Source organism: Pholis gunnellus (assembly GCF_910591455.1).
Source record: "Pholis gunnellus genome assembly, chromosome: 18".
Taxonomy (NCBI): domain Eukaryota; kingdom Metazoa; phylum Chordata; class Actinopteri; order Perciformes; family Pholidae; genus Pholis; species Pholis gunnellus.
The window spans coordinates 16,580,248-16,681,322 of NC_136545.1; the positions used below are offsets into that span (position 1 = coordinate 16,580,248).

Consider the following 101,075-nt stretch of genomic DNA (forward strand, 5'->3'; position numbering starts at 1 on the left):
TGTCTAATTGTCTTGAGGGAGTATTTTATACACAATTACTCGATTTTAATCAAGGAATTTTAAGCCTTTTGACTTAAGTGATCTTAAGAAGATTTTTGTCGGACCATTTTCGTGTATAATATATCCGATTGTAATTTTATCATAATTATATTTGTTTACATTTAGTTTGAGGTGTTTGAACTGCGAACTAACTGTATATAATGGCTATAAGGAAATTAAGGAAGCATTCATTCTTGGTAATGTCCACTTCTCCAAGGAACTATGAAAGTAATCGACCAATGAAATGTTACTGAACCTCTAAGAAGCTGCAGCATTCACCTCTGCAAAGCACCAAACTGCATATTCTTTTGGAGTAACTGGAAGCCTGATCTCAGCCTTAAGAAGTTGTTTAAACAATACAATACCATTGTCAACCCATTTCCCATAGTATAGTGATTTATTTTCATATTAAATATTATATTCTTGTTATTTCAAATGTAGTAAGTAGTTGGTGAAATATTTGTAAATATTTGTTTGTAAATCACTGTTAAGGCCAGCAGAGCTTGTTTGTGAAAAAATGCTGACTTTACAGGTAATTTAACAATTTTGTAATCACATTTTAGCAGGAGTTTACTTCTACCCATTACATTAAATATATATTTAGGAAGGTATACCGAATTGTGTATTTTTTCTTTAATTAAATTAGTTAACCATTTCACTTTGAAAGTAACGTTTCAAAAGTTAGTACCTCCTGACCACCATTTCTGTTAATCTTTTCTTAAATAATGACATTTGTTTCAACAAATAAAATGAAATAAGATCTTATCTCATATTTGTATATTTCAGTAGGCATTTCCATTGATAAGGAGACATAGACAGATATTGTTGTTTGTTGTCAATGCTAGTATACGCTGCTAACTTCCGGGACCTATTGAGAGGCTCCATGAGCCGCCATTGCTGTAACAAAAAGAACAGAGATGACGTGACTCTCATTAAACGGCTCTGGTTTTGACTATCTGCTTCGAGCGTAACATTGATAACGTCAAAAACCTTCTTTCGTTCATCCCAAAATGTCGATCTATCCTTTAAGCACTGCTAATCTAAATAAAATTTCCCCGCGAGTCATGATATGATGGATGTATGTATTTTAAATGCACTGTGAATATACAACTGCCCCGTTATCGGACATAGTTGTTCAGTGCTACGCTCAACCGTTCTTCCCACCGTGGAATCGGGGGCCAATTTAAACGACGTACAATAATACGTCACTTCCGTAAACAGGGATATTTAGCATCTAGCTATTTAATTGGTTTCTACTTGTTAAGTTACACGCAGCATGTACACGACAAAGATACGCGAGATACAAAAAAAACAATGGTTTTATTTTTTAATCGCGCGTTGCTGTGGTCTGGGTTTGTCAGGTTGACGTCTCCGCGTTGCCTCCTCATCCTCCTCCTCCTCCAGCCCTGCGTCGTGCCGTGCCGGGCCGTGCTGTGAATGTGAGGGGGGTGGGAGGCGAGTTGTTTGGGGATGGTGGGCTAGGGTATCGCGTCTCTCGGCTCGGCTCCTGGACATCCTGTTAGCATACTGTCGCCCGCCCGCATCCAGTATGGATTGTTGCCGAGAACAATGAAAAAAATAGCGATAATCGTCGTGGCAACTTCTTACGTTGGTAAATAAGTGGGATTCATAACTGCTGTTGTCATCGCTGCAGTGAGGATATTTTTTTCCTGAGCTTTTCTTGGTAAACTCAAGGCCTGTCAGCTGTTCGGTTCCACGGGTTTATTGTGAAAAGATGATCTAAAGACAATAGACCTCTTAACTCATGTGTCCGTTATCAGCCAGAGACGAGGCGCGTGTGGGTTCTCTTGGTACACATCGTGCGTTTGTGTTGAGATGTTAAAGCTAGCTTTAGCAGCAACAGCTTGGCATCTGTATCGCTACAGTTTTGTTACACTGCCATGTCAAACTAGCACACGTCCCCCCCAATGAGAGCGAGTAGCAATGGCCGAACAAGACGTTTGTCCTCATCTGGATTCCATAGGAGAGGTAACCAAGGAGGACCTCCTCCAGAAATCCAAGGTGGGTTTTCATTCATTTACTGGAAATTTCAAAAGATGCACATTCCAGGTCTTTGGCTGTGGCCTACACGTCCCTTAATAAGGTTGTTGTAGCAGCCTTGCACCACTGTAATAACCACACGAGTTAGTGCATTTTGTTCTAATCCTTTCTATTCAATTCATGCTGCAGGGAACTTGCCAGTCTTGCGGAGCTGGGGGCCCGAACCTGTGGGCCTGTCTGCAGGTAAAGTCTTTTAAAATCATTTTTTAAACGTTTTGAATCTTTGTTCTTACAAGGGTAATTGCTGCTTTAGCTTGTGCACCTTGTCACTTAAATGATGACTCCTGCAAGCGCAACTACCTCTGCATTTCAGATAAGGTGGCCATGTGACTGCTGAATAATAGATGATGTGGGGCATAAATATTGTTATAAATGCAGTAGTACTCAAAGCAAGTACACAATATAGCAGTTGCAGATTTGATACTCTGAAATTGCATGACATTAATTTATAGATTAAGCTGATTCAAACAGATAGAAAGGTAGATACTTTGATGTAATGTCTTTGCAAGACAGAAGAGAGGATTCAGAAGCGCGTCTAATACAGTCTCTCTGCTCTGTAGAGTGACTGCCCATATGTTGGTTGTGGAGAGTCCTTCTCCGATCACAGCACGCTGCATGCACAGGTAAAAACCCTCTCACGCAAAACATACCTGTCCCTTTACCTCCTTGGTGTATGGTGAAGAGAGAAAACGTTTCAGACAGATCCCCCTGGACTGATTTGCGGGTGTGTTCCCTTTAGGCTGAGAAGCACAACCTGACTGTGAACCTGACGACGTTCAGGATCTGGTGTTACGTGTGTGAGCGGGAGGTGTTTCTGGAGCACAGGCCTGCTCTGCTGCCTGTACCTGCTGCTCCCCACCACTGTAAAGCCACGGAGCAGGTACGACTTTTCCTCCCAATCTGTCTGTAACGCAACTTGTTCCTTACTCACCTTCTCATTTATAGTATCTATTCATCTTTTTCCTAGGAAGCAGCTCCTCAGCCAGTAAGTCACCCACTAAAAGCAGTGCCAATTGCTGTGGCAGAAGAAGACGGTTCAGAGTCAGAGGATGATGAGCTTAAACCCAGAGGTACAGGAAGTCTACCGTCAACATTTACTCTGCTAAACAACAGAACACATGGACGTTATTAAATCAGACAAAAATGGTTTTAAGAATCATGCTATTGGATCGTAGCTGCCATCTTTAATAGATATAACTACCATGGCCCGTTTCATTTTAATCCAGACTAGCATTGATAATTAACTCTTGGTGGTGACCTATCTGCTCAGTTATAAAAAAGTAGCTTAGTTTGTACGCCTTTGCATTCTCTGGGAGTTTAAAATAACAGTATGGCTCTTGTTTTTTTCTTGTTTGAAGGCTTGACAGGAATGAAAAATATTGGAAACTCCTGCTACATGAATGCTGCTCTTCAAGCTCTGTCCAACTGGTGAGGTCACTTCCTCTCATGACATCCGGCCCATTGCCTTCTATGTTTGTTAATTCGTTTTCCTTCAGTTAAAACCTTTGTGTTGACATTGTTTTCCTCCCTTTCCTCACCAGTCCTCCTCTCACTCAGTTCTTCCTGGACTGCAGTGGGTTGGTCCGCACCGATAAGAAGCCTGCTCTCTGCAAGAGCTACCAGAAACTCGTCTCAGAACTTTGGCATAAAAAACGGTAATAAACAAATAAAACGTGACGTAGAATGACACGAGACGAGTGACAGAATGCAGCAATACGAGACTTTTCTGTACTAATGGATCATTTACAGTATATTGAACTAACTCTCATGGCGGCTACCCTCCCAGGCCCAGCTATGTCGTGCCTACCAGTCTGTCTCATGGCATCAAACTAGTAAACCCCATGTTTCGTGGTTACGCTCAGCAGGTAGGGGCAAGCAGCCAGCAGGTAACTACACCTGGCATCACTCAACAGCTTGACACAGTGTTGTTGTTTGTTTGTTAACCCCTGTGTATATTCTTCACACATTACCTAAAAATGACTTGTATTTTTGCTACTAACAATTACATTTGTCATTAATAACCAAAAGCTTGGTTTGAGTTTAGTTGTACTTCAGTTTTTGGGGGGATTTTTGTATTTTTCCTCACATCCTCAGGACCAGACAAAGTCATACATGCTTTGATAACTCTGTAGAAAACAGTGGAGAGTATAGATATAATCTGAATTTTTGTGATCATATAATTGCATAAACTACAATGTGCACTTACGTTAGTCCAGCCAAACCTCTTAGAGAGGCTTAATAGTGTATTTCTTAAAAGAATAGTTGACATTTTGGGAAGTGTGCTTTGTTACTTTCATGCACAGAAGCAGTTATCTTATCTTATCTTGAAGACTGGAAGCAGGAGGACACAGCTAGCGACAACCTGCTAAACTAAGATAACCGTCTCCTGGCTGCAGCCTTATATGTTGCACACTGACTTGGGAATGGTATAGATCTTCTCCTCTAACTCTTGACAAGAAGTTAGTGTATTTTCCAAAATGTCAAGCTGTTCCTTTAATTTAGAGGGACTACGTGATCCAATAGACATCCGGTACTATAGAATATCTCAACATAGTCATACTGCTTGCAGAAATGTTAAAAAAAAAGAAAAAGCATCCGTCACCTTTGTCTGACTCTGTGGGAGAAAGAAAATGTGAAATATTTCTTGAAATACATAAACAACTCAAATCAAAACCATATCTGATTCTTTGTAAGACGATGAATCATCGATGTAATTCAGTTTAAAAATGTTCCCATGTTTGATTAAGGTTCAGTGCATGTTTGATTGTGTGAAGTGTCCGATTCTGTTAATTGGGGATTGCCATAGAAAAGTATCTGAAATAATAAGTTTTGCCTGTTTGTACTGGGTATGAGAAGGTTCTTCTTGTACCACTTCTGACCAATATACAAAATGCCTTTTTGTTGAAAACAAGACACACATTACTCACACACTTGTATTTCTGTTTTGAAATGTCTTTCTCTGCAAAACTCCTGTATGTGTATGTAGCCGCACTCATGCGTCCTTTTGAGTGAACGCGGTGTGCGTTTGTCGCTACAGGACACCCAGGAGTTCCTGCGCTGTCTGATGGATCAGTTACACGAAGAGCTGAAGGAGCCTCTGACAGAGTGCAGCATGAGCAGGGAGGGAAGTGACGGCGAGGAGATAAGAGACGGAGAGCGCTCGCCGTCCGAGGATGAATTCCTGTCCTGTGACTCTGGCTCTAGCAGTGACCGTGGGGAGGGAGGGGCAGCGGGTGACGCCGAGCTGCTCCTGCAGGATGTGTGTGATGGGGTCAGGTCACTGGCAGGAGGGATAGTGGGCATCGGCGGGGTGATCTCAGAGAAGGAGAGGCTGAAGGAAAGGAGGATATCTGGCTCGCCCCTCCACGGAGGCTCGCAAGAGATGGATGAGGACGCCGATGTAGATACGGCAGCGGAGGACAGGGTGCCTGAGAGGGTAGAGGAAGAGGAGTCAACGCCAACCGCAAACCCTGAGGTCCAAAGCCAAGAGAACAACCAGTTATCTGATACTGGGCAAGACCAAGACCACAGCAGCAACCCCTCAGGTAGGCCAGCAGGGTCAAGAATGGGGATTCTTAAATTGAACATCCCTGGCAACATGTGACTCATTTGCCTCTAAACTGTGTATACTGCGCATCCGACATGCCTTTTTTTTCTAGAGCCAGATAATGAAGCGTCAATGAACCAGCCCCAGTCCACTCCCTGCAGTCCTGTGCGAACCCTTCAGGAGCTGCATCCCAAGCTGTCGTCCAGTCCACCTCGCTCCAGCCCCCTCCGCTCTGCTGGACCTGTGTACGCCTTCAAAAAAGGTGAGGAAACATCCCAGAGTTCAATAGATAGTTATTCAACCCTCTGCCTCGGATATGTACGTTTGCACCACAAAGTCATGTGAGGGTAGTTCGCATTAGAGACTTGTTAGAGCCACGTGAATTAAGAAGTCAAGGCGGAAAATGCAGGGTGCCTTTTGATTTTGATGTGAATTTAATGAATCCAGTGAGGGTTTCTAAAGATCTACACATACAGCAGGCTTCTTTTTCAGGTTTCCAGTCCTTCAAGTTGCTTTGTTAAGATGCCAGGTCTATTTTTGGTGTTAATGAAGCAGACGGTGCTAGTCAAGTCAAACAACGATGTCAAGTTGTTCCTCTAATATCCTCCCCTCCGTCGTCAATCTTTCAGCTCAGCTGCAGCTCAGTGCCAGGAAGAAGAAACAGTGTCACTATCGCAGCGTGATCTCGGACATCTTCGACGGCTCCATCCTCAGTCTGGTCCAGTGTTTAACCTGTGACCGGGTGAGCTGTGCTTCATTTAAACACCAGGGGGAGCTCCGTGTTTAGTCAGGAAGGGAAGTTTAGGCGAAAGCATGTCCTGTGTAATTGAGTCATTTCAGTATTTTTTGTGATTAGAATGAAAAAAAATAAATAAAAAATGCAAATTTGAAAATCTTAATTGAACAATTCGCATTTTAAACTTTTATTAGCTGATATTTGGTTTGTTGGCTATTTGTATAATTCACAAATGCCTTTTTTGAATGTTAAATGATTCATTTTAATCTATCCACCACACTGTTTTGCTTAGATAAGCGTCCATTTACAGCTCTACTCGTACTGATGGAGGCACGCTGTGTAAACTGCGTCTCTCCGAATGTGTGACAGGTCTCTACTACAGTGGAAACCTTCCAAGACTTGTCCCTCCCTATTCCCGGGAAAGAGGACTTGGCCAAGCTCCACTCATCCATACACCAGAACCTTCCAGTCAAGACGGGCTTGAATCCCGACATTTATGGCTCGCAGGGCTGGATCTCCTTCCTCATGGACTCCATACGCCGGTCAGTGGACCACGTTTTGCCCTGTCAGCGTGTTTGAAAGCATGATAGTGCGTTTAGATGCAACTTGAGATTTGCTTATCAGGTTTTGACTTATTGAAGGAGTGCCTTACAGAGAAAGAAAGCAAGTGGAATCCCAATTTTTTTTCTTTTTAGATAGTCTCACTCGCTTGATTACTTAGTATCTCTGAAAATCTAAATAAAGCACCATGAGGCTTCCAAGAAAAGTGTGGGCTCCAGTGAAGTCTCTTGACAGTAAGTGCCGCCCTGTGTGGTTTTGGTTTCCACAGAAGCAGTCAACAAATAATTAGCTTGCACACCTACTTCCCCCACAGAAGCGGCCACAGATGATGCAGGTGAGGGCGTGTAGGTATCAAGAGGGGTTTTTCTAGATCTGTCAAGGCAAGGTTTGTGTCCTTGTTTTGTTTGCTGCACTGCCTTTTACTTGCGTTGTGAGGTGGATCAGCACAGCGCATGCTAGCACGTTGCTAGTCACAAGAAGTGGAAAGATACCACAGCCGATTCACTTCCATGATAACTTTCTTTTAAATATATTGTGACAATCAGCCGGGTGTTGCCAGTTACAAGACCGGCACCATGAACCGATGAAGGCCCCTGGTTCGACTTCTGCCCTGACAAAATTCAGGAATTAAAAATATATGTGTGTGGTTCATGCTGTGGGAGGGTCTCTTGAGGACTTCTGGCAGTCAGTCCAGGACTGATGGGTAGGAGGAGATTATGTAGACTGAGGAGGGCTCTGAAATGCCTGATCCACTGCTCCAGGACCAGATGCGAGTGCTGAGCCACCAGATGAGCCAACAGGAGGGATGTTGTATTGTCAAAGGCTGTAGAGGTAGTTTTTTTTAACGGTGCAGCAGAACGTGTGGTTATTGTCCATGTCAGCAAAACAGTGTTTTCTGTTAACTGCTATGTACTGATGACATAAAAAGTAGAAATCGCTTCCTTTGCCAAGTGCATCTGCACATGCCTGGACTATGTTACCCGAGTTTATCATCTCACGTATTGGGACAGAGATGCAGAGACGGGCCTTGGCATGCTATTTGCTCATCTTCCAGCAGTTATCAGATTTCAAAAGCACCGTCATTACAGTGCTGGTGACGACGTTTCCAACTTAACAGTGACCATCATGCTCATCCTGCTGCTTTCTGTGGAAGACAACGCGGTGCCCTTCCAATTTACTGCCATCGACGACCCTGTCAGGAGCCAACATCGCTCTAGGCGGCACTTCTTTCGGGGTCACTTAATTGTTAAAAGTTGCCGAGCCACATGAAGGTCATTTCTGTCAGTATGATCTCTGTGAGGGGACAGACTAGAAGAGGCTGTGACGGTTATGTCTCTTTGTATTACGCCTCTCGCACAGGTTCGTAGTCTCGTGTATCCCCACTTGGTTCTGGGGGCCCATGGTGACGCTGGAGGACTGCCTCGCTGCCTTCTTTGCTGCAGATGAACTCAAAGGTAAACAGTGCTATTCTACTTTAATGCTCTCGCTTTTAAATTGTCATGCGTAGATGAGAAATTTCAAAATTTACAATTGCATTTATTTCTTTTCACAGGGGACAACATGTACAGCTGTGAGAGATGTAAAAAGTGAGTATGTTTAGTAAATCCAGATGGAGACATGAATTAGAATTAAAACATCAATTTAAGGACATTTATCATTTAGACTTTTTTTACACAGTATTTTGTTTTCTACAGGTTGAGAAATGGTGTCAAATATTGCAAAGTACTTAGACTTCCTGAGGTACACTTTTTTTTTTATCTGATCTCCTTCTTGCTGCAGATAACCAGTTACGTCTTGCTTGCGGTTGGCTTCATAAAGTTTTATTTGTTTGCGTAGATTCTGTGCATTCACCTGAAGCGCTTCCGGCACGAGGTCATGTATTCGTTCAAGATTAGCAGTCACGTATCCTTCCCGTTGGAGGGCCTCGACATGCAGCCTTTCCTGGCCAAAGACAGCCCGACCCAAGTCACCACTTACGACCTGCTGTCGGTCATATGTCACCACGGCACTGCAGGAAGTATGAGATAACATATGTGCATTTCAAACATGATTAACACATTTCAGAGAATCAGCAAAGGTTTTAAATATATCTAATCTACTTTATGCAGGGTAAGGTCATTGCTTTCTTTACACATTTCTTCCTCTTTTCTGGTGCTGCAGGTGGGCACTACATAGCTTACTGTCAGAATGTGATCAATGGCCAGTGGTACGAGTTCGATGACCAGTATGTCACGGAGGTCCATGAGACGGTGGTGCAGAATGCAGAGGCCTATGTGTTGTTCTATAGGTAAGCATTTGAAGGCCCTGCATTGTCTTAACATTTATACCACATCTATTTAACTTCAAATGTTAATGATTGTACTTTTTCCCTGGACTCGTGCAGGAAAAGTAGCGAGGAGTCGGTGAGAGAGCGGCAGAAGGTCGTGGCTCTGGCCAACATGAAGGAGCCCAGCCTGCTGCAGTTCTACATCTCCAGAGAATGGCTGAACAAGTTCAACACCTTCGCCGAACCAGGACCCATCAGCAACCACACGTTTCTCTGTCAGCACGGAGGTGTGTGGTAAAATCTTAATGACGTTTAACGAGTGATGTTAAAAAAACAACAACCACCTGCCTTTAAAAAGGGCATCAAAGCATTTTTTACGATTGAGATTTTAATGAAGATTCTGTTGATTTGCATATTAGAAATATAGGATCCAGTGTTCCTTTTTATTTAGCTGCTAAATGATGGAAGACAGATTTTTGAGGAGGTTTTCTGGCCTCTCGAGACATTTCAGCTCTTAAAATAAATAATTCACATTCTTGTTAAACTAGATGTTTTCTTATTTTTATGATAGTTGGCTAGTTTACTTGTCTCAATTGGAAAAACATGTCTTTAATGCTTTTGGGAATTACAGGCCATCATAGTCCAGGGTGGGGATTTTGTTGTTGGGATTTTTTCTGGTCTCCAGTACAGGCCTGAAAACATCATAGATTGTGTCCTTTATCGTCAGTACATTTCTATCTCCGTACAGGGATCCCACCTAATAAATACCACTACATAGACGACCTGGTTGTGATTGTTCCCCAGAACGTGTGGGAGTACCTTTACAACAGGTAAATATGCAACGTGTGTGTCTCACTAATATTTCCATACGATATGGATCAAATGTGCATGGAGTCACTCATGGTGACAAACCTACAGAGAACCATCACACTGAAGTTCCCCTCAGCTCTACGCTGTTGTCATCATCATTTGTGTCAATCTGTCACTATATCTTTCAAGTGCCTTTTATACTAAAAGTCGGCGTTTCTGTCCTCAGTTTTGGAGGCGGCCCCGCAGTGAACCACCTGTACATGTGTGCCATCTGCCAGGTGGAGATTGAAGCTCTGGCTAAACGGAGGAAAACAGAAATAGACACCTTCATCAAGGTAAAAGCCTGAATCCTGCTTTACCTGTGCGTCGATACGTCTTCATGCTTGGTGTTTGGATGTTGAATGAGCGGGTTTCTCTTCTCCGCAGCTGAACAAAGAGTTTCAGGCTGAAGAGGCTCCGACGGTGATCCTGTGCATCAGCATGCAGTGGTTCAGAGAGTGGGAGAGTTTTGTGAAGGGCAAAGACAATGGTACGACCCTGCAGGAAGGCAAACACAGTAGTGCGTTAAACGTCTTCATCTTTCTGTCTCTACAAATTATTTCTCATGATTTGTTTTCTCAGAGCCACCTGGTCCCATCGACAACAGTAAAATCTGTGTTATGAAAGGAGGGCACATACAACTCAAGCAAGGTAAACGTCAGCACTGGTTGTAAACGTGGAAGTGAGAAAAGCAGGCAGTCAATAAACCATCTTTTTAACGTGCGTTTCTCCCCTCAGGTGCAGACTATGGTCAGATCTCGGAGGAGACGTGGCAGTACTTGTTGGGTATTTATGGCGGAGGCCCTGAGATCGCAGTGAGACAGACCGTGGCACCGGCTGACCCGGACAGCCTTCACGGAGAAAGAAAGATCGAGGCAGAAACCAGAGCACTTTGAGGAAAAAAAGAGGTTGGAATGTATACTTATTGGGAAACACTGTAAAAATACAACAATCCCTCGTAAGATCTCACATTCCCGTGCACAAACTTGCATACAATCGCATGTTTAAATATACTTTTGGGTAATGTGTAGCTCTTTACTGGAAGCTGGTCCACCCACTCCGTCAACCACATGAGCTCATAAATTCCTTCTGGTCAGCGAACCGTAAGATAGCCGCACATGTGTCCAACAATAATAGAGGGGCAGTACATCCAGCGAATAAACAGCTGTAAATCCAATCCAGCCAGTTTGAGCTGCAGGCCCATAAGCGGTCCATTTGTTCTCAACATGTTTTTCATTTTCAGGTCTTCTGATTCCCCTTTCCACTCCTGCCCTCGCAGGAACCTGAGGAATTTGCACCTTGGTGAAGAAAGCCTCGTCGTGAGCACTTTGTAAATGTAGCAAGGCACTATTCTGAAGCCGCGTCGCAAGAGGGCGAAGCGGTACTTAAATATCACGTAGTTTATTTATTGAATAACTCTGATCCTTAATGTTAAGGTGTAAAAACAAAATAAAATGTTGTGTCACATCTCTGGAGCTGTTTTTGGTAGCTATGGTGTTTCAGTGGCTGCTGTAGACTAACTGGCAGACGCGAATCAGTCGGCTGAGGAGGAGAACAGAGCTGGTGTGATGTTTGGCTCAGAGCTTTTCTTCTGCATCGGAAGCTACAACCAAACGTTCTGTTGTTTGCCTGTTTACATGTTACATAGCAACACGTTCAGACATCGAGCGAGAGATAGTGCTTAAGTCATACTCTTGCACCTACAACCTTAAATACACAGTATAACTGAGCCCTCAGGAATGGAAGTCTTTTGTTTGGTTAAGACAGTGAAATGATCAGATTATGGAACTTTAAGAAAATACCACAGCTGGTTTGTGTCAAACCACAAAACATGCATGTGTCCCAAAAGACCACTTTCAGGGTGTATTTGAAAAGCTTCAAAATGCATGCGGCTGCTACTCTGTATGGACATTTCGCTGACGGGATGAGGCGTCTCGTTTGTTCGCTCAAACGCACAATAACGTCTTTTCTGGGTTTAAAATGAAGGAAATATTGAGTCGCTTCTGTCGAGCACTATCTATAAATGGGCGTTAACGTAGCTATATGACCATCATTGCAAACAGAGTAAAGAAACAGCAAGTTTCTGAAAAGACAAATTAATTTAAGTGACATATGGCAATAGTGCCGGAGTTAAAGGGTAACTTCAGTAAGTTTGTAATTGTTCTGAAATAATGCAGTACCCGTTTAAACCAAGAGAGGGCAGTGTTTCCACCATGTAATCATTTAGGAAGAAAGACTTGATCTGATCTAAATCACAAATAATTAGCACAACATGCACAAATCCAGACAACAGTATAGGTCATTTATGATGACCATTTCATTGATCAAGTATATTTTCCAATTTCCGCATAGTATCGTAATGATGAAGCTGAACCCTGTGGTAGGGATGTCACACGAGGAGCTATTGGCTTGTAAAAATATTTGTGCTTCTGCAAATTGCCTCTTTGCTAAAGATGCATTTTTTTAAATTGTATGTAAAGATATTCATCTTCGCTAATTGAGACACCATAGCTCGTTTACTCAAAATTATATTCTGCTGTAAGTTTTGAACAACTCCATCCACACATTAAGTGGTGAATCATAACTTCCGTTGACACTTCATGTCGAGAAAAGTAGATTGAGATCTTGTGCTTCACTCGTCTTTTTGGGGGGGTTTGTATCCATTAGACTGGTAAACAAGAGTCTTGTGCAATTTAACAAAACCACTCTAACGCCTCCAAATATTGAACTCTGGCTTCCATTTGAAGCAGCCAATATGCAGTTGATCAAAGCATTTATTTAAATCTTTATAATTGTTTACTGTAATTAAGTTTTCATCTGAAATATCAATAGCAACATTATGTATTGTGTAGATTTGTGCAAGGGTAAAATCTTTCACAAATGGCGGCCACAGTCTTGAGCTTAGCTAAATAAACCACATCCTCCATCTCATTTAAGATAAATCACATGCTTGCCTTTTTTTTTTTAACTGTACAGTTCTGCATAGACGATATCTGCCTCCATGTTTAATTAAAGCCCAGCATTGTGGTAAGATTGAGCAACACATGGGAAACAAGATAACAAGGATGTCAAGTGTAACTGCTTTTCCGTTATATTAATAAGAAATACCAATTTAGAAAGCCAAAACTATATTTATATTGTTCTTTTAAATTAATGTTTATTAGTTATGTCTAAATTAATTTAAATTAAAGTAGTAATTATACTAGACATGCATTGAAAAACCTCCAGAAGTCAGAGATCCACTTGGATAGATGCTTACCAGTGTAAACGGCCACGAGACGTATTAGAGTGACAGCATCTCAAAGCCTAGTTGTTAATGGGAAAGAAGCCAGAATTTACATTTTTTACAATTTTCAATGCCAAATGAATTTAAATATGAAAGAAAACTGAGTTTAATCTTTAGCTGCCGTGCGGTATTCACATAGAAATTCTGTAGTTCTTACCTTCTGATTTCTTCCTCTTTTGTTTGTAGCAGCATTCAGGCAATGAGATCTGAAATATAGTCAAGTTTTAAGTTTAAGGTTAATGGTCGTGTTAAAGACTAGAACTCGTCACTGTTTGTGATGCCCAGCAGGAACCTTCTTATAGTTCCTCTGCCCTCTCAGATGAAAACATTGAATACATGGAGATCATCAAACCTAAATCTGCGGTCGAGGCTCAGAAAGCCGTCCTGAATATCCTGCGACCAAAACCATTTAAAGCTAAACAAAAGGCAGCCGCTATTACGTTCCCGCTCTTACAGATCAAACATCAACTCTGCCTGTTATGTTTATTCCAGACTACAGCCTATAGTAACCCATGTCTCCCTGTTTTATTTGTTGCCGTGTCCAAAGAGCAATTCACCAGTTTTAAATGGTGGAGAACACAGAAATCTCCATTTCTTTTAAGAAAACATGTTTTTATTTTTTTCTTTACACACGTCCGGTCTGTATCTACCAGAGAGGATACTGGTAATATGAGGATGTGTGTGTGCGTGCTATGTTTAGATACTTTTTAGGGGAGTAAGTGCAATGACAAAAAAAGAAGACAAATCTTTGTGCAATCCTATCTTCAAACAGACATCAAACAGAGCAGTGGAGACTGAGGCAGTGCAGCTTATTATATTGCAGCGTTAAGAAACGTTGAGTGGTAATTACTTTATCATCCCCACCCATGAGTCTGTTTGCTTGTGTTACAGCACGTTCTGTAGCTATGCGTGTGAGATTTCCATTTCACAAGACAACACACACCACATTACAAGCATTGCTGTGGTTAGACAGAGTTCATCATGACAGCCTGGAAGCAGCAAAACAGGAATTTACTGACTCATGTGTTGCCCAAATTTGACAGTGTGTGGCTGTTGTGGGTATGATAATGGTGATCCTTTGATGAAATGGGACTTCAGTGGTTGACCTCAATTCAATGGGATGTCTTAATGTCTGTATAACTGATGTAATTACTCATGACGGTTAAATGATTAAAACTCCCTGGTCTTTGATTTGAAGTGTGTTTTTATTTGCTGTGATATAAATATGAGAATAGCCAGCTGGGAAAACGGAAACTTTTGTTTTTTGGATAAATATTTTGAAACCACACCGACAGTTGTTTGTTTGAGGACATTTTATGCTTCACTTCTCAACCTGTGAAAACAGGTGTACATCATCTTTTTGGGGCACTCGAAGGAGCTTCGTCAAGAGAAAAGAACCCTGGTGATGTCATAGTGACATCATCCAGGTTAACTCATTAAAGCTCGCAACGGGGCATGGGGTGTAGTTGGAGGAATAGTTTGATATTTTTGGAAATATGCTTTCTTGCCGAGAGTCAGATGAGAAGATAGATCATCATATTTGTGTGTTAAAAAAAAAAGAAGAAGGCTGAAGCTAACGCCAGGAGACAGTTAGCTTACCATAAAGACTGTAAACAGGGGGAAACAGCTAGCCTGGTTCTGTTCAAAAGGTACGAAAAGCCTCCTACCGGCACCTCTAAAGCTCACTAATTAACAAATTATATTTCATTTTTTTTTTAAAACGTCCTCACTCATTGATACAGCTGTTTCGACCTGCATCTTGTATTTATGCTAAGCTAACAGGCTGCTGACTCCAGCTACATATTGAGAATGCAGACATGAGGGAACTTCCCAAAAGTGGGCGTTACCTTTACAAGGAGGCTCCATTTAAAAGATGCTGCATTCGTTGCATTATATAGGAAATTACAGCACATAAAAATCTGCCTTTCCTGAATCCTCCAACTTTTTTGGACTCTTGATGGGTGCAAAGCTTCTTTGACATATATAGATAAATAAATACTATATGTATATAGGATATGCATATATACATGTATTACTATTTCCCTTTACACATTGATTTTGGTTTCATCGCTACTCATCTAGAGCAAAGCTTTAATGAGGAGATAAATACGTTTTATGTGTTGTCTACTGAGAGAATATAGTTAAGTGTAAGAGAGTTTTACCTGTTTGGATTTGAGAAAGAGGGGGCAACTCTCAAGTGAGCAGCTGTGATGTCACCTCAAGTCCCATACGCATGCAGAGCTGCATCCAGCCCAGACCGAGGCAGACCGAGAGGAAAACACACCGGGCTGACGAGAGGATATGATACACACACAGAGCGTTCTGGAAGACAGGAGAGCCGACCCGCTGTTCAGGTAAGAGACGAAAACAAAAAACTGGCTTAGAGGACACAAATGCAACCGCAGCATCCGTCCACATCACCTCAAACATTTGCATGTTTGCTGCACTGCATGTCTCATCCAAGCTGGGATACTTACTCATAAGGCTGTACGGGATGCATTTGGTGGCACACCAGGTATATTGATGAAAAACATCGCAGTAGTTTTACAGGCCATTGCCGATCACAATACAGTGACAATCCAGGACAGCGGGGGGAGGCTTTAAGACGGCTGCCCCCTGCTGTGTCCAGTCCCTGGGATGGGATGGGTGTGGCGAGTAGCAGCAGACCACTTGCCCTTTCCCTCCTCATCATCAATGTAATTTGCACACGTCTTTGTGCACCAGCCAGCTTTGCATGATGAAGGTCAGGTGATAGATTTAGGAGGGACTGTTGAGATCTGCAATAATGAAGTGGAATAATTACCAATTATGCATTGACATATCTGAGCCAATGTGAAAGGGAAGATGAGCGGCACGGATTCTCTTCTAGCTCTGTAACAATTTTGTTGACTAAATGTATAAACTACATATAGCACACACAGCTGAAATAACTGCTTGTTGCTACAGAAGAAACTGGATTCTGCAAGGGTTGTACATACATTATTAATATTCCAGATTATAAACACTTGAGTTGTTCCCCCATTTTACCTTAGAGCATGCACTGGTTACCCCTCTCCTACGGTGCCCACAGCCCTCCTGGATGTTTGCTACAAGTCATAAATCAGTGCTCGCGAGGCCCACGAGGGGGGAATGCATTAAACCCAGTCTAAATTCCTTACATTTTTTAAATGATTTCGCTGGTCTTTGACTCTCTTTATGGTCTTGCACCAGCTTACTTGACATGTTTGCAATGTATGATCTGGCACGAAGCTTTAAGTTGTTTCAAAAGTGTGCATGCAACAACTTTTAGTGAGGCAGCTGTTAGTTTTATGTTGCGAGCTGTTAAAACATTCTGCTCCAAATCTTCAGTCTGGCTTTTGACTAGAATGTTCCATCGCCGTTTATATTTGTGTATTTAAAGTTACTGTGAGGAACTTTTAATTGTTTATGAAACGTTATGTTTTAATCTTATTGAGAGAGATATATATAGATATATATATATATATATATATATATATTTTTTTTTTTCATTCTAGTCCAATCTAATAATTGTATTTTATATTTGTCTGCACGCCATGTACATTTCTAATGTCTAATTATCAGCTTGGGGCAACGTTTTGCCCTTTAACTTGTCTTCACGTGTAACTTTTATGTGTTACATCTTATTTAACAGCCATGCATCATCAGGCTGAAGAGAGGATCACTAACAAGACACAGAAGGCCATACATTTGTCAAAGCTCCGGGCCCTGTGGTGATCCTGCACCCAGATAAAGCAAAGTGCCGCAGTATCGTGAGAGGAGCGAGTCACCAGAAAGACATCCTGAAAGAAGCCATGCTGGACAGACTGTAGCACGCTGCTTCAGCTCCTCGCTCTGGGAACCCTCTCTCTCTCTGTGGCTTTTGCAAAAAAGCAACTGCTGTAAATATTTACATGCCGTGTCTGGCAGCTCTTAGAGACGGAGAACACCTTGAGATTATATGACTCCCGAGACCTTTTAACTCATGGTACACCTCGTTTGGCCCTGCAGGCAGGGCTGGATGTGAGTCTTCTTGTGGTTTTTTTTTTTGGTTGCAGAAAACAGGAGAGACCTCGTTCAGGAGTTGTGCTCCTTGTTTTGCGGTACTCTTTGCTGCGCCTTTAAATTCCCTGCTTGTCTTTTTCTTTTTTTTGTTCACTCATGAAACAGCAATATACACAGAGTGCAGTAGTTTGAAAGTATATTACTTAGTATATTCTACATTACAAATACAAAGCTATAAATGTCAAAATATTGATATATTAGTACATGTAAATATATAATAAATGTTTTTCTCGCCTGGAAAATATATGAAAGATGAATTAGTAGGGATGAGTATGCATTACTGACGCCTGTGTGTAGAGTAACTGTTTTCACCTGTATAGTCTGTCTCCTGACCTGTTTGCACACACACACACACACACACTATGGGCTGTGCCATGTGTTCCCAGCTGGTTGACATGTGGATTGTGAGGGTGAGCAGGACTGGCCGCAGGGTCATGGAGCTCACCGCCTACCCACAGACGCTCCAGGAAGGTTACCACCGAGTGACCGGCCTCCACTACATGTCCTCCTTCTCTGATGCCGAGGACTGCTGCGACGACAGCAGCTCAGGCAGCTCTCTCACGCTGGACTGGCAGACACAGGGCACTGACGGCTGACACTCGACCATAGATGTAAATAAACATGATACAAAAACACGTGTGGTGTGCTGTATTTGTGAGAAAATTGAGAGGAGATATGTTTTTTTAAAAACGTTTTTTACAATACCCTCTTTATTAGATAAATGTTTTTGATTTTTCAGCTGCGTTCGCATATTTTACTACCCTGATATCGTGTCATCCAGTTTAGGGGTTGCCAAGTCCAAGGTGATGTCTTAACATGTCTTGTTTTGTCAGTCCAAAAAAACTAAGTGTTTCAGTTTAATATGATATAAAACAGACAGGAAATCTCCATATTTCAGAGGCTGGAAACGGCATATTCTGCCACGTTTGCATGAAAAATTAATTTAAATTACTTAAATAGTTGCGGAATATGTTTCTGACAGAGATGTGGAGTAAAAAGTTCAACATTTCTCTCGTAAATATAAGTATAATACTCAACTCAAGTGCAAATACCTGAAAATTGTACTTCAGTAAATGTACTTAGTTATTTTCCACCACTGCCGTCATCAATAAAACTACAACTACAAAGAAATTATGACAGATTAGGATGTTGCGCAACTAAAGTACCGGATCATGGCAGCGGTGGAAATTCCTTGTTTTGCAACCAACTGCTCAACCCATAGTCATGTCCTACATGAAATCATTTCCTCAGCATGACCACCACAATACGCAGAAAGGACATGCGAGCTCACAAAGTCAGACAGTCATCTTTCATCTGAAGTTACACAATGATCCTTCCTCTCTTATGCAGGTGCAGTGGTGGGATGTTCTAAGTGCTGTACTGGAGTAAAATTCTTGTGTATTTCCATGTTATACTTCAACTTCATTTAAGCAGGAAATGTTTTATTTGACATTTGTATTAGTAGCTGTTATTAGTAGGTTTTCAGAACATTATTTTACATAACATTTTGAGTGTACTTTACTTCAGTATTACAATCTTAGCCTTCTATATTCTTCTAGTCCACTATAATTCAGATGCAAATATTATACTTTTTACTTCACTATATTCATATAAAATTATGAAACCTTTGAGTTTTTAAAATGATGTATTGCTAAGGATTTAGTTGCAGGAATTATCCTGCTATAGCCAATACAAAGTAGTTAAATATGTTCCGACTCTAGCAGCTACAACAGTAAAATGCTGCTTGCATAATAACAGGCATGAAGAGTACTAGAACATTCTACTCAAGTACAAGTAATATAACTTGTGTAAAAATGTAGCCTACTTAGATAAAAATGTACTCTAGGTAAATGGTTTTTATGATGATATATGATAGACATATTAAATAAAGGGCATTAACATGTCAATGAAACACATCACAGAAATCTTATGTCCAAACTAACGACATATCTTTTTTGATGGCACTCTGCAGCCAGTGCACACAACTGATTATCAATTACACAACTACTACTTGAATTAACTAGAAAAGAGACAACTCAGGCAATTACACAGAATGTGCCAACAATAAATATAAAGTTATGATACAATAGAAGATAAAACAAGCATAAGTAAGCCACATAAATTAAATAACCTGTCACTTCTTATGGAGTAAACAGAATAAAAACATCACTTCTCACATCATCGCCACATTAGCTGCAGCCACAAAAACACACATTAAAGCAAAAGCACAGAAATCACTGAGTTATAGCTTATTAAAAAAACCTCACTTTCAAACTTTTCAAACTGCAGCTGCACCACAATCAGAAGAAGTAACATCATTTCTAATGTTATAGGAAGTATGTTCCATCAGTGACAGCTGAGATTAGTGCACAGAGTCCACTAAATAATGCAGACAGACTGAATCAATGGGGAAATAAAACAGCATGTCTGGCTCTAGAAGGAGGAGACAGCTAGAACAAAACTCAGGCTTGGTGGATCCACAGGGTCAGACACCACGACAACTGACCTAGGTTGATGTTACCCCCTCCTTCTTGAACTGAAAACCTAAACTTTCCCTCATCTCAGGATGAACTAAATCTGAGTTTTCACTAAACCTGCTTCCTGGAACAGGGACCCTGCAGTTTGTACGCACTTGTTTGTTGTTACAACAATGACTCGCCTGTCCTTCTGTGAGCCCCGAGCACCACGAAGTCCTCCTCAGCCTGCTCCAGGTTTAACTTCCCTGCAAGCTTAAAGTTAGTTCATTCTCAGAGAATGCTATAACTAGTCCACTCAGCCTCTGTGTCCCTGTAAAACAGTCACAAACAGCAGAAAGACCTCACCGAAGGTAAAGGTTTGGGGGGGGGGGGGGGGCTTCACCATGAGCATGTTAGTAATCACCACGTTAGTTAGAAACAGCCTAGGCCGGTTGCAACGTGGGTGTGTTTGATTTGTGTCCCTTAGCAGCTGGCTGTGGGTGGTGCATTCAATTAATAATTTAATGAGGTATAATGATGATAACACCAACATGATTCATGATTTTTTTTTAAAAGTGGTTCCATGGCATATTGTCTAAAAAATAGCTTAGGCTACAAAAAAAAATAAAAAATGTAATAATGTATGTAGACTAATTCGTTACTTCTATCACTTGAGTATTTCCATTTTTTTCTACTTATTTTTACTCCACTATTTTATTTGACAGCTTTAGTTACTTTAAGATGATGATTTCTGAGTATATAAAGATATATATATATAGTTAAAGAATAACTATTCTACAATATACAAATTAATAACATGTAGCCTACTCCACCTCTACCAGCTACTACAACAGTGAAATATCCTACTCATAAGTAAAATATACCTTTTCCATCACTGCCTGAGTGACTTTTAAAGTAGCTGTAGCCTCGGGGAACCAATTTTTGTGTGCCAAGATGTTTCATTCGGGTATTCACGGAATTATGAATGAAACATTATCTTCTGTTAAATCTGACATCATGATGTGAGTGAGTGGGTGGAGGCATCACCAACGGTACATAAGTGACTCCTCCTCGGGCTCACTCTCACTTTTTTTAGCAGCTTTACGCACGCACCAATCTCAGAGCTCTTCTTCCATTCCAACAGATGGTTTGCATAGTAAATCCAAAAGACATGGCAGCCTTGATGAAAAATGAAGTTTTCTCCTGTTTTGTTTTCTACGGCGTGCTTTTGGTGATGAAAATGTACATTATAGCAATAATTACGGGACAACTGAGGCTGCGGAAAAAGGTGAGTTACTATGATTTAGAAAGAAGGGCCGTAGCGGTGAAAGCAGCATGAGTTCAGCACCGGGAAACTTTCACTGATGACAACTTTTCTTTTCTTTTTCCTTCTACCTTGAAAGGCTTTTGCCAACCCCGAGGACGCGCTGAGACACGGAGGCTTACAGTATCACCGAGAGGATCCATATGTGGAAAGATGCCGGAGGTAAGAGAGCAGAAAGTTAGACACTGTCACGACATGCTTTTAATTTGTAGAAGCTTACTACTTATTTACTTTCAAATGTAATTCTACTGCTGCTACAATACTTTAGATTATCCAGGAAGTATTCAGAGCCTTTACTTGGGTATAAAGTACCACAATGCAAAAATATCCCAATACAAGTAAGAGTTACTTGAAAATGGCCTACAAGGGTTATATTTTAGGCCTATTGAATATTGTAATATACCAGTTTTATTAGTTACTTATCTGAAGTATTGTATATGCTGTTTGGTAGCTTATTATATATTACTATTCACATATGTTATAAACTCATCATACCTCAAATACAAATGTGTAAAGTAAGCTTTCAAATAAATATAGTGGAGTATCTGCCTCTTGTAGAGTAGAAGTTCAGTACAAAGGGGCATGAAATGAAAAAAAACATAGTATCTCAAATGTGTACTTAAGTACAGTATCTGAGTACAGTATTTTCCACCACAGTATCATGAGGATGTTGCATTCAGCCACTGCGTATCTGATTAGTAATATGTTAAAATATTACGTGTTCACAGGTTTTACAGAAGCGTCTGTGATCAATCTTCAATGGGATCATGTGATTTCCTCCATTTGGTTTTCAACAAGAGCTGGCAGCCTGTAGGAGATGTGCTTTTATTGCTTTGTTTTTGATTGTCAGGAAATGATTCGTGACAGCAGCTCATGTTAACTATTTGTAAAAACTCTCTCCTCTGTCTATCCCGGCCCTTCCATCAATTTGCGATTGGGGAAACAACTCTAGGCTCATCCTGATTTATTTCCCAAAATCTGGCTTGGTTATTAATTCATGTTTTGTAAGTTGCTATAACTCGATGTGTTCTGCTTTTTAATGTGCTGTTTCTGCAAGAACATTGAGATCCCAGGGGTTGGAGGGGAAGCAGGAAAATGTTGCGGCTGATAGGTCTGACAGACGTCCCAGACGTCTGCTGCTGTGTGATACACGTGATAAACCATCCACAGCGTTAGTTGAGCAAGGATTCGTCACCTTTCAGATTACCAATTTTTCAGGAAAATTGCAAAAGAAAGTAGAACATAATCCAGAACTTGAGTGAGTCACTGAAATATTCCAGTGAGGAATAATTCATGCCTTCACTATGTCATAGGTAGCTGAATCACAACATTACAGGATATTGAGAACATGTGTTGACTAAATCGCCTTTTCTCTCCTTTAGAGCTCATATCAACGACGTGGAGAACATCCTCCCCTTCCTCTTCGTGGGCGCTATCTACTCCATGACTGGACCTAGCCTGGCTGTGGCCCGCCTTCACTTCCTGGTCTTCTTCTTAGGTCGTGTGCTGCACAGCGTTGCCTACCTGTTTGCCCTGCAAGCGCCAACCCGCTCTCTGGCCTACACCGTTGCACAGATACCTTGCATCTCTATGGCTGTGCAGATCCTAATGGCGGTCTGGCAGTATGCCTAAATACCCAGAAATGAGGGACTGAACTAGAGGTGCTGTGTTGGAAAGATCGGTTACAATCTTTTGTAGAAAAAGCACAAGGAGGATACCGGAGAGGCCTCCTGTGGGGGGGAAACTTAAAAGACAAGAATGTCAGTGAGAGTGCAATATAAGGTCTGTGATTACGCCACAGGTGGGTTTTGTGAGATTTTGTCAGTATTTTTATTGTTTTATTTACAATGTTGAAATGTGAGAATGTCCTAAAAGTTGTTTGAAGTTGACATCCTGTACTGTACTATTTGAAATGGAAATGAAGGTTGTTGCCCGCTTTTGTCTTTTTTAACCAGGTTCTGTTGTTATGAACTGATGGAAACTAACTGACGAAGAGTTGTAGACATTTAGTTTAAGCGACATTGGAATATTTTCCAGCACTGCACTGTACGTACATCCCTGCCCCCCCTTTTGTGTTCACACACAACACAGACCGCCATGGTGTTGTATCCTCCATGGCTTCATCTGTTTCCTGTGTGCATATTCCATCGGTTTGTTTGCGTAGTGTGTTTAGCCGAAGCGTAAAGGATCCTGACATGATGACTGATAATACCACTCAGTGAAATACAGTTTGATGCTTTTACTGTGTGAGGTAAACTTCTCTCTAGTTAAGTACATTTTAAGGAAGAAGAAATGAATCCTAACATTGAGTTTGGCCTGGAAATAAATACCGCAACAACCTGCAGAAAACAAAAATGGTCAAAACATTTTCATCTGTGAAAACGTAGTTTGAGGCTTTTGTAATAATTTATTATTCAATTTAATGTATACAGATCCATTTTTTTGTAGGCAATAAAAGAATTTACACATGAAACGGAGATATTGTGTTGACTTTGCCTCGTCGTGGAGAGACAGTTGTGTTCTTGTTTTCAGGGAGCCGGGCCCCACTTTGTGTGTGTGTGTGTGTGTGCGTTTTTGTGGGAAAGTGAGATGATCCAAAAGTTTGTGGCAAAGCTCCAGCATTCCTCCACCTATTATGCAAGACCTTTGGCTCTGTGCTGTGTTCACTGTCGTATCCTGAGGGGCCAGGAGGGATCTGGGTAGCCTCACAGACGTACTGACAGTGTTCACACAGATTACAGCACGTGTGAACTTCATGTCAACCTGCTGGAATCACCTGTTCCATCATCTTTTGTTCAAACGTTTTGTTTTCTATCGCACCATCCTTGGCGTGGTTATTTCTCACACCTGTTTGACTTGTATTTTGCTCCAACCATTAATTTCCCAGCCCTAAGATGATGTATTTCCAGTAATCCCATTTCCAGTGATGACTAAACTTAAAAATTACAGAGCTATAATGTTTCGTGATTATGGAGTTTTTATTCCAAACAAAAGGAAAAAAAATCAGACCCTGAGAACGTGGGAGGACTGGAAAAGCCTAATCCTTTGCTTTGAGTGGGCGAACAAGCTTTAGTAACACATATGATCTGGGTGAAACGTAAAGCTAATGACATGTCAGGGACAAAGCGGTGTGGCTACATCCGGTATGCGTCAGCGGTGGGGTCGTCTCAACTTGCCTATAGCTTCAGGGTAAAAGGAAATCAGGCCTCTTTCCTACACGCCTCACTTTTCCTTTGCCGCTCTCCTTTTCAGCCGATGAACTCACTGAGTGAATGAGCTGTGAGGCCTGACTCACTCACACAACAGTCGTTGCTGAGTGATGCAAAGTTATGGCTACATACAAATATTAAGGTTCATCGGGTCCATCAGGAGATGGCTCTTACAAAAGTGCTGTTTTCGTTGTGTCTGGCTGTTCCCCCCCGTCTACAGGGATCAGTTTTTATTGGCTGGGATGGTCTATTGTTTCATGGGTGTAGGCTTCGCGAGAGAGAGAGAGAGACTCCAACAAGTACAAATCCTTTTTTTTTGGTGATTTCATCAAAGTGCAGTTACATAATTATGTATCTCCACCTTGTGGTCACAATCAGCTCTAATAGCGTATGAAGAATTCAGAATCTTCACTGAACAATATACTATAATTTATATTTGTACGCACGGGCGTATTATGAAACAATGGGCCCCTGATGGGCACTGACATGCAAAAGGACCCACACCTTTCCCACACAAGCAGACACACAGAGTTTATAGTCGTGAAAGTCTCTTTTTCCTGTTTTGTGTGTCTTTGTAGACCTCCTTTTTGACTTCATTGTTCACCTTGGAATGACAAAGAGAACACAGCCTGGGTTTAAGGCCCATCACAGCTTTAAAACGTATCTATAACATGTTTAAACCAATTCTGAAGACATTTAAGGTAGCCTGGTGACGCAAGGACTGGTGAAGTAAAATGTTGTTACTCTTGTTTTTGAAATCCTAGCAGCAGAATTTTTAACAAGCAGCAAACAGGAAAGACATTTTTGAAAGCACATCTGAACTACTGATTGAATGTGTATGTCTTAACTAAGACTGCAGTCAATCAGCGATGCAGTCGATGTTAGCTTTCCTGTATCAGGCTCCCTTTCAAACGCTGTATTTGGTGCCTGATTGCATCGAACACCTCTTCAGACGCCTCAGACACACTGTTTAAACATTTGTTCAAAACATCAGCCTGCATGAGCCGCTCACACCTACACCTCAACTCGTCGTTGCTCCCGGTGCACAGTAGGAAACTGATTATTTCAAAATGAATAAACGACTCTGTTGGTCGTCCCACAGCGTCAGACGTTTCCTGGGTGAGATATATGATTAGTGAAATAGAAAGTCAAAACAAACAAACAAGAAATTGAGTTCAAATTTCATAAATATTTATTACATATCAATGAACAGAATCGACTACTTTCACAGCAGTGGTCTACAGCACTTGTTTAAAATAATTGCTCAAATAATAATCATAATAATATCAATAATAATAATATAGTTTAGTTTCATTTGAGGCCACATTTGATACACAAACATTTACAAGTAGTACTTGGCATTAAAAACGATGGCGATACAATATTTTAAGACACTTGGTGTTTTTTTTGTTCATTTTCTTTCATTTTGATATCACAGAGAGGTTCAGCAACAGTCTAAACAGTAAATATAGATTAAAAATACAAAAACAAACAAAAACAACAAAATCAGTGAAAATGCCAAGGGGAGGTAGGAACAAAGAGTACTTGACAGAAATACAAGAGAAATAGGAACATCATACGTGGGAGAAGCAGTGTCACAAACTGTAACTGACAGGCATCCCCCAGAGTAATAAACACTAGAGTACCTTTTTAAAAATACCCCCCCTCCCCCCATCCCATTCTTCTTCTTCTTCCCTTTTTAGTCTTACTGAGTTGCGTTATAGTGTTCACACTGAGACAGGCAGGAGAACAGAGGAAAGGAGTGAGCGGTAAAGAGAAGGAGGCTCATGCAAGATCTGAGGGCTGCTGTGTCGTCGCATACCCACGTTAGCATAGTTACAACCACTGCTCCCAGTTTGTTGACTCATCTATAGTACCAGTGGATCCCCAAAGCTTTGTCTTTGGGCTTTACGGACTGCCTCACGAACATTTTTTATGTTAGATTCAGGGTTCACACTGACACACAGGAGTGATGCAAGTTGCTCAGCGTTCCGTTCGAATGAAAAGTGCATTTATACTTGAGAATTTCGGTAGAAATTGCGGCGGGATTGAGTGCTGGCTGCTGAAAAGCTGACGCTAAGCTGTATTGCTTCACAAATTGCTGGGAGCTGGACAGCATTGCCTGAAAAGCTGGCGGCTGGACTGTAATGCTTGATGGATGGCTGGGAGCTAAAAAGCATTGCTGGTTTAACTTTAAATGAAGGACCATATGAATGAAGTATGAAGAGCTGTAATAGTAGAAAGGGTTTCAAATATAGTGTAAGCAATGAAAGGGGTGGAAATGAGTGTTTTAGTGGAAGGACTTGAGTTTTACATACATTTAAAAAGTGGATGCATGTGTTTTTCATATTTTTTGTGGACATGTGTGTGAATTTGTACCATTAATTCTTTGTTTGAAGGGCCATGACTTGCTTTGTGTGCGCCAGTTCAGAATACAATAACTGCAATTGAATTAGAAGTTGTGTTAAAATGTTATATGACGTCCTTGTTTATCTACTGTGACGTCACATAGATCAGAAAAGCATAATCTCAATCAGCTGAGTGTTTGTAACTGCAGAATGAAAGTTCAGTTAATTGAAATTAAGAAGAGTCAACACTTAAACTCAGAGATTGTGAGAGAGTTTCCTCTTTGTGATGTCAAAAAGTGCTTTTATTTTCTGTTTTTGTTCCTGAAATTTCTTGTCTTGGTTAATATTGGAGTCAATGGGGCAATTGGATGGAAGTCCCGTGGCTCATTGCGCAAACTGTGTGAGACAGTTTTCTTCGATATTTCAATTGTTTGAAAGATGACACATTTTGGTGAAAAAGAATTGTGTATGAAGAGTGAAAACTATGGGAGGAAGCGGAAGTTGACAGCTCAACCCCACTCTGATTGTGATGTCACCCACTCTACCTCTGAACATTGCATCCCTTCATTTGAATTTGGGAAAGATTCCTGAAAAACTCGTGATATTTTGGAACGTATGAAAGATACGAATACTACAAGCAATACTACAAGTTGAACTGTATCGAAGTAGTCGTGCCAAAAACGAGGAAGAATACGATGAACACAACGATCTAAATTCAGAATGTTTTCTGCGTGCAGCTGAAATGGGTTACTGTGCAATATAATCAATATCATTTTTTATTTATTTCTACATTGTTTCAATATTTGGATCACTTCCAAATTCATTACCTTTCTGCACTTTAGACGTACAAAAAAAAAAAGACAAATTAAAACACTTCATACTTAATGTTATTTTAGTGTAGTTAGTCCAGACAGTTTTAGCTTTATAAGTTTAAAAAAAAAAGAGTTGCTTTTATCTTTTCAGTTTACGGCAATATGCTGCGTTTTAACTTTAGTTTTCATGTGTTACTTGAAGTTTTGCCCTTTGCTGTGCCATCGTACCTCGGCCCGGCACACATGCCGGTCTAGTAAAACATCCACACTTCTGTCGTCTCAGGTTGTGGTTGGCTTTATCAGGCTATGTTTGGTATGATGTCGCAGATGTTATGGTTTCCATAGAAGCAATTTCTTTTTGGAGCCGAAGTCACAAGACATGTAGCAAAGTCAGGTCATGCAGTTTTAAGTATGTCTCATTCTTATGAGAGAGGGCCTCCGATAAGTGAATTTATCCAAACTGAATGGAGTTGTGGGACGCCATATAGTAATCTAATGAGGACTACAATCATGGCTGCTACTGTCAGACACCAGACTATGGTGGCTGTTAGAGGTGTAGTTCAGTGGAGGATGCTGGGAAATGGCACTTGTGGGAGACTTTGCCTCCAGCCCTGTCTACCTGTATACTGTGAATAAGGAGAATAATAAGGAGTAAGATATGCAGAGAGCATAAAACATCATACCGTCACTAAATATGGGAATAAAATGGATTTTTATAATATATCTATAAATATGCATCACAGGCATACATGCCTGTCACTGTGTATGCATTTTCATGTATAAACAGATGTACACACACACATATGCATATCATACAACGTTGGAAAGTGGATCGGAAATAATCACATAATATACACAACACATATTAAGCGCTAGCAACTTCAGAGGGCATTGTGAACGCAGAGATTTTTGTCGTGCCTCGGTGCGCAGATTTACATTCAGTTTGTGGTTTGGTAACATGATCTCAAGGCTGTTGCAGAGCTCTGAATAAACCACGGCATCTTACATAACCTCACCGCCTCTTTGGGTTATTTTCTGCGGGGCAACACAAACACCCAACACACAGTGGCTGAGGGTAGGCTTGCGAAAAACAAAAACGCACACAGACAAATCTTCTAACTCCCACTGCACTCATCTTGTTCGATGAATGGGGGGGGGGATGGAGACCCAAGATACAGGGATATAAACAACAACAACAACAACAAAAGAAAAGAAAAAAGAATTCAACAAACAAGAAATTTAAAAACAAAACCAACTAAAACAATAAAATAATGGTGACAGTACAGGAGTGGGTGGGCAGAGAAGTGCACGGTGGGATTGTCTTCACTTTAGGTCCAGGACATCTTCTTCGAAGGATGTGGACAGGGCAAACGCGCTGGCGAGAGGCGGGCTCTCCTCTCGCAGCACCGCCACCACCTTCTCCGGCTCGGCCTCCGAACTGGGCGAACATTGCAGCTGGACGTCCAGGTCTGTCTCAGCGGACTCTGAGGCTAACCTGTGATTAGAAACATATGACTCGAGCTCGCGTCACATTATGCAAGTGTTTAAATGTGCGATGTTGCTGCTGATGAATCCGATACCTGTCGCTGTTTGTTGACGTCAGTGCTCGTGCTTTGGGGTCTTCCTCTGTGTTCTTCTTGCTCATCTTCCTCTGTTTCACTGTTCCACTGTCCGACTTTCCGCTGGGTTCCTCTGTCAAGCCTTTGTATGAAAATAAAATGTAAAAAAATGGGAGTTAAAGGGGTAGTTCTGTGTTTGGGAAATACGCTTATTTGCTTTCTGGACAACGGTTACATGAGAAGATCGATACCACTCTCACTTAAGTATAAGTCTACAGCTAGCAGCTTAGCTTAGCATAAAGTCTGGAGAAAACAGCTTGCCTACTAGCACCTCTAAAACTCAATAACTAACAGTATTTCTTGGTTGTTTAATCTGTAAACAAGAATTATCCCCTTGCAGTTGTAGGACCAACATAAAATACATTTGTTATTTAGTGTTTATTTAGTTTTTACCAAGCAGCTCCTTGCGTGTGCGGCTGGCTATCTCTTTGATCTCCATGCGGGACAGGGACAGCGAGTGCGTGGCGGAGGTGAGGGTAGTTGGGGGCAACATGGGCGGGGCCAGCGTCGTCAGCACCTTGTTGACCAGAGGGGACTTGAGGGGCCTTTCGATGCTGCGGCCCACCAAGTTACACAGGGGGATCTTGAACATGTGCTTACATGCTGATTCACCTGGGGAGGAAGAAACCCAGGAGGAAGAGAATGATGGAAAAAGGAAAGAGCAATAGATAAAAGTCAGAAAGAAGGAAGGAGCCACGTGAGATAAAAAGAGCAAGAAAAGAGACACATATAATGGGTGAGAAACATGTGGCAGTTAATGAGAAATGCATGAATCTGGCCTGAAGCACGATTTTTGCATGTGTTAACTCATTAGCTACGGAAATGTAGTTCTTTCTAAAGCATACCATGTCCTTTTTCGACTTTCCACGCAGCCACTGAACAGTGTCATTGTTAATGCATTACATTTTTTGCCAAAATTACATTACTGTTGCACGATAATGCACTTGGAAGAAGTGAAAAGGTTTTGGGAAAATACGTTTATTTGGTTTCTTGCACAAAATTAGAGGAGAAGATACCACTCTCATGTCATGGTCTGACTTCTGTCCATGCACTGGGTATTTCTTTATCACAGAAACAGTTGCTTACTTCCGTGACTCTAATGTAGCTAATGCTCATACATGAGAGGCATATGAAATATCTTCATATTTACCAGACAGACATGAGAGTGGCATCAACCATCTCATGTAATCCTCGGCGAGAACGGCCGAAAATGTCCCGACTATTCCTTTGAAGCACTCTTGGTGGTGCATTCAAGGACCCTCTAACATTCACCATTGCTCTCATGTGCTGTATCGATGGAACATTAAGCTCACAACAGAAATAGCAAGCAAACATACTGTAGATGTAGTTGAAAGTATGACGTGAACTGGTGATTTTATGTAGTTAAAAAGAGTCATTGAAGGCATCATTAGAGAGTGTTTTCAAAACAGACACTGATTGCAACAGCATCAAATAATAAGTGTTTATTGCAATGGATAACTAACCTCAAGCAAGTATCAAGCCTCTGAGAGTCAATTTTTATAGCACATGAAAATGAATGGTAAACAACGGCTGCCTAGAATATAAGAAATCAATCTAAAAATATGCAAAATGACCTTTTGTGACTTCGGGTCTCGAGGTTGACGAGCTGCTACAACAGAACCAAACCTCCATTTTCAAACGAAGACACTCTAAAGTGATTAATAGTCCTATTTCCTGAAACAGCATGTGATCTTAAAATGAATCATCCTTACTACAGAGAGCTAATGTGATAGTTGCAATCATTTATAGCAGACCATCTATTATTCAGCAGCGACTATAAACGCTTAAAAGTCTGCTTGGGACGCATCAAATGGATGTTTGGAGGTTTTCAAATGGCACAATCATGCAGTGTGTCATCCTGCAGTGCCCAACTGTGCCATCGGGGAGCAGTAGTGCGGTTCAGCAGCTCTTCTCCATCGAGGCAGGCTGATAGTAAGTAACATGGATGCGAGTGAATCAATGCGGAGGCTACGCCGCACAAAGAGGTCTCATCTGAAATGTCAATGGGTGAGAGGTGAGTAAAGAGCCGCGGAGAAAAATATAGGGCCACTGCTGATGTCTGACAGGTACACTGTGTTACAGATCGTTTTCTCTTGTAGCAGCAAAGAATGGCAATAAACCAAAACGTGGAGGGTAAGCATGCAGTTATTTTAGAATATATAATCACAGAGATCAATATATTCCACATGCGTTTCTGGACCAGGGGAAGTGTCACACCGCATCACACTGGCGAATAGTTCAATATAAATATAGGGGGGTGTTTACAGCACTAATTGAAGTCAAATTCTCCACAGCAGAGAGATGTTTTTGCTGCAGGTCGTTGGCGCGTCTTTAAGCCAGCGGAGGGAGCTGGCGGCTGGCAGCCACATCAGTAACAGCATCTTGTTCACATTACTGGTGCGATTACATCAGATGAAACCCTCCCCAAGGAGCAGATACGGCAGGCGCACAGGCAGTTAGAGGATGGGATTTTTGTCAGCACCCCTTCTACCTCTCTTCCCCATCTGAATCCCCCCCCCCCCCCCCCCCCCCCCCCCCTCGATTGTGGCACTGCTATTTGGACTATAGCACTTTGGATCGAAGAGAGGGCTGACAAAAGTCTCCATGGCGACAGTGCAATCTGTAAATCATGCTGCGGCAGACGTGTCTTCTCCTTCCCTCGTTCCCTTTTCTCCCTCCTTCTCTCCCAACCTCATGCTTATACACCACCCCTCCCTTCCCTCTTGCACTCATGCATACCTTTTCTGCACCTCCTCCTCTCTTCCCCCTGTAATTTTACCCCCCCCCCCCCCCCCCCTTTGATCGACGTTATCTCCTCTGCTTCACTTTTTTACTTTGCACTCCATCACCTTTCCCCCCTCTCTCACTAATGCTTTTTTATTAGTTAAGACAGAAGGGGGGATGGGGAAGACATAATGTTCACTTAACATTCAACCAGCGTTCAAGTCAACATGCCGCCTTGGAGCAGACAGGGTGGTACACTCTGGGAGCATGTGCATGTTAGTGGGGCAGCATTATGAGCATTAATTTTCATGAACGGAGGACGAGTTGTGGGAGAATCCTGCAGTACCTTCGGCATCCTTAGACATGTACAGGGAAAGCTTGGTACCATAGGGGATCCGTATAGAATCTGAACCAGGGATGAAGAAGAGGGTTACACAAACTAAACACACAGAAACATACACACGCACACAAACACACAGCAGGTTCTCTGTTAGGTGTACGACTCCCAGTGATGCAGAATCATATGAATAACCAGCTAAAACAGGAAAGAAAAATGAGAATCCATTTGAGAGAAATGATTACCCGAACCGGCCTAAAAGCATAAAGCCCGTCCTCGGCTAATTGCAGCAGCGACAGTCAAACCCTCCTCCCTGTTAGCCTTAATGGGACCTGTAAATACCCACTCCCCGCTTTGATGGTGCACGCAAGCAGAACATTTCAATAATTGTTCTCCTCAGGCCTTGTCCTTCCCCGCAGCCGTCAGAATTACAGGACGACTTTGTGTCCCTTTTAACAGCTAGAAAGTCTAATGAACATCGAGAAGTTGACATTGCCATCATCCATCAGTCTGTTGTGCTCGAACGACAAACCTGTGCATCCCAAATATGCTCCATTTTTCAGACAGTTGTATCAATCTGGAGGAGGTCCACTGTGAGGGTCGGGGAGACTCCGAATGGTCAAACACACAATGAAAGATGGAGGAGAGAATAGTGGGATGCAGGGTGCAAGGTAGGGGCTCGTATTGATCCTCCATCATCCTTGAAAGCATTCTCCGCCTCTGAGGACACTTATCGTGTGCCTTGAATGGTGGTGAGGGTGGGAGGTATGTGTGGATGATTAGTCCGTTTTTCTTTTCATAATTTACGTCTGATAGGAATTGAAAGGATCTATTTTTAACTAATTACATCTACATAGGTGCCAGCTATTTTCCATATCATTCATATAGATGGAATTCCTTACGTACGTTTCAACCATTTCAACCACCGATCTCCTTTTATTTAACTATTTTATGCAAATCAGTTTGCAAGAGATCCGATCACAGTACACTGTGTTGCCTTGATGTTTGTCAATGTTGTGTTATCATTGCATTAAAGTTAGTTTATATGGATCACTGTTTTGAAAATGGGTGTGTTCATGGAAGCTCCAAACTCAGAGTTGGCAATACTTTAAAGAATAATGTAAAAGATCTCATGAAGAGACCAAAAATTGCCAGTAAGATCAAAGCCTGATATATGTTATTATAGAAGGTATAAATACTGAGAGACAGATTATTACATTATCGGTTTTGGTCTTTTAAAGTGATTTCTGACATTTAAAAAAATACAGAATGAAGCCAGTCCTATTCTTTAAATGCGCAAAACAAATTTCACATTATCCTACTCATCAGCATTAAACCCTTGGATGTCAGAATGTCCTTGAACACACCACTGGGTTGGCTCAAGTTTTCAAAAAAGATCCAGACTCGCAACAACAAATAAAACATTGACAATAAAACAAACGCAGTGAATTCTTCACTGAGATGAATTAGCGTTTCTTATGTTTAAAAGCCCTGAAAAACAGTTTTCTCATTCAGCTTCTTGCTCAAATTTACGAACACAAACTTTTCTGCCAAAAGGTTTCTCACTGGATGTTTCTTTTAGAACATTGAGTGTTGCTTATATAGCTGAATATGTAGTATCTATAACGTATTTAAAACTACCAGCAGGGTTGTATATGTGAGTAAAAAAAGAAGCTATGGAAAGGAGACTTTTTCTCAGTGTCACTCTGAGTAGTGCCATGGACATTTTCACGTTTGTCATGAAACTAAACGATGTCAGTATCGTACCTTGAGAAAGGATGACGTAGTAACGAGGGGAAAGCAACTGAATGTCTTGGCCTAGAAAACTACACATGATTCGACTGTGAGAAAGAAACTACTCTGGGAGGAGAAAGGCTGCAGCTTCAGTTAACCATTCTGCTGAGACAGGTTTATGCAAATGGGTCTCTAGGCTAACATGGCAGCATCCAAAGTCAAACAGAGCTGCAGGCAAAGCTGAAATTTAAAAACCGAAGCTACTACTATCAACATCCTCTGGTGCTTTCGCTGAGCGGGGGGGCTTACTTACCATCGCCGAGCGGCGAAGGGAACACGGGCATCTCATAGCCGGTGGGCGTCTGCGGGGAACTCTGGGAACTGGTGTCTCTCGAACTGCAGTTGGAAGCTGAGCTCACCGGGGCCGAAGAAACAAAATATATGTCCGACTGTGGGTGACACAGAGAGGAAATGAGGTCAATTCAGAGGCATGACGAACATGTAATGTTGGGAAATATGAGGAAAAAGGGACAGAAAGGATAAAAGGTGAAACATGGAAAAAAAAGAAGGAATAACTGTTCGTGCACTGTGGTCTTTTTAGAATTATCTATGTGTATGAATAATGAGTGTATTATTGATTTGTAACCATGCAGATTGCCAGTCATATTTCCCACCAGGGTAATAAAGATGGATTGAAACGAGAAAGCTGAGACAGCTACTTCTACAACGCAGAGTGAGGCCTTCTAGCACTCATACTCTAAAAGGACTCCCGCTAAAGTGAAACCCAGTGTGTTGTAGGTACACATGTAGTTTTCTACTTACACGCATAAAAACAATGAAGTATGAATGAAATATATCATTTACAAAGTTGCAGTGCACAAAAGCAGGACGGGGACATGATATTGATATTCTCTCAATCATACTGACCCGGGAGGCAGCCAACTGTAGCTCTGGGACCACTGCTGTGTACACAAGGTTTCCGTTAACGACCAGCCGGATCTCAATGGAGTCCGTTGTGAAGGCCAGGATGTAAGGAAATGCACAGACTGCAAAGACACCATGAGCACATGTTAAAACCATTGGCAAATGATCAAAAGGGGACACAATACGAGACAATTGATAGTTTCATCAGGAAGGGCATTCTGAAACGCAAATCATTACGCAGAACAATGAGAGACACACACACACACACGCACACAACACTCAGGCTGAGCATCTCTCGTAGGGGCTCCGGACGCTTCGCCCGTTCTCCGTTTGTACAACAAGGTGAGAGCGAACTGTGCCGCCGCGTGGGAAGCCAGGGTCGACAAGTAAAAGAAGAATCTCTTAAACCCCTTGAACAAACCGTCTGACAGGTGCAACTTGACAGGAAGAGGAGCGTTAAAAGAGCTTGGACATGATCAAGCAATTATTAGACTGAGTGTGTCTCTGTGTGAGTGTGAGTGTGTCTCTGTGTGTGTGTCTCTGTGTGAGTGTGAGTGTGTGTGTGTGTGTGTGTGTGTGTGTGTGTGTGTGTGTGTGTGTGTGTGAGTGTGTCTTTGTGAAAGGAGGGCAGCAGCATGTTGTTATCAACTGGGTCGGGTTACAGGTTCAATACCAATTGTATTTGCTTTTCATCACCTTCTGCATTAATAAAAAACACGCACGAACACACACACACACACACACACGTTGGCCAATGGGATGCTTGCGGCTACACATGGTGTTTCCATGGCAACAGCAAGCTCCGGCCAGGCCAGCGGTAACCTACCAATAGCATTGGGCATCTGGTTCCAGCTGAAGTGGAAATCAGAGGTATTGGACTGGATCATCGGTGTGGAGCCGTTAAATGGACAAACTTTCTTATAGTAGCAAATGTCTGTAAGGACACACAGGAAACAGGTTCAACGTTCTAATTCAATGATTTAAATTGTTCTGCTTTTGTCTTGTGTTTTATTGAAACTTTGAAAGCGTAACTGTAAACTAGAGAGCGATTTGTCATATTATCCAGACATAAAACAGCTAAAGTAGGTGGCTGCGTTTTCTTAATATTCTGGATCAGTCTGTGCTTTGCTTTTTATTCCGGAAAGGTGCATTGGCTGAGAGCAGACATCAAGGCTCAGCTTTGACAACAGAGACCTGCATCAAATAACATCTGACATATCCAGAGTTCAAGGAAGACTCACAGTTGTAACACAGCAGCAGACCCGCCTCCCCGTCTTCATACACATCAATGGCTGCTACAAAATTGACCTGCAGGCAGAGACGAGTCAGTTTAGGGGAATCGTTTCAACGAGATCCAAAGGTCAGGTCAGGTTTTTGAGAAATAATGCCAGGTCACATACCCTCAAGACAATATAAAAGATACACTTCTTCAACAGTTTGTTCCTTATTTAGTTCACTCTTTCAAAGGAGAAATTGTTAAAGCAGAAAAGGATGTTTTATTATAACAGCTGTTCATCCTCCAGCGTACTGGGTCCTTCCCCAGCTGGCGGCTGTGAATGACAACGTGTTGATTCACCCAGGCAGCCGGTTCTTCAGCAGGTAAATAAAGCCCCTGATTGTTCTGGTCTCAGATCAGAAAACCATTAAAAGGTTTGCATGCGTGTATGTACGTGCACGTGCGCCTCACCCTGTTGGCGTCGACGTGATGTAGCCGGTAGGCATCGCCGGTGCTCTCATTGATCAGGTCAAACTGATGCCTATAGGCCACACAGATCATGTTGTCATTTTCCCCCGTCGGCCCGTCCACCAGCGCCATCACCACCGGCGGGTCACACAGACAGATCTCCTAATGGGTGGATGGTACACAATAACCTCAGTGCTCACACACACACATACAGTATATATATATATATATATATATATATATATATATATATATAGTACAACATGAAAAAAAGGTAATAATGCTGTCTTTTCAATCTTTTTTACAATACTATTATTTTTCTTTGTCTTACTATTTAAGTAGATATAAAAGCTCTATGTTTTGGGCTACAACTTGATCCCCATTTTTTAAATTTTGTTGACATTTTGGCAAATTGGCACCATTAAAAAGTATACCAAACTAGCTGTTAGTACTTCCTTTCTGCAATGTAGGCATGAATATGCAGACATACATCACTGCGAGATAAGTTTGGGATTAAAAGGATGTTTTTCATGTCTTTTTTCAGATCTATATGCAGATTTATTCAGTGTATTTGACATTGGCGATGATGATATCCTCAGAAAGTGTAAGTCACACTGAATCTTAACAGCTATCATTAGTATCATGTCTGTGTGCTCAGACTTGATGTAATATAATTTTGACTTTGATAAGTATGATGTAAATTGGGGCATTTAAGACACTTAAAAGACAAACAGAATCGATTTAAAAGTAAGTTCATATTCTATTATCCCAGTCATATTTGTATTCACTCATGTCGAGTTTGTTGTACCCGTATGTACTGAAACTCCTCCACCGGTGAGTCCGCTGAAGGGGCGACGGCGCTCAAGCCTTCGAACCGCGGATGTTTCCTGGTGATGAGGAGAAGTTTGTTCCTGATGGCAGCCACAATCCTCAGCTCTGAGCCGTGGTGAGTGTTGATAGAGTACAAATGACAGCCTGGGACAAAGAGGAGGAGGAGGAGTAGAATGGGGGCAGAGATAGAGAGACAGACAGACAGTACATTGGACATGTGCTGTGCTGTGGGTGGTGTTCCCTGGCAGCATCCCACAGATCAATGCATCCACCACAGACAGCTGGCATGACACTAGCAGCGGGTTAAAGGTTGTGCGTTTGCACTGCCAAAAGGACGTTCAGAAAGGTCACGATATGCTGCTTTAGGCTGACATGTCTAAGTGCATTAGGAGGCAATCTCTTCAATGGCCGGAATGAGCAGGAGAAATAATTGCAGCAAGCAAAAAAACTAAATGTTTGAATGTACATATGGCCGCCTGACTGTTTAAAACAGCTGAATCAAAGTACATTTTTCGAGATTACAGTCTATTTTTCTTGTTTGTTGTAGAGATTAATTTGCAGCGTGTGCAACACTACGCTTATTCTTTCGTTCCTCTCGTTGTACCTTTGGTTTTCTCCAGTTTATTTTCCCGGCTGTCACACTTGCTTCTGACGAGCTGCTTCTCCTCCAGGCCTCTCTTGAGCGTGCTGAGTCTGTGCACATAGAGCCGAGCGTCCTTCCCTGGAAACCAAACAAAGGCCACTTCTGTTTTGCATGAAGGTTACTCTTAATTTGCAGAGCCCTTTTTTAGCATCCTCCCACGGCCAGACAATGGCGTTGTGCTGCAGGAGGATTACTAGAAGGCTTCTTCAGGCTTGTGCTCTCTCTGAAGCTTAATCAAAGCCCACACACACACACACACATCACATAATCGCCATCAAAACCGAGTCAACCCTGTTTGTCAATATTAGGGTTAGCTAATCATCTGCCGGGTAATTAATTACATGCTCTTCTGCTCGAGGCAAACACGAGAAGAATCCTACAGCTGTTTATTAATATAAAGCGACTTCTTGTATATACTTTGTGTTTTTTTTATGCTTGTAGTTCTGTATGTTTAATTAGTGATTTGTGTCTCTCTGCATGTCCGTCTATAGCCCTCTCCTCTCTGAGTCAATCCAGTCCTGCAGGACAAACATGAACACACACACACACACACACACACACACACACACACACACACACAACAGGGATTGGTTCTCTATAGGTCAGCTCCCTTAGATCACAGCCAGAGATCAATGTGTTCACTGGGCCAGCGGAGGTGGAAATGGTAAGTATGTACTCAACTTCACAGCGAGAGATGACAGAGATGATATAAGACAGAGGGATGGGAATAATAAGAAAGAAGATGAGTAAATACTGTTGAAGTGAGGAACGAATGAGGGGATGACAAAGAATGGTTCCAGGGGGATGCAGTCTCTGAAGTGCTGCAGGGAGGATGTTTTGTGGTCTCAGCCCACCTTTGTCAGCCCTGGTGATAAGCAGGTCCTGAGGCTCGAGAACGTGCACCTGCTTCACCACCATGGTTTTGTCAAACACCTGGACTGGGGGCACAGCCTGCGTCTCTGCAAACACAACGCATACATCATAATAAATAGACGGTCAAAATCGGACAAATACGTCATGAGGTTGAAATATATATATATAAAAAAAAAAAAAAACACTCACCAGCGTTGGACAAAGCTGGATCAGGGCCTGAAAGAGGACAACATCATTATCATCATCATGTTAGCTGTCAGCCTTGGCATTCTGCTGAGTGCAGTATTGAATGGATATGGATGGGTGGCTGTATTTGAGAGGACATGGGGAGATATCGATCAGGGATGAGCTCACCATCTAGCAGCATGACCCCGGCCGCGTCGGTGGCAGCCAGCAGAGACTGACCCCAGGAGTCGGCACACACGATCTCATAGGGGAACGTGCTGCTGAACGACTGGGACTCCCATGGCTGCAACATACATGTAGATACACACACAAACATACAAGTAGACACACATATTGGAATTAATATCCACTTGCTTTGCCAGGAAATTGTTTTGTAAATATTTTAAACAAGGAATCAGACTTTTTTTCAATTGTTTAAGGATTTTTTGACTCAGTAAGAGATTAATCGACTTGTCGCGATGAAGCGATTGCAGTGCAGTGAAATGCCTCAAAGACGTGTTCTCACCTCTTTTCTGCACAGGCCGGTGGTAACAAGGCTAGTTGGGGCGTCTCCTCTCACAATGGTCTTCAGCTTCAGAGCCTAAAGACAAAATGTCAAATCAGATATGACACAACAGAGACATCTGCCAATTCTGCATGCTTTGGCTTGCAATGCTGGACGAAGTACTTAGATCCTTTGTTAACGTACAAACATTAATAAAACAATGTAAAAGAACAGCAAAATGTACTTAAAGTTTCATAACATACGACATTATTAAGAGTGTTAATACTGATCCAGCACTGTCAGTTTAAATGTAGCTGTTGTAGCTGGTTGAGGTGAAGCTAGTTTTAACAACTTCAAACTGTTATTGTTGTAATTTTTAGTCCTGTGGTTTGCAACCTAAGGTTTGGTCTCCCTCCAAAGGGTCATGTGATATATCTGAAGGGGCGTGAGATGATTAATGAGGTAGGAAGACAAAAAAAAAAAAAAAAGGATTCTGCTTCATAAATTTGATGAAATATTGGATCATTGTACCACTTTGGGCCCTGAACAGATTTTATCTTCAGTACTATGATGTATTTTATATGCTTCTCATATGCTTTTTAATGTAACATCTTTATCTGTAAGACAAACATAGTGAAGTAAAAAGTACAACATTTTCCACTGAAATTTAGTGGAGTAGAAGCATAAAGTAACATAAAAAGATACTCAAGTAAAGTACAAGTACCTCAAAGCTATATTTGAGTATAATGATTGAGTAAATGTACTTCTACTGGCGTGTTCACCATGTGTCACTTTAGGCAGAATGCACTTTAAACCTCTTTAAAAGTAACTGGCCACTTCTTGAAACAAAACATGTGCTTGATATCTAAATGTCTGGACAAGAGATTCACATCATGGACCCTGCATGTGAGTCGTGCATATAAATGCATTACAGGGAGGACAGCAGTGGTCTGACCTTGCTGAATTATGCACATTGCACTAATATTGAACTAGCCTCCCATGGTTTATTCCTCGTTTCCGTGCAGATTTAGGCACCGAGAACTGTGAGGCTAGCTCACAGAGGTAGCGAGGATCTGGACAAGCAGCCTGGCAACAGTGTAAAGTATGATAAAGTTTCATAATACATTAAATAAAAGGCGCAATTCCTCGAGATAAGATACAGTTTGCATAAATGCTCAAGCAACAACCATCTGATCAGATTGACAATTTCCATTTCAAGCTGCACAGTCGAGCGTTTCTATTTACATATCTGCATAAACAGGCAATCTGGAGATAATGAAATCAATACCAGCCAACAGAACAATGGTTTGGCAGAGCAGTGGACTTCGCCATCCACAAAAAACAAACATATTTTGACCTATCAGGAATCCACGACCAACACAAAATCATTTTGTATAACGTGCATCACGCAATGAGGGACCGTACAGAGAGTCAGTTTAGTTGAGGATAAACGCCTCGTCTCGACAAAACTGGATAATCAATGACTCAACACGTCTCCATCCCTTTGTTTTCATGCTTTACAGCACAGCGTGTCGATGTCTCTGCTTTTGCACAGGCAGGGTTTGCAAATGAAGATAACAAGCAAAGGAAACATGAGACACAGGATGTCTTTGGTGGCATAAACGTGTATCTTAATGAGCCAATTAAAAAAAAAAGCTCACAGTGTTCTATGGAAAACACCTACTAAGTGTTTATCTTTAATGTAGACTGAAACCTAAAAAGGCCACACATACGTCTAAAGAATGTCTAATATCTCACCAAGAGACCTGAAACAAATGACTTCCATAAAGCCAGAGGTCATCTAGGTTCAGCACCACAGACAGTTCTTTGCATGCTTTTCTGTTCTTCTTTGTTTTCAGACTTTGTTCCTGTATAATTGAAGTTGCGTCAGCACCCAGGGCAGAGGTGTAATGATGATTACATCAGCCCAGTAATGACAGAACAGTGGCTCAGAGACCTGGTTATCAGTGTATTATTTCAACCCTGGCCCTCCTGATAGCAGGTGTCCAGTTCACTCAGCTGTCTGTCAGGAATTACAGCTCTTAAATGACCTCATGCTAGCATAAAGAGTCACAGATCTTCCTGAAATGAAAGAGGCTACGTTTTAAAAGACCTCTGTTGCTTTAGCTACAATCGCTTCGTTTCTTTATTTGTCTCAAAATTAAATAATGTACCAGCGCTGGTACATACATGTCTATAAGGGTCATTAGTTAGTTTGAAAGGTACCCACTTTTTCTCATCTCTATCTCGGACTGATTTGGCTTTGTATTTTTTATTTGCATTGAAATTGCAGAAACGACTTATAACTCTTTCAATATGTCAAAGGCATGTAAATATTATACATGTCCATAAAAGTGACATGATTTTTTCTGTTAAAAGATATTCATTTAAAACTTTGAAGCAATTTCAAAAAGATTTTTTATACATGTATAAAACTATATTCCAGACCAGTTAGAGAATAGCTTAATGTTAGGCTCTGATATTATGCTCAATGATACCAATCAACATCTGTGCTTACATGTGCATGTGGCTTTAGGTCTCTTACAGTAGGTGTGTTTGTCCATGTCGGCTTTTTATGTGTGTCTACCTTTGTGTGGGTGTCCATCCCGGTTTCCATGTGTGTGTACAAGTGGGTGTTTCTGCCTTAGTGCTGCAGAGCTACTGGGTGGTTGTTATTACTGCGTTTGTGTGTGTGTGTGTATTAGTTCCTTACCTGCCCTATTCTGACAAATTCAGCCTGCCTTGCCTCCTCCTTCTTGCGTGCTGACTTTGGAGACTCAGGCAGCACGTCGCTGAAGGACCGGCGGTTTAACATGTTCTGGGGAGAAAAAGGAACCTAAACACCAACACCAACACCAACACACACACAAACAGGGGAAAAAGAAAGCAGAAAGGGGTCTTAGAGACTGACCCTAGCAGGGGGTGAGAACAGCAGCAGTGAAACACAGTGAGAAGTAGGGGGGGGGGGGGGGGGGGGGACAAGGGAAATAGGAACAAAAGTGATGTGAGGAGAGAGAGCCCTGCTGAGAAAGTCAGCATTGCAGTAGTATCCAGTCGGTGTGGTGCAGTATGCAGAGGCAGACCGAGGGCTGCAGTGGAACACAGCAGAACACAACTCAGCAGTGGCTACAGTTGCTGCCAGTGACTGAAGTGACAAGGCGGAGACATAAAAAAGGTACGTTCGTCCAAGAATGTACAAGACACTAGACTGGTGGTCAGCAGTGCAGCGGTATACCTTGTGCAGGTCAGGCATGAGGTCTTGGTAGAGCGAGCGGATCAACATGTCAAGGGTCCGCTGGCGCTTCTGGGCAAACGTTGGCGTCTCCAGTGTGGCTTTCTCTCCATTGATTACTGCAAGAGACGAAGCGAGATCAAGTTAGGCAATATGGACGATGTATTTATTGGCCGTATCCTAATGCAGTTTCGTTTTCTTACATTTGACTAATAAAAAGTCCCTGAATTCTTGGTGATCAGTAAATACAGGCGGAGATGGGAGAGGGGGTCCAAACAGTGGAACACTCTCCTCTGAGAAAATCTTCAACCTGTGACAAAGAGCAGATATGCAACATCTCTCTTAAACCTACACATAATGCAGAGCACATCCCACAGTACGGTAAAGTCAAATACTCTTTTTAAATCACAGAAACAATAAAGAGGACTTATTGGCCAGAATTAAAAACTTTCTAGGTAGAGAATTATAAAGCAGTTGTTACAAAGTCTGGATTAGAGCACCACAAACCCCAGCATTAATCAAAGCACTCACCTGTAACTGTCATTCTGGCTATTATACCTAACTAATGCAAAAATATCTGGGAGGTGAAGTAAAGGAAACACTGATTATGTAGAAGACACAATAGCAATCCACGTTATCTTCAGTGATGCAGGGCTGATGGGCTGATGTGATATCGGTTCAATAGCAGAACCCCTTCTGAACATGTTCCTGATGACCACTTCATTTCTCTGACAATCAATGTCCGAGTGAAGGATACGGGTGAAGTGCGATCGGATCATAGACGGTTTGAAGGACGACGATGCGTCATCCCCTTCCTGGAATACTATGGTAACAATGTCATTTCCAATGTGTCTCTTTCTCTCCACCTGACAGAGAGGAAAGACCAAAAAGAGACACAAGATGAGGAAAAAAAAGCCAACTTTACTTGAGCACTCTGGTAATGTATTTAAACCTGGATTAATTGATTTTATGATCACTTGGGGGCTGAGCAACCAACTGTAAAGACAACACTGATAAATAATCACCGTATAAAGTTGTTACGACAAACGTCACACAATTGCCTATTTAAACATCCAGCAGACACGGAGCAAAATTAGCATTCAATGTTTCATTTTGGTAAATTGGCACCAATAAAAGTATGCTGAATGATCTATTAGAAGGAAGCTCCTGTTTGCAAATTACCCACTTACTCTGATACTAAAGAAAACTTAAAAACTAGATGATTCTCAGGTAGTTGGAATGGGCGTTTGTTTTCTATGATATATTTTCGACGGACATCAGAGAAAATGGCATCCCGTGTAAGTGCAAGTTATGCTGAATCTAATAATGTGTGTATCATGTCTGTGTGTTCAGAGCCAACTGAGGTGCGACTCCAAAAAGAAGTTTGATGTTTGATGTATATTGCAGCAATCGGTCACTAAGCGTTTTAAAGTACCTTAATTACCACTGCAGCCCTTATAATTTATAATGACCAATATTGGCATTACAGAATAGAGCTCTACAGTAAAGCAATAACACCCGTTCTCCTCCTTTTCTTCCCATAGTGAGCACATTTGACTGGCTTCCTATTAATGCACTGTTAAAGTTCGGTATTTTCTCTGCTAAAGACAGAGATGAAGACCTGTGACTGCTGCACACTTAAAGTTTCTGCAATGTCTCTAACACCAGTGTATAGCACAACCAGAGGGGTCCCATCTTCTGGAAGAGTTGGCGATGAAGGTGAAAGAAGAGTCAAATATGCAAAAAGTAGGTGACAAGAAAACAACAGCAGAGAGAGACAAATCTCTCGAGTTGCTCGTCTGACCCAAAATGAGGCAACTGTGTACATTAATCACAGTCGTTTTCTCTTTTGGATGAACATTAAACTAAGAGTATACAGCCACGCTAGCAGCTCTGTGAGGCTGTACACAGGCACAACAGCGCTTTGAACTGAATGCAAATGTGCTCAAAAAGACGTCGCTAACATGCAATGTTTAGCAGGTATAATGTTTACCATGTTTACTAGCATGCAAACAAGTTATAACAATTCATCCTCTGGGGATCCTGAATGTCTGCACCAAACGCCAATCCATCCAGGAAGTTACATATTCCATTCTGGGCCATAGTGGTGGACTGACAACGATACAAACTATAGAACAGGACCAAAATGCACCGCTACACATACAGACACCCACCTGCTGTTTGTTCTCTTTAGAGTAGGGTAACATGGTGGACACATGGAACATGAGCTCATGGCCCTGATACACTGTGTAGATGGACTTAATTCCTGTAGTGTCATCTGCAGGTGAAAAGAGAGAGAAAAATATGAAGATAATTGGCATATTCAAAATCCTTTTAGTTTAACATGATCATTTTATGCCTTTCAGCAGAGATGTGAGCTCTCTTACTCTTGGTGTCGAGCCCTCCGCGGTAACCTGCCCATCCCTGCAGCGTAATGGACTCCCCCAGCAGATTGAGGAACTTATCGAAGCTCTCACTCCCCGTCTCTGAAACAAACACGGGACTTTTGATTGCAGTACATTCTGTTTTGATACAAGGATTGTTTGACATTTTGGGAAAACACCCTTATTCGCTTTCTTGCCGTGAGTTAGCTGAGAAGATCAAAACCCCTCTCACATTTGTACACGAAATATGAAGCGCCACTTAGCTTAACTTAGCATGACTGGAAATAAGGGAAAAAAAAGCTAGCCAATCTCCGTCCAGAAGTAATGTTTATTCAATCTGTACAAAAATAACATATCAAAGACAGGTTACTGGAGTTATGTCCTGGACTATTTCTTGGCATAGCGCAGTAAACAAATGAGATATAAAATGTTAATTGGTGAGCTTTAGAGGTGCTGGTTGGTGGATTTCGTTACTTTCAGAACCACTGCTTCCAGTCTTTATGCTAAGCTAAACTAAACTAAGCGGCTAATGCCTCCAGCTTCATCCTGAACCGACAGATATGAAATTATCATCAATCTTGTCATCTAACTCTTGGCAAGAGAGCGTATTTCCCTTTAAAATAGGTTTGAACACCGAGAAAAGTTAGAGAGATTTACCGTTGCTGAACATCTCGTCATCTGTGAGCTGTCCGTCTTTGGCAAACAGGACGCCAAATTTAAAGTTGACAGAACCCTACAAAAATAGGTCTGGGTTAAAAATCTTGACACAAATCTTGAAACAAAAGGGATTTATTCCCTTTTGTTTGGTATATCGTACCAGATACACACTGTACTCTCTTGAAAGAGACCTCTACCATTAACAATCAAAGAATAAGCTAAACTGTACGGTGAGAGCAGTATCATCCCATACCTCCTGTTCCTCCAACACCAGCAGATCCTGAGGAAAGAGGACAGAACAAATATTATTCACACTGACTAGCACACCAGCCTGAGGATATTATACAGTTTAGATGCTGCTGATCAGGCCTGGCATGAATGTACCGGTGCTACATTTCATACAAGAGCTGGCAAATGTATCTCACCTTCTGAATCTCCGGGTTGAGGATCTCCCTGGGGCCTTTCTCAAACCTGTCCATGTTCATTGCACTGGGAGTAAGGGAAGGAGGAAAAGAAGCAGTGGAGGAAGTAGTAATGAAAAAAAAGAGAGACAGGTGTGTTTAGGATTGATGGAAGACAAATAGCCCAGAGGGCGGAACAGAAAAATGAGCAAGACCTGATACAGGGGATTTCTCATCCTGCCTGTGTCATTTGTCCTGATACAGTTTCAGCGATGACGCCACTCAGACTGTTGAATTCATAATCTCCAATCTCCCGTTTCATGCATCTTGTTATATCCTGTTACCTATCACTCACAACATTTGAAAATACAGCTTGGTGGCAACCATGTTTGCACCTACACAACAGTAAACACAGTTTAAAATGGTGTTAGTATAATTGCCATAATTGGAGGCCCTGATTTGCTGACAGTCACATTTGTATGCAAGTCTTTGTGTCTCAGAAGCTGCATGATATATAATAATTCTCATACATGTTTTGTAAAGAGTGGATTAACTGTGCCGTCTTTGAGCTGCAGGCTGCACTTCTCACCTTAGGATGGACTTGACTGATAGTGTTTTGGTCGGGCTGTAGGGGAGGCTGATCTTCAGAGTGCCCTAAGCGAACAAGAACGACACAGATCAGGGATTACAAACTCATTTGCCTTTTCTCTGAGGAATCACTTACTCAAACCTGTTGCTCATTTTTAAATTCACAACATGTTTTTTTTAAATCATTCGTAGAATGAATACAGAAGACCGAATCAAACCAGATCAGTTCAAGCCAAACAAAGTTGTTCTGCTCAACAACAACAACAACATCCTGTACCAGTTAGAGTCTGACAGAAACAAGACAAATCAATGCGATCAGGCAGCGGAGGTGCACCACCCTAATCGGGTTCCAGATAAGGCTGGAGGCCAAAATTAAATCCAAGCTATCTTGGTCGTGAAGCTGAGTCACCACACGGCAAACACACAATAATGAACATGCATCTCACACACACACACTCACTCACACACACAATGGAGTAGCATATTCCCTCAAGATGCCATTTTGTGTCATTTCATATTTAGATAGACTGAAAAAGTACCACCTAGTAATGTGTAACCCGATAGACAATGTACATGTTTAAGCCTCATCTGTTCTTCAAAAGTTTCAGTTCCTTCCCCTCTATTTGGGGAGGATCCTGTGAGGCAGTAGTAGAAAGTAGCTAGGTATAATATGTAGAGTATGAGGTACTTCCATTTTATTCTTCATTATACCTTCACCACGGAAATATTGAAATTTTTACTATATTTATGAGAGATTGCCCCTATAAACCTCTCAGATGGTTTCATTTAGATAACTGTTCGAGGCCTTTTTTTTTAATACACCATTAATAATCTTACGACCCCCATGGTTTATATTGTGACCTTTTGGAGGGGGCCTGACCCTAATTGTAAAATGCTACTAACACATTGTTGCACCACGGTTAACAGTATAATAATGTAAACAATCACAGCAGCCATTTTTCTGCAGAACCGGTACTTTTAGTTTTGACCCTTTAAATACATTTAGCTGATAATACTTCTGTACTTGCATTTAAAGAGGTCCTGTGGCATTGTCTTGTAAACAAACAAAAGTTAAGTTTACATTCATAAAATTCATTGCGTTTATCCTTGAGGTCTAACAAATGTGTATGCAATGAATGCATTTCCTTCCTCGTTAAACGGTTGCAAAACAGATTCCTAATCCGGTGTTGTTCACATCCATGTTGACCGGCTAGTAGTCCGCGTCTCCCCTGCCTTATTGCATGTGTGTCCTTGTGCATGTGCAGAATATAAGCAAACAAAACAAAAAACTTAAAAACCCTCACAGGGAACCTTTAAGCTGAATTTTGAATGCAGGACTATATCTTGTAATGGAGATTTGCTACGTTTACATAAGTAAAAGGGTCTGAGTCCTCGTTCCCCCACTGCTGTGAGGCGAGCAGATGGTGAACTCACCGTCTTTCTCCAGAGGACGGCTCTGTACTGAGGAACCCGCTGGTTGTTCTGGTCTGAGAGGACGACTGACAGGTAGAAGGGATTCTTCTCTGCATCTGTACCCACATAGTTCTGGTGGACTGGTGGAGACAGAGATAATATACAGTTACAATTATACCTATATCTCTTAGGCATTCCACACTCCCTTTGCTATCTTGGCCTGTCTTTCTCTGCCTTTTTGTCTTCCCTCCTACCTATTCTTTCATTATTTTCTGTACCCCTTTCATTCATCCCCCCTCCATAGGCACAGACAAAGACCTCCACAGCAGAGTCGCACATTCATGCCTCTGCTTCTTTGGTTGACAGGGCAACGTCTTGAGAAACAATGCTGGACAGACCTCCAAACCCAATTAGACACAGGAGCTCTGCCTGAATTGCTGTCCTTCTCTTTGTCCTCAAGAAAGCACATTAATCACTCAGGAATTGTCTTCATACCTCTAATGCAAGACAACAGGGAGACAAACGAGGACAAACCGTTTGACTATTCTTCACCTGATCATTGAGAAATTGAGAATTCAAGTCCTTGTATTGGATGCTTTATTAGACAGGAAGTGCTAGTGGTAGAATAATTGGCGTTGAGTTCATAATGTGTTGTGTTGTATGATGCAATCAGCTCTGCTCAGGCTGTGAGGCACAGATGGCTCAGCTGCAGGTCGAGCCAACTTTCTGGAGACATGGCTCATTTTAAACTGCCCATGCCATATCGTGATTAGACCCTGGCAGGAGGAGGAAAGGCATTTCTTGCTGTTCAACCTTCCTTTACAATTATAAAAAGAAAAGGTAAAGAAACAAACGGACAATGATCTTTTGTTCCACAGCCTTCTATGCAAGCCTGAGAACAGGCTCGCATGATAAGGATGGCGAGATGATGAGGGTCAGAAAAGGTGAAGGAGTAGGTGACCCCTTCTAATGTATTCCACAATCACAAAGGGCGCTTTCGGGAATGGCTCCTACTTGCCTGCTGCAGAGCATCGGGCTCATTTAAGACGCCAACAGTCCGATCTAAATTGTGTTATCTGTTGGAGGCGAGCTTTGTCTGGTGGTGGTGGTGAGGCCGTGTGTGCTCTAAGGGCTTCCTCCCTGGGAGGTGTCTGGGATTAGACTGTGGTTGAGACTCTCAGTGGGGATATGGCTGGATGCTAACAAGTCTTGGCCTTGAATGAAGAGCAGTGCAGCGTGAGGACAAGGCTGACTTCATAAGATAAGAAGCGTCCTGTGAACCAGGGAAGAAATTCAGAGGATGTTTTATTTGCTCATAGGCTCTCCATCACCCTAACCCTATGTCTTTCTCTCTCCCCTCCATTTGTCTGACTGAGTGTGTGTGTGTGTTTTTTTTTTTAAAAACATAACAGAGCAGCACTGACCTTTTCCCAGAAAGTATTTGAAGAACCATCTGGTGTGGTACTCTGGATTCTCCAGATGGACATCGGTTCTCCTCCAGGTTCCTGGTGTGTAGTCCAAAGCCTGTTTGTTACACAAACACACCACATTGTCACAGCTCGAGTCACAGCAGTCTCTCCTGTGGAAAACTGTTGCAGCAATGCACACAATGCAGCAGTAACGATTACAGTCAGGAAATCAGACACGACCGAAGCATGGACACAGTGAGCTACAGTCAGTCTTTTTGCTATTATTGTTTTATCATGATGGAAATAATCCATATCAAGATGTGAGACAAAAGCAAAGGAGTGAATCACATTAGGATAGGGGACTCGTTTCGCCAGAAGCCCGAGTAAATAGAGACAATGACATTAGGAGATCTGGTGAGGAAGACGGCTGATGGACAACATGATTTCCCTGCATTATTCAAGAATAGCTTCTTCTAATGTGAGGCAGATACCAATATTGGTGCATTTATCATTAGAAAATACAAGTTTAATGTCTTTCAATCAGCCATAATACATGGGAACTTTAACTCTCTTATGCCAAAGCAAGTTTGTCTCGTTTTTCGATATATTCATATTTTTATATACAGTATAAAAAAAACCTGATTATTCCTTTTGTCTGTTGACGTATTTTTAGCAAGTAAAGCAACTAATTTAACAAGCCAGTGGCTCCCAACTTTTTCAAATTGTGACTTTGTGCAACCCCTAATCACAGGTGGCATATGTTCATTAATTGTGAGCACACCACTGACTTCCCCCTCCAAATGTCTCAGATTGCTTATTTGAATATCTTTTTACCCTTTTTTTTTTTTTTTTTAAGTATCCTGTATTTAAAAATTAAAACTACATAATGGGAGGAAAGTCAGTCAAAAACAAATGCAATTGTACACAACAGATCTAGTCCTTCTTTCCTATCCCATTAGCAAGCCAACACCTCAAAAAGCAACTATTGTTCGTCATACTGGCAGCTGCACAAGGAATAATTCAGCATGTTGAGAAACTCAACTCTCGTGTGTGTATGATAAATATGAGCAGGCAGGTGTTAGCTTGCAGCAAGCGTGTCTCTTTACAAGGGTTTAATCTGCCTACCAGCTCCTTTGTTCTCCTGACACCCTAAGACTAATAGTTGCAGCATGTAACGCCCCATGAAACAAACAGATTAAACAAACAAGACAATGTGATAATGAGTGAGCGTTAGAGGTGCTGGTTGACAGAGACAGGCTAGCCATCCCCCCCCGCTTCCAGTCTTTATGCTAAGCTAAGCTAAACTTAACTGCAGCAAAGCTCTTGGCTGTAGGTTCATATTTAGAAAACAGACATGAGAGTAATATGGATCTTCCAATCTTACTCCCAGTATTCCTTAAATAAATGAAGTATCTTTTAATAATAATAATAATAATAATAATAATAATAATAATAATAATAATAATAATAATAATAATAATAATAATAATAATAATAATAATAATAATAATAATAATAATAATAATAATAATGTGTCTTCATGTCTGACCGTCACCATTTTTAGGGGTTTCAGGACAATACAAAGCAACTCTATTGTGCCACAAAACTATTATGACCATGATTTCAGATAATTTGTCAATTTACTGAGGTTGGTGTGAGCAAGATGTAATGGTGAGTGGATCAGTGGGATGCATGTGTGCAGAAAAGTGTATTATGTTGTATTGACCTCATCCGACGAGCCATTCTCCACCCTGAAGCGCCCTGCCCTCTGTATGGCCCCATCTGCGTCGCTAGAAATTAGCTGAGAGGGAGACAGAGAGACACAGAGAGACACAGACATGTTTAAAATTAGACATGTGACAAACCATGACTTGTGGCGAACAGTAATAACCATGTCGTAAATACATTAGAGCAGACTATCATCGCGGACGAAAAAGCGGAAACCAAGGCGGACACATCACTTTCATGTGACAACAGCAGCATGAGTCCAACAAGTATCTCTGTCCTCAGGCGCCTTTACATGTAGATTTAATACCAACATCTCCACAATTCTTAATCAGTAATTACTCAAGGCGTTCCTCCAACACTTCACTGTAAAAAAAAACAACAGCGTATTCTTCTTTCTTTTTTGCATCTGCCACCCTCTACTTATCGTCCCAATTATCCGTCTCTCGCTAACTCACTTCTCTCTGCTACAGAATTGGAAAGGACAGAATGTATCCCCTAGAAGTACACACAAGTTATAGAAATGGTTGCACACTTTGGGAAATGTAATGGCTTAGACAACCTAAATAAAACTCAGCAGAGGAGTAAACATTAATTTTTAGCTATGCTAGCTGCAGCAGTTGGTCAGTTTGTTATAGAAGTTTGTTATTTGGCGGGTAAAGTGGAGCCGATACTGACATTTATATCTGAACTTAGTGTGAATGCTTTGTTGCTTTGACACTCGTAATGATTTGCCTCCTTTCTCCTCATTGTGATCTACCAAACCCCCTTTAATCTATTCCTCTTCACGTCCCCTTTTCCTTGTTATCCCCCCCCCCCCCCCCAACACCATCACACTGAATGATGCTTTGTTGCCAGGCAACGGATCGCAGAGTCTCTCCTCCCTCGTCTCCGTTTCTCCTCCTGGCTCTCTTCTCTGCGTCTTTGCCCTCTCCTCTCATCGCCTTGACTGTCGTGCTCTATTTTTTCTCCCCTCGCCGATAGAGGTCTCTGCTCTGCCGGCTGTGTATCCCTGCACACACACACACACACTGTGATACGTCCAGATGGTCTGGAGGAGCCAAGCAAGAAGAGGATGAAAAGGAAGTTCCTCGGAGAGAAGGTCTAAACATGGAAAGCTGCTAAATGTACCTCTTAGTGAAACTGACTTTTAGGAAGTAGACACTAGGACTGAAACTAAAGAGTATTTTCATTATTGAATTGGTCGATCATTGTCTAGATTAATAGTTTAGTTCATAGAATGTCAGAATATATATATATATAAATAGATATCTAGTCTATTAGTCGCTCATCAAAACAGTTGGCAGACTATTTTTCTGTGATTTGATGCAGCTCTAAATGAAACGTATTTACATGCACATGTAGCACAATGTGGTCTCTGATAGAAACCGGGATAGTGTGGCATGTAAACATCTCATCGCTCGCAGGTGTGCCATCGACTAAAGTTATAGTTTCATGCTGAAACACAGGAAAGGTTTGATCCAAACCAGGTCACGTAAATGTTCACATTCGAGGGAAGTTTTCCTGCTTTTACAAACCAAAATGTGAATGGCCAACACACCCTGTACAAAACTAAGCATCGTTTATCAGTCTGGAGAGTGGGTGGCGTGCCCTGCTTCAGCGGCTCATTAGATCATGTCAGACAGAACAATAACGAGGGAAAGTGATGAGAGAGCACTTATCGTGGAAAGAGAGAGACAGCGGGCGAGGGTTAAAGTCCATTCAAAAGATTCCTGTGGGCTAGTGAGGATGAAAGGCGAGAGCTTTACATTCTGAATAAAATCATTAATAACTGTCATGCTGACTTTATTGTTCATGCTAAATTAAATCTGATATGCAGTGCTGTTGCTGGGGGATTAGAAAGCTCTCAAATGAGATTCTGCAACTTTAGCTCGGCTGGAGTTTGATCTCAAAGCGGCACATATTGCAGCACATAAATAAATAGTTTGTTTTCAAGTAATGCCACACATTTAATCAGACAACTTATCAAAAGACGCAAATTAGTGATTCCAAACTAAAAGTGTGTTATCGAGGTGTGACTAAAAAAAAACAAAAAACACATTGATATTGTAAAAACATTTCTATTCATACAGCACTGATTTCACCCACCCACTCTAGTAAAGCACTGTCTGCATTTTCTCCCCATGATATACTGTATATAATAAGATAATATCCAGCCAAGCATGATTACTGCAGGTGTGAAGCTCTGATAAACGACAGAGAGGTTTCTGTGCAATAATTGGCTGCGTCTTAGGAGAGGCTGCAGGAAATACTGCCTTCTCTCCTCTCGCATGCATATTAATAGGCCTGAAAACAAATATATTTTCTACTCACTTCCTGGTGTGGTAGTGTGCGCCAGTGGTTTATGTGTGAGTTAATGAGCTTTCCTTTAAAATCTGTGCGTATGCGCCGAAATTGGAAAGTAAATGTCGAAGCTATGGGCCTCTATCTTCCTTCATTTCTCCTGCAACATTAACCGTCCAATCGCAGGATAATGGAGGGGAAACCAATGCAGCGTTCAGACGGAGCAATGCACCGCCTCCATGGTGCATTTGTGTGTGTGGAAAAGAGAGGGAAAAAAAGTGTGTCACATTCTGTATTAAATGTGAGTTTAGGCAAGTGTTTCTGCGGCTGGGTGTGAAGAGGCTTTCTTGACGTATTTCGGGGTGAAAGAATGGAAAAATGGCAGGAGAAAGGAGCCATTACTGTATGCGCTCTGGGGAGTCTGTGTGTGTGTGTGTGTGTCTATGCGCACACTCATGCATGCATCATGCGGCCACTGCTTTTAAATCATACAACAGAAGAGTGGCAAAGAAGGAAAAGCTGCACTCCAACGACTCCCCAGTGGGCCGGGGGATGCAGGGGAGAGGAAACAGGGGAGAAAGGGCAGCGGGTTATGCTTCTACGCTTTAACAAACAACCCATAAAACATCCCACCTCTGCCGGGGAGCAATAGTGGAGGGAGAGGGCAGGAAACAATAAGGAGAAGGGGAATCAAACATAGAGAGAGTGGGGGACAGAATGAAGGATGAGGTCACTGGGGAAGAGAGGGAAAGAGCAATGTGTAATGACAACAAAAAGCCGGATGATAAAAGAATAATAGCCGTCTCCAAGATGCTTAACCCCGTGGGACCATTACAGACAGAGAATAGATATGCGCGCACATACACACACACACTCTCTATTATACACACACACTTAAACAGCTCTCATTTTAGGGCATGACTTGAACATTTTGCAAACACAATCAAGCTCACGTCGTACTCAGAGAGCCTCTGATTTCCCCAAGGCACATGGGACAAAGAAGCGCTGCAGTGCAGACAGAGATGCATGTGTGTGTGTGTGTGTTGAGGTATTAAATCAATACTTTTGTGACTGCCGATAGATAATTGATCTCATCAGTGGGCCCGTTCATGCACACTCACAATCCTCCAGGAAGGCAGAGAACACTGAGGCTGAGGCGTAGGGGGAGAGGAAGTCAGCAGAGGGCGAGGATGGAAGTAGTAAGTAGGGAGGGGGGGGGTGAAGAGAGGCAGGTGCACAGTCAGAGGGAAGATATGAGTGAGGGATGAGAGGAAAGAGAAAATTAGAGGGGAGATGAATAGAGGCAGAAAGGAAGAAAAAGAGAGGAGGCAGAAAATGCAGATCCAGAGTAATCAAGGAAACCGTTATCTGATATATTTTTCTAAGCAACCTGAACTAGACCGGGTTTGTCTGCTCCAGCTTAAGATGCAAATGTTGCCTGGCTAATAAGCTTACTTGCACTTTGTGGGGTTGTTATACAGGATATGTAGGGAAAGTAGTTGTTCGAGGCTGGAGGATATGTATGTATGGGAGCTTGCTTGTTGCTATATCAGAGTTTAGGGTCAAAATAGCAGCTCTCAAGTTCACACTCCAGCAAACTCAGCCAAACTTTTGACAAGTCATTCCTCACCATGAAATCATCTCCACTCGTACCGTTTGGGAATACAAATATTAAAGTATAAATCTAACCACCGTGTCACATGACCAAGTACGTTCTGTAGTTTTAATGGATGTTTGAACAAATAACATTTTTATTTTTAATACTGTTTTCTAAATTGTAGATTGAAGAGTTTCCAACAAAATCACAGTTTTAGCATCAGCATATAATAATAATAATAATAATAATAAACTTTAATTACATTGTTCTTTTTGAAACAAAGAATTACAAAGTGCTATACAAGATAGAAATGGCAGACAAATATTGGCAAAACAATTTAGAACAGTTTGAGTTTTAAAAAGTAGCTACTCTAAATAAGTAAAATAAAACAATAAGAAAATATATTTTTTTAAATAAAATAAAAGTTAAGAGAACGCCTTTGTATTAAGATTCAAGTGAAAAATTCAAGCAAACCGTGTGACAGCACACTTCTAAAAATGTGTTTTTAAGAGGGATTTAATAGAGGTTCAGGATCCTGCCAGTCTAATCTCTTCAGGGAGGTCTATTAACAGTCTGCCAGCAACAGTTGTCATTTTCACCGGGCGAAATCCACAGAGGCCTGCTTTTGTTTATGTCAGTGTGAAAACGAAGGCCCAATGTTTTCAAAAATAATGGTTCTCATTAAAAGGTCGCACTGATATATAAACAGAGTCTGAGAGCTGTATGGACATGAACGTCTCAGTGTGTCACATAGGTCATCCGATGACTCAGACGGTTAAAAATACTACAGCTGCTGCATTCAGAGAAGGAAGTGAAACTTGGCGACTAAAAAACGGAAACATCGCTCAGTCTTTCCCAAAATGAGTGAAGTTTTGTTTTTAATTTCAGGCGGCCCCTATTGCATGGTGTCGATACAAGAAGTCAAGGAATCCCATAACAAGACCAAAACCAACAATGAACTAAACCTACTCGCAAATACTGACTGTGTAGTCAAAGCCCGATTCATCTGTGCCACAGAGGGTCCATTGTGTTTTCAATAGTTGTTTTTTAAACAATACAGCTCTTTGGCAGAGAGGAACGAGCTTCATCAGGCTTTTTTTAATTTGACGACAATACGAAAAATATATACAGACTTATCTTTTAAATACTTGAGAATTAATTTAGTCTGCTTTCATACAATATAACAAGTTGAATCTCTGTTTTCATGTTATTTCTAGGAGCTCCTCCTGTCAAGCTTTGATCAAGCAAACCGATCACTGCACAACATGGACTCAAAAAGCCCTTTCATGCAGAGGAAGACCCCTGCAATGCCATTAATGATGGATGATGCATGATGTTGCCGTACAGAAGACATGAAGTAACAACCGCCGACTAGTGAAGGAGAAAATGAGAGGTGAAAAATTGGAATTCAAAGGCAAACGATGTCTGTTATGTGGCTGTTTGCCGTGTTGCCGTTGACTGCACCTGATTAGCATTACCGCTGCCTGCGGCTACGACAAACCCGGCCACGCTAACAACAGCACCAATAACCTGCCCATAAATATGACAGCAACACTGGCGATGACTACTGAAGGCGTCGGACCACCCAGGAAATCACACTCGTAGGGTGCAGCAGCTTTAAGGGCCCTCAAGAGTGGGCAGATGCTGCAGTGAAGCCTGTGATCTCAGAGTGCAGCAGCAGAGCACCATGCATCAGCTGCTTTAATAGACTATTAGTTATGTTTCAGAGAAGATGGGGGGGAGGAGAGAGAGATGGAGAGACAAGAGCAAGAAGATAGAAGTTTAATCTACGATGTAGTAACTTTAAACATGCGTTTCATTTTTTTGAAGATATGATACTGGTTACAATGACAAACCGCCGTTTCATTCTTGTGTATAGTATGATTGAGTTTTCTTCGACCTTGTGAGCAAAAATCAATTACCTTCGAGGATGCAAATTCATTTTCAAGTAATTACATGCATCACTTTGCTTTTAGAAACTTGGATACAGTTTGCAAGGGTAGAAGACAGCATGGCAAATGGAAGAAAAACAAAACCAAGAAATGCAGAGTTTAGAGGAGCTGGTCCGAGATTTAAATTGCAACTCGCCGCTGTAGCTTCATTTAAGTGTCAAACAGGCAATTGAGCTCAAACAGAACAACGACCTCTAAGTATAAATCCCAATAATAGACAAGGGCCCTCTCAGAGAACCCTGTGATCATTAGCTTCACACACACAATAAACAGAGCAAATGTTAAAGAAGCACTGGTGAGCTAATGTCATCTGCAGCTTCTGGGAGGGTTTGAAAGTGTGTGTTCCTGTGTGAATCTAGGTGACGAGCACCACCCACCATATACTACTGTAATTAACTATCCCGCAGTTCTCCAATAGTTAACCTCAGCGGCTCTGGTTATGACTCACGAGTGTGTATTCCTGTAAAGAAGGAAGCTGTCCACACGTCTTGGCATGTAGCTAAATATGAATATTGTGAGGCCTACAAATCTATAAAGGAGTATTTCACCCACAATATGACCATTTGTATATCAATGTGTTACCTCGAATTTTAAAAGAAAACAGTTTCACGCTTGCTAGTTTGGCACCAGATTACTGTTGTTAAACGTGGCCCGCTATTGCTTCATTCATCAAGACTTCTCTCCGTTTTTTTGGGGAATTCAAGGCGGGGTGAGAGATGTTTAGCTGGTAGGTGGGTCGTGCTTGGTTTTGGCTCTACCTTTTTCCAACATGGCGGCTGAGTCAAAAACGTTCTCATTTTACACTAAAATATGCTTCTGAAAACATTTTAGGAAAGAAAAAGACAATGGAGTAACAGAATCGTGATGCATATTGGATCAGCGCTGCCTAGACTGTTGGATTGGAGTTTGTCGTTTTTCTCCTGGTGCGGTGGAATAGGAGCACTAAGAGGAGGAACAAGATCTTTCCACAGACTTTCTGTCTCATGTGCTACAGTCAGGATATAGTGACAATTTCAGCAAATATGACAAAAGGTCATCTCTATTTAACTGTAGCTTTAATAACTTTTTCTACAGTTAAATTACATTTAAGCATGTCACAAATAAACATATTAATGCTATCCCACATAATAAAATAAGAATTAAACGTATCGTACCTCATGAAAGGAAACTCAATCTTGTAATTGCCACTTGTGGCCACAGTTCAGCAAAAAGCCACGCAGCCTCGCTTTGAAAGAACACACAAACAAACAGTCACACATGGTGAGACACGCATACGCCGAGGGTGGGAATAAATTCAGTGTGACAGTGCAGTCAAAAGCCTCTGAGGCAGTGACAGTAACACTGGCAGGCAGGTGGGAGTGGAGCAGTCTGCTCACAAGTCGCTGTGCAAGACTGACAGCTAACCACTCAACACAATGCCACACACACACACACACACACACACACACACACACACACACACACACACACACACACACACACACACACACACACACACACACACACACACACACACACACACACACACACACACACACACACACACACACACACACACACACACACACACACACACACACAGAGAGACAGCCAGCGCCCACCTCTCACCTATCCGTCACTGCCTTCATCTCAAAATGAAGAAAATTCAATTCACTTGGAAAAGAAATAAACAAAATCCCTGCCACAATCTCCAAGCTGTTGTGTCAGGATGAAACGGGTTTAATTGTTATTGGTGGTTTCAGCTTTAGCGCCAAACACACAATTAAGCTTTTAAAAGCGGACCGTGAAGTTGTCACTGACTAAAGACAGGGTGGGAGTTGCCTTTGTGTTTGTGTTGTTGTTGTTGTCTCTTTTCTCTGAATGCAGATGCCATCATGGAGTATTTGCTTGCACATCTTTGTGGAGGAGTGTTTGAAGAGTTTGTGTGTGCGTGTGTGTGGCACACAAGTTAATAGAAACCTTACACACACACACACACATACATACACACCACTGATTCTCCACACTCTTTTTAGCCATGCTAGCGGCAGGGCTCTGGAGCTGCCAATGTCTGTTGTTTGATTGGTCACTCCACCACTTTTGTTCTAGACTGAAATATCTCAATTCATATCCCTCCGTTCACCAGAGGGAATTCAAATTCACTCAGAGCCGTTTGATTAAAGGAAACTCAATCAAATATCTTACAGTAGCTTAGGCTATACAATAATTTAGCTCAGACGGACTGCAGATGCTGCTCTGGGGTCAACAGGATCCTGGTTGTTAGTCTTCTGCCTGCGCCAATCTATTCAAACCTTTTCCTGAAAAAGGGTACTTTGCATTTCAAAAGTGTCCCCGATTCCTACAACTTCATGTGTCCTTCATACGCACTTAGAACAGAGTATTCAGTTCAAACTCTCCATCAGTGCGCTGAAATGCAACGGGATCCTTCACACTTCTATACTGGAAGTCTTACTGGATCCGTCACGCTTCCACAATGTCAAAAGTGGTTTATGTGTGGACTAGAGTGAATCATGCAGTCACAACGGTGTCTGTGGAGGAAGCTGCTCATATTGGCAACTACCAGCCGGCTTCAATGATGCCAAAAATAAAAACAAACACACAGGATGAGTCACGGCTCTGCTTATGCTGGTCTCTCTTATTAGGGAGACCCTGCTTTGAATCTGTGTCTCCCACTTGTGTTCAGACATTTGAAAGCATGTTCTTCTTCAAAGCACTGGAATACACTGGCGTCAGTGTCGTGTCGAGAAAAGATGCAACACAAAAGTATTTCTCTCCACTTGAATTAGATCCTGGCAGTATAGAGAGGGCTTTCTAACACTACACCAATAACATGCACAGAAGTAAAATCTAAGACAATAATTAATGTTAAGAGCTTTTATAACATTACATTTAATACAATTGAAGACAACTTGTATATTGTAGCCGAACTGATACTCAATTGTCAAGGCTGGCACCAATATTGGCCAATCCCAAAACAATAAAAACACAACATAAAAATATGTTTATATTTATATATATATTTTTATCTTTATTGTGACCAAGATATGTACTAAGCAGTGCCTCTTATATTTTAAAACAAATACGTTAATTGTAAACTTTTCTATTCTGACATTTCTTGTTCCATTCCTTCGAGACGGCAATTTATCAGCAGCTAAATATCTTCAAAGTGACACTAACGTTAATACAACATCAGAATTGTGGATATTCACCACTTATATTATAGGACTTCTATGTTTTTGATGGAAATGTCAGGTGCTGAAATGTTGCCCACTTCACATTGGACAGGCACACAGACCGTGAGCACACAAATTCAATACTGTCAACACAAGGAGCTGTTTGTTGGCTAAAAGGCATCAGAACCAGAATCGTTCCCAATCTTTGCACAAAGCTCCCCTGGAGACACACAGCCTTAAACAGTGCGAGAGCCAGACTTGACAAAAACACCTTCCCTTGTATGTTCACACAGGCAATTAGAGTTCTCTTTCCAACAGAATAACGGAGACGTAATTTCACCGCAGAGTCAAGGACAAAAGATTATTGCTATAAAGTAAGCTTGGCATCATGTGCTCATCCTCCCTGTGCTTCTTTCTAAAGTTCAACCTGGGTTTATCAAGCCCTGCCATTCATTTGCAATTATCCACTTACTCTTCTATCAAACATAGCACACAGCCTTTTTGATCCCTTAAGATATTTTCGTGTCTTAAAAACCGACTCATACTGGAAAAGATTATTCTTTAAAAAGGTTTGTGAGGTTTTGTTTTGGTATTACATTTACTTGACTAAACCAATTCCTGCTAATTGAAACAACACTGAGATGGTAGTTCTGAATTACCAATCATTCCTTAGCACTTCTAATTGGTCAAACTACGAGGCCTTACACTACCAAGAAGGCTGTGTTGTTGCAGGTCAACATGAACTATACTCATCAAGGCCAAATAAGAGGCTGTAGAGCAGTTGTAATTGGTTCCGTTTGTGTTAATTAAAACATTGAATGTCCATTTTACACAATAAGGTGGTTTGTCATCCCATTCATGATCGCTACCCACAGTGTGCTAAATATAAAGTTCGAGGCAGCAGGAGATTATCTCAGTTTAGCATAAAGACTGGAAGCAGGTAAACAGCTAACCTGACAGTGTGAGGTTGACAGTAGAGACTCAAAGAAATTGTTCGAGCACATCATTTCTGTCTTTGTGTGAATTAAACAAACTGTCGAGGTGCTGGCCGTTTCCCGTCTTTGTGCTAAGCTAGTCACTTGCTAACTCTGGCTTCAAGTCGACTGAACAGACATGAGAGCGGTATTGATCCTGTTATCTAACTTGCAGCAGGAAAGCGAATAAGAAGCGAATGACCCAAATATTTCTTTAAACACAAAATTCACCGCATAGCCACTAAAAAATCTGATGTCCCGATTAGCAGGACCGTAATGTTTGGTGCTTACCACACATTTTTTGATAAAGGCTAGGAAAAGATTCTGGTAATGGTAAAAAGAAAACAGGGTTGGTTTGAAACGGATACTGTACACTTTTAAAATTATTATCCACTTGACGAGGGCGAGGGCGACACGTGCCAATGCCCGTTGGTTTCTGTTTCCATCACTAGCAGCCATGAAAACCAAGTTCTGCTGCTGCATCGCGTCGGCTCGTTTGTCATCCGCTTCGAGTCGACTACATTTTTCATTGACAAATTACTTTCTTTTTCCCATCATGACTTCAAGACAAAGCATCACGGGAGTAAAGTTAAAAAAATAAAATAGAATTAGCGTAGTTTTAATTTTATTTCCACTTATGTTAAATGAACAGTGTAAGTGAATTATTTAAACTGTGATCACCATAAGTGGTTTCCGCTTAATTACGTAACATGTGATAGATGCCACAATTAACAAATCAATAATGAATGACAATAATTTTTTGTTCAGCCTACAGTGAACAACTCGGGAGGTCATTTTAACAGGACCAGTCCCTCTTATTAGCGTCAAACCGTTTTCAACTTTTCATCCATTTCAATAATTACCAAAGCATATTGTCTTAATATCTAAAAGTGTATCCATCATGTTGGATCACAGACGACCCTTAAGCCTTCATATGAAATTCTAGTGTAGCATATACACAAATGAAGAAGTCACACAGCGTTTAGTGCGGAGGAAGAGGAAGAGGTGTCTCACACTGCTGTGTGACGGGCACATTGTGAGTACTGAGGCTATCAGTTCACTCATGCTGGCTCACACTCACTACGGTGTTTGGCAACTGCTCTCTCTCTCATTATTTTTCTCACGTACACACCCCCCCCCCCACACACACACACACACACACACACACACACACACACACACACACACACACACAGCAGCATTGTGTGTCTGCTAGCGCCGATAGGCGGCATGTGGTTTCTCCTCAACACTAATCAGTCGTACACGTGGCGCGCAGCACTCACGGAACAACCCACAATATGTCGAGGGTAGGAAGTACGATTGCAGTGTGAAACCGTAGGACTTCCTGTCCCTCTGGGCTATCGGGATGCACAGAGCCGCATTCAGCTCACAGTGGAGGGACGTTCACACACACACTCCCCTAAAGCAATAATGACTCAACAGCTTAGTAACCAACCACAAAGACACACACTGTGATGCAGCATTCAAAACAAATGAACTTTGGAGGCTGAGCAGGCAGCAGAGTCCTGCATCACTGTGAGACGATCACCCATTGTGATCCACGCTGGCAAAGCATATCGCTGGACCACACCCAGGACGTCATGACTCATCAGTCCCCCTCTGTTGTCCGTCCATGTCAACAAAAGAAAAGAGGGGAAGGCAATAACAGAGAGCGAGAGAGAGAGGCGAAAAGGGAGGGGAGATCATGAGCAGAAGAATCCACAAAGAGGATGAGGGGACGGTCACAGTGAGACATGAAAGACAGCAACAAACAGATTAGTGCATTGTGGGTGGGACTCACCAGCTCCACCGAACCATAGTGTTTCCTGCTGAAGTCTCCCCGCCTGCAGCCCAAGTCCTCCGAGGCAGAGCTGCAACACAAATGCATGGTCAGACACATGGCCTGTCTGTCCTCCATCACACAACACAGGCACATATAAACTGAGGCAGTTGCAGCATCTGCTTTTCTTCCGTCTTTCTTGGATCTCAATTTGTCTTCTTGGTCATGCCTACTTTGTTCGCCCTACGTTCTCTCTCTCTCTCCTTCCCTTTTTTTTTTTTTTCTTTCTTTCCCTTCCTCCTGTCTGAGTCGTTGTCGATGTGGTTGGGCGGCTGGTGGCATGGTGACTGGCCGGGAGCGGCGGCCAACCCCAGTTCTGATTGAGACGCTGGTCCTGATTGAATTAAGCCACAGTGAAAGATGGAGCCTATGGCTGGGAGAGCGGACTGCACTGACTGGTCAAACAGCCAAATGCGCACACAGACTAGACACGTCCGCTAATACATGGAAAGAGACGACCATCTTTTACTGTTACATGCAGAACAGCTGGATTTGGAAGATTTGGGATCGTTTAGAAGTTTATAAGGCCCTCTAACTGAACAATTATGAAGTATCAAATATAAGGAAAACAGCGATCCAATGACTTTTCATCTAATGCCATCATTAGCCTCAACTGTATACGTTTAGTGCAAATATTAGCATGCCTACATGCTGAATTAAGAATGTGAACATTATTGATCTTCACACCTGCTGAACATCAACATATTAACACCCCCACTGTGCTCATGTTAGCATGCTGACATTAGCAGTAAGCTCTGCTGCCTTTGCAAAGCCTCACTGCTTGCTTATAGACTTTTGAATCCAACAAAGAAACAAGAAGCATTACGAATATTTTTCGGCCTATTGTTTGAGCCATTAGGCTCACTTTTGAGCGACAAATATTCATTTAACCTTTTAGCATGCTTTAGTCAGAACAAATGTGTCCTAAAAATGCCACTTAAAATGATTTTGCATGTTCCCCTGTGATACACAACAGCCTTGAGAAGCACCAATCTGTGTTGATACACACTAAATTAACTTTGCTGCCTTTTGATTGTTGTACATGTTTGTATTCATTATACCACCTGAGCCCTACTCAGGCTTCACCTCAGGACCTAAAACGTAATTCTATAGCTCCAGGAACCCAGAAGTTGGCATCGCACTGGTTCCCCTCGACAAAAAGCCAATGGGACTTCCTATTGGGTTACTGCAAAAAATAAGCTCTGTGGCAAACACATGTTTAGGATACTTACAGGTTTTGTTTAGCAAGACAATCTTCGCGAATGAACACCACTTTTATGTTTTTTTTTCAGCGTAAATACAATCACAGAAGCAAAAAGCTAACGTTAGGCTATAAACTAACTGCACCACCACCACTCAGCTAAAGGCAAACTAGTGTTCCAGTGATGGTGTCTCAATTAGCCACTTGTTGGCAACAGACACGTTTAAGCTTCAAAACGATCGAAATATTTTATGTCGTAGAACAAAACATTTATAATTATTAAACTTGTGTTAACCACAGACTTCATTTCAGGCATCTAACCAAAAACCCGTAAAAATAAATAAATATAAAAAACAGACATGGAGACAAGGGAACCGGAAGCAGAGAAATTCTAACTTATTTCCGCCTTTTAGGACTCATGCCTGCAGCCCTCTATACACCAGCGAGTGGTAAACCATGCGTGTGCACATGTGGGTGGTATTTCATGTTTGCATATGTCTTTATGATTGTCTGAGTGACAATACGACCTGCATGCTTTCTGCTTCCTTGGTCTCTTTGGACCACATCCCCCACTCCTCTTATAGCTCTCCTTAACTCTTCTCCTCCCTGGTCAGGTTTCTCTCTCTCTCTCTGTCTGCAGAGTGGGTAATATATAATGCACACTCAAGCTTAAAAGGACGCATTTTAAAGAGCATTTGTGCTACAGGATGTATCCATCACTGTTTCCTGACCCACTCTCTTCCTCTCTATACTGGTGATTGGGGTGGGGTCTGCTGGAGCTCCACCACAACATGTGCTCCATCACAGCATTTACCTTTGTGTGCTCCCACTTTTTCTTCTTCAACAGCCAGGTTGCTATCTTTCCTGCCCTTCACCTTTCCTCCGAGAGCAGTCATGAGAAGGATTGCACCTTGGTGCTGGGAAGATGAAGTGATACCACCCCACCCACCTTCCTAATGAAAAACTCCTCTATCTCCTGAGGAAACACATCTTCTATTAAGGCTTCTTGGGATGGTACATATGGATGGACATTTTATGTTCAGACTGAACTGAAAGGCAATAATAAAAGATGAAAAAAAAAGATAGTTTTTTGGGGGGGGGGGGGATTTGAAATTGCATATACCATCAACAACATCTCTGTAGTCGCTGTGGTTCAAGACATGCATTAAAGCAGTCACTCACACACACACACACACACACACACACACACACACACACACACACACACACAAGGAAAGATGTGTTTTCAAAACCAAAACACTTGGCTGTATATTGCCAGATTTAAAATGCTTCCCTGTGTACTCGGAGAAAAGTGTTCAGTGTCAAATTCTCTTTCAACAGGAGAGATAATTTAACACATGTAGGAGGTGTAGCCCTTGGTGAGTTAAGAGCCATTTGTGCACAAGGTGGTTTCTGTCAGACCAAAAAGCTGTGCTGACACCTATTAAAGAGGCGGAACGAGCCGAAGAAGTAAAGTGCCTCCAGTGTAATGAGGAACATGGACCTGTCAATAGAGCTCTGGGAGTGCAACGCAGTGGAGATGACATATTTAGATTTCAAGTATAGAGTGTTCGAAGAATTAAAGCAACAAAGAAAAAGATCCTTTAAGGTGCGAGCTCGTTCATCCTGTCAGGAATTATTGCTTTACGCACCAAAACTTAGGTTTGAAACCGATAGAAGATACTTTATTCTTGGGGGGAAATACAAACTTGTCCCAGTCATGTTTTTACTTCAAATCTCCAGCAAGTGCTGAGTTTTGTCAAACATTCGTTTAAATTCCAAAATAATACAGCTTAAAGAGCACAGATATTATGAGGTTAGATGCCCATTTTATATTATTGCTATTTGCATGGCTCTATGGGATGGCGATGTCAGTCAGGTCAACTAAGGTCAATACTTAGTCCAAATTTAAATATCTCAAAAACTATTGGATGGATTGCAAAGACATCAAGGCTTTCATCTGACGGCAATATTTGGGATGGTTAAGAGCTAAATACCTGCAGGACTAATTGCATCCCCATCAGCTTCTGCTGTACTTTGGGTTTAGTGCCAATTAGTACATGTTAGCATGCTAACGTACACAAATACTTCAGTGAACATGGTAAAAATGATACCTGCTAAACATCAGCATGTTAGCATTGTCATTGTGGGTATGTTAGCATACCGGCATTAGCGTTTAGCTCAAAGCTCAACCTACTGTACGCACAGACTACAGAGCTACCAGCATAGCTTCAGACTCGCAGTCTTGTGATTACAAGAGTGATTGATAAAATACCTGTCCCGTTGCCTGACAGTCCTGACATGCTGCTGAACATTTGAGACCATTATCCAGCATTCAAAGCCGCCCATATGTTTGGACATAACTTGAACTCTGCACCACAAAAGGTTCAATCCCTTTGCAGCAGCGTAATGGCTGTTTGCCAAAGAAAAATGACGTTGAAAGCTTGGACCAAAGAGAAATAGCTCTGAAACAGAACAGAGGTAAAATAGATATTCATTACTCAACCGCTGCCCTCAGTAATGGAGTACGGGAAAGGTTACAAATTGTGGTTTCTGTCGCAAGACAATGGACAGTCGCCACTGAAAGGCTCCATACAGTACAGTGAAATGTGAAGCATAAATCACACTGCCACCCATCATACTAAACCTCATTCTGCCGAAGAAAAGAAGCCAATCCTTTTATCGGTTATGTTAAATACGGTGCGACTCTTTAAACCTTTAAATCACTCCAAAAAGGCTCTTTTTGAGATTGTGTAGACCTCGATGTCAACAAGCAGAAGCAAAATCAAGACTCTTGAGAGCAACAATGACACGTATGAAATAGGTCCAACATCCAGAATTGATCAAACATTCAACAGCTTTCTGTCGCAGACGTACATCTGGCAATTAAATGTGCGATTTTAATAATTTAAATGACTGTTTCCTACTGCAGTTCCTAGAAATGACTGCAATCATGTGACCTTAAAATGTAGAACAATAGCACTAGTCTTTTTTTCCTCCAAAATGAGGTAACGGGTTCAATTTGGCAACTTTAATCCAATTTCACTTCATCCGATCCATCCGCTAAGACTTTAATTTGTAAATTAATTTAAAAAAAAGTTAGTTACAGATTGGTGCTCTACATGCACAGTGCAGATGCAAACTAACCAGACACCTTTTCTACTAGAGCTTCTAGATGATTCTCAATAAAACTAATAGAAAATATGAGGATGAGCTGGATGAAGACGCAGATGACTCTCACACAAAACAGAGAAAGAAAATAAGCCAAATCACGCCATATCAGCAATATGATAAGTCATAAGTGGCTTTCATAACAAAAGGAGCATTTCATGGAAATTTCCTGACATCTCCGGCTCTTCTCCTCCCTCTCCGCACCAGTGGTGCAGCATGGAGAGGAGGCGTCTCCGCTATTGGCAGCACTGTGCCATAAGAGCTTTATGATCACCATATGATCTCTCTCTGTTCAGGTGTAACTGCATTGCACAGCATGGCATTTTCAGAACAATCTAAGAGGCTGGAAATGAGCTACTAAGTAACCCTGGACTATATCTGAACTCAGCTGTACAGTTTAAGCCAGATGCCTGCCTTCAGAGTTGCTGCATACGTTATTATGTCGCTGACATAATGCCAGAGCTGCATGTACCTCCACTCTACCATGAACAGAAAAGCATGCGATGAATAATTCATAATTTCCCTTGTGCATACTGAAATATCGGCACAATTAATAAGCAACAGAATATCCGCACAGATGAACCGATTCAGTTTCATAAAACTGGCGACAAAGCTGCGCATAAACCAGCGCAGTGGTTCAATTAAAAGCTGTTGGTGGCTGAAAGAGTCTGATGTGAAGCGTCAATACTTCCAGACTGGAGACTTGTGGATTCAGTAGGGCTCCGTTTGCCAGCCGTGCCAGAGTAAATGGAAAAAACACTTCATACATAACTGGTATCAAAACTCGACCCAAACAGTCGATTATTCTTAACGTTATTAGACGATCCGAGAGCGCAAAAAGGCACTTTACGCATAAATGGTTTGCACACCGGAGCAGGTGTCTTGAGCTTTGTCTCATTTGCTCGGGGCTGCAGAATAAAATAAGCCAGTGCTGCAGGTATGTGAAGGAGCGACGACATGCATTCAACAGATGACAGGTAGCATGCAGAAACACAGGTAAAAGTAGGATGTTTTTCGGTTGTCGTTTTTTTTACCGATGATTGAAAGTCAACAGTTTGTTAGAGGCTGGATCCACACTGTTCATGTCCCCATGCGATGTCAGTCCAACGGACCAGGCGAGAACAACAAACCGGCTTCTTCTTCTCTCCGTGTGTTTGTCCTCCCGTTAAGAGCGCAGAGACATCACTGCGGCGCAAACTCCAAACAGCTGATCAAAACCCGGTTGGCGGTCGGACTCGTTTTGGCTCCGGTCTCTACGCGCAACTGGTCACAGCATGATGATGAAGCGGAACGGCTCTACCATAGGAGCTGTGTGTTTACTGTGCGATCTCGCTCTCTCTCTTTCACCCCCCCCCCCCCCCCTTCCTCCCTCCCTCCCTCCCTCCCCTCCACAATTTGTTGCTGGAGGCTCTGCAGAGCAAAAGGCACCATTCAGGGCAGAATATCTGTATCGCCCCCCTTCCTTCTTCTTCTTTGAGCTACTGTTACATCACCGTCAATTACGTGACGCTCATCTACAGTTATAATATCCTGGAGCGCAAAGTGATATTAGGATATTCCTAACAGGATGCAGGACCGAGGCTGCAGCTTCGCTTCACATCATTCGGTGTGAGAGAAAATAAGAAGTGAATTTGAACATGCATTTACATCCTGCTCAGTTAGGCGCAGGAAATGCAGCCTATATTATCTCGTATCAGCTTTTATTTTTAAGTCAATTGGCGTTACACTTAAGTCACCTTTAACTTGTAACGGATTTATTAATGAGTAAATACGTTCCTATTCTTTCATATGATAGAACAGAATAAGTTATTAAAAATGAGAGCAACCTTTGGGTTGCCAGGTTGTGAACAACTGTTTGGCTTTCCTTTTTCTTCATAGGCCACATTACACAAGTTGGTAATTCATCATCATGCTGGATTTCCTATTTTCTAATGAGTCTAACATTCTACATGTTAGCATGCCATTAATAAAAGGTTTTAATCCAGCAAGTCTGCCATTGTAAATATCAATATATTGATTTTGGTCCCTGGCAACACAAAAGTTGTTCCAATGGCCTATACTATAATGCATTAGTAAATGATTTGCTTACATATTAAGAAGGATATAAAGGACCGATATAATACAAAAAAAAATCTCTTTAAGCAGAAACTGATCTTTGCCACTCAGATCACATCAACCACTCTCTCTGGGGTCTACCCATAATGCCACTCAACAAAAGGTCCAGGCAATGATGAGGTCATTCATTCATTCCTTCATGCAGCCTCCCTCTTCTCCTCACTTATATCTCTCTTTGCCGCTTCAAAATGCACTTATTTAACACTATGTGGTCACAATGTGTGAGTGGCGTTTATTACACCGCTGATGCATTTATTAGAGGAACTGAGTGATGGCGTGCCACAGCAAACGTCCACTCTTGTGTTTTGTAGTCATTCGTCTCCCTGTCTCAGTGTTTCGGGTCCCACAGAATATCAAAAACATCAACCTACTTCCTTTTAAAGTTATCTTTTATCTTCTTCTGTCCTTATCAAAACTCAATACTGTAACAAATAATTCAATGTTTTAATTAGCTAAGAACTGAGTTTGCAAATTTGATGAAAATATTTGAACCAGATATGGAAATTATGATAAAAAGCAATAATATTACTGGAGCTCGACTAGATTTTAGCATATTACGGATATATTGGTAACATTGGAAGAAATTGCTAAACTTTAGAAACTGTCATTCATTTGTCCACATTAGCTGCTCAATGCTCCAATATGTTCACCAGTTTGTCAGCAGCTGTGTCTATCTGCCGTTTGGTGCTGAGCAGGTATAGTGTACAGTGGGCTTTTAGAAGTTTTTTGCCGATGACAACAGCTCCCTGCTGTGACTGAAAAACAACAGTATTAGGGGCGGTTACAGTGAACTAAAGCAGTAAAGTTGCCCGATAGCTAAACGAGAGCTGAAACTCGCTATAAAGCTCTGTTAAGTCGAGAGAAGCTTCAGATTCAGGTGATGATTCTCTGTGGGATTGTTACTACAAGAGACTCCTTACACATTGCCACATCGTTTTCACATTTTAATCTGATACGTTATCTTACAAAGAACAGCTTTAACTGTTTTAAGTATCGTGGTGATAAAGTAAGTGGGTGTTTTGTTTAAGCTGTTAAAAAGAGCCCGGATCAAAACATTAGGGGTAAGGTTTTAAACACTCAAAGTAATGCGACAGTCTGTGTAAAATACTTCTCATGTCACATGTCAGTATGTGTAATAGAACGATGGGGCACACAAGGAAAGAAGATACAGAGGAATGTGGGAAAAACAGTCAAAACAGACTTTAATTGTTTATTCTCTGCACACACACACACACACACACACAAGCAGCATAGCAGGTGAAATATGAGCTTAGTTAAATCTGATACCTTCACAACAGCCCTGCCACAGCCTGCGTCTCTAGCTCAGTCTGCACACAAACAAACACACACACACACACACACACACAACATAAAAGAGTGCAGGAATGCTCGGCTCAGGCTACATGGCACTCAGCTGCTCATCAATCTTTAATCAGCAGAAACCCCCCCCCCCCCATCTGTGGCACGCCACACCACAAGAAAACACCTAAAGCTTCCGACACACATGGGATTTCTGAATGCGACTATACCTTTTATAGATATAGCTCATGTGGAAATGCAGCTGAGATCCGCGACAGCCGGAAGAAAGAGAAATCCTTTTTTAAAGAGACACTGAAAATACTGCCCTCGTGTCCTCGCGTCAGGATCGAGTTACAAAGAATCAGCCTGAGATACCTGAACACCCCCGCCTCTAATTAGAGCCCCAGGACGATCACATACACACACACAGAGACATTCATACATGTTGCATAAACACAGCCTCACCACACAGCCTCCCATTGTTACACTTTGACACGCACTGTCCACATGACCTTTGCAAAAGGGCCTCTGGTTTCCAACGGTTGTCTGTGAAGCCAGTCTGTAACAAGGGAAGTCAGAAGGGGAATACTTCCTGTTCAAAGATCAGCTTGTTAATGTGGCCTTGGAGCTACAGTATCATCCTGAATGCATAGCAAAGCTGCCATGAGAGAAATAACTCGGATACTGTGGTAGTCAAATGATGAGGAGTATAATACACAGATTCCTCACAAGGAAAAGAAGACAGGAAATACGAGGTGTATGAGTGTAATTCTTTCTTGAGGTCTCCCTTCATCTCCACTGACTGAGATGAACTGTTCAATTATCAAAGATGGATACGGCTGCAGCCAACACATTTCTTTTTATTATTATTGTTGATTAATTCAACCAGAAATCCTCGAAACCTAACTCAAATATTATGATATTTCCTAGAATATATGACTAATTGAAGAGACATAAAGAAAGAGTGGAACCAGTGAATGTTTGGCATTTTTCCTTTAAAAAAAGCCTTCATGGACAAATCTATATAGATCCACTTATCCTTATCTATCAGTTAGCTGCACTTGATGATTATTTTGCTTATGGATTATTGATAAAACTGTCAGAAAATAGTAAATAATTGCTCATCACAATTTCCCAGATGGTAAGATACAGTTGTTATGACCAGACGTGGACACTAAAGACTGGCAGCAGATCGAGCTAGAAGGAAAAAAGAAAGTCCGACGATGCAAAGCTCGATAATCCCGCTGAGAGCCGGAACACAGTACAAGCCGCTCTAGCTTTTAAAAAAGGTACCCTGTGGAGTGTTTGACCACTGGTAGTGCTACTTTGTTTGGATTGCATGCAGAAATTCCACCGATGGTTGTAGGCGGTAATGTGCACAGGAAACATACATTTAAATCAGCAGGTAGCAAGCATGACACGGGAACGTAACTGGGTACTTGAGGGGTTGAAGCATCAGAATTTAGCATCCCTGGTTTCTACACATTTATTAGGATTTAAGGATAAACATTATGTTTTAGTGAGAAACAGTGAATGTTAACAAAACTGTAAAAAGGATACCTTGAATGCTGCAACAGGTTCCACTTTATATCCTGAACTGTGAGAGGCACCAATGCTGTAAGACATCTAGTCTGCCAGAATGAAGGCTATAAGACACTGAAAGGTATTTAAATGTATTATGACAAATAATAACCAGTCATCGATTAATTTTGTGGATTCGTTTTCTGTTGATCGACTGTTTTGGGCAGTTTTCCTGACAAGACAATCCAACCATTATTCCTCAGGCTTGTCGCCTTCTCCTTTAATGCGCATGACATTTGCACATGGATTAACTCAACTCACACTACACTTATGTGCAACCATATTTTGTATTGGGTCATTAAGATACTGAGTGCTCTTAAAACAGACCGAAAGGGGTTCACACACACACTCAAATGCAGCTTTCCATTATGCTGAATAACCAGTGAGCCTTGTGCTTTGGAACTACCGAGGGTTTCAGCATTAAAGCGAACTATAAACTGTAGAACCCTTTAATTCTTGTACATGCCAGTGTATGTGTGATGTATGTGTGGGACCCAGCAGTGGTGGACTATCCCAGGCTTGGCATTCCCCAGACAAATGCAACTTCAAAGATCAGGTTATAAATGTAGCTGTAAGCATTATAGTGCGTGGGTTCAATCCATGTGTCCGTGCCAGTAATGGTTGCAGTGCACAGGTACACAAAACGCAACGGTGTATCCACAAGCACTTGCACGTCAGCCTCAGCAGTGGAAGCCCGTGAAGCTGCACGATGCGGATCAGGAGCTCTCGACTCAATACTGTGCTAATCCCTCGGAGCTATACGCCGCCTTCTCTCTGGACAGCGGCCACTCCGGCCCTTTAGTCTCACCCAAGTAAGCCATGTCTGACCACGGCACCTTTCCCACGCGTCGGATAAACAAAGCCTCTGTTACTGGGCTGCGTGTGAGAGCGTGAAAATGTGAAAAATGCAATTAGATGTGCAGCTCTTGACACTGAATCACACTGGATCCAAAAAGGAGTAATTGCTTTAAATAGATATATACAAATGAGTAAAAACACTAATGCAAAGTGCATGATGCACCTCGACAAGCAGCAGGGCTGTTTTTGCATCACACACACACATCCAGATACAACATGCAAATCCATAGACCTGCCACGATGTCAACTTTCATTGATGAAGCTTTGGTTCCTGTATAATAAAAAGGCTTCATTTGAATATGGCATTATTCAACCTGCACCACACTGGAACAGTAGAAGCAGCAAAATGGTGAGTTCAAGAAGACATTTAGCTTAGACTGTGGAGTTTTTGGCATCGGTGGACTTCCGAACACTTTCATGGTAAAAAAAGGAGTATTGCAATATTTATCGTATTGCAATATATCGCGATACATAGTATGGTGGGTGCTTGCCAATACACAGCTCTAGAAAGTACCGCGGATTAATCGATGATGAAAATAATTGTTAGCTGTAGCCCTACAATGGAGTATTTCCACATTGCTGTGTTGGTCATTTTACTTAAATAAATGATTTTGGTGAAAATTAGCAACTAACTAACTATGATTTAAACCTCTAGTTTTACATTTCAGTGAGAAGTCAGTACAGAGCTGCTTCGACGGCTCAAGATGTTCTCTAACGGCAGTCTTTTACACAAATAAGCACATGCACACACACCAGCATGCATAGACACACGTGCAGACGATTTGGATTCAGACCTTGGCCCCTTTGTGTCTAGTGTGTCCCAAATGCCAGCAGGTCACCGCGTGGCCTCTGTGAAATGTCACCGTGTCAGGCTGCAGCGATTGATGATGGCACTCTCATTAAATGTGATCAGGTGAATTAACCTTTTGTCTGTAACGGTCAGACCGGCTCTGGACACCACTCTGCCCTTCGCCCTATGGCTACATGTGTTCTGTGTCATAGTGTGTGTGCGCTTTAGCGCAGTGTTTTTTGGAAACTGACAATGCACTTTAGTCCTAAATAAAATAAATAATGCATATTTGTGGGCGATAACAATTTCTGCTGTTAGAGAACACAAAGAAACAATTGAGCTTGTTGTCCATGTCTGAATAAAAAGGCTCAGCTGAAGGTCCAGCTGCTCTCGACATAAACACCACTGTTTAACGCACTTACTGCTCTTTGTGAAAAAGTATGAATGAGCAATGTACAGTACCAGGCATGTCATTTCTATACCGTCTCAACTGCGTACAAACAACTCACTTTTAATCTGCAATTCTTCAGCTTGACTTCAGAGTGGTGCAGAATCAAAAAGCTTGAGCTAAATGACAGAGATGCAAAGTGTGACACACACACTGACCCTCCACCGTATGATAACATCACTGCTTATTACAGGGAGATTCTGCCCTCTTGTGGTTATAACGTTTATCACAATTAAATAAGAAACAATATATTATCATGTATAGGTAATGTTAACCCTCTCCTGCATAAATTACGCTATTTAAGGGAAATAAATATGCATACCTTATTTTCTAGAAGATTCAAAAGGGTCTTCTGATGAACAATCAATTACATTTAAACTTAATCATCACCCCTGGATATTTGTATGTTGCCTCATGGAAATGATGTTCAATAAGGGTGAGAAAAATGCATTTGTGGTGATGATTTATTTGGGCAAAAAAAGTGACATATGCATTAAAAATGGTGTACTGGAAAGATACATACGGACACTAGTTCCTTTATAAAGTACTTCAATAATTTTTGACTATATTTTTGGACCCTCAGTCTATATTTTCTTGTTTCTTTTGCCTTTTTTAAGAGAGATAGGCACGTGTTCTGCCTCTGTAAAAGAAATACAATGCATGTGTACGGCTCAATGTTATTCTCTACAGTTGCTTGCTCAGATTAAGGGTTTCACTGAGGCCTGTCACTCTCACCTGGAAAATGCATGTATTTGTGCATGTGCACACGTTTAAAGCAAATGTGTGCCTGTGTCTTCTACAGCACATTGTTTTTTGTAAATTCAGACGTTCATATTTCAGAATGGTTCAGAAGTTATAGCAACATGCGACATCCATATACTGTCGCAGTACAACTAAGAGGCCTTGAGTTAAAGGAAACTCCCTGTGAGATGTTGTTTTTTAGGAATGTCCACACTTCAACAACTTAATTTGATCCACATCTTTACAACCTCTGCTGAAAATATACTCTTCCTACGCACACTTTCAAGCTGCTGAACTTCCATCTCTTTTATTCTTTCACCCTTTTTTTTTTCTATGGCTCCCTCTCTAACCAAGAAGAGGTTTTGGCTGGCCTCCCTTTAAAACCGCAGGGTAAAAATGCACATCAGTAACCCTTCACAGGCTCCATTTCCTCCTCGGTCTCTCCTGGATCGCTCTTTAAGGGTTATGACGGGGGCAGTGTGCTGGTGTGAAGCACCTCACAGTGTACACACACACATACACACACACACACACAGTGTCCATACTGTAAAGACTTCCTTTGATCTTTCAGAATTCAACGCACACACACTCAGTTTCCCTTTGCGCAAAGTCAGTGACCGTGGTTGAAAAATACATTTAAAAAAAAAAGTTCATACAACTTTGAGAAAAAGGAAACAGAATAGGACTGAACGGAAGTGGCTTTTGCATCTCAACCGATACCTTGCTTTACGTACAACTCGCTCTACGCTAGGCTTATTCCAGCCATCTACAATGGGAAATGTTTTTCCAGCCTCCAAGCTTTCCCGTAGCAGCGCGCAGTGCATTTTAATGCGTAGGTATGCGTCTTAAAGCCCTAAATGGAAGCAGATGTTTCAGTCGAAGAGTAGACGTACATAGGGCTGTAATCAAGTGAGGGATTTTTCTCTCCTTTTTTTTTTTTTTTTCCTCCAGTAATTTGAATCTATTTTTCTGACTAAATGAGCCCGGTGCTCTGCGTTGTGCGCATGGCTGAACTGTGCCGGGTTGTGCTGAGCTATGCAGCCACATATGGGAGTGATTACAGTCCAGTGTTTATCAGACCTCACTGAGGGACTGACTACGCGACTGAGCAGAGCAGAACCAGCCTTGCACACCATTTCAATTTCCCAGCTACAACCTTCTATGGAAATCAGACAAGTGATACAATATTGCACCAACACCGAGCATGCAATCCTAACTCCTGGAAGCAACATCTTTGATTATCAAAGTCTGTTTCACAGGTGCTTAGGGAGTAGTCTACCACTGCATATGTGAAAAAGGAGCTGTGCGAAATCTGATAAACTGCCTCAAGTGATGTCCCATGGGTCAGCGCCAGTTGGGGCTGCAGCCGGCCGTGGTACTTAACTTCTATCCGTAGTGACAGTAGAGACAACGACTTTAACACAGGAGACCGCTGTTTACTTTCCATTTAACAATGAAGATCCCATAACCTCATTTCAACTTAAACAATCATGTTTCCCGAACTAAACCAAGTGGTTTCTATGACTGCACCTAACCCAGCCTTAACCATAGCGTTGTCACATCATCACACAATCATCTAAAATGGTTTTGGAGGGTACTGAACAATGATGTTGACCAGCTGATAGGGGCGTTGGATCAGAAAATGCTTCTGTGTCGTCAACAAAAATATATTTTGTGAAGAACTTCTCGACCGAACGATTAAAGGAAATAATGTTTTTATTGAAGTAATTAAAATGTTCTTTAATAAACAGTCTACACTGCGTCTTCATTCTCTGTTGTCCAATCTAAACTATGAGTGTAAAAGTCTGTGTGTGGTATTTGCCGCTAACGTGTGTGTGTGTGTGTGAGGGCTACATGAGTTCACAGTATGCAAAGCAGAGGAGTGCACCAAGTCAGCAAAAATGTCAGTAAGTCCATCAATTCAACTCCCGGCTGGCTGCTTTATGACAGACCGTAACGCAGAGGGAGACTCAGCCTACCACGACCACTTTCCCTCTGTCTGTTACAGAGATGGTCCTGTCCATGTTGCTGCATTCTCAGATCTAAAAACCATAGAAAACATGTCTGACATTCAAAACACATGTTCTTCATTCACATGCTGCTTTGAAGCCTATTGTAAAAAGCTTCACCAGGAAACCACAAGAGGACAACCTCTAATACAGATTTCCTTTTCTCTTTAAAAAAAAAAAAGGCACATATGCTCAAAACTCCCTTGCCCATTCCTTTAAAAAAAGCACCTGAATGCAGCACCTCAGCTACATTTGGCTCCAGTCTTTGTGCCAATCTGTGCAAACTACAGCAAAACCCCTGGAAACTGCAGTCACACAAAAAAAAACCACTGTGGGTTTAGCAGAGGGAGAGGTTAATGAAGATGCTGATAGCATTTCAAAAGGAAATGCACTGAAATGACCTCTGAAGTGAGAGGTTCAGGTAAAGAGGAAGATGAGTGAGGGAAGGAGTCTGTCAGAGTTTCGGGCGGCCGCAGGATCTATTTTTGCTCCGTTAATGCGGCCGCTGTTGCAGGGGGAAGTTTATCGCCGCTCTATGAGAAGCTTTTTGTTCATGGAGGCATGCTTGGACGGTAAAAGCAAGGAGGGGCTGGATTGATTAATGAACAGCTCACATATCAAAGCAAACTAATCCAGACCATCTTTTTTTTCCCCCTTCCTGCATTGTGAACAAGCTCCTCATCCTTACCGTATTTGTTAGGTCTAAGTTACAAAATTAAACCATACGCTCTAATCACACACTGCCCCTGCGTTAGCGCCGATGATGAATGGGCTTTTCGGCTCCCTGCCAGAGCATGCCTTTCCTTAAATGAACTACAAATGTTCTGTTATGGATTGACAAGCGAGCCCAAAGACTCCCAACGCGGTTAGTTTCCACTGCATAAGAATTTGCTGATGTTGCCATTGACCTCATTAGAAAGCACGGTGCTGACCTTTTTCTGATTTTTTGATGCCGGCTTCATCTGATAAAATCTTCCCATGGTGGTCAGTGTGTGTGTGTATGCTTGCTGTTTTTCGTAGAATGTGTTACTGCCTGTTCACATAATTTCCCTTTGTGTCTCCGGCACTCTCTGTCTCTTAGAGTTAGGTTTGTTCTGCCAGTTGGTGGTCAGAGCTGAGCCAGTGATTTCCTGGCTCCTTCATGTGTCACCGCGTGGTCTAATCTCATTCACACACAATTAGCCGGGGGATGACAGGAAGACGTTTGAGACAGACCAGAGTCATGAGTTGATATGCCGCAATTGTTATGAAAATAAATGGGAAAGAAACGCTAAATAGGTTCGGAAATGTTGTTCCTGGAGGAGATCCAGACTCGACTGTCAAGCTCCAGACTCGAGGGCAAAGAACTTGCCCAAAGTCGTGTGTGCTTGTTTTAAGCTTTTACAATCCTATGACATTGCAGACTCACATTTTTTTTGTCATAAGCGGTTAAAGAAAATCAATGCAGCAGAACCAGAGATATTGCCTTTTTTATTTTATGCATTCTTTGTCCTTGTCTAAAATCTGGCGCCTACATTACCCACAAAGCAATTTGACCATGACAGTTCAGTAGCAGATCCAGGTGTTACAGTAGCAGTTCATGTAGCTTTCTAGCTCCACACCCCATGAATCATATATTTGAACTGTATCCATATGTACTGCAGATACACAAATATACATTAAAAAAACCTCTTTCAATTGTCATATACAGATACATACATGACATCTGACCGTTGCATTTAACCCACCCTAACTATTTTAGCAGCAGTGGACTGTTTTGATGCACCCAGGAACAACTTGGGTTTCAGTGTCTTGCTCAAGAACACTTTGACGTGCAGACTGTAGGAGCTGGGGAACGAACTGTACTCACTGAGCCAACCCTACAACGACCACACAACAACATACAGCCACCTGCAACTATCAACCACCTGAGACCAGCATAGAAGAGGAAAATGACCAAACAATTGGTTCCAGCGGTCCTGAACAGATTTTCTGCTTTCACCTGCTACTCCGCAGCTTCCTGCTGTCAGTGAGACGATATGCCAGCTGGCAGTCCGCTGACTTTGTTAGAGAAGGCTTAGTCACTACGAAGCTGTGCCCAAAACACAGTCAGAAATAATAATATAATGTGACGTATTTAACCTGAAGCAGATTAACGTGTGGGGATTAGGACAAATCACCAGAATTTTTACTTCTCGTTAAGATTTATAATAATCTTGTATTTAGATTCGTTACTCAAAGACGTCTCTCCCCTCAGTGGTAGAACATAACAAAGCACATTTACTCAAGTACTGTACTTAAGTACATTTTGAGATGAGACAGCTTAAACTACTAGTTACTTTTCAGATTAAGACTTTACATATAAAACACATGATAACTATATAGAGACGCAAACACATTAAATCAGGGGTTCAGGACCTTTGTTAGCTAGTTCAAGTCCAGTTGGGGCTCCTCAGATGTCTATGAGACTTTTCCACTATAAACGGTTTCATTTGATAATTAAGGCCGAAGAGGTCAAATCATACAATACAACAAAAGCAATTGCAGAAAAATCAATAAAGCTTTCTTCTCCCGTTAACCATCTCACGTCCCCTCAGGTTTATCTTGGGACCCTTTAAAGTGGCCGACCCGCCTGACATCCCACAGAATTGTCAACTCGTTACGCTCCGTTTCTTCAGTCTGACATTGCCTCCACTCAAATCAATTTCCATTGGGGATTTGGGTTTTCACCAAACCAATCACTAGAGACCAACGTATCTGCTTGAATCTATCGTCACTTTCAGGGGACAGGCGTCGTGTTGCCATGACATGTCTGTAGTCCCTGACTCAGAGATATCGGGTAATTCTCCCTTATAGAACCGTGTCTTTTCTAGGAGGATTTGTGTTCATTTTTTACTTGTGGCGGTATGACAGAGGTAAATAATAAATGTTTCTCGACATCAAAGCAGAGTGCTGTTCGATCCTTTTAATCAATTTAGAACAGCCTCGGTGGCAGCGTGAGTGTCGTCAGTAGCGGTCTCCATTGTTATTAGTACTCCTGGGTTCTGGCGCACAGCTTTTCAAAAGCTTGACAACAGCTTAACACTGGCGTAAGTCCCGCCCCTGGGGCTGATTGGCTAATGGTTAGTCCTCCCCTGCTGCGCTTGTTGATCGATTACTTTTTAAAATCGAGAAATTGACGTTTCATGACACGTTGTTGTCGGACGAAATGGTCTACTCGAACTTGTGAAGTAGGCGGACTCAAAGATCTGGACCCAGGCAATTGGCCGACCCGTAGTGTTGGGAACCATTTTACAAACTACCTAACTGTATATAAAGTACTTAAAACTAGCTCCATCTCAACCAGCTTAACTTAATACTCAACTGCTGCTTATGAATTGATGCATCACCATTTACAATTAATAATGTCATATATATATAAAATAATATAACACTTACGGGGCTATTTTTCTGCATAATGTGTGCTTTTACTTTTGATACTTTAAGTACACTTGCTGATAACACCTCTGTACTTTTAATAGTAATGGAGTATTTCCACATCATTGTGTGTTCTGGTATTTTTACAAAGGATCCGAGGACCACTGTCACACAATATGCCTGTAGCCTGGAGGAGAAAAAGAAGGCAGATCATTGTCAAGATAAAACTACCTTATGACATACTTCCACAGGCAAACATATGGAAACACTTCAGCCAGTGTGTGTGTGTGTGTGTGTGTGTGTGTGTGTGTGTGTGAGCATGAGAGAGCACGTTTTTTGAACATACTGTCTGAATGTGTTGGTCATGCCTCTCTGCAGTACGATGAATTATACACAGACTTCTCAGCAGCGGCCCTTTGCTTGAGTGTCTTCCATATTCCCTCAGTATAGCGGAGAGTCTATTTCCCCCACGCACTTCAGATTGATCGTCTGTTAAACTGCTAGTGTCTGAGAGACAGTCTGCCAGGAAGCCTTACAACTGTGACTCCGGGTCCACAGCGTACAGCCAAAGAGGAAACAAGGTCCGTCATCACAACACAGGGCAAATCAAGCTAATTAGAAGAGATGTGTGATTTGATTGCAAGTGCTTGGCACAAAGCTGGCCAAATCTCGCCCCCGCATGCACCCTGACCACAGTACATGGCACTATTTGGAAAGTGGGACCTGGCAGCCTGGATGGAGAGACATCTCACATCACACACACACATATTGAGACAAAGTTATCAGCTATAAGAGCAATGAAGCGAGATTCATGAGTACATTTGCACTTCATGTACACCTCCGCAGATCTGTCTGAAATGGCAGGAAATGAGAGTGGAGGTGGAAGTAAGGGAGGTGATGTAATCAGAACAATACAATCAAGATAATGACGGCTACAGCTGCCACAGTGAGTTGATTAATTGATCAGCCGATGGAGAGAAAATGAACTGTTTTGATAATCTACACATCTAAACAGTTATCAAACGGGGGAATTGTCTGCTTTTCCCAGTCTTACGTTACAGTAAACTGAATATTGTTTTAGGTTTGGACTGTAAGACAGACACAACTAGACATGTATTGTTCATCATCTTTAGCTCTAATATACTGAAGTTCACTCTCACTGAAAATGACTGCGTTTAATGAATTGAGCCAATTTAGTTTGATACAGCGGCACAATACCTTTACCCAGCACAGATGGGTTATTTTGACCTAGCGTTTGCTAAGGTTTTACCTTAAAACGGTCACAATGTATTGTTCATTTTTCCAAAACAATATCATATTGAAAACTGCAAAAGGATGCACACAATATTGAGTGTGCATGTATACACTGTATGCTTTACAGACCAAAAATACTTCAGTTTCGTAGATAATGAAGATAATCGTTTATTGCATCCCAAATGAAAACAGCTCAAAGCTTGATGAAGGCATCACATGCTGTCATGCTCAATCACTCTGCTCTAACACACATCTTGGCAAACAATGCTCAGCTAGGGAGTCTTGTGGACAGCGGGTGCTTGTGGAAAGAGGAAGGAACTGGTGTGTCACGTCAGTAAAAGTGAGAGCCTTTACATAATACCAGCTAGTGTACCACAGTACACAAACTGACACATTACTTGAAGAAGAGACCGCACAGGGAGCAGGTTGGGATATGCAAACAGATATGCAAACAGAAGGCCGCATATCTCCAGGTTTTACCACGCTGCAAAGGCAAATCAGCAACACATTATGTGGTCTGTCTGTCACCAAGACCACCTGCCTTCATGCCTTAGTGGCCTCGGGATGAGTGTGCGCACTCACTCACTCACTCACTCACTCACAGGTCTCCAGTTGTGCCTCATACGACTACAGCAAGTGATTTGATCCCTCAAATAATCATCTCCTGTATTAAAAACCTGCACAATCTCAGCCTCTCCGAGGCTCATGATTTGGACGGCATTGAGCCGCAGCTGGGCTGCCCAATCAAACTCAGGTTTTGGCTCTGGACGGCGTCCTGACACTAAGAAGCTTTGACAACATTGCAGAGTCAGGTGCAGACGAAATGTATCCGTGCGTAACGCTCCCCACCACAGACCGGTGGTTGGAAATGGATAGCGCACGGCGTTGAGATGAGAAATGATGAGATGAACAAAAGACGTTACTATGTGATTTTGACCAGAGAGGTGAAAAAAAACAGACTACACTCTTTAGAAAGACTGCAGATTCTCCCCCCCCCCCCCCCCCCTCATCCACAAGGTGAAAGACAAATCATTGCGTGGCCATATGTAGAGTGACACTTCTTTGCAGGAGATTGCAGTTCATGTGGGATAGTCTCGCCGATTTGATCGCCCTCTTGTCCCAGACAAAATAAATCGTCCCCCTCAAACAAAAGAGGACCTACCTGGTAATCTCGAAGCTGCAACCTTTCCGAAGGAGCAAGGCTCTCTTCCGCATGATGCCTTTGTCTCTGCCGAGGTACACATTTTTATCTGAATTCATGGGTGCTGGGTAGACTCGGGGAAACAGCAGCGCTTCCTTTTTTTTTTTTTGGAAGGAAAAAATAAAAGTTAAAAAAAAAAATGCGAGACTGCGAGAAGCGGAAGAGGGAAAAAATTGAAACGGACTACTCGAAAAAGAGGAGGAGGAAAAAAAAAATCCTCTGACGCTTGGTCCACCTCAGCGGTGCAAGGAAAGTGATCTTGCAGACTTTTCCCCTTCAGGCCAGACACAAGACGGGGTTGTCGGAGCTTTTAAAGGTGCATGATGTCGGTGGTATTTCCATACGGGCAGGCTGTGGAGGAGCTGCAGCAGTTGTCAACCTGAGCGGAATGCGCTGAATCTTGAACTGTGGAGCTCACAGCGCTCCTTCAGCTTCAGCCCGGCACTGAGCGGCTGCTTAAGACTTCACGAGACTGATGGAGAGGGAGAGAGAGAGGGGGAGGGAGAGAGAGAGAGCGAGGAGCGAGAGAGAGAGAGAGAGAGAGAGAGAAAGAGGTAGCTGCTCAGACTATAAGTGACTATAAGTGAGAGTGAGCTGAAATTAAGTTATTATTATGTGGGTGAGAAAGCAATAGAGTCAGAATAAATAGTGCTGTGATTTACTATATAAATCACACAGTATGTAGGGTATGATCTAAAGGGGTTTTCAATTAATAAGAGCTTCTAAATGAGACATGCAATATATTTTTCTCCTTTAAAAATAAATGAAATCAAGTTATATTTTGGATTTTGGATGAGAGCAATATTTGCAACCTGGAGTATTATTTTTAAAATATTACATTTTATTGCGGCTCATTTGTGTTCTGATTTCATGCAACGGGACAACAGTTCTTTGGTCGTTGGATCCTCTTTTGTGGTTTTCTACAAACCATTACTGACTTTTGAGTGCACGTTTCCTTCTCACTCAGTCTGGATTAGTGGATTGTTTACTCATGGATTCACCTTATCATCATCATGGAATGTTGTACTAAAAAGGCTGTAGCTCTGGTACCCACGTGATGTGTCAGACTGTTAATATATCATTAGCTTAAAAAAGCAAGGTAAAAGTACAATTTATATTTCTATAAGATATCCCAAATCAAAGTGTGCTCCGCCAAACGGTAGAGGAGACCTTGAAGCAATGTTTACTCTGCTAAAACAACGCTCTGCTACCCAGCTGTGGGTGCTATGAATTAGGTGATTAGCTGCAAACATATAATGGTTGGGGTTGCATCCTGTGCTCCATTAGGGTGTAATGATGAGGGGTGATTCAGAGGGCACCCAGAGAGAGACTGGGTATTATCAGCCAGTTCACACAAGGTCAGTCTGTGTGTTTGTCTATCCATCCATCCATCCATCCATCCATCCATCCATCCATCCATCCATCCATCCATCCATCCATCCATCCATGAGAAGGCCGATGACATTTACCAGTCGAACAGCCAGTTATTTCCTTCAGGAGTTGGTAGAGACCAAAACAGAGCTAAAAGAGAGTGAACAATGGACTTAATTTAATGAGGTGGACACAAGCCCAGCTCCAAATGAATTATAAAGTTGTGCCGTAACTGTTAAATTTGTTAACTGTTTGCTAACATGTCTGCCATATCCACTTACAGTAAAAGGTAATAGTATGTCAGTGTTGTTGTTTCCGCTGCCCTCAAGTGGTGAAAAAGAAAAACAGTTATTGTGTTTAAGGATTGTCTAAAGATTACGATTTGAAACATACCTCCTGTTTTACTTTTGTGGCAAAACCATTGAATCGTTGATCTGTGAAATGCCAAAACAGCAGCACAAGGACAAAAGAGTTGTACAATCACTGAATTGATTCCGTAATATCAGTTACACAGAAAAATCTCAAGTTTGCTAACAACAGCTTACATTAGCCCACCACAAGCTACTTTGTGTGTTGATTCAAGCACAGGTGAGTTTTAATGCGTATGAATTCCAGTTTCCATCGATAAGAGGAAGATTTATGTAAATCTCATTCCTGTGAACGGTCAAAATTAATCTGAGCATAATGTGGCAACAACCTCTTCCACAGAAAGGAAAGATATAACAGCACAGCATCTCTGTGGTTTCTACTTTGATCAGTCAATAATCATGTAGTTGTTGTAGGTTGTTGGTTGTACATTTCACCCTTTCCATCCGATAGAAGAAAAAGTAAGCGGATGACTCCCACACACTGTATGTATTCACACACACACACACACACACTCTGTCTAGTATGTCGGCCCACTGTTTAGATGAGGAATTCTCTCAACATGACTCACGCAGCTGCATTCAAAGAAAGACCCGGCCATGTTTGTGTGATTGGAAAGACTTTTGTAGCTCTCAAACCTTCTGACTCACAGCTTACCACCTCTCTCGATGGTGAGACGTCTTTAAATAGCTGCTCTCACATTACCGCTTATCAATCTCGTCACGTAGCACCTATGGCAGGATAAAGTGCAACGCACTGTGCTGAAGCATTCTTTTTTTTGCTTTTTATTAATTGCCATTAATAAGTAATTTTTTTTTTGCTTCTAAACATGATAAAATACACGTTTTACAAATGAATATCACATTTTTTAAGTTCGAACATCCTCTGGACTTGATTAAATGCATTCACTGGTGGAGTCACGGGATCTTGCGCAATGTCCATGCAGCTTGTTTCTCTATTCACTGAACATGGGCGACACTGAAAGGCCTTGTAAGTCTGCGACCTTCAGCGGGACTTAATGGAAATGTGTATAAACATATTCTGGCCTTTAGGAAATCCTGAATCCTGAATAATATTATAGCTGCTTTTAGGCTGTAGCTCATGCATTCAGCACAAACCAATTGAAGATGGAATGGACAACACAATGTAAAATAGGTTTCTAGAGCAATCCCTTTGACATGATAAATCATTTGATCCATTGTTAGCATAAAATTCATTACAACAGCTTTATATGATTTAGTTTCCATGGAAAATGTACTACAACAGCAGGTGCAGCATCACCTTTTATTGTGTATGAGTATGTTTTAAAAGATCAACAAATGAAGCATGAGTGAGTTTTGGAAAAGTTAAACAAGAGTTTATGAAGTGCAACAGTTTTATGTGTTAATAATCATTGCTGCCATGAGTTCCATGTCTGTCCAAGTCTCCATCAGCTCGATCAACTCAGTAATGACCAGCTGCCATTTTCAACATGCGTGTGTCCTGGGGAGTGTGGCGTATGAGCCGTAGCCAGCCTCCTGCTCCGATCTTGGCTCAGTCTCCATCACCAGACTGACCAGTGACATTCAATGTGCATTTTGAGGTCATTTCATCCCGAAAGAAGCAGACAGTAATTCTTCATGCAGCCTCCATTAGTCAGGAAGTGTCAGTTTGGGCGACAAGAGGCGAGAGGCAACAGACACACACACTTTTAAGAGGGACACTGTGTGGCCAATAACAGTTGGGATTAGGAGGTGAGGGAAGAGCTCAGTTGGTGCACCAACTGACAACTGAGTCGTTCCTGCTTTAGACCCCTGACAGAGTTAAACTGTACTTGATTGTCATGACTGACAGGCAGACGGATACATTTTTGGGGGAACATTTGGGGGAACATTTGGGTGTCACAGCACCTCAATACAAACAAAACAGCTATAAAATTGAAGATGACAAACCAAGAACATACATCACATTTGATACAGTATTTACAGATTGGTGAATTGCAAAGCAACAGTTTTCATAAATATGCCTAATTTTTTTCTCCCTTGTGCATAAAGGCCTTAACTCTTGGCAAGATGACGAACATAATAAGCAAATGTGTTACTATTTCTGCTGGTTTAGACTCTAGAGGCCACACATTATGAAGCAAAAAAAAATGTGAAACTCATTATGCGCTTATTGAATAAGAGTTCTCAACAGCATCCCGGCCTGCTGTGGCAGAGTCTGCTGCTGCAGGATGCTAATGTATGCATCTATGCATGTAATGCGAATGATGGTCTGTACACCCCCATATTGTCTGAACAATTTGTCTGAACAAAGGGCTTCTGTTGCACTGTCAGCACGTCACAAAGTAAGTTTGCAAGAGTCAAAAAGAATGAATTGCGTATAACCAATCCCCTCTAACCTGCAGCGGATGGAGATAGTGTTGGTGATAGGGAGAGAAAAGCACAACCTTGGCAGCATGAATATGGAGCCTCCTCTATATCGCTTCACCTCCTGTCTCAGCTGCCTGTAAATGGACTGATTCATTGGTGTCTTGCTGACCTGAGCAATAAAGAAAGAGCAAGGAAGAGAGCGGGGCCACAATATGTTGCCAGACCACAGTTGAGGTGAGTCTATCAGTGACACTGGGTCCCATGCCAGCAGACCACCGCAACCCAAATGTGAAACACACTGTGGTGACATTTAACAAAAATGATGCCAACATTGGCACACATTCTGGGTCGCAGGGTTTTTTGAGGAGGTAAAAGAGGGGGGGTGTTGGTGTCAGCAGCTTGTCATCCCCTGAGGATTCTCAATGGGCAGCAGTGTACAGAGATGGAAAAGGAAGTGCCAAATGGCACTGCAGAAACCACTTTTTCAAAAAGAATACACTGGGAGGAGCTGTTATTTTGCTCGGAGCCATACTACTAATACGGTTTCATCGCTTTCTGAGAACTGAAGCGAAGGACAGTGATTGCGGATTAAGGCGGTGGTTACAAACCGTTGTGACTTGTGACCGCTTAAATGAAAGCAATATAGCACATGTGCCCCCTCACCACAGATTATATATAGCCTTTGTGTGGCAGTTCAACCATATAGGGACTTTTACAGATTGATTCATTTGAAGCGAGGTTAGAGGTTGAACAGTCTCGTATTACACAAGAAAACAAGCAAGAAACAACATCATTTTGTGCAACCTAAACATATGTTTTCCTTTCTTATCCCTTTAATGATTTTGGGATATCGTGGTGCATTATTAATGTTGCATTATTAAAAAAAAATCAGAATAACGCTGGGGAGAGCCTTACTTTAAACAAAAAAACAACAACATAAAGTTCAGCTCTCTCTCAAAATAATTTTTGTTTGTAATGTTGAAAATGAAAAGAAACCTTATAATGCTTGCGCCCCCTGCAATATGATGATCTAATCATTATTCAAATCCATTCATCAGAGGCTCAAAGCTCAAGATCAACTGTTAGTGTGTGTGTGTGTGTGTGTGTGTGTGTGTGTGTGTCCTGGTCTGTGTGTGAACAGGTGCAGGGGTTTTGTTGGGGTTGACGGTGATCATTCAGACCGAGGAAAAAGACTTCAAGGGCATCGTTGGCGTGATGAAGGACTTCATGATGTTTACTGGCTTTTCACTGTGCTGCAGATACACTATGCACACACGCACTTAACGCAATCTTACAGTTACACCCGCCACTCCTTCCTCCTCTCCTTCTCCTGCCTGCTAAAAAAAATAATCACACAGCTAATCAGAGAGGTCACAGACTGAAATCATGATTACAAGGAAATCTGCAAAGGAAGAGCCAGTAAGTGCTGGAGTTACCCTTTTGTTCTAAGGAACCCTCTCTGTCCTCTGGTAATGAAAGTCATGCCATATGGAGTCAAATACATTTGCTCACAAATACCTCCAGTATATTTTTTTGCTCTTTTGGCAACAGCTGGTTGCAACAATAAACATATAATAGATGCAAAATTTAGAGCAATCCTCGACAAGGGCATGATACAACATGATTACTGGTGTCTTGCTTTCATATGCTCTCAAATCGCAGCTGAAAACAATCAAAGTCGAACCTCTGCTGACGGGCGTGTTTGAGCACTTTAAAGCCATTATCAGTTGAAGGATGAAGAGAATGCAAATATCCGAATTCCTTTTAAAACCATCTGTTGAGGAGAGAAAACATTCTGTGCTGCGTACTTCTGACCTCTTGTGACCTCTTGTGACATGTGCAAAACACAGTCCGGATGTTTGCCCCCATGCACATTGTCCAGCTGCCTCCAGGGTGTGTTTAACAGCTGTAACACAACAACATTACAGAACAGACATTAAAGTCAGAAATAATCCTGTCATGTTTATGGATCACTTCATATTCAACAGACGAATCTAGGAGCTGTGCCTGCTCGTGCATTGTAATGTCCTTGTTTATCTGTTTAATCTCAGTTATAATAACCACGTCTGCATGAGGAATCATGCAGTCACCTCCTCAACATCTTATTCTACTTCCCTTTCACCTGAATCACTCTAACTGAAGCTGGCCATCTTTAAAGCACTTGAGATTTTATATTTACCCAGAGGGCTACTTTGTTCTGATGCTAATCTGCCAACCTCTTTCCTACTCCACCTTTCCTTTCGTCATATATCTGTGCACGCTCTTCACTGCGGTTTGCTTTTACATATAGAAGAACAAAGATTTAATTTACTCTTCTTAAATTCTGAAGTACTGTAACTATTTATCTGACAGATGTAGTTTCTAGTTAGTTTCTAGTATCTAGTTAGTTCAAAAAACATATTAAAATAATATATAAAATATACTTTGCAGTATGAAAGATTAAACCATGGTTCCGAACCTTTTTGGCTTGTGGCCTCTTCCAAAAAATAAATCATTGTCTATTGGGACATTTCGGTTGAGTTGTGAACAGTTCCTCTGAAGAACGATTCTCCCTCTTTACTTCTCAGATGGTTTCATTAAAATAATGAACACAAAAACAATGTCAAATCTTACACCATGAATAACTATTGAAAAACGTTTGAGCTGATGGTGGTGCTGAAGGAAAATTCAGAGATTCATCCTCGAGAGATCCTGAATACCTGTCGTAAATTTCATGGCAATCCATCAAGTATTTGTCGAGATATTTCAATCTGGATCAAAGTGATAGACCTTATCCGCCACGCGAACAGCATGGCTAAAAACAAAGGAGAAAGGACCCATGCGAGAGTTAAATCAACAGCTTTTTGACACACACACACGCACACACACACACACAACAAAACTAAGAAATCAAAGCTTCACAACATAAGGACCTTGGTATTGGATTGGGTGGCGCAGATGTTCATGACATTCGGCCCACCCCTTTAATCTCTTTGAGTGTCAGTTAAAGCCTGAACCCTCATGAGCAGCACGATGGAGAATTGAACACAGCAATTACAGTCTGGCGGTCTGCGATCACAGATGTCAACTTAATGACGGTGTGAGTGTGTGTGTGTGATACAATTGTGTATTGATTTTGCATCTGCACGTGTTTGTTCACTAAAAAGTGTATTTATGTGTGTTGAACTGAGAAAGCCTAGTATGAGGTCTCAACAGAGCATACATATATACGTCTTTTTCACTGTGGTTGTTTTTGTCGTTTAAAGGCGCAGGTTGTAGGATTTAGTGGCATCCAGTGGTGAGGTTGCAGATTGCATCCAACTGAATACCCCTCCAATCACCACTACCTTTCCAAGCTTGTCGGAGAAATACTGTGGCCTTCCATTAACAAACGCCTGTGCGTGGTTTGACCTTTCTGGGCTACTGTAGTAACCATGAAGAGGACCCACTCTGTATGTAGATATGAAAGGCTCATTCTAAGGCAACGGAAAGGCAACTGTTAATAGTTTCAGATTAATGAAAACATGGTGATGGATCCCCCTAAATCTAAGCTGTTCCTTTAAGGCTTATGTGTGCCCTGGTTACCAGGGTTGGTGCATAATAAAAGAGAAGTAATAAGGTTAGGCAGCACTTCACAAGTGTGTATTTGTGGAATGAAGAAACGGAAGTCTTTGTAACTATATCGGAGTTCCTCCTAAAGAACGAGGAGTACTGCTGACTCACTTGAGTAAATTCAAGTCTGCAGGTCTCCGTGTGCCTTGGCTCCTTCCTCCCTTCTATACCTATTACAGGGTGACTCATAGCTTATCACTATGAAGCCTCTAAAGTAGACAGGCTCAACTGCACACACACGCACGCACACGCACACACACGCACACACACCCTCACTGCAGCTACCTACTCCTTGTCAGTAACACTCTTTCCCACTCTTCCTTACTGCCAAGAGTGGCAGTGAGGAACGGGTAGATGGTGCCACTCAATCGCCTCCCCTCCAGCAGTTATCAAGAGAGAGCCTGGATTGAGATTGATTTGTGTCTGCCATTTTCAGGTGGCCACATCTACAATTTACCATTAAAGTATAGTGAAAGTAAATGGAACTCTTTTAAAAGAAACAACACACAGGCGAAAAACAGAAAAGTACCAGATTCATGATAGACCATTAAAGGATAAGGTTGGCATTATCCTTCATTTTTTTCTCATTTTGAACAAATATGTTAAAACGTAAATCAGCATTGCGTCAGTCCGCCCTCACCAGCCAATCTGTGCTGATATCTGTACAGATATATTGACTTGATTTGAGCCATGCTGGCACTCTGGCTCTTGGGATGGCAATTTCCGTCTACCCCTTTGCTTCAGACTGAAATATCTCAACAACTACAGTGTAGGATGGATTACCAATATATTCTCTAAAGATGTGCGTGGTCCTAAGAGGACGAATCTTCATGACTTTGGTGGTTGCCTGACGTTTGTGACATTGACACTGGTTTATAACCAAATACCTGTTAGTCTACTGACATTAACAGCAGCCTCAGCTCTACTTTGTGATTACTGCTAACAACACATGTTCGCTAACATGCTAAACTATTATTTTGAACATGGTTCTTGCTTAACATCCACTTGTTAACATTGTAATTGTGAGTGTGTTAGCATGTGGATGTCACTATTTAGTTTAAAGCACCACTGTAACTAAGTACAGCCTCACAGAGGGGCTACTGTAACTCTATACTCTCGTGTAAGAATGCTAAATAATTTCCTAAAACACAAGGGCATTGTAATTATTTAACAAATGTTACTAGAATAGGAGTAAATTGTGCATTTGTTGGGGTCAAATTTCAACTGTAAGTTAATGCACATTTGGTATAAAATGGGAATAAAATGAACTACAGAGCTAATACATGTTGATACATCCATTGCTGTTTTTTGTATCTTCATGACATTTTTTGAGAATAAGAAAAATATACAATATCATTAAACTCACCTGTTAGGTGAAAAGGCCACACCGGAAAAATAAACAGTGTGAGCAGGGATGAAGTAATTTACTCCTACAATCTCACACGCACATGTTAAGAGAGGTGTCATGTTTCTGCAGAGGAAATCCTTCAGATGGAGACACGGATCACTGACTGAATGAATAAATGCAGCCAGGTATCATGCGTCTTCCAGCTTTCCCTTTACTTACATTAACTGGTCAATATCTTCACGGCTCACTATCTAGCTCCCCGGTGATGTCACCTATGACCCCGCGCACAATGCACACAGTTCTACGGCATGATTCAACATAATTACTCTCATTTGAAGAACAAGTAATTTAAGCAGCAGCTATGCAAATCAGATTCTTCCCTTCTTTCCAGCCTCTCTGGCTGTTGATGGCTTACTGGGGCTGTGGGTGGATCTGAGGAACAGATGTCTGGTCTCGGTGTCTCTCAGAGATGGGATTAAGATTGTCTCATGCATCCATGTAATAACCCCATCCTTCCTCTTAAATGTCACTCTGACCGATGCCCTGAGATGAGAAACATCAGTCTGTTTGGCATTTAAATGCATCAGATTTGGCAGATGGGAACGCTTTGCGCATGCACACACTCACATGTCCACTTGTATGTGTAGTGTGCACCTTCGCATGCATGTGCACTGGAGGAAGTGAACAGTAAGTACGGCTGTTGCCCTGGGAGCGTGAGGTGAGCACGGGCAGTCGCCTCAAACAGGGATTCCCAATCACCAGCTGTCAATCACCTGAGTGAGGCTCTAGCTGAAAGGCTTTCCCTGTCCAGCTTGTGTATGTAGCGATACAGATGTAATATTACATGTATTCCTTTCTGCATTTGTGTAATATCTTCTCCTCTCCTATAAAAAAGAAAATACTGATTGTTCTTACAGTTCTCTGTCCCTCTGTCATATCTATTCTCAGCGTCTTATCCCTCCCACTCATCCCCTGTTCAGTGTCAACTGTTTTTAAAACGCTGCTCTTCATAAATGAAAAAAAAAACCTTAAATGTATGTTAATTAGCATATTAGCTGACTTAACAGTGACACTTCCAATGTGGAATAAGTCTACAAGTCTATAGTTACAGTAATCTATCACATAATATCTCATTGATGTAACTTTCAGACAATAGTGCAGACATGTAGAGGCAAAGAGAGACTTTAAAATATGACAGGTGTGTTGAACAGAAACACAGACACTGTTGCAACTTTTGTTGAAAGACAACCAAAAGCTGCATCATTGGGCTGCAACCTCGTTAGCATTCATAGCTAGCATGAATTAGCATTCATGAGAATGCAAAGATAGTCCCCATCTCATCCAACTTCTTGTGTGTCAGTTCTTCTTCGCTTCACACCACAGGAGAGCTAAATACTGTGGTGTGATGTTATCATATGCTTTGTTTCACTCCTTACAAATGTTCAAAAAATAGTGTTTTCAACTGTGGGTTTTCTGTCTGTGTTATCTGAACATGATACAGGAACAAGAGGAGACTGGATGGAAACCTCTCAGTCAAGGCTGCAGGCTCTAAGTCCTCTCACGGTCTGACAATCAAATCTGTCCCTGTGTGATGGCTGCTCTTTATTGTTCTGTAACTCATTACCATAACTGAAGATGCAACTCTGCCCTTGAACACAGGGATGCATGTTCACTCTGACACTTCCAGGCACAAAGACAGACATACAAAACAACACCCACGAGCAGAAATACCCACCAATGAACACGCCACCAAAACCACAGTCTCTCTTTACCCATCTCTCGGAAGAACAGAATAAAAAAAACAAGGGACAAATAAGGTTAAAATCTGTCTGGCGCACACATACACTCATGTCCCTTCCTTTTTGAATTCAGATAATACAATAAAGAAGATAAGGAGGACGAGAGAGAGAGAGAGAGAGAGAGAGAGAGAGAGAGAGAGAGAGAGATCTATTGTGGGACAAGTTTTATCAGACAGTGAAAGATGTGACGGTATCCAGAGAGATAAGACGTTAGAAGAGACATATAGACCAACAACAGGGTTTTCATCTCTTATCCTTTCATCAGACTCAGCCCCTCCTGCTGTTAAATAAATTGCACTCTTGTCGCCTTCTGTGTGTGCATAAGCGGGGGTCAAATGTGTCATTGATTTATCTTTTTTTCATCTGTATTTATTATCACTAAAGTGTCTTTTAATCATAAAGCCTCTGATTTCATTTTAGTTCGCAGCCTTTATAAAATGCCAGTTTTACTATTTTCAGCAGCACTTTTAGAAACATGCAATGCGGAGGTGGTGAGCATCTGTTATTTTCACAATGGCCAAGATGTTGGTGGTATACATGCATGTAAGTAGCTTGAAAACAATTGAACATTTTTGAATTATACCCATACTTTGTCTAAAATAAAACCCAAAGATTCTCAATGATTATTAGTGTGTGATTGGCAGTGAAAGTAGATACAAGGATATCTCTGTTTTACTTACTACAAGCTGTTTCACTGTGAAACATCAAGGTAATTAAAAGATGATGAAATGTCTCACTGTGATCCTCTTTGTGACATTTAGTGATGTGATCAGCTGTGATGAGATGTAAGGTTTGTGAATGTGTGGCAGCTGCACCGTTGAGTGAACTGGCTCTGTGAGTTGATCAGAGTAAACGGATTAAGTCTTCATGTTCTGCCTTTCAGGTTACATCTGCCTCTGTCAATTGCAGCGTAATCTCATGTGAATCACAATGCAAACAGGTGTGTTGGAGATGCATTCAAGGCACGGTTACAGAGAAAAAAATGACTGAAATGTGGGTGAATAGGAGACAGTGGGTGAAAAGGGTAAAGGGGGGAAGATTTAAGAGAGAAGAGGTGAAGAGAAATTTAAAAATGCACTGTGCATAGGACGAACGAGAAGGAGAAAAGACGAGAGGACGGGACAAAAGTAATGGGAGCAGGAGGCTAAACAGAGACACAATGAGGATTTTTATAAATGAGATGGTAGGCCAGACAAATGACTCTCGAGGTCAAAGACAGGCCACAGTCAAAGCACATCATCTAGATGAAAGCGATGGGCTGATGAGACTGCAGGCAGCTGCAGTAACAGCTTAGAGGCTCATCGACGCTTTAAGACAACAACATGAGAATATTATTTTCTGATGTGGAGTTTGATGTGGTGATGCTGAATGAATGGGGCTTTGTGTGGCCGCTGCCTGGCAACACGACAAAGTTGCTTCAACGATACAGTCACTCCCTTCATTTAAAAAAAAAAAAAAAAAGAGAGGAAATTGAAAGACATAAATCAATTTTAGAGAAAAAGATAAATCAATGCTCCTTGGCTCAAGTGTGTGTGTGTGTGTCTTTGCGTATTCACACACTTTCCTTTCTGACATGTATGAGATTGAGTGCTGCAAATGAGACGGGATGTTTTCCCGCTACGTGTCCCTCCGGAGAGTGGTGCATCAATTTGTCACTACACTGAATAATCTGATTCATCTCCATAAGGGAGGAATTCAATTTTAAAAAGTGTGACCGGAGGGGGTTGTGTGGCTTTAAAAAAAAGGCATTATACTTTCTCCAGAAAGTCTCAAAGAGTGAAGTTTTTTGGTAGGACAGTTGAGCAATATATTCAAAAGGGAAAGGAGATGAGTTGCAATTCTAAATAATGGGAAATGGAAATTAGAGATAACAATGGGCCTCATTCACCGATATCTTCCCAAGTTTGTTCTTAAATCTGTTCTTCAGAAAGGTCCTAAAAAAAGTCTACATCAGAATCACGACGTGTTTTTAAGCTACAGAATTCATGTACCTATGTTGTTATTAGGATGAATCCTATTGTCCTCTTATGCATTGAAGGTGTGTGCCAGTTGATTCTAATTATCATAAGTAAATGAACCTGCCAATCGCCCTCAAAGGACACAAGACTGCAGGGCTGAGTGAACACAGAAATTCAAACAAAAGTCTATAGAGGGTCAAGCAAAGGACTCCAAACGTTAACAAAACCCTCAATAGAAAGTGGAGGTCCTTCTGCAGGAAGCCATATTTAGCTGCGTCAGTGATAGACATAAAATAACACACACACACTTCACTTCATTACGTTTTTGCTTTAAACGTCTCGCAGGCACACCTTTTCCGCATGAGTCCAAAGTGTTTTAAAATGTAAGGTTTTAGCGACGATGCATGCGTTTGTGAAGTACTGAGCATACGACTGGATAAATGAGACTAAGATAACTGCGTTTTTCTGAGTTCTGTTGTTAAAAGCAGCCTACAATTTACCACAGTTCATCAAGAATTATCCACATCTTTTGGAGGCATGTGAGAAAACCTAGGTTTTCTTCAAGATTTCAAGGTAACACAGGGTGAGTAATGCAATATACAATTGCTCATTTTGCGGGTGAAGTATTCCTTTTATACAGCTCTGCGGTATTTTAGCTTATTGTGTGGTCAGAGACTACAGCTGATTATCAGACAGCATGAAGGGAACGCAATCAGAAGACATGCAGGAGGGAACAAAAGTTGGAAAGCAAACGTTTGAGAAAATCTCAGAGAAACCAGCAGTTTGGGTTGCATTTTTGTCTAGTTGTTGTAATTCTTTTCCAAGGATGCCAGTCATGCTGCAGTCAAATCCGATCTCTTCCTCGGTGTGAGATGAAATAAATTGAGTGTGAGAACGTATCAGATTGGCAGAGAGCTGAAAAAGCACCGCTGAGTGAGTTTATACTGACTGACTCGCCGCTCTGCGTGTCACTGCTATTATTACTGTCAGGCACACACACAGGAATTAAAAACAGGCACATGGGGTCTGATAAGAGGTGGCAGGTCTCTCATTTAATGAACAGGGACACAGAGAGGCAGGGCAAAGGGCTTAAAATGCTGACTCATGCTTTAGTATAATGTAATAAAGACGGCTGAACTCGCAACTCTCAAACACCCCATTGCTCAGCGTTTACGGCCTTGCCGTATTGCTAGCAAGCATCTTATGAGCTGGGTCGAGTATATTAACAGTTATGCATCCTTAAGACCTCTATAAAGCTAATGGCCACCAGCTTGTGCTATCCGTGTAACTCCTAACCAACTTATAGCAATACAACAAACAACTTTACATAAAACAACACAGAGGCCACTACAATACTTCTGTATTTTGAAGGGGAAGCATGGTGCATTAATGTAGCTCAGCTGTTGAACAAAGGGGAAGTTGGTGAGTGCAAGTGAAGCATCTTATAAACACACAATTTTGCATTGCAAAGAACAGGGAGTAATTTTCTCTCCCACTGTCCATTTGTATGGATGCTGTGCTCAGCGTTTTGTCCAGATGGCAGATTACAAGCAAGGTCACACACACAGATAAACAGCATAATGAAATTATGTTTTTTTACTGCTGGAAAATCAATGAGGGTTTGTTCCTCTGCTATTTATTGCTGTATTGATAACCACAAGGAGAAGTCCCCGCCACACCTTAATAACAACACCATGGCAAACACACACAAAAAAACTAAGAGCGGTCACACTTGTGTCCAAGGCAAGGAGGCAGAGGCAGGCTGAGAGGCGGCGACTAAAAGAAAGCTGATGGAAATGGAGCAAGGGAAGCTGAAATTATACTTGTGGCCCCTCAGGGCTGCAAGAGGATGTATGAGAAATGGACGACTTGGATGACGAAATGTCAACCACCATTTACAGTTTTACACACCGTTGGATTTGTGACTGTGCAGACAAAACAAAAGTCAATATCAAGTTTTATAATGTCATTTTTTTGGCATTTAGTGGGAGTCCTGTATCAGTAAACAAAGATGTAGAAACTAAGCGGGAAGAAGCAACATAACTGCCTGCATGACTCTTTGTTCCTTATATTTATAAGCATTCTCACACTCTGTTTCATCACTTATGTCTGATAAGCAGCGCTTTTTTCAGCTGAGACTCTTTGGTTGAGTCTGGTTGCTAAAATACGGAATGGCTAAAGGACTGACCTGTCGGTCTGTGTGTGTTACTTTCTCCTCTGTTGTTGTTCAGCACTTTCAGTTGACATGTTTGGATGCGAGGGTCGGTCCTACCGCCATTGTGATTGAACGGTTGGGTAAAAAGTGACAGTGACAAGCGAAGTGTTTTACCTAAAGTTGAAAATGTTTCAACTCTCTGTGACCCCTGTTTGCATTGCACCGGATGCTCCCATTGCGAAGGGTTAAAAAAAAAAAATAACATGAACATAGCAGTTTGGGCGGTTGGCTTGTCAATAGCACAGGATTACAAAATTGTGGTTATTGCCACAGCGCTGTATCTGCCTCTTTAGCGGATAAATGCTGCAAAAATAATCATCAGCTGTCGTTTGGTGATGAGCTCCATACTGGGGGAGGTTCAAAGCTTGAAATCTGAAATATTTGTTTTTTAAAAGTGCTCCGATAACATTTAGTCTAATTGTGCTCACAACACAAGCTGGATGAATTGAGCCTTCTTTGAGTTGGTTCACACAGGAGCTGTGTGAACTCTGGGACAACGTCAGTGAGAAGAGGAAGTGAACTGTGCTGAAACTGCATTGGGGTGGAGACTCATTTTGGGTCCATGGGTGTGGATAACAGATGCAGTATATTTAGGAACAGTGACTGAGCAGAAATGTGCAAGTTACACAAGCTATGATTGTCTTTATATTGTATCAATGTAAAATGTTACAAAGTCAGATTTTTAACCTCTGAGGTCAGAGATTCCCTTTAGTGCATTCATCAAACTTACATGTACAACATGCAAAATACTTAGTTCAAGATCACTTATATAGTGCTTTACACAGACAACAATCGCTATATGAAAGACTACCACTGTATGTTATTTGGCATTGGGACAGAGCCTGAGTTTCTCTCTGAGCTTGTCCGATTAGGCTGTGAAGGGATGAGGAGCAGTGCAAATACTGAAAGACAAACTCACAAAAATAATAACAAAACCGTGGCCAAAAACTTATCCCACAAAGTTCAACAAAAACAAGTGTGAGCTCATTTAGAGCAACACATACAAACCCACAGCCTCCAAGCAAACATTAACCTTTTTTTCTACAAACCAGTGACTGGAATTTCATCCTCTCAAGCTCATCCTAACTGCAACTTACAACCTGCTCAGGTAAGCACAGGGGTAGGCTAACAAGGTGCTAGCATTCAAAGTCTACACAGAAAACAACAAAACAGCAATTTAGGATACATATTCATGCCAGTTCATGAAACTATCTCAACTGTTGGATGCATTGTCATGCAATTACAGATAATCATGGTTCCCAAGACAATGAATCCTAATGACTTTGGTGATCCCGACTGTTCCTCTAGCGCAAAGTTTAATTTGGCCATTACTTTGGTTTATGACCTAATAAATGCCGACAAGCTAACATGCTAAACTAAGACGTTCACATTTTCATTTTGAGCCACTGAGATGGGAGGTGGAGCTCGCAGAGAGCCGTAGAGACGCGCTGTTGACCTCCTTAAAAACATGACAAAGACTCTTGTCCAGAGTCTTGTTGTGATACACTACAGACGTGCTACAAAGCTATTTTTTCATTTATTGGATACAAAGAGATCAAGAGAGTGTGATTGGCTGCAATCTGCAATCTGTCGTCCCTCCGTGACTTGTTCGCTTCCAGGACACTGAAGCGAGCGAGAAGGATTGTAGCCGACCCCTCTCACCCTGGACGGAAACTGTTCGAGCCCCTTCCATCTGGCAGGAGGCTGCGGTCCATCAGGACCAAGATCTCACGCCATGAGAAAAGTTTCTTCCCGTCTTCAGTTGGACTCAAAGTCCGGGACCCCCACTGACTCTTACATCCCCAGGGCAATTTATTCTTAAACACTACTCCTTTCCCTAGTAATATACACTTGACACTTATATAATGTACTTGTTTTAATATACTCTTATTTGTTTGTTTACTTACCATATTTTTTATATTTGATCATTTTTAAGTCATGTGACAACACAGAAAGCGATAAACACTCTGTATAAGGAGAGTTATGAATGTTTGGTGGCTGTGGAGTTGTAATATTTAGCCTCTATGTTTTTGTTTTAAATAGTTGAGTGAAAGCAAGTTACTGGGTGTGAATGTTTTTCCCCTTATTAATTCAAGTTTCCATCTCTCACAGTCATCGTGTACCCTGGCGCAGGTTGAAAGGTTGCGAAAACACAGACAAAAAATAATCACAGTTGAACAATGTGCTTATTCTCTCGACACGGATATTAAATCACCCCAGGCAGCTCAAGGCTTTTAAACACACATAACGAAATACAAACGCTGTATTACTATTCTGCACCACACCACGTCCATGCTCACAAAAAAGCAAAAGGGTGCCAAACCTCCAACCCCAGATATAATATTATGCTGTAATTCCATATTCATACTCCCTGTGCAAAGCCATCAATTATCATATTCCTGAGACTCCCTCTGGATATTTTGCTTTCAACAAAATTGCGTTTACAATTTTTACTCACACAATATAGTTACAATAATTCTCAGCAGTTTTCATCTGCACTTTTTGTTTGTGACACCACCCTCCTCTGAACATAACACATTGGAAGAAATGGTAATAAAGTGAAGTAAAATAAAGTGTAGAACATGCATAATATCGGCGACGTCTGTGACAAATGAAGTGTGAGTCATGGGTTAAGTAACTCAGCAGTAACGCTATAAGCTAACCATCTTTTGGCAGTAGCTTCATATTTAACGGACAACTATGAGAGTCTCATCGAACGCTCCACGAGAGAGCAAAACGTTTCCCAA

The 101,075-nt window shown here is 41.7% G+C and overlaps 3 protein-coding genes across 4 annotated transcripts; 2 read left to right on the forward strand and 1 right to left on the reverse strand.

Moving 5' to 3' along the window:
- Window positions 1–1,582: 1,582 nt before the first annotated feature.
- usp20 (ubiquitin specific peptidase 20) lies at window positions 1,583–11,896 on the forward strand. Of its 2 annotated transcripts, none has more exons than XM_079178803.1 (24): window positions 1,583–2,061; window positions 2,230–2,283; window positions 2,661–2,723; window positions 2,840–2,980; window positions 3,068–3,170; window positions 3,459–3,528; window positions 3,642–3,755; window positions 3,887–3,986; window positions 5,138–5,645; window positions 5,760–5,909; window positions 6,277–6,389; window positions 6,753–6,925; window positions 8,304–8,398; window positions 8,497–8,530; window positions 8,639–8,684; window positions 8,781–8,961; window positions 9,105–9,231; window positions 9,328–9,497; window positions 9,959–10,040; window positions 10,247–10,355; window positions 10,447–10,549; window positions 10,642–10,710; window positions 10,798–10,967; window positions 11,303–11,896. In XM_079178803.1, the coding sequence occupies exons 1-23, from the start codon at window positions 1,984–1,986 to the stop codon at window positions 10,953–10,955; spliced, it is 2,841 nt and encodes a 946-aa protein (XP_079034929.1). In that variant the 5' UTR covers window positions 1,583–1,983; the 3' UTR covers window positions 10,956–10,967; window positions 11,303–11,896. The 2 variants fall into 2 exon arrangements, with proteins under 2 accessions (XP_079034929.1, XP_079034930.1); XM_079178804.1 differs by having other exon boundaries at window positions 3,887–3,965.
- A 9,071-nt stretch (window positions 11,897–20,967) lies between these two features.
- On the forward strand, window positions 20,968–23,654 carry ptges (prostaglandin E synthase). The gene is made up of 3 exons (XM_079179081.1): window positions 20,968–21,151; window positions 21,267–21,349; window positions 22,570–23,654. The coding sequence occupies exons 1-3, from the start codon at window positions 21,008–21,010 to the stop codon at window positions 22,817–22,819; spliced, it is 477 nt and encodes a 158-aa protein (XP_079035207.1). The 5' UTR covers window positions 20,968–21,007; the 3' UTR covers window positions 22,820–23,654.
- Window positions 23,655–28,580: 4,926 nt separating this feature from the next.
- On the reverse strand, window positions 28,581–83,388 carry garnl3 (GTPase activating Rap/RanGAP domain like 3; the record flags this gene model as incomplete). Its single annotated transcript, XM_079178439.1, has 30 exons — window positions 28,581–29,051; window positions 29,137–29,257; window positions 29,569–29,871; window positions 32,267–32,326; window positions 34,305–34,440; window positions 34,919–35,037; window positions 35,742–35,849; window positions 36,157–36,223; window positions 36,603–36,761; window positions 37,408–37,574; window positions 38,035–38,151; window positions 38,928–39,032; window positions 39,301–39,415; window positions 39,638–39,712; window positions 42,330–42,434; window positions 42,852–42,967; window positions 43,052–43,158; window positions 43,380–43,425; window positions 43,606–43,714; window positions 45,023–45,126; window positions 45,236–45,334; window positions 45,890–45,965; window positions 46,143–46,169; window positions 46,315–46,378; window positions 46,880–46,944; window positions 48,313–48,431; window positions 49,716–49,815; window positions 51,427–51,501; window positions 63,227–63,296; window positions 83,291–83,388. 30 exons carry the CDS (start codon window positions 83,386–83,388, stop codon window positions 28,880–28,882), a joined length of 3,204 nt encoding a protein of 1,067 aa, XP_079034565.1. The 3' UTR covers window positions 28,581–28,879.
- Window positions 83,389–101,075: the final 17,687 nt, after the last annotated feature.

Bases quoted from the DNA above. Each gene is read 5' to 3' on its own strand.
- usp20 (XM_079178803.1), top strand. From the start codon at position 1,984: ATGGCCGAACAAGACGTTTGTCCTCATCTGGATTCCATAGGAGAGGTA. The intron at 6,390-6,752 runs GTGAGCTGTGCT...AATGTGTGACAG, and splicing joins AGTGTTTAACCTGTGACCGG to GTCTCTACTACAGTGGAAAC. The intron at 8,685-8,780 runs GTACACTTTTTT...TTGTTTGCGTAG, and splicing joins AAGTACTTAGACTTCCTGAG to ATTCTGTGCATTCACCTGAA.
- ptges (XM_079179081.1), top strand. From the start codon at position 21,008: ATGGTTTGCATAGTAAATCCAAAAGACATGGCAGCCTTGATGAAAAAT. The intron at 21,152-21,266 runs GTGAGTTACTAT...CTACCTTGAAAG, and splicing joins AACTGAGGCTGCGGAAAAAG to GCTTTTGCCAACCCCGAGGA. The intron at 21,350-22,569 runs GTAAGAGAGCAG...TCTCTCCTTTAG, and splicing joins TATGTGGAAAGATGCCGGAG to AGCTCATATCAACGACGTGG.